General features: G+C 41.1%; 1 protein-coding gene across 2 annotated transcripts; it reads left to right on the top strand.

Annotated features, from left to right (window-relative positions):
- The first annotated feature begins 41,296 nt into the window (after window positions 1-41,296).
- LOC126203116 (calcium-binding protein P-like) lies at window positions 41,297-84,650 on the top strand. 2 transcript variants are annotated; one of them, XM_049937359.1, is made up of 4 exons: window positions 41,297-41,369; window positions 47,230-47,329; window positions 52,815-53,004; window positions 84,304-84,650. In XM_049937359.1, exons 1-4 carry the CDS (start codon window positions 41,358-41,360, stop codon window positions 84,524-84,526), a joined length of 525 nt encoding a protein of 174 aa, XP_049793316.1. In that variant the 5' UTR covers window positions 41,297-41,357; the 3' UTR covers window positions 84,527-84,650. The 2 variants fall into 2 exon arrangements, with proteins under 2 accessions (XP_049793316.1, XP_049793317.1); XM_049937360.1 differs by lacking the exons at window positions 41,297-41,369; window positions 47,230-47,329; window positions 52,815-53,004 and adding exons at window positions 67,224-67,300; window positions 75,315-75,414 and having other exon boundaries at window positions 84,177-84,650.
- The last annotated feature ends 59,529 nt before the right edge of the window (window positions 84,651-144,179 follow it).

Below are 144,179 nucleotides of genomic sequence, written 5' to 3' on the forward strand. Positions count from 1 at the left end.
ATTCACATTACTCTTCAACATAAAATCGTAGTAGCTACTAAGGACAGTACACCTCTTGCCTTATAATTTTTGATTGACCACAGTAGTTACGTATTACCCAGGTAACTTGCATGTCTTGTTCAAAGTGTCCACATTGGTTACACAACAGTATCATGGAAATAATAAATCTTTTTCGCATACAAATGTTACTGCTCATCACAGTCATATTCTGGATAACGTAGATAAATGACTGAACTGAGATGCTTCCAATGCTAAACATAATAAAAGAAATACAGAAAAGATTTTTATATTTCAGAGTGATTTTTAGTCTTTCATAAAAATAATTCTTTAATCGAGCATGCACAGCATACCGACATTACTGACATTTCACAGAATGTAGTTACATGCACAAGAACTTAAATGTGTTATGACATTTCACAATTTCCCTTTACAAATATATATATCTTTTTACAATGTTTATCAGCTTGAAACCTTCGGATCCTGGTGGGCATATAAACCTTTAATTTTCTCTGATCTTAGTAAAAACAGAAGGTATTGTCAGTTAGGTATACTAATGGTCTTACCTGGCCGGATGTAGAGCTATTGCAATTTACTACTGTATTCATGCAGTGCAGACGATTTCGGATGTGTTCTTAGAAAACCTGTTTCTCACACTGCATACATTTGAACTCTTCATAACTCTTTAGCGTACATTTTCTTTAGAATTCTGCCATGTTCTGCCTGCGTGAATTGTACGTTACCTTTTCTTTGTAGAGTGATTTCTTCTCTCAGCAGGCATGGAATGGATTCACCCAATTATTTGCTTCTTCGTGGTTTCTCATTAACTCAGCTGTTTTGTATGGTGTAGTGTAAACTGGCAGGTTGTTTACTATTTTTCAAAAAGTTCTTCTATAAACTCTAGGCAGTGTGTCTGTTTTGTATTTGTGTATATTCTTATAAACTGATTAAATTCTGTAAAAATGCCTACGATGGGGTTACTTTGTGGTTGAAATCAAAGTATCAAAACATGCTTATGTCACTGTCTTGCAAAAATCTTTACATTTCCTACTTGCAGTGTATGATGCTTTGTCCATAAGGAATGCAACAGGTATGCCAACTATAGGTATGTATTGTTTGTGAATCCTTCGTATTATACCAGGTGCTACTTTTGATTTCAAGGCATATAATTTTAAGTATTTAGAGAAAAGATCATTAAAGCTAGTAAATATTTGACACCTCCTTGTGCTGTCAGCACTGGCCCAGCCGTATCGACAGATACTATATTCATTGGTCATGTTGATAGTATTGGGTGTAATTTAACATTACAGCATTTGTTGGTTGGCTTAGCTCTCTGGCACTTGAGACAGGCTTTTAAAAGCTGTTCAGCATATCTGCACGTATCTGCGAAGTAGCAGAATAAATTCAATTTCCCCCAAGCATTTACTAGCACTGTAGTGACTCCATATGTAATGAGTATGCCAACCTAAAGATTAACAAAATGCACTCTACATACACACTAGTTATTACTACTGATATTACATAGGTATAAAAACAGATCATTGTTAATCTCCTCTGATAAAAGTGATTTTAATCAACTAGAATCTGAAACCTACAATGTCGCCATGATATTAAGCATGTCTAAATAATAAATTTCTTTGATCAAAAGTGTTCTGTAATCTGCAATTTGTTCAGTGAGATCACAAAGTTCAGTTACTGATTGTAGAAGACATGATAATGTGTCAGCTATAACATTATTCTTACCTTGTTTATGCATTATTTCAAAATCATATTCTTGAAGAAATGTCATCCATCTAGCAATACTACTGTGCAGTTACTTAAATGTTGATAGAATGCTAAGTGCCTTGTAATTGCAGTACAGTTTGATATGTTTACCATAAATATAATAATTAAATTTAAAATCCCCAAATGACACCTAGAGGATGCACCACTGGGAATACAAAAGTCTGACCTCATGTCAGGGTGATGTACATATTACATTGTAATTCACAAGTGCGTCTTTAAAGGCATCAAATCTCTTTGATAACTATCTGACCAAAATAAAACTGCCTTCTTCTTTAGCAAACCAAAGAGTGTGTTCTTAAACAACTGACTGAATATGAAATGAAGGCAGAAGAAACATAAACCAATGAACGCTTTTAACTGTCATTTGGTATGTGGTGCAGGAAAATTCTTGAATGCAATTGGGATCAGGTGCTTGCATGATGGGGACATAAAATGACCTAGAGTCCTAATTTCTAATCTGTCGAACTATGACTTTTGCAGATTAGTTAGCACTCCACTCTTTCACAATTTGCAAAAATTCCTATCTAGTAAGCCAAGGCGTTTTTTATGTGGCAGTAGCAATTAGAATTTCATCTACATATTATGTCACCTGACCTGTCAAAACAGATCTGAGCACAGTGTCTAACGCTATAATAAATATACCAGAACTCACATGTAGGCCAAAGGGCAAAAGACAAAACTGATAGCTCCTGCTAGTGCAAACAAGAACTGTGTATTTTCTAGAGTCAGCTGATAATGGGATCTGCCAATAAGAGGATCTCAAATCCTGGTGAGATAACTTTTGCAGTTGCTCTTCAAATTCTCAGGCTGTGTAAAGACTGGAAATGTAGTTTTGTTAACTGCATCTGTATGTAGGACTAGATGTACTTTTCCATTAGGTTTTATTAGAGGTAACAAAGGACTACAATATTAGGAATATTCCATGACAACATTTCTTAATCTTATGGCCTACAGTCTCTCGAACTGACCTTAGGATGGGCTACGATTTTCTACAAAATGTATCATGTGGCACCACATTAATGAGATAGAAATAAGTGTTTTGTTACTTTATATTTTTCATCACATACTTGTAAATATACCATTATTAAAACTTTCAGTTGTTGTAGTTATTGCTCCTCAAGATTTTGTGATTTAGGTACATCATCAAGCGTACTAGTGCTCTCAGTATAATTCTTATTCCAGCAAGTTGATGTATCTTAAAACGTTGTACTTTCAGTCTTTAAAATGGTACTTTTATTCCTTGGTAGTATTTATCAGGTTTAACTGGAACTAGTATTAAGTCTACTACAACATGTTTAATCTGAATGCAAAAGTATAATTTACCTTAAGAGAAGTCTATTGTTGCATCCTTGTCACTTAAGAACATATTGCCTATCAGACAGTCAACTATGAGGTCCCTTAAAATTATGAATAGGCATAATGTCACTCCATTATTTAAACATTGACTTAAGTTTGCTATTTGGCAGACTGTGACCTCACACTAAGAGCTCATCCTACAATTCTATACCAGGTGTTCTGGTACTTCGTTCACTACTTTAATTTTATTAAATAAATAAATAAATAAGTTTCGTTTCATACCTGAGTGTCCTCAGCTGTGACGTCACAGGAGGAATGTGAAAGCCTTTTGGCCGGTTGTTGCTGTGCTGCAGCGTGGGCAGTGTCTCGTTGGGCAGCACCGCGCTATTGTAGCCATTATTGTTGTTTTTATTACCCTTTACATCTCCCTGTATCACGTAAATCTAATCTAGGACGGATATAAAGTGTTATAGCTTGTCTTTCATTATGTGTAATAACTTCTCAAGAACATCTAATGGCAATTTGCCTTCAAAATTCTCAGAATATCTTTGTGCGGGATTGGCTCTTCCCAGTTATGGGTCTTCTTTAAATTTTTTCGTAGCAGTGACGGTGACTATCTTGCTTAGAATGGAATTCTTCTTGGTTAACCCGTTTTCCAAGTATTTCCTGATGACCACGACACAAATATCCCATCTCCTTGGATATATCCTGTCGTGAAGCATATCTTTTGTTACGCAAACCTGTATGGCGGCAACACACCTCTGAAGGCCTTAATGAACACAATCGGGTGAGGAGTAGTGTTTTCTGTAATAAAAGGCTGGGACTGTCTGTGTTTCAACAGGCTATCTTCAAACAATACACTATGCAACGTAGTTGTTGCCATTATTTCGTACGGTACATTAGTCAATAATAAATCACTAGAAGTCACAGCATTACCCTTCCACTTAGGAAGAACAGTGAGATTAACAAAGTCATTACATATTTGGTTTGCAGTCGTCGTTGCACCAAAGATTTGACTGCAGATATTTATTGTTGCATGCTAGAAATCCGCCATAATCATCTGGCCACACCGTTCTTGAAAATCTCTAGTTAAATTTTGTTTAACCTGTTCGAGCTCTATTTCAACAGATTCACCAGAACAGCCACAATTCTACGGGACAGCAACGACCGTTTCACTCACAACTCGTCCGAGCTCTGATTTTAATTTATCATTGATTTCCATATCCTTCTTTGTCAGACATTGCGAAAAGTCGTCAACAATGACTTTGCACTGATCTTTAAACAAATTTTTCACGTTTTCCCCCTGTTCATCGGCGAAGCATTTACTTTCTACCCTGTTTTACAGCACCGCGTAATTTTGCTCTTTCATCAACATTGATATAGCTTACGAACATTATGATAAGCTGTTAGTAGTTGAAGTCAGTAATTCATTGAATTCTTTTTTCTCTTCTGTTTTAAAACTCTAAAAATCCTTACGTAACTCTTGTAACACTGACATAATCGGACCAGTATATTGATTATTAATTTGAAAATCAGATTCATGGGAAGCATTGTCATTCAGAACATTCATCTCAAGTGAAACGTCATCAGTTTCAAAGCATACGTTTGGTGCTTTATTTTCTGCGTGAATACCGTCTCCACGTAAACGATTTTCAGTAAAATACGTAGCTGCTCGAAAGAAAATTTTATACATCCATAGTGTGAAGCTCATTTTTCTCAGCATTCTTCTCAACATTACTATTATCATGCGAAGCCGTTTTGTTAACTTTTCCGATCTTCACCATAAGGAATATATTCAGTGAAATAATTTTGAAAATTTGAAAGATGACAGCACCTGAAAAAAGTATGTACAAAATTAAGCTGAGAATAAGTAGTGGCTAGATTAATCAATTTACTTCAGGGAGACACTATGAAATTCGTCATTCGCCAATACAACTATGTTAGGAAAATGGCGGCCATCTTGTCGCACATAGCTCGTTGATGATTCATACGTACTATTAAATTCGATAAAGGAAACTGCACGTTTGTTAAGCAATTATTGACAAATGCTGTAGTGTTATTAATTGTTCGGAGTGGAGCGGAAAGCTTGCTATGCGTAATATCTGCACCTGAAACAGGGATGATGTCACATTGTCTTCAAAATGCTTTCCACATTTAAAGTTTCTTTAAATATCTGCGACCAATTTTGGTCCAGAATATGTTTTCAATCACTTCCAAAATAATACTGTTCTCGTACAACGGATCGCGCGAAATTCCGGGAAACATGGGAGGAACAATGTCAAATTTTGCACGTTCTGACTCGGTCTCGAAATTACGACATTTCTGCTCCGGCTCCGAGTTATTCGTTTAATATATTTACTAATAAAACTGATGATAGCAGCAACATTATAAGGAAAGACCAAATTAAATGAATAAAAGCTTTACTTCAAAATCGGCGTCAGTTATTAACAGGATGATGCTAGACGGTGTATCGGTATTAAAGGTTTGAAACGTCAATGGTGGCATGCATAAAAATGCGTACAACATATCGTAACAGGGTTTCGTAAATCATGAAAAAGTAATGAAGCAGGTTGTATGGCTTATCATGCACTTTTGAATATGAGCTGCTTCAATGGCGGCCGAGCATTGCGTCGTGTTACCAAACTTCCAAGTCGTTTCGTCTCAAATCAAATTCATTTTAAATAAGAACATTTCAGATTTTAACTGATATATTGACATAAAATACGTAGACATTAAAAGTACCGCATCTCCTATCAAAGCGTGCGTCTATACCGGAAGCTAAGAGAGGAGAGGGAGAGTGAGAAAAACGACGTTCCTCGTTAAGGTAAGTAGAATTACTTGTTTAACAGATATCAGTTCACATTTGAAAGTCTACAATTATGTTTCTATGATTCTCTTTCCACGTCACGTCGTTTCATATGCGGAGCGGTCGGTTACCTAATTAATTTAGAAAAAGATGTCTCATTACTCGCAAGCGAAAACTTTTGCGAAAATTTTTAAAAGTGCTGAGGAAGATAGAATGAGGCTGCTGGTACTTCAAGTTTCAGTCGGAATCTTTTAAAAAGGAGAGTATTTACGTTTATTTCCCTCCGATAGGAGCCTTTTTCTGCTGGCATCTAGTGTAACGCATCACACAACGATGCTACGTGTTTTATTTCGTCATTTCTTTATTTTACCTAGTTGAATCGTCAACGACAAGCTTTACATGCTTCATGTTTACTTAAAGACCTGATATTATTGTTTATTTATTTACACCAGCAAAGAATGCGCAACTGCAACCGAGTATGGCAGCATTAAACCCTTTCGCCAATTTTACTCGTGTTTGTGATGAAATAATGCGAAATTCAAACTTCTTTTTTGATAAGAATGTACACGAATATGAAAGGTCCTTACATCTTAAAGCTGTAGGGTACTGGACAGCGAGGATCTTTGTGAACGAAAGGAGCCATCTCGATCTTACTAACTAAAGCATCAACTGCGGTGTTAGGAAGGCTAACGTGTTTGTGCTAGTACCAAGTACAATGCTGTATTCATTGTACCTATATGTCACATTAAGCATTAGCTACAGCGCTATAGCACTGCTACCTTGTCGAATGTACAGCCATATAATTCACCTGCCATTATTTCGAAAATCAAATTTAGGTAAACAAACACATTCTTTCATTATTATTTTATTTCCCCAGACGGGGTGCATGTTTGGAACAGCATCTAACTCTTCATCAGCGGTGGTGTTTTTAAAAATGTTATTTGATTTAATATATAACATTACAACTTGGGAAATATGCCAATGACAATAATAAAATACACGATCTTGATGTGTTTGTGATTATTTTCTATATGAACGCTGTGTTGTCGACGAAGGTTGGTGACCTCGTACGTTAGTCGTTAAGTAATTTTAAATCCTCGATGACGACCTGTGGGGGATTTATCGAATGAAACAGGATCAAAAGAAAGAAACTAAAATAGTATAAAAGTGTGAATCATACGTAGATAATTGGAAAAGGGAATATATCAGATTTTATTCCGAGATTTCAGGAAATGGGATTGCATCTGTCTGTGCTTGCGATGTGGTTTGTTCATTCTACGCTTGTTTCGGTGGTAATGAGACAAGACAAGGGAGTCTGGGTTGGAAAAATTGAAATAAAGAGATTATGGGAGTATGTAACAGTGGCCTGTAGGAGAAATACGGGATCGGGAGGAAAGGTGATTTAATGAAGCATACGAGGTCACACCTCATAGCAAGCATATTTTGGTGATTTTTGGCTCAAAACGGGCGAGGCCTTCTGTACTGTGGATGGGACGTAGGAAGTTCTTAGTTTATGGAACAGTTACATAGCGTGCATCGGGCAGATTTTTGTGATAGAGGTTTACCTTGCAACTGTAGGAGCAGGTCCGTTTGGATGGATGTTATATTGTTGTGAACATAGAGGATTATTGCACAGTTTTAAGTGGTTATTTGATTTTGCAATGAAACGATGATGTCCTAGATCTCATGATCAACAATACTTACAATGAAATCCAGTCTCTGTGGGACTGTATTCCACGAATTTACTAACTTTTGGTCGTGTTTTTAAAGAGGAGCTAAAATTACAAAAAAGCATGAATAGTTTGAGTGTTATAATACGCTGCCTCTGTCTCATAGATATAGTAGAAATTCAACATTGCTTTTAAGAAGCGAGATTATAAAATATTAACTACGTAGTGGACGCACTTTCGTGACATACGCCCAAATACCTGTAATAATGCCCAGAAATACCTGAAGGAGGAAGTTCCTTCGAGAATTGAGGAAGATGCAATACGACTAGATTACAACGTAGAGCTTCCGTCAGTCACAAATGTCACTTTCAAACTACCCACGCCAATGGTCATTCCACCATTAAGAAACTACTTTTTGTCTTCTGATTGGCTAGAGGAGACTTCTAATGGCATACGCTATACCTCGCGCGTAACAAAGTGCAACACAAAAATACGTATGTTACTCTAATAAGATACTGAAACACACCTGTCTAAGAGCACATTCCCCAACAGCCACAAGAACGCACGTATGACGTCACAAAAGCGCAAGAAATCTCAAAAATCAGAATGCATGTGTAGTTCATAAAATGAAACTGTATGACACTTGTGCGTCAGCATCCAAAAAAAAACTGCAAAGAGAAAACCGCTATCATTGTAGACAAAACATAGACTTGGATTAATATATTTTGTAAGAAAGGTACTTGTTTTAGAACAACCCTTTCAAGATTGTTTGGAACAATTAGACTGCAAACAATAACGAGTACATGAGTTCCTTTGAAATACAACAAGATCAAAACAAAGAATAAGTTTTTCAGAGGGTATTCTGACGATCTGTAGTCGCTTACCAAGTTGCGGATGTTGAAGAGTGTCTTCCAGCGATGTCTGCTGCTTGGTGGTGGTGCGGACGTTGCAGTAGGTCTACGACTGTGAATATTCAAATACATACATTACATCCTTCGGTACATGTTACTGGTTTGGCAACTGTAATGCATATGTGTCTGCTTCTGCCGGTTAAATACCGGCTGGAAGCAAGCGCTGTCGTCTTAACGTTTACGCACGCACTTGCAAATTGAAGCATTATCGCCACAGTAAAATGTTACTTTGGTGACCCTCTTATTTGTAGCGCACGCAGACTCAAATTAACTGCACGATATTATACGGATATGATCCATTTATTTCTTCGCTTGTATCACACTCGCAGTGGTCTCTTATGCACCACTTGGGTATTCCATTCAATCATCATGTCTTTGCTATCTTATTAAAATGCCTCACAGATACTGTTCTGTTGCCTGATTGTGATCTTGCGAAGATAATACGTTGGAGGAACTTTTTTCATTCCACCTAGATAACAGCAGCCTCTTTCCTAGCCCCGACTTTCATCGAATAATTACGCGTACTATTGGAGGGTGAATGCGTGGATCAACGAATTTGAATGCGCCGGTAGTCGTCAGAGAAGTGTCCCTTCCTCACAGTTATTAGAACTTTTCCATAGATATCCAGTAGCGTATGTCGCTGTCGATTCATAACTTTCCTGCTGTCTTGTTTTTTGCAAGTGGCTAGGTCTAGCAACGGAAACCACCCCCACCATTCTAAAAAAAATAGTCGCGCTCTCCAGTGAGCGACGATTGGACTTTTCCCAAAACACTTTTGAACCCGTCGCCAACTCGTGAGTATCACTGTCCTTCGGAAGATAGTTTCGCTGTAAGTACAGGTTGCTTTATGAAGATTAAATGTCATTTATTGTTATGAAACCACTCGCTAATCTCCATTGATTCCTCGGAAAGGGGTATTTGGTTTATGTTGAGGTACATTTGATTAATTCCCAGTTAAATGCGTGGACTTGTAATCAAGCTTTGTTTCTGATCCATATCTGACCACATGTCTTCTGCATTTCTTAGCTTTAGTGATTTCTCTTGAACCTAATAATTAATACGCTTCAGCTTGTGGGTCATGAAACTCATCGAAGGGAGAAATTTCAATGAAATTTTCGTAATATAATCAGATTCGTGTGGCTTGAGTGATGCTCTCCTGGAGCTTAATTTAGAGTGTGAAAATTGTTTAACTGCTCATTTGAGTAACAGCTCTCAGCGATTTATTAGCAGTATTCGTGTGTGTTATAGCCCTTGTAGTTTCACAGTCATTGTCCCCGTATTGTGAACAATTCCTTGATGTGGATCGACCACCACATGTAACGAAAGCAATGGTTTTCTGTTGGAGAGCAAATTCTTCTGGCAGTAGATAAAACGAATCCCTATGGATATGGAGGTATTGCCGAAAATTGGAAGCAGTCATATTCATTGAGAAAGCAATAAAGGAAACAAAAGCAAATTTTGGGTTAGGAATTAAAATCCATGGAGAAGAAATAAAAACTTTGAGGTTTGCCGATGACATGACAATTCTGTCAGAGACAGCAAAGGATCTGGAAGAGCAGTTGAACGTAATGGACGGTGTCTTGAAAGGAGGATATAAGATGAACATCAATAAAAACAAAACGAGGATAATGGAAAGCAGTCGAATTAAATCAGGCAATGCTGAGGGAACTAGACTAGGAAATGAGACACTTAAAGTAGTAGATGAGTTTTGCTATTTGGGGAGCAAAATAACTGATATTGGTAGAAATAGAGAGGATATAAAGTGTAGACTGGCAATGGCAAGGAAAGGGTTTCTGATGAAGAGAAATTTGTTAACATCGAGTATAGATTCAAGTGTCAGGCAGTCTTTTCTGAAAGTATTTGTATGGAGTGTAGCTATGTATGGAAGTGAAACATGGACTATAAATAGTTTAGACAAGAATAGGCTTCCGAAATGTGATGCTACAGAAGAATGCTGACGATTAGATGGATAGATCACGTAACTAACGAGGAAGTGCCGAATAGAATTGGGGAGAAGAGGAATTTGTGGCACAAGTTGACCAGAAGAAGGGATCGATTGATAGGATATGTTCTGAAGCATCAAAGGAGGGCAGCGTGGAGGGTAAAAATCGTAGAGGGAGACCAAGAGAAGAATACACTGAGCAGATTCAGAAGGATGTAGGTTGCAGTAGATACTGGGAGATGAAGAGGCTTGCACAGGATAGCGTGCATCATACAAGTCTCTGGACTGAAGACAACAACAACAACAACAACACATTCAGTGCATTTTTGCCGAAAGGATCTGAACTTAACTTCCATCAACTGTAGCTTCTTCCCTTGTAGATAATTAAGATTTGCCATTCTGATGTAGTGAACAGAAGGTGCTTCTTTCATAGGGCCGATTACGTGACTTGTGGAACAGAATAATCCGTCCTTTAGAGATTCCTGAAGCCCATAATCTGATCCTTTCGTGATAAATCCATGCTGATATTTATGCCTAAGAAAATAATTAATGACACCAACATGCGTTACGAGACGGTTCATAATTGGTATTGGAAAGTAATCAAAATTTGATTGTAATAAACCTCCTTTCGTATATGATCTGCCATTGTTCTCAGCCTCCACACGATCAGCCTGTCTTTATGATTCTCCAGAAGATCATTAGTCAGAGCGTTGAAAATCTTGAAGAGGGTATTTCGTCAGATTTTCAGGAAGAAAAGGACTATTCTGATGTTTAATGTAATGCACTGTGTGGTCGTAACGAGGCAGTCGCGGTATGCATAGAGCATATCAGAAAGATATGTTTTCTAAACTCCTGAACCCGATCAAAAGTGTGCTATTGGTTTGTGGCAGCATTGCACACACTGTGAACGAGAATCATAGGGGAAGATATGAGGAAATTCTCCCCATCCTTCTGAGAGATCAGTGTATTGAAAGAAGCCCATTCTGTATGGCCAAAAGGGTTAATTCAGATGATTATAACAATCGTTATAACGAGATAGAACACGCCTCTCTGACATAACGAAGGAAAACGGCACACGTCTTTTAGCACAAGCGAGTTAATTCTCGCGACGAGAATCACAACTCCATCATGAACACTACCTGCCACAGTGACTTCATGCAATCAATTTGTTACCGCAATCTCTCCTTTGCATAGCAGGTTTTCGCTACACATTTAATTTATTGAATGAGTTTTAAAGATTTATATAAGCTAGTGAGTAGCGACAAGGATTTTCTGTAGGATATAGAAAACAGTTCATAGTCACATGTCCTATTAGTGAATAGCATATAAAGTAACAAAGATAGATATATATTGTAATGCAGTAATGTAAAGGGAAAATATATGTATAATGTCCCTGCATTACCTACATATGTAAATGGAAAAAATATGTAGTAGTAGTAGTAGTAGAGGGGTTTTTTGGGCGCACGACAGCAAGGTCTTCAGCGCCCGTGCAGTAACATAGTGAGACGGGTGTCAAGAAAAAAACTCAGAACATTTATATAAAACGGAACATAAAATACGGGGAACAATCATTGAAAAATATGTGCTCACCCACACCGAAGCGTGGGATGAAGCAGGGCGTCAGCAGTAAAACATGGACAACACAGGAAGAAAATGGTAGAGGGAGCTAAAACAATGTAGCAGATGGAAGTGGCTGGCTGACCGCAAGGAAAAAAGGGAGGAGTCAGCCACTCTGCAATACACTAAAACCTCCAGCCTAAAAGTTTAGGCCAGAGTCCAGACACATCACAAAACTTAAAAACCCTAGACACACACGTCTCATCGTTAGCTAAAACACAAGGCAGATCCCCATCAACTTGTGCTTCTGCCCTTGCATCACGGTATAAAATGCAGTCTGTTAAAATGTGCCAGACAGAGATGTGCACACCACAGGCATCACAAAACGGAGGATCCTCCCACCGTAATAAAAAGCTATGTGTGAGAGGACAGTGTCCGATCCGAAGACGTGTGAGGGCCACCTCTTCCCGCCTGAGCAACCGGCAGGAGGAACGCCACGGCCAAGTGGTTGACTTTACCGACCGCAGTTTATTGGCCGTCACCGCCAGCCATTCGTCCTCCCACAACTCCATGCACTTCCTGTGGAGTGCAGCAATGACCGTCTGCAAGGGGATAGGACACTGGACCACATCCTGCTCTCTGCAGGCCTCCTTGGCAGCCCGAGCGGCCTGTTCACTGCCCCATATGCCGACATGACCAGGCACCCAGCAGAAGGATACCTCTTTACCCCGCCGTTGGAGCAAGTACAGTTGGTCATATATCAGCTGGACCATTTCCTCAGTGGGGTATAGGTTCTGCAGTGATTGTAAGGCACTAAGAGAATCGGAACAGAGAAGAAATCGATCGCCCCGAACACGATGCATCTGCTCCAGTGCCTTCAGGATCGCGTGGAGCTCCGCTGCGAAAACGGTATATTCAGCAGGGAGGCGAATCCGGGTAACATGATCAGGGAACACCACAGAACAGCCAAGGAAATTCTCCTGTTTGGAGCCATCAGTGTAAACGACAGTGAAACCGTGATGCACATCTAAAATGTTAAAAAACGGAGATTGGAATGTAAAATCTGGTGTGCCATCTTTCTTAAAATTAGTCAAATCTAAAATAAGTTTGGGTCTTCGGAGGAGCCAAGGTGGAGATCTGCTCCAACCGCGACGTAAGACACGAATACCAGCCATAGACATCGCACTGAGGCAACCCTATGCTCGAATCCCATAGGGCTGCGTCGCACGTTGCCGGTTATGAAACAATCGTGCCAGAGGAGGCTGAGCAACGGTATGGTATGCACGGGTGTATGCTGTGGACAAAGTTTTATACGCCTGGCGCACTGCAAGTAGCCGTCGCCGCATATGAAGTGGCGGTTCACCAGCCTCTGCACAGAGGCTTGGTATGGGGCTAGTGCAGAATGCCCCAGTAGCCAACCGAAGCCCTTCATGGTGCACAACGTCCAACATCTTTAAGTAAGAAGGCCTCGCAGACCCACCGTGCACCCATAATCGAGCCGAGATCACACAAACGCCCTGTAAAACTGGAGCAGACAAGTCCTGTCAGCTCCCCATGTACTGTGGCTAAGACATTTTAAAATACTTAAAGCCTTAAGTGACCGCCGTTTCAGGTCTTTAAGATGAGGTAACCACGTGAGCTTCGAGTCACAAATGAGCCCCAGAAATCTCACCGTGTCTTTAAAAGTAAGAATAGTGTCCCTCATCCTCAACTCAGGAAAGGTTAAAATCGAAAGAGAACGGTTAAAAAGAACACATACACTCTTCTCGGTGGAAAACTTAAATCCACTCTTCTGCGCCCAGTCATCCAAACGCCTAATCGTAAGTTGCAACTGACGAGTTGTCAAAATGGTTCAAATGGCTCTGAGCACTATGGGACTCAACTGCTGAGGTCATTAGTCCCCTAGAACTTAGAACTAGTTAAACCTAACTAACCTAAGGACATCACAAACATCCATGCCCGAGGCAGGATTCGAACCTGCGACCGTAGCGGTCTTGCGGTTCCACACTGCAGCGCCTTTAACCGCACGGCCACTTCGGCCGGCGACGAGTTGTCGTTGCAAGGCTTGAAGAAGAGCAAAACAAAAAGAAATCATCCACAAACAAAGAACACTGGACAGGACTTTTCACTATGGACGTAATACTATTAATAGCGATGGCAAAGAGAGTCACACTTAAAACGCTACCCTGAGGGATACCGTTCTCCTGCGCAAAGCGATCAGACAGGACGTCACCAATTCGGCATCTAAAATATCGTGGCGAGAGGAAAGACTGAATAAAAAGAGGAAGACAACCACGAAAACCCCATTCGTGAAGCTGCTCCAGGATGAGACGCCTGTGGTATCGTAGGCCTTCTCGATGTCGAAAAATACACCTAGAAGGTGATGACGGCGTAGGAAAGCTTGTTATATTGCCGCCTCCAGGAGGGCAAGGTTATCGAAAGTGGAACGAAACCTGCTGAACCCACACTGAAAGCGACTAAGGAGTTGCCGGGATTCTAACATCCAGACAAGGCGGCGGTTGACCATCCGCTCCAAGGTCTTCCCTATTCAACTAGTGAGGGCAACACTACGGTAGCTACTTGGGCTCGTGCGGTCTTTCCCAGGTTTTAATAAAGGGATTAAAACTGCCTCACGCCACGCGTCAGGAAAGTGACCCGACGCCCAAATGGCATTAAAAAGTGCGAGGAGGATTTCTCTGTTGCGCATTGTGAGGTGCCATAGGATACTGCAATGGATCCTGTCGTGACCAGGGGATGTGTCACGAGCTCCAGACAAAGCAGAATCCAGCTCCCACATAGAAAATAGGCAGTTGTAAACTTCATGAGAAGTGGACTGGAAGTCCAGACTACATCTCTCAGCAACGGCTCTATGGCGCTGGAAACCTGGATCCTGACTGGTTGTTGCAGTAACTGTGGCAAAATACGCTGCCATAGTCTGGGCAATATCTCGCGGCTCCGTGTGGAGAGTGCCGTTATTCATTACAGCAGCTATGGGGCACCTCCCTCCTCTGCCAGAAATTCTCCTGGTGGTCTCCCACACAATGGAACTGTTGGTGTGAACGATTAATGATGTTCAGGAACTGTTGCCATGACCTCTTCTTGCTCTCACGAATAATACGGCGACATCTTGCCCTCGCCACCCGAAAGGCTGCAAGATTCTCAGCAGTCGGCCGACACTTGAACCGGCGCAGAGCCGCACGCCTGGTCCTGATTGCAGAGCGGCATTCGGCACTCCACCAAGACACAGGTGGCCTCTTCCGGTGGCCTGTGGACTGTGGAAAGGATGCTGCAGCGGCGTGGTGGACCGTTTTGGTAATATGATCCACCCACACCTCAACATTCGCACAGTGTTCGAATTGGGCCAACTGGCTATAAAGTGTCCAGTCAGCTCCACTGAGCACCCATCATGGTGGTCTCCTTTCGGGGCCCACGCCATCTGGCAGGTGAATCCAGATTGGGAAATGATCACTGCCGTGCAAGTCAGCGACCACTTCCCAGTGAGCACTGGCGGCAAGAGCTGGAGAGCAAAGCGAGAGATCAATGGCAGAGAACGACCCAGTCGCTGTGCAGAAATGAGTACTCTGTCCTCCATTGAGCAAGTAGGCACAGGATGACAGGAGAAGCCTCTCAATTGCTCTACCCCTGGGGCACGTAATTGCAGAGCCCCAAAGCACATTGTGGGCATTAAAATCACCACAAATAATGAATGGCTGGGGGAGCTGTGTAAGAAGGTCGGTGAGGGCCGCTTCATCAAGTGCATCATGTGGGGGAAAGTAAAGCGAACATACAATCAATGGATGACGCACGTGCACGGACACAGCGACGGCCTGTAAAGTCGTCGTAAGTGAGAGAGGCGAGGAGTGGTAGTCCGTCCTGACGAAAATATCTACGCCTCCTCTAGCTCTCTCTCCACGCAGGTCGTCCTTTTTGTGGAGTGCATAGCCTCGTATCTCAGGGGAGTATGATGGATGGAAATAAGTCTCCTGGAGAGATAGACACAGTCGTCTACCCTGAGATAGTAGACGAAGTTCCTCCACATGTGTCCTGAACCATTGCAAGTTCCACTGAAGTATGGGAGCCATCTATGATGGGGGTAGCACCTTCATCCTGTCTCTCCGACGGGGCGGGGAGACCGCAGCAGGTGGAGGGGCAGGCGTGGGGCGAGATGATTGCCCCACACATACATCGTATTCCATCAACTCTGGAGAAGAGTCAGATGAAGCCTCACGTAAAACAACATCCGCATGGTCAGATGGTTTACCACGGGATTTGACCCTCTGTTGCTGCTGTACAGGAGCTTTCTGTGGTTTGGTGGGCTTTGGGGGAGCTGATGTGGGAGTGGTAATTGGCGCACTGGGCTTGGGAACAGCCTCAGCTGTTGGAGGCGCCAGGGGCTGGCCCAAGTTCGCCACTGCACCTTTGTCTGCCGTTCGAGTAGGGGCTACTGGCTCTGAAACACTGGCTGCGTTGCAAGTGCACTGACAGCTGCAGGTGTTAGTGTCAACACTCACCACCTCAGTCTGCGTTGAGGCATCGACTTTTGGAGTAGGCTTCTGAACCAAGGATGCAAAAGATGTAGCAAATGTGGGAGGTTGCATCGACTTATAGATCTTCTTTGCCTCACCATATGGGATACGCTGGGATGTTTTTATTTCCTGGACTTTGCGTTCCTCTAAAAATATTCGGCAGTCCCTACTCCAAACAGGGTGGTTTCCAGAGCAATTGATACATCTGGCTGGAGGCGAGCAACCAACTCCTTCATGAGCAGCCTTACCACAGTTGCCACAAGTCGCTTCGCCTTTACACCCTATAAAGGCACATTTGCATGCCGAGCGTGAGTTTCCGCGGAAACGCGAAATATTAATTAAATAAATAATCAGTGACAAATAAATAAAGCCTATGGCACACAACTGCAGCGCTGTGTCGCTGATAAAACAAAAGCATAATTACGTTACTCTTATGTTTGATTAAGAAGGGGAGAGCTCCGGTAGAAGTGGTGCGAGAAGCACGTATTTTATTTTATTGTCTGGCACACCGCCATATTTTCATGTTATAGAAGAATACTGCGAGTTGCAACCACACTAGGCACTCGATTCTGAAAAGAATTTGTATTTGTAAAAGTAAGTAGGATTATGAACTGTAGGCAATTTCATTGAATATATCTGATTTAACTAACTATGTAACTTTTTTATGTTCAGTAGACAATCACCTCTGTACGACGTATTGGCATGGCTGGCAAATCATTGTAATATTGAGATTAGATTATGAGTCCGTACCTACCGCAGCAGTCTTTGGAAACGATTTAATTACGAAGTCCGATTATTTCAGTTTTATTTCACGGTCAACTACGAGTAACATTGCCTTTACCAAATAGCCATTGCCAAGCGTCTGATTCCGAATAATTAAACGTCCACGTTCCAGATAAGGAAATATCAATTAGAACCAATCACAATCATATACATCACAAATAGTGAATAATTGAAATATCTTATTTTATTTATTATATATTTTATTTTATTTATTTTATATTGGCGACTGCGTGTCGGACTTGTTATTTTGTCATTTGTTACATTGTTCTTTTTGTTTCATGTCAAAAATCAACTTTCTGGACCTGGACGTGAATGTATGAGAGATAACAAAAATCTGAAGATATTTTCCAATTCTAAAGTTTTGCCGAAGACGCAATGAAACTTCCAGCAAAATAAGGTAAGACGCAGCATCTTTGCATTAGCAGGCTTGACCAGACATATAAATTCAGTGTATTAGCTTTTCAGTAAATTCTGTAGTGTTTCTTTCGCGCATAACAGTTTTCAGTAATAAATTCCATTCTCAGTACTTTTCCCTAAACAATAACGTATGCAACAATACCAATACACGAGTGTACAATATGGCCGACTTCTGTACGATATGATGTAACATGGCCAGCAGCCATTACTAATAATCTCAAATTCAGTTTATATTTTTAAATTAACGGACAGCCATTGTTGCTACGAGCGATTCATGCTCAACTGCATCTTATTTTAAAATCAGTGTCAAATATTTTCTTGAAACATATATCACGTGTGGCATGGTAATAACTAGAAATCAATACGCAAAAATGGAACAGCAAAGACGTACTATTCAGACACAATCCGACTCGGACGAGAGACAAATGTTAGAAAATGACTTTACGACAGCAACCGGTAGTGACGATTTATCAAACATTGACGCAAGTGTTGACGGAAATTTTGACAATAGCCCGTCCACCACAAAAATTCCAAAGTCTCAGTCAGAGCCCATGTTAATGCATGACGTCACGTCTAATGACGCGGCGGGGGCACAGACCTTGCAAACGGTAAACATTGCCGACATGTTACAAATGTTAATGAAACAGAACGCGGAGAACATGGCAACCTTAAAGACACAAAATGACGAAATTAAATCTGACCTCATAGCACTCAAGACAGGTAATGACACTTTATGTAAACGTGTGGAACTTATAGACGCCACACTGACCAAACAGATGAATGAACTCAGTACTAAATTTTCCCAGCTTAATACGAGACAAGAAAAGACTACAACTGACGTAGCACTTTTACAGACACAAGTAAAAAACCTTAATGTCACGTGTGAAGTTCTTACTGAACAAATTCAAACATATCCTTTAGTGCACGACAACCTTGAAAGACGAATTACTGACGTGCAGAATAAATTTGACAATGTTGAACAACACCTGACTGACATCATACAATCTGATGCCACAGCTCATTTTCAAAACATTAATAAAGAATTTCATGATTGGGTAGTGAACAAAGACAAACATTTTGATAGATGCTTACGTGAAAATTTACCAACAATTGTGCACGACTCCGTAGCGCAATACATGACTAATAACAAACAGCTGATCAGTGATGCAGTACAATCCGTCACTGCACCCATGAGAGAATTCACCGATCGACCACAGACTGAATGTAACGAAAATATCAGTCAAAATGCACAGTTCAGGAACCAAAATACATTCGAGTATGACACACACATACCGCACACGACAAACACACAAGAACAAAACACACCACGACTACAATACATAGCACGATGTGCAAACACAAACACAAGCTATTATCATGGTAAACCACAGCAACATTATCGTAATTACTCGCCAGCTGAACATAGCAGTAATTACAGTGGAATAAATCCATATCACAATGCGAAGGAAGAAGAAAGCTTAATGAAACACAGGCAATTTCAGATTTTTATCCCAGAAAAACGAACCATTCATCCGGTGATTTTTCTTAAATCTTTTAGTAACGGATTTCCACACACTTGGAGTGACCGGAAAAAGATTTCATATATTGTCGGTTACATCCAAGGCGATGCAGCTGTCTGGGCATACAGTCAAGCTGACGTATGTACCACGTACAGTGAGTTTGAGCGTGCTTTTCTGAACAAATTCTGGTCGCAATCCGTCCAGGAGCGACTCAGAAGACAAATTCTAGAACCTGAAATTTTTAACAGTAAAAATGGCAACTTACGCAGATATTTTGAAAAATACTTGAACATGGGACACTTTTTAGACGAACCAGTCGCAACACGTGATATACTCCGTGCGTTGAAGGCCGAATTGCCTTTCAACATTAAAGAAAAACTCTTACATATTCCGGATGACGATCCAGATTATTTTTTAACAGCTTTAGATTCGGTTGACATGTTACTAGAAGATCAGCGCTTCGCGCGGCAAAACAGCAGCCACAATGTTTATACTAGTGGTATGCAAAACATGCAGGCTTGCCAACTCAATTCTGGCGCGCCCACAGTTGGATACGCGGTACAGCAAAAACAGCAAACTCACATGCCGTCTCAATACGGAAATCAAAATCAACACGCGTATTCCAATACAAACAACAGTTACAACAGTAATAACACTCCATGCGGCAATCCATACAAAAGGCACCGCGGTAATAACAACAACGGTAACAGCGGATACAAATGTAACAACAAAAACACAAACAGAAGTAGAAATAATAATAACTACGAGCCAAGACAGCGTCAAGGCTGGACTCGTAACGATCAGTACTTTCATTCAAACACTGCTTTACCACAGCAGCCACCAGGACAAAATTGGAGCATACCTTACGACCGACAGGTAAGTTATAATGCGCAACAGCAACAACAACCGCAAAAGTTTGGAGATCACAATAGGCAATATCCGAATGTGAATATAATAGAAATGACACCTGATACACAACCTCAATCTGTGTCAGTACCTAGTACAAATGCTAATCCGACAAACTAGAAACAGTCACTTCTATGCCCCAGGTCGTGGCTGAAGAATTCTTGGGGGGCGACTTCAATGTTAATCAGTTATTTGACACCACACTTGAACAACAGAATAATGATATGCCGAATAACTCTAAACAAAAATTACCTGTTTTATTTATAAGATACAACCACAATAACAATATATCAGATGAACTTTTGCAAGACAGTACACAATGTCGTTCAAATACAAATGAAATTGTTTTAGCATCTACTACTGGTGTAGTAGGTGGGATTCCAACTACTATTATCCTAGATACAGGTGCAGCTGTGAGCGTTTTGTCTTTTAATTTCTATAAAAAGATGTGTGAATTGGAGCCTGTGCCTGAGTTTCCTGCTCAAAACTGTAAAATAACTACTGCACTAGGTAATAAGTCATGTAGGGTTACGAAGCAAGTTTTTGTAAACATTAAAATAGGTAATGGAACCGTACAATGGCCATTCCTGGTTGTACAAAACCTTGTGACAAATTGCATATTAGGAATAGATATTATGAGCGAGAAGGACTGCATTATAGACTTCTCCAAAGGTAAATGTATTTTAAATGAGAAAGGCAGTGTAATTATTATTGATTTGGACAGGAGAACTCTAAAGCATGACAAACACTGTACAGGGTACAAGGTTCAGTTAGTACTTGACAATGACATTCAAGACACGCACACACACTCATCTGACACAGAGCTAATGGACTTGAAAACATTGCTTGATCATAAGATAAATGAAGCTACAGCTCTCAGTGCACATGAACGTATAAAACTACAGGAAGTGTTATCCAAATATTTACAAGTTTTTACCAAACGAATAGGTGTTATCAACACGTATGTGTACAAGATTGAAGTTAAGCCTCACAAGATCTTCTACCACAAGACATATAATGTACCGTTATCTCAACGACCTGCTGTGTGGCAAGAATTAAAACAAATGTTAGACTGGAAGGTCATTGAACCATCCACCTCACCTTACTGTAGTCCTCTACTTGTTGTCAAAAAATCAAATGGAAGCATTAGGTTAGTGTTAGACGCACGAGCAATTAATGAAATAATTTTACCAGTTCACACAAAACCCGAAAATTTAGAAGAGCAATTACAGAAATTTCTAGATGCAAAATATTTTTCCACAATAGATCTCGCTAATTCATTTTGGCAGGTGGGTATCACTCCTGATTCTCGGAAATATACTGCATTTATGTTCGGGGGGCGAACCTATCAGTTTTGTGTTCTACCTTTCGGACTGAATGTCAGTTCTGGGGTATTCATTACAGCCCTGGATACCGTGCTTGGCGACGATTTAGTTGAGACAGTCACACACTATGTAGATGATATACTGATAGCTACACAGTCTTGGAATGAACACGTTGACACACTTCAAAGAATTTTAGAAAAATTTGCACAAGCTGGAGTCACAGCCAATCTTAGAAAATCAAAGTTTGGTTGCAGTGAGATAAAATATTTAGGACATATCATTAATTCACAGGGCATACGTCCTGATCCCAGTAAATTAGATGCTATCAGAAACTTTCCTAGTCCTCGAACTAAAAAGCAGTTAAAATCATTCCTTGGGCTATGTTCATTTTTCAGACGTTTTTTACCACAACCACTTTTGAACAGTAAACATCTGCTAAATCTACTCAGAAAGAATCAAGTTTGGATCTGGTCGGAACAGTGCCAGAATGACTTTAATACAATTAAACATGCCTTAGTGAATGCAAACTTATTGAGCCATCCAGATTCCAATTTAGATTTTTGTATGACTTGTGACGCTTCACGTGCTGGCTTGGGATGTTGCTTATTTCAAGTTGTAAAGAATAAAGAAAAGGAACAGATAAGAATTATTGGGTTTGCGAGTCGTACTTTATCTGAATGTGAGCGTACATACTCCACTGCTGAGTTAGAAACACTTTCCATAGTATGGGCATTCAAGAAATTCAATTATTATTTATTTGGAAAACATACAGTAATTTACACTGACCACCAGGCCCTGACATTTTTGTTAACTTGTAAACTTGTACATCCTAGACTATCACGATGGGCAGTTACACTTCAGAACTACTCTTTTGAAATTAAATACATAAGAGGTAAGGACAACACCATTGCAGACGCTTTGTCTAGACTTCCACAAGGTATGAATGATACCAACAGTGACTTGGAAAATGTAAATGACTACAGGATTCTCTTAATGCAAGATAAGCAGTATCACCAATATTATATTGATATGTGCAGAAACATGGCTGAATTACAAAAATCTGATCCTCACTGGTATAAGATAATAACATTACTGGTAGAAAAACACAATCATCCTTTGACTAGGTATTACAAGTTACACAATGATGTGTTATTTTATCGCCGACATCCAAATGCTACTAACTGGTGTGTATGCATTCCCAAAGCGTCTGAACGTAATCTGATTTGACACACACACTTAGTTTGGGGTCATTATGGGACGAAAAAGTGTTTAGCAAAGATCAGCACATACTGTTATTTTAGCAATATGAGAAGAAAAATTTACAGGGAACTGAAAACATGTGTCATATGTCAAAAATCAAAACCTCAGAATTTATCCACAAAAACAGATTTACATTCTATTTTACCCAGTAAACCCCTGGAAATTCTGTGTACTGACATCAGTGGACCGCATCCAGGAAGCTCTGGAGGCGTCAAATATATCTTAGCTTTTTACGATATATTTTCTAAACATGTAAAACTTTATGCTTTAAAATCCGCCACTGCAAGTGCTATAATACGAAGATTCTCAAGTGATTACCTGACGCACGTGGGAAAACCTAAAGCAATTCTGTCAGATAATGCAGCATACTACTCTGGGTACAAATGGAGAAATTTCTTGAAGGACAATAACATTAAAAGTATATTTATTTCGAGGTTTAGTCCACAATGTAACGCGACTGAGAGACTTTTCCGAGAATTAAACCGATTCATGAGGACCTATATTTCATCAAAACATACTAATTGGGTGTCCTACCTAAGTCTTTTCGAAGACATACACAATAACTTAAATATTTACGATACAAATTACACACCTAACGAGATCATGTTCAATTGCAAACAGAACGATCAGTGGATAGAACCATTACCTAAGTTGTCAGACAAGGAAATCACACCAGAACAGAAAATAAAAGAAGTTTTGACTACGCTGACACATCACGCACAGATACGAAACAAACATCACAGAAACACAATAAAAAGAAAACAAAAATTCGAGGTAGGAATGCTTGTACTACTTCGTACTCATCATAAATCTGTAGCACTAAAACGACGCAACGCTAAGTGGCGTCTGCTATATGAAGGACCTTATATAATTATTAACATACCGCATCCTGGTGCGTATCTGTTACAACATCGTAGAACTAACAAAATTATTGGGCTATACGCACACCGAGATCTTAGAGCATTTCATGCGGAATAATGTCAAAGTCATACCCATCAAAACATTGCTAAGCAACTCGAAAAACTCTGTTGCTACAACACAGATAATAAGTAGTATAGAAATTTTCATTTCAGCGGTTCCAGTGACGCAGTTGAAGGCAGAAGAACTCTTCTTTCAGCGCGCGCCACCACCCGGAAGACGGAATATTAAAATAAAATTTATGTTTACGTAGCAGTGAATGATATATTAATTTTTCACGAAACATTTGTTACTGTAGGTACCACTGACTTGGTATGACACCTGACGAACCGACAGACGTCATCTGTGAAGCGATCTTTTACTTCAAAAAATAGATTAGACGCACATCTCTCAACACGAAAAGCATCTATCAGTAGTCAAGGCCACACAGACACTATACACACACGCACAAAACGCGAGGAATCGAACAGTTTTCCGTCTCTTATTATTTTGAATATTTATTGAGTAGTGAAAATGCCTGGTCTTGCCTACTGATGTAATGAATGTTGTGTCTAACCAATCTTAATTTCAGATGACATCATAAAAATAAACATCGATAAAATTCCAGCAAAACCGATAAAGAGGACGTCAATATCTGCAATTCATGTAATCAAATGTGACACAATGTAATAACCCATAGCTATGTAATGATGATGAAAACATGTTCATGTGCAACTGAATTATGTTTATGCTAAGAAAATATGTGACGTGTATATGTACGATTACTCACGTTTATTTTTCTTTCAATGATGTATAATGTAACTGTTACTATGTAAAAAAAAATTGGAACAAAACGAGTGCCAAAAAGACATTGCATAGTGAACCACTGTTCACGGACATTAACGAACATTACTAACTCTGCAACCACGCAGAAACCTATGTGAAAGAAACGGTTAATGCCATTCATTATGCATCGTACCTATGTAAACGCGATGAACCATTTCTTTGATTAATAACTACGAACATTTAGGTGAGCTATATTCAGCAAAAAAAACTGAAAATGTGAAGTGCATAATTCGTGCATCGTCTAGTGACATTACTACAGTACCTAACTTCAAGATGTTAACTGGATTAAATGGACACAAAGTGCCTGTCCAGAAAACAACACGACGGGTGGAAGAATTTTGGTTGGAACTTCAGGGAATGAAATGTTCTCGAAATGTGACGGACACTCTTACCTGGACTGTCCAAGAATCGACGCCAGCTATGTGCCGTCCGAGGTTCTGCAACCAAGCTTCCACGGAATGTAAAAAAAAAAAAAAAAAAAAAAAAAAAACGAACTGCACGTGGACCAATTACTCGACGGGTCACGTCAGATCTGTAATAAACAATGCTTTTTGTCACAACGAACTGTAGCACAACGACTATAATGGAAATGGGAAATGGACACGCTTATGTATTAATCACGTTGTTATACAACGATGTTACTGTGATCAAAAAACTTTACCACGACGACACTAACCTGTAAAAAATTATTGTGCAGCAGGTGAATATGAACTGAAATAACGTCACGATGTGTATAGGTCAACGCACCTGAAACATACGGACATTTTTCTTTGAAGTATTTCAAAACAATACTATGTATCTAAGAAACATTCAACAATCTAAGTTGTATTGTGTTATAACAAATATTGTAAATTTAAAACTAAGTTACCTGTCATAGAATGTAGTGTTCATATGAAATCTTGCTTGAATATTTTCTTTGTGCAACGATTTAGAAACGCGCGCACACGAACAATATGAACTGCAATACTGTGCCGCGTGATCTAACTGTACAATATAACGGCAGTGCCGAAGTCACACAGACGCTTCTGCGCATGCGCGCACTCTATCTGCCAACATAAGAACATTTACGGCGCACCCGTGTCATTCAAATTTTGTACATAATGTGTATAATGTGTGTAATGTAAGTCATGTAAATAGTTGTAGATAACTTAGATTTTCTTGTGCCTTTAGGTGAATTGCTCGCCTGCAGGTGTGTCCTTTCGCCTCGCAATTCAGGGGGCAATATAAAGGCACATTTGCATGCCGAGCGTGAGTTTCCGCGGAAACGCGAAATATTAATTAAATAAATAATCAGTGACAAATAAATAAAGCCTATGGCACACAACTGCAGCGCTGTGTCGCTGATAAAACAAAAGCATAATTACGTTACTCTTATGTTTGATTAAGAAGGGGAGAGCTCCGGTAGAAGTGGTGCGAGAAGCACGTATTTTATTTTATTGTCTGGCACACCGCCATATTTTCATGTTATAGAAGAATACTGCGAGTTGCAACCACACTAGGCACTCGATTCTGAAAAGAATTTGTATTTGTAAAAGTAAGTAGGATTATGAACTGTAGGCAATTTCATTGAATATATCTGATTTAACTAACTATGTAACTTTTTTATGTTCAGTAGACAATCACCTCTGTACGACGTATTGGCATGGCTGGCAAATCATTGTAATATTGAGATTAGATTATGAGTCCGTACCTACCGCAGCAGTCTTTGGAAACGATTTAATTACGAAGTCCGATTATTTCAGTTTTATTTCACGGTCAACTACGAGTAACATTGCCTTTACCAAATAGCCATTGCCAAGCGTCTGATTCCGAATAATTAAACGTCCACGTTCCAGATAAGGAAATATCAATTACAACCAATCACAATCATATACATCACAAATAGTGAATAATTGAAATATCTTATTTATTTATATTTTATTTTATTTTATTTATTTTATAACCCTAAGGTGGTATGTCCAAAACGCTGGCATTTAAAACAGCGCATTGGAGACGGGAAATAAGGCCGCACACTAAGGCGAAGGAAGCCAGCTTTAATATGTTCTGGAAGGTTCGTGCTACTGAAGGTCAGAATAAAAGAGTCGGATTTCACAAGATTGCCATCAACCCTCATCATGATATGTTGAACATCAACGATACCTTCCGGAGCCCACTCACGTTGCAGTTCGTCTTTGGCAATGTCGACTAGATCCCGACATGTCACAACACCTTTGCTATAATTCAAGGTGCTGTGCAGTTCAGTGTCTATGGCATACTCCCCAAGGCATTTAGCAGCTTGCAGGTTAGTGGCTTGCTGGGAAGTGGAAGTTTCCACGAGCAAGGTCCCATTACGCAAACGCTTCACTGATTTTAAGGAGCCACAGATGCCCTCCAGACCCTTTTGTATATAGAAGGGCGAAACCTTCTCAAAACTACCCTCCTTCCGTTTTACAACGAGAAACACATTCTGATTACCAGAATGCATTCTGTTACTAAAGACTTGACTTGTCAAAGATGTGCTGCAGTCAGGGGGACTGACTGCACGAGCCCTCTCCAGAGACTGGGTGTTAGAACCTTCCAGCGGCCCACCCTTTCCGCTGGGAGGAGGAAAAGAGGATTTCGAAGGATCCATCTCGGTCCCACGAGCAGCTAGGGAACTAGAATTCCACCTAGACAGAGCCCCGCGTGCCTAGGTAAGCCTTATACAACTGGGGTGCGGCAGGTGCCCCAGAGGTTGCCCGCTTGCGACTGTTCCATCCCAACAGCCATGCATAAGAATAGGCGCGCAGCACACCGTAAGATTGAGGGGTTTTTATAGAGGTTTACCTTCCTCGCAATCCAGGCGGTCAAGACAAGATTACCATTCCCCGCAGCACACAACATTCCACCGCCGCACCATACGGTGGTCGCTGAAGCATGTCCGGGGGCTACGGTGACAGGAGACTGGCGGCGCTGACCAGTCCCCAGCTCAGGAACCTCGGGGTCGCCAAGCCCGTACTCAGCAAATGAATGCTGAGCCCCTGGGGGCGGAAAAACTATGCTGCTATATATCATGTATATGTTCGTAATATGCAGTGGTGATGATGTGGTAGGGGTATGGCAACTCTGTGATAAGGTAATACTGTAGGTCAGGGATGGCCGAGATTTCGGCTTGTGTGCCTTGCCTGGGCATGAATACCAAAGCGCTCAGGCTCGCTTCACGCTTCCCCCACCTTACCGCCACGCTGTCTGTGAGCGAGGAGGGGGAAGAGGGGAAAACTGCAGCATTTAAATGACAGTGCTGTTGCACTCCATACTACTGGATGCTACGTTTCACATTTCTCGACAACACAGGTCACAAACAAAACAGATTTTCTATATAATTAAATTATTTTTGGCGTGATGAAGACATAATATAAAAATCATGTGGTAAAAACTGTCGGCATATAGATGCATGCAGGTAATTTCACAGAGTTTCAAACTCAAATTGTAATCATAATCGAAAAAACGTCTTTCACACAAACATGTCGATAGAAATATTGTGGCAGTTTTGGAACCTAAGTATGGAAACTTCGGAACTCTACCTGAGGACAGCAGTCTAGTTGTTCAGGGCAGGTTTAACTTAAAAAGATTTGTCAATAAAACTGTAGTTGCCTTACCTTAGCTTATCTGCACATACTCTGGGGCTCTGTTGACTCAAACGGCAAATGGTCTCGAAAACAGCTCCTTTACATATGTAATACACATTGTCCTCTAAACTTTATAAAAGATTAATTGCAATTCTCTAAAGACCGCAATGAATTCTTCTAGCCTCGTGTTTTCTTTAACGATAGTGGGCTTAGAGGACTAGACTGTCTTTGCCAGAAAGTGCTTCTTCTGCACCGCGATTTTCTTCTTAAGTGCATCCCCATCAAATTAGAAAGGATTTTACCTTGTAGTGTCTTAATGTGGGTAGTGTGCAGTCAAGTTCACTTTTATGTGAAGTTCTAAATTTTGTTCGTGCACTTCTTTTTCCTTAACAAATTCAACAATAGTGAGTTTTAAAGCGAATAATGGTTTCAGGTTTGCCCCTTGACTTATCCAATGTTCTTTGCAGTAATATATGATGTCTTCACACTCTTCTTTCAGTTACTTTGTAAAATATTTCAGCTGACAACATCACTATTGGTACCATCAATTTCTTCACGTGCTCTAGGCCTGCAAATTTAGTACGAAGTGCTTTTTTTATGAACTGAATAATGAATCCTGTCTGTCGAGCGTTGTAATTTTTTGCTCTTTCATTGTAAATAAAATCTATAAATTCTTTCTGCATGGTATTTTAATGTCATTTCATAGCCGATATACAGTTGTCGGTTACGCGAATTGAGAATTTCTTCCCTTTCTTCTGTCATTCCCATTCATTTCAAAGGCATGCAGTGATAGATCGCTAGATTGCCTCTCTTTGTGCGAACAGCCGTTGGACCCCTGAACGTCCTACGTACCACGAACAAATAGCGAAGGTTAAAAAGCGTTGAAAGCACGATTCTGTCGAACTCAAAGAGTCATGCCGCACTGCAATGCTGAATGAAATGTAGTGCTGTTCCGGGTAATTCCGGCAAGGACCGAACAAAGCCGATTGACAGGCCGGACCTCGTCCCGCACACGTTGCAAGCGTTAAGTTTGGCACGTCGTGGCCAGCCATGCTGTAGACGGACCAACGCTGAAAATCAAAATATTTAATTGTAAGAGATCTTCGAATGAGTGCGAGCACATCACTGTGATCGTTTTTTTTTTTTAGTTCATATGGGGCAATTCATCTCATCGTCAACAGGACTAGGCGTTTTGTGTACTTGGTGGTGTACTACTGTGTTTGAACACAGCTGCAGGAGAATCTCCGCCTCTGTAAGATATCTCCAGCATTTAGAAAATTTTGTTTTTCACGAACACATTGTTTAACAGTAGTAAGTTCCATAGAGTTCATAAGTAGTATTGGTGGTGTTGGTGAGATTAAAGCATTTCTTTAATGAAGAAAACCGCAGGACAGTTACTTAATCCACAGTCTTTTATTTGGTACTCGACCGGTTTCAGATAAGTTATAGTTCCGTCATATGCTGTAAACTGCAATAGCAGAAATATACTCTTACACATGGAAGAGAGGGAATTTTTACTTTTCTGACACGGAACTTTGGTTTCATCACAACTTTGGGGTGATGGTGACCTCAGATGATTAAGAGATTTTATTTGTGAGAAACGTCCTGTTCCCCCTCTTTTAATGTGTTTTAGTTTATCAATTTTTCCCTCATATTTCCTTATGTGATATTTCAGACTTGTGTATACCCTCCCTTTCGCATGTAACAGTGTATTTTTACTATTGCGGTTTACACCAGGTGATAGAACTCTGAATGATCCGAAACCGGTCATGTCCCCGATAAAAGATTGTGGATTAAGCACGAGTCCTGTGGTTTTCTTCATTCCTCAGAATGGACTTGTACAGTTTCGGCTGCTCCAAAGAAGAGTTCTTCACGTTTTCTTTCGTTTTCTTTCCTTTAAGGACTGGACGTCTGACATTTCCCGTGTCCTTATGTGCTTTCTACGATTATCCAAGATACGTTGGTTCGCATGATCTTGTCATTGTGGTAGTCGATTTCCTTGAATCGTATATACTCCTATACAACAAAACATTGGATAACTCATCCTTCTTAGCTCTTCTACCAAAACATTCTACTCCCATGTCCAAGAAATTGTAAACCGTTCACAGTCTGGGCAGTGGACTTCCTAGCAAGGAGTTTAACAGACGGGAGAGGGTGCTAGGCGAGTTGCCAACGCCTTAGGTGTGACTTTCGGCTAGAGAAAAAAACTCTGACAGTGGCAGTCCCATAACCAGACTAATCTAGCAAGCTTCAGTGGTGTCCTCATATAGAGGAAACAAGAGCACGCATAAGCCTCAGTGCCATGGCTTAAGCACGAAAGCCCTGGACTGATTACATTGCTTCTGTGCTACCAATTCTATTTGCGTATGTACCTCAACGAATATTTTAATGCGTGACTGGTGTGTCGATACAAATTACTAGGTCAACCGTTGCATTTGTGTCAGCTCCCATGTTATTGATGAATCTGCCTCGTGTTGGTGCTGTGGTGGTCTGTATATGCTTTGTATTGAACCGGTATTGCAATGATTTCTACAAGGATTAGTTTACTAATACACTGACTTTGTTCAGTAATACTATTCAACATAGTTAAATTAAAGGAAATATTTTTAGAATCGTGAAGAGTGTTGTGGTGGTGCAGTGTGCAGTTGTACTGTTTATGAAACTGCCATTAGATGAGCAAAAATATGCTTAGCATTATGGTAGAACTGCTGTAATACTTTACACGTCTTTTCCGTACCATTGCTACATTATGTACATTGTCAACTATTGTTTATGACAGACTTAACATAGTATGATAAATGTATGACCTCTAAGTATCGCATCTCTAATAATATTCAAATGGTTGAAAAAATTTATTTGATTTTCTATTGTCCAGCATGGTTCACAGCATACCTCCTGTTACTAGAAAAGTGTCCTCTGGAGGTCAACATTAGTATGTGGTGGTCGTGTGTAGTTCGGAATCAAAACAGTACAGAGAATTTCATAGACACAGAAAAAAGTCACTTTAGCTTGGTATCTCTTAGATATATAAAGCAGAGTGTATGTTCAGGCACAGCCTGGTTTCTCCTCCTAAATCCTTTATCAATTTCACTCAAATCTGGCACAGAAACTGCAGGCTTCATACGTATCAGCACTGTGGGGTTTATAATTTCCTAGTTCCGATAGGAGAAAAGATACCAGCAAGGACATGCGTTGTCTACCCCTGCCATATACGGTGCAGACTACATCTCAGGGCAAGAATCCAGGCCCAAAATGTAGGCTCCCCTGCATCACAGGCGTGCTGTATTGGAATAGTATCAGCCTAGCTTATCAAATTGCTTTGCATGGTAGCCTGTATGCAAGGATCAAATAAATTATTCTCAAGCTTCTGCTGTGTCGCCTGCCCTGCATGATAGCCATGTCGTGGAGTACTGTCAGCCTGCCTTATGCAACCGTGCTTTAGTGGCTGTACATGCCAAAGGGCATCGCTAGAGCCGGATTGAGGTGGATAGAGGAGGGACTGGATGAAGTGAAGAAGAGGAGGAAATTTGGCATAGAGAAGGCAGGAGGCATGTCGAAGGTATAGAGGGGTAGTGGGCAGGTGTAGAAGGAAGAGGGGGAGGCACAATTGGAAAGACAGATGAGTAGGAGTACATGGTCGGAGGAAGGGGAGATGGAAGATATGGCCAGGGAGAGGGAATGGATAGAGGCTGAGATGGACAGACCGAGGCAGGAGGACGGCGACACAGAGAAGGGGAGGAGGAAGTGTGTTCAATGTATTTATCGAAGGCATATGTGGGTGAAGCCGCGGGGAGAAGGCTAATCGCGTGACATTTCAGATGAGTAGGTTGTTTGTTAGGTAACGTAATTGGAAAAAAATCTTTTACTCGAAAGCTAAGTTTGGAGTATGAATTGTAAAACTTTCGCAACGTGCCAGAGACAAATGCAAACAATGCCTTTATTTTTATTATAACAGTAAGGATACAAGCGAAGCTAGAGAAAATGACGGTTCTGGAAAAAAAACATACAGAAAATGGATATTTATTGGTATTATCAACATACTGTTCGCAGAGCATTTGGACGTCTTTTCTGTGAAGAAAGAAATTCAGGTTCGTTCGTAAACAACATAATTACCAGGTCCATAGGCCTAACTTATCCCAGCAGCACTGCCGTAACACCAAATGCCGAAACGTATGGACGCCAGGCATCTGTTCGATGTACAAGGTCAAGAGTGTCTGGACCACAGTACCTAAATCGTAAGGAGTAACATTTCCAGTAGATTCACAGATTACTGTGAAAAAAAATCCCCAATATTGCTGAATATTTGCTTCACTATATAAATACAGAACATTACTAAGTACTTTAGCACTGGTATACTCAAGTTGGAAAAAACAGCGGGAAACTGCGTCCGTATATTTGTAGTTACGTCGTTACTATGAAGTAGTTGGTGACCTTGATACACATTGTGCATAGAAAATCAAATAACAATCAGGGGCGTAAAATACTGGGAACAACGCAATTGGATTATTTGATTTCAACCAGTGCTACGCGAGGGTACAATTGCAGCGTGCGTTTATAAAAGTTAAGTTTGTCAATAGTGATAACTAAAAATCGCTACCCTTCTTTAAAGCTATTAGTTTTTTTCCTACAATTCAAGGTTCTATAAGTGTCGTAGTGGTTGTTATGGACCATTTTAAATTGTGACAGAACTGTAATTTGTTTTTTTTTTTTTTTCATTTTTCTTTCCTTTTCCAACGTGTTATGGGACTCTAGGCTTCAGTGTATTAAGCAGACCTACGTAATGCACTGAGCTGCAAAGCAATTGACTTTAGCCGCATTTACAGATCTTCTCATGTCACACTGGAAACCGAAAGAAGATTTGAAAATTGTTATTAACTAACCCGCAAAAATGTAATTTCAGGGAGATACCTAATAATGGTGCTAGTAACGGAAACAATAATTGGTAATTAAAGATAACAATTTTTAGATTCTGGAAGCACGATAATAAGTTCTTCATCCACAGTTGCAATTAATTAACGAAACAAATTGCTTCAAATACAGAAATATTGGATATTAGTCTTTGGTATGAGCTTCAATATATAATGCACAATCATTAATGAATATAACGCTTTTTTATCTGGACTTTAAAGAGGAACCGTGTTCGTCAGATAATTATGGAACGAACCTCTTTACAGGATTCCGCACCTAAGTCGTCGATAATATCACTTTGTTGTCCGCCTGTTTGTTCGACTGTTAAGACCGCTTTTCTCGGGAACGGAGAGATGTATCAAGTTGAAATTTTAATTTCAGACATTAAGAGTTACGGTTCCTGAGCGGTGTAGGTAATTTAAGCTTCAATGTCACATATTTTGTTATTCACAAAGTGACACAGCAAAATCTGAGGATGAAATGTTTCTGTATGTGTCGACCCTGGTGGTCAAACGGATACCCGGGGACGCAAGGCAATGTCCTCACTCAGCTCAGAGACCACGCGATTCATTATTTGTTTAGAAAGGTGATGTCAGGTGATGGATTTCTGGAACTATTTAAACGATCGTCATTGTGCTGTTGTGAACAATCCTAAGTACAGCCGATACTTTTCGAACGTCTTGCGGAGCATCATCCACGATCCGGCCCGCAGCTGGATCATTCATGGGAAATGAATTTGACACATCCACACGCAGAAATTTTACAGATAGCGATACCTACACGACAATACGAAAAGACATGCCATGGAGATGGACGGAGGTGTCCGTGGATAACGAGGCCGTATGTTCAGGTTCCAGAAGTGCTCCCTTGCGTTTCGTTTCTTTCTTTTTCATTTTGTCACGCAGTACGTAACCCTTTTTTATGTAGACAGAGGCACGTCATGGGAAAGACATTTTATGTTTTGTCAAAAAATAAATGAGTATTCTTCTGTGGCCAGTTAACCCTTCCATTTCCTCCTCTCTGGTGACGGAGACATTGTGGCCAGGGCATCGTTTATTGACCCCCGCCCACTTCGCCTCCGGGAGCATTCCATTTCTAAAAAAAATTTCCAGGTTTTTGATCGTTAGTGAGATTTCGTGTAACATCTGCTTATAGCGTCGTACCTTACTCACTACCGGAACTGAGGGCTTTATCTATTTAACACAACATCAGTACACGGTAAAATCCAAAATATATGTAATGAGAAGTCACAAATTTACGTCTGATATTATTGTATGTATTTGCAAATTGTACGAGTTTCCTGTAAACGTGTAAAGTAAATATAATACTAACCAATAGTGTAACGTCAATAATACTCCAAGCTCGTCGTCGAAACAGTCTCTGGAAAGTCAGTGCTTCATTTGGCGACCAAGGTTATGAGAGAGTTCTGAAATCGTTCTGTAGTAAGATTCGTGCCATTATTTGACGTAATAAATTTATGGCACCCCCTCAAAAAGCAGCATCGCATTAATTACTGCACGTCATTGTTTAGAGTGCAGAGTTAATATAGAGAAATACGGAGACGTATCTTACAAGGGGTTCTCAAACCTTGCTGTTCACCGTTTCGGACGAAATTTACTGTACTAACCGGCGATCTCTAGATAGTAATTGTTGTGGTAGGGTTTAGGACACTAAGCTTCCGTTTCTGAAAGGAAAAAAAATCAAGATCAAAAGGTATGGCGCTGGAGCCGTTCGGACTTGATGGAATCGCTAGCATGCACTAAAATTAGGAATTTCTATTAATACGTGTGAGACCTACAGTGTAATTGCTTCTGAGAAATCGAAGAACTGATTCTTTCGATACGTTTCACAGAAAGGAGGGAAGCTCCATCTCTCTTGACCGGTTGTTAAATGGCGTAATACAGCAGTTGAATTTGAAACCTTTGCAGAATTTTGTACATTGTGGCAGCAATTACAGCTGTTGCGAAATTTATATGTTGTTATTTCAAACAAGATAAATTTCAGTGAGAGTAAGAGGGAAGATGTGGTCATGTGCAAACCTACAAACCGTGATGACTCGTTTTTAATCTTTAGAGTAGTTAATATTTTTAAAGTTTGTTTTCTGCTCACGAAATGCATCATAAACTTTAAGGGAAAGTGAAGACGAAAAAACCATCTGAAAAACTGCCGAGAGCTGCGGCGCACGCAGTGCGATCAAGTGGTCTCCTTTGTTGGCTTACCTATTGGGGGGGGGGGGGGTCGCGAGTTCAAATGTGACCACTAGCAATTATTTGTTTTTTAGCATCTATCGTTCCCGGAAAGTTCTGAAATATGTTATGTATGTAATGTCTGAATATTCTGGAATGTCCGATGTTTGTCTAAATATCATCTTTTCGGAATATTCAGTGTGTCTATAAACATAAAGATCAGTTAAACGAAAAATGCTTGCGATTGCCTAAGGAACCATGACTGTACGCAGGCTTGCATCTCTTCGTCCGAATCAAATCGACGGCCACGAATATCTTTTTCAGGACTCCCAATAAAAGGAATGAGGAGAGTTCGGGGCTGTATGGAAGATGTATAAGGCCTTTCCAGCGAGACGTCTGCAGCGAACTCGAAACAACATTGGGAAAATGTCGGCGAGCCTCGAAGAAAGATATTCGTGGCCGTCGATTTGATTCGAATAAAGAGGTGCATGCCTGGATCACGGTTCCACAGGCAACAGTAAACATTTTTCCGTGAAGACATTCACCGTCTTCTCTCGCAGTGGGTTGAATGTGTTAACAGTTACGGTGATTACGTGTGAAAAAATGAACAGTTTATTTCCTTTTTTCCGTGTATCTCGCTTTAATTTGGCTGCCCCTTATAGCTGCACCCTCCGGACAAAACGCCCTCTCGGTACTGCACGCGCTAACAGATATTGTTTCAAGCAAATGTTTAGCTTATTGGTAAACGATGCGTCATGTATGCCTTGTGTTAATCCTATTCTCATAATTGTCTGTTACACGCTATTCTTCCTTCAGGTAACATCTAAACGTCGACTGTGGAGCAATGGAGGGTTTAAAGATAAATGACCTTGGTTGGGTGTAACTGACACATCTCCATTTTTGAAAATCATTTTAATAGGTCTCAGTAGTTCGAAATACAGTAGCTTCGAAGTTAAGAAAGAGGTACACGAACGGAAATGTTATTTTCCATTTACAACCATTTCTGTTTGATGTGAGTCAGCAAAAAGCTTTGAATATTAACCTCAAAAGTTCTGAGAGATTTCGCGTAAAATTATAGTGTATTTTTCCTCTGTCTTTCATTGGTACTACATTATTTATTAAATAATACACCTATCATCGCCGGCCGAAGTGGCCGTGCGGTTCAACGCGCTGCAGTCTGGAACCGCAAGACCGCTACGGTCGCAGGTTCGAATCCTGCCTCGGGCATGGATGTTTGTGATGTCCTTAGGTTAGTTAGGTTTAACTAGTTCTAAGTTCTAGGGGACTAATGACCTCAGCAGTTGAGTCCCATAGTGCTCAGAGCCATTTTGAACACCTATCATCGAACGCATGTAATATCCGAATTTCTTAAAACGAATGCAGATTGATTTTAGTAATCAAGTAATGAAGTGCAGCTATTCACAGAGATCCAAAGAGGCTGTAATTATTGTATGGCGAAACTTGGTAGATATTCTAATCTCGTCGACGTCTCCGGTGCTCACACTGAACAAATTGTGTAATCGGGGCTTAATAATAACATCAATGTTATGCCTTTCTCACTTGTTTGATCTTTCCTACCCATCCCCCATTCATAATCCATTACATTTGTAAACATATCTATATATCTTCCTAGCATTTATAGTGCCATATTTGCGTCTGGTGGCCAAAATTAGAACTATTTTTTCCTAGCGTAAATGGGTTCCGCAGTAACACATTAGAATATCTACCAAGTTTCGCTGCCATGCGATAGTTACAACCCACACTGAACCTCTGTGAGTAGCTGCATATCAATTGTAACCACAAGGTTGCTATGGTGTAAGTCCAATACCCAGAAGAGAATGCCTAATCATCTGTCACCTCTTCTTATGATACCCGGTTCTCTGATTTACTTATAATATTCTATTGTTCTTAAAAACATAGTAATCTGTCTGTTTCACAGGTAGCGTAATAGGTTCCTGCCGTTAAGTAGCGCGTAACGACTGGCTACGAGCAGTCAGACCTGAATGGTACATTTCGTGTACGCTCGATCCCACATTATGGATTCTGTTCTTACTGGACTGTTAGACCAGCTTCAGCTGTTAGATTTCAATTCTGACAGCCCTTGGTCACACCAGTCACGATCAGGTGTTTTGTGTATTAGAACTATGTTTCATTCTGACGATCTATTGATTCTGTAAATATTAGCAGCATCAGTTTACTATACTATATTCACACATTTTGACAATCTCCTGACAGATTAGGGGAGTGAATATTATACTCAAATGTTTTATGTTTTTTTAATGATATGCTTTCTGCTCCCACAACCACGAGAATCACCTCATTTTTGGGTATATGGAACGAAAACTGAATCTAATCTTATGTAATCTACTGATGATGGCATAATGGAATACTGTACAAGACTTCAAAGATCATTAGACACAAAGATTTCTAACAATTAAAAGTTCTGCTCAGAGTAGTGAAACAGCGGGCACTTTCTTCCGAAAAATAGCGGAAACATACAGTACTTTGAATAAAGTGCAGACGTCACTCTGCCATTTGATAGACCTTGTGTGATGTATCTGTCTAGTTTGCGTCTCGAGTATATTTTATTCATTTATGTCAAAGCTGGGGAACGCTGTAATTTTCAGCATTGGTTTGTACCTCTAAGTGCGAGAAGCAATGTTATACTAGTAATAATATTTAAGTAGTCTAATACAGATGCAGTTGTAATAGTGAAATTCCACGCACTCAAGCCTGAATCTGTTTGCGCCGTGTGCAATGGCAGGAGGGTAAATGGGCGATATCAAAGTCGGGTGGTATGAGCCATGTAAGTGACCTTTCCTTTGTTTTGCTTTTAAGGCACGACATCAAGGTTGAGGAAAAAGCATGGCGGTGAGGGTCGAAGGGAGGGGTCTGAGATTACCGTGAAGTAAGTGATTTCAAATGTTTTAGAAGACGGAATGATAGAGAGTGCTCTTGATGATGTATGTATCCATTAAATCGGGTATCTAGAAACGACGAAGAGGCTTCGTCCCTCCGTAGCCCTCAGTGGTTCATAACCCCACAACAGGCCACAGCACTCCACCCACCCCACCGCCGCCCCACACCGAACCCAGGGTTATTGTGCAGTTCGGCTCCCAATGGACCCCTCCCTCCCCCCACCCGGGAACGTCTCATACCATACGAGTGTAACCCCAAATTTTCGCGTCGTAGAATAATTATGGTGTACATGTACATGTACATGTACATGGAAATGGTGTTTATGCGGAAATCGCAGAGACTGTGTAACTGAGGCGAAATAAGGGAACCAAGCCCGTATTCGCCGAGGTAGATGGAAAACCGCCTTAAAAACCAACCGCAGACTGGCTGGCACACCGGACCTCGACATTAATCCTCGGCGGATTCTTGTCGGGGTCCGGCACCCTTCCCACTCGGGAAGCAGCGCGTTAGGCCGCGCGGCTAGCCAGGCGGGCTCTCTTGTTCATAGTCTTAATGTTCCTAGAAGTACATTGCAAAGCTGATTAAAATCATTGGAGGGATTCAGAAGACATCTGCGACATCTCAGGCGGGTTTTTTCTAGCCAAAATTTGAAGAAAGTTACAAAGAAATGCTTGTAGCAGACATGTGAGATTTAGATTCCAGGTTAATGCCGTTAGATAAGATTGAGTTCAAAAAATTGGATTACGATATGTCGGAAAATTTAACAGTTAAAAGAAACTGGCAGACCACGATTTCTATCAAAACTTTATGAAGGAGCACCCAGAAATGTCTAATAGAAAACCTTTTCCCACAAGTTTAATTTGATGTGTTGGTTCAATCAGCCACAAGTTGACAGGTTTTTAACCATCTGTTGTTGTAATTATTCTGTACCTTTGATATATGTACAGAGTGATTTGTGAAGTTCCAACGTAATATAGGAACGAACACTAGCAACTTCGATTAGTAAATACTATTATTTCCTCGAACAGTCCACGGGTATACTGCCGGTTCATAGTGTCCAACGGGCACAATATTTCGGCGATCAGACATGTCGCCATCGTCAGGTGCGCTGACGAACTGAGCTCCTGAGGGCAACAAATACACCGGGAGAAACTGAACAATCACACTATTATTTCCATTCAGCTTCTGTCGCTGTTGCATATGATACCACGTATTTTTGGCAGGAGTTTTCGCTACTTATGTTTCTTGGGTTAATGGAGCCTGAATAGACATTACTATTCTGTAAATGTAAACATATCTGTTATGGCTGCTGTATGTCTGTAAAGTGGTGGAAATGTATGCTAACGTTTAATACGAAGACTATGGTTTGAGAATGGGCAATGTAATCCGAAACTAGTCACCACAAAAAAGAAATTTTGAACGCAACTGTGATAGAACCTGAAAAAATAGAACAGAGTAATTAATTCGTGTACCACGAAAACAGCTTTCTTCATTTAAGGTTCTATATTTTGTAGAGTGGCCGATACTACCCGGCAGTTTTCTTAACATCTATAAATGTGTTAGAAAATCTTTTCTTGCTGTGTGATGTTTTGGGCAGATATCTTTTTTAGACAAAAATGGTTCAAATGGCTCTGAGCACTATGGGACTCAACTGCTGAGGTTATTAGTCCCCTAGAACTTAGAACTAGTTAAACCTAACTAACCTAAGGACATCACAAACATCCATGCCCGAGGCAGGATTCGAACCTGCGACCGTAGCGGTCTTGCGGTTCCAGACTGCAGCGCCTCTAACCGCACGGCCACTTCGGCCGGCTTTTTTAGACAATTTACACCAAAACATAGGATCAAATAATGGTTTTGTGCGCTTATTTCTTATTTAAAAACAACATCTAAAGCTTTATACCATTTTTCCGAAACTAGGCGCTATTCCCCTAACTGAATTTCGAGAAACCCTGTCACGTTTGCCTCGTTAAGACCAATTTTTATGTAAGTCTGTTTCCGTACACCTTCTGATATTGTTCATAGGTAGTATTTAGAAATACCAGTGCTTCTTCATTACATCAGAAACACTGAAAAATAGTGCGGAAAACAGAATTAAATTCTTCAGGAAACATTAAATTTCCGGTACACTTTGTGGACTTGGGTATTTAAATGTTGAAACGTTTTAAAATTGTTGACACAATTTTTAACAGTATTTCAGATTTTCAATTGCGTTTATTTTATTACGTACTTTAGCCAAAAGTTACACAAATAGTGTCATTACTACTTTCGACTTATTAACGAGTCTTCAACAGAACATGGTCTGTTGAAACGAAGTAAAAGGCCAGTTTTAAAACACTAGGAAAGCAAATTAGCTTCTATACACAATCATACTCACATGAGTACGTTACACAGTAACTCTTCAACCGAAGAGGTCCAGAGAGACAAGCCGCTCACATGGTAAACGAATCTGCGCTCCAGCAGTTGGAACTGAACGCTACAGTTGGCTACGTAATGATAAGTTCTCAAATCTCAAAACACGAAAATATGATAAAGAATATTCACAGTGTAAAATTTACTGTCAGATAATATCTGGAAACTAGTAATGAAATCATTTAACGCCTAGCAAGTTAGATGAAAAAATCAGGATGGATGACACTGTGCGATAGTAACAGCTCTGCTCGCAAATGTACACTGCACATAAAATTATGGTTGTGTACAGAAGTTTGTCATTTAGTTTCCTAGTGTTCTGCTATCAACTTTCGTTTATGTTTACGCAGAACATCTAATGAGGACCAGGTAATAAGCCGGAATCGGTAATAATACTTCTAATATGAGTTGAAGCAAAAGCATATTATCAAAAAAAATTACAAGACCGCAGTGCCTTTTTCTAAGGCAATATGCTTGGCATGCTTACGTTGATAAGTTACATTTTAACCAGTTTTGAACGCTGAAACACTATTTTAAGTCCTGCACGTTTAATTCACATGTAATTACGAAATGGTATAACGACAAAGAAAATGTGGGCCACGAAGAGAGAGAATGGAAGCCCGTGCGAATGCTACAACAGCCGCCACGAAACTGAGAAATCGGCATGCTCGCGTCTTTCGCTCCCTCCATCGCGCAGGTTATCAAGACTGACCAAGGTGCCGGTAATTAATGGCCGGTGTTAACTCGGTGTGGGGATGTGGGTGTTGGTGGGGGCAGCGTGGCCGCACGTACTCGCCTGCTCCCGCGTATAAAAGGCGCGGCCCACCGGCCATCCTCACACGCAGTCTTCCGACCGCACTATCCCTCGCTCTCATCGCTGAAGTCTACACTTCTCTTCTGCAAAATGATGAAGCTGGTGAGTATTTTACTTGCGTTGCTCACACATTTCCATTCAAAACGAATATGCCATATTGATGCCGCTGTACTTTGCGAAAGTCTGTAAATCACGTGACGGAGTCCTCTCGTCATAATGCGTTGAAACATTTATGTGTTCCCTGGTTTGTGCTCGTCAATCAGTGTGGAGAGATTGGCTGCGTACGGTCGCTACACTCTAATTCGCTAACCGCGTATCACACCAGTTTTGTGAATGGATAGAGGTCTCACTAACAAGTAGTGAGAGGTACTAGAGAGAAACCATCCAACGTGAAGTAGCTTTGGGCGCACGCCGTGGACGTATTACAGGTACGTTACTGTTACATATATGCTACGAACTGACGCATCAATCTAATACATGAACACGCGCAACGCGAAAAAAAATTGTACCGAATGCAGAACGATCCGCAGACAATAGATGTTCATGTACGTAGTTATAGCTGAAGCTCAGTATAGATAAATGTAATGTATTACACATAAGTGGGCGCCATTATTATATGGTTAGATGATCGCAGAAGAATCACTGGGAGCAGTCACAGACATAAAACGCCTACGAGAGTGCGTACAGAGCTGTTTAAATTGTAACGACGACGTAAAACTAACCACAGGTAAAGGCAGTGCCTGAGTGTTCCATTGGAAGAACCCTCGGGAAAAGTAATTCACGCACAAACGAGGTAGCTTACAAACCCCTTGCTCGTCTGTCTGATCTGTACCAGGTAGGATTGAGAGAGGAAACGGAGATGACTGAAAGAAGAGGACGCCTTTTGTTAGAGCTTTATTTAGAAAACGCGAAAGCATCAGGTGCTGCACTGGAGTTCCAGTGGCGGACTTCACAGCAGAGGACTTAGCTGCTGAAACAACTTCCTAACTATTCCCACCATACTAGCCTCCAGCAACACATGAGTGGCTTGCGGAGTATACACGCAGATGTAGGTGTAACTTTCTAGAGGACGTGAGGACAGGCCTCATGATTTACTTACAGATTCGCCGCTTCACTGAGTCAGTGGAGGCCATATCCATGGTGTTTCCCTAGGCAATGCTCCCATTGGTTTCCTACCATATCTTTCTGTATTCCGATATTGTGCTCTGCCTCTAATGATGAGTGAAGTTGTGCAGTGCTGCGACACTTGACATACATTAGGAAGGACGGCGACTGAAATCACTCTCGGCCACCAAGGCGTGTTTTGGAATGAGTTCTCCGAATAGTATATATCCGATTTCCTTTCCCAACCAAGCTAGCGGGTTCTAGGCGCTTCAGTCCGGAAACGCGCTGCTGCTACGGTCGCAGGTTCGAAGCCTGCCTCAGGCATGGATGTCCTTAGGTTAGTTAGGTTTAAGTAGTTCTAAGTTCTAGGGGACTGATGACCTCAGATGTTGTCCCATAGTGCGCAGAGCCATCTGAACCATTTGAACCAAGCTAGCGTTTCGCATCGAATAAGGAAGTCGTCAACGAGATGTTGATGACTAATCTTTATCCATCCTTTCCATTTCCAATAGCCGCTGCGTCAGCTGGACATTAAAATAAGCTATCTTCCTTCTCACTCTAATCTCCACTCATGAACATCGACGGGAGCAATCTGTGTGTATTTCACGATACACCTGTCATGTCAGTTTGTTGCTGTTGTGTTGATGATGACTGGTTTTCCCTGCCTGGTGCAATTCTGTTCGTCCCTAAATATATCTCTAGGTTTACACGACTTCTCTACAATTCACACTTACGTGGCGGGCTGGGGATCCATCCAACCACCTTCAGACTACTTCTGTATCGTTTTACTCTCGAACCACGTGAGGGGGAAACGAACACTTAAATATTTCCTTGGGAGCTCTGATTTCTGTTATTTTATTACGAAGATCATTAATCCTTATGCAGGTGGAAATCAATAAAATATTTTCTCAATGTAAGGAAAAAATATGGAGATTGAAATCTAAAGAAAAGATTACGCCGCGTCGAAATGCGCCTTTGATTTAATAACAGCCACCCCAATTTGAGCATCGTATCCGTGACATTATGTAAAATGAACAAATCACACAACAGTTGCTTAATCCACAACTTTTATTGTGTACACGGCCGGTTTGCGAACAACGTTCCAGCACCTGGTATAAGAAATAATATCTCTTAACCATCTAAGGACATTCTCACCCCAGTGTTGTTCTGGAACCAAAGGTTGTGTTCCAGATAGCGTAGCACGGGTGATCGGTTTTTGTGGAATTTATGTCGCTTCTATCCATTTGACACGGAACGTTAGGTTGTAGAACGACATTGGTGTTAGGGTGCCATCAGAAAGTTATGTGATTTTACTTTTTACAACAGGTGATGGAACTTTAAATGATCTGAACCCGGTCGCCTACACAATAAAAGATTGCGCATTAAGCAACGGTTTTGCGGTTTTTCTCATTGTACAAAATGGTCTTATGTAATTGCGCGTGTCCCATAGGAACTCTTTGTGCTCATTTGTGACACGCTCTTACCTATTTCGCGGTAATACGACCTGCCCTTCTTTGAACTGTTTACATGTCCTCTGCCAATCATATCACGTAAGGATCCCATATCGAGCAGCAATACTCAAGAAGATGACACGAACAAGTTTAATGTAGGCAGTCTGTTTAGTAGATCTGTTGCAATTTCCACGTATTCTTACAATAAAATACAGTTTTTGGTTTGCCTTTTTCACAACATTATTTAAGTGATTGTTTTAATTTAAGGTTTTTGTAATTGTAATCCCTAGGTATTTAGGTTAATTGACAGCATTTGGATTTTTGTGCATAACTGCTGAACTCAAAATCCTCAACGTTCTTCGCATATCCTAGTCCTGGACTTCCCTAACCTTTTTTTTCCCATTACTGGTCTTTCCACAACCAAGTTTGCTGTGCCTGGGTGTCGTGGCGGAAATCAAACTAACTACCCGTCATATCGTAAGAGGCTTCAAAAAACATCTTTTCTATGTTTCTATAGAACTTCTATATATGTCATTTTGTCTATTCACTTAATTTTTAATTTTTATCAGTAGCACCATATTTCATATCCTTCCAGCGTTCTCTTCTCCGGATTTCTGGTGATCCACATTTCATTTGCACACGATGCAATACTCCAGGGGGTTTACTTTCAGGAGCTTCATATCAGCAACACTCCTTCCACAAACACCCACCCGTCCTCCACCCCAAAAAAAGCTGCTATCCTATAACGAATCGAACTCGCATGTATGAAACAGCCCCAAATGCCTGACTATAAGTTATCGGGTGAAATATTTTATATTAAACGTGTGAATCCTTCATGGCTGAAGGTGGAAAATCGTAGTTACTTCGGTTTTGTTCGTTTCGAAGTACTGAACCTGCAGGCTAATGAACAGACTTGGTTAACCAAGGAACTTAAAATTCCTTTATACATTCATGTAAGATCTGTTGCGGAAATAAATTAAGACGTCATGCCTGATGCTAAAGCTGTACTGCATGAACACCGAAAATATAGCAGGCGATAAACTTTTTTCCTTCCGTTATTTTGTGAAGGGCATCAACAAGAACAAGTTTCGAAAAGCTTTCAAATTGTGTAAACTTTGTTGGAAACCGCTAAGCGCTCTCATCCTCAAATACTGGATGAATGTAGTCTTTTTTGGGGGGGGGAGGGGGGGCCGTGGGCTGCGCTTTTCTTCTGTGCTTAATTTTCTTGCTTGCATTGTCTGTTTAGTGCATTTGCATGGTCCAAAATGAACAACCCACCCCTTGCTCAAGCACGTCAGCTGCAAGTGTTAGATGCAAACGCAGCTAACACAGATGTTTCAATTTTATACTCGGCAAATTGCCACACTGCTAAACGTGGTATAGCAGCTACTCACAGCTCAAGCCACCAATATAGTGCAGCAGGCAGCTACTGTAGCTCCGAGTGCCATACCACCTTTTCGCCAGTTTAACGAACAACAAGATGAATGGCTCTAGTGGTTGCAACAGTTTGAAGCCCAACGTAATTGCTCACAACCTACCAAGCACTGTGAAGCTACGTTACTCTTTGTCAACGGTAGGAAGTGCTGTGCTTCGCCTCATTGAGAAATTGTGGCAGCTAGGTACCAATTCTTTCACTGCAAGAGAAGGTCAGATCAAACTTATTGCGAGTGGGTAACAGACTAGCTGGGTATAACGAGGAAATGCAAATTCAGAAGTGATTATGGTGCTTTTTATTCATGTGCTATGCTGTGTGATGTGATCATCTACAATGTAACTGATGCCAGACTTAGAGAACAGTTTCCGAAAGAGTCCGACCCATCATTTCAGCATGTAGTGTAAATACTGCATCAGAATGATTCCGGTGCCATGTCGGCAGATAAATTTGAGCAACCGCAAATTCACTGGCTTGAGTGATCCGTTGCTTGCGACCAGCCCATTAGGCAGCGACAGCTGTGCAATGATTCGGATTATTTTCAGAGGTTCTGTAGTCCCAATATAGTGACGTATTTCCAACTATGGATGCCAAGTGATACATAATGTCTGTCACATAAATTTGAAATTTGGATGAAAGAAACAATAACTAAATATAAAATATAAACAAAAAGTTATTTTTTAGATTTTCCTGCTCACGCTTGAATACTGTTCCTGGTGGCAGATTATGATTACTTTTATTTAGCTATATCAGTGTAATCATACACGAAGCTGTAATGCGATCCCGCTGTACCTTTGAGTCATACATTGTTATGAAATGCTAATGACATGAAACATATGTCATAATTAATGTTAATAAATCTCTTTCATAAAATAGGTCGACTCCAAACCAAAGTTATCTGTGATTTCAGCTTGTCAGAATTGAGTAACGTCGCTGAAAATACTTTGCCGTGACGCCTCTCAGGAAAATTATCAAACTTTTTTAAAGTAACCTCGAAAATGGTAGACGGATTTTTCAGATATACAGCATGATTAAATGTCGACGAAGCCGACTAAAAGTCTCCCACAAAAGTCTCGTCTTTAACATTTGCCACTTTTCTCACAATATTTTTAAAATTGTGACTGGGATTCCATAAATAAAGCACACAGCTTTGAATAACATTTTGATTTCTTATTGTATTTTCAACATACACTTACTGGTACATTAACTCACCTATGAGCAGTAATCAGAATCATAATCAAATCTGCAATCGAATGCCATGCGAATGTGAATGAGAACGCCATAGTCTAATTGTTTCTTCCCTTATACAATAACTGTAAAAAAAATTTCGTCACTTTATGATATAGTTTGTACTAGTCTCGACGATTTTGTTTCTCCTTGCTCTTATATAATGTTAGCCACTCTGGTCGAACATTAACTGTTGTTACTTATACGTAACTAAGAAAATATTAAAGCTACGTAAAAACTCTTAAACTTAAGAAAATAGGCGCCACGAAAGCACGCCTAAGAGTTCAGCACATTCACAGTGTCCCCATTAAAGAATGCATCAGTACGTCCACAGGCGTTATTCCAGTCCTGTCCTCTGTGTTTCCTACGAGTCAGTAGGGTGTTTTATTCTGTTCCTGCATACTTCAAGATTGGTGCTACAATCCTCTTACTGTCGGAAACAGTTTGAAAGATTGGATTGGATCGCTTGCTGGCTGAAATTTTTGATCATATTTTGCTTCTCTTTAACTTCTCTATAACAAATAATTTTGCCCTGTCATCACAGAAACACCTGTTTGTTAGAAGAGTTTTTTTGCGGTTTGTGACTGCCAGTGATCGCATGTTTCTCATACTGGACGCCGCTGACCGCGTTGGCGTCGGATTTTGCCGGATGCCGATTTATTGTAACTGAGTCCCCTGCCTCAGTCTTAATAAGTTGCTATAGTTTTATCCTGCAGAACCCGTGGCAATGTTGCACTGTGTGTTTCAGGCGTTAGTGCTGTGTGCCGTGACTGGCGCCGCCCTGGCCGCTCCTGCCGAAGACACCAGCGTCCAGAGGTCCAAGAAGGCTGTCGACCCCCTGATCACAGGTACGGAACTCCTAAAACCATCTCACGTTAGACGTAATAAATTGTACAATATGTTCATTCGAGATACACATCATATGCGTTTCTCCTGCCCTTTTGTACACGGTAATAAAAAAGAAAAAAAAAGCAGCTCGAAGGAATTATCCGAATGGGTCGGAAACTGATAGATGTGATGTACATGTACAGACAAACAAACGATTACAATTTCAGAAAAGTTGGGTGATTCATTCAAGAGAAAGAGCTTTACAAATTGAACAAGTCAATAACGCATTGGTCCATTTCTCGCCCTTATGCAAGCAGTTTTTCGGCTCGGCCTTGATTGACAGAGTTGTTGGATTTCCTCCCGAGAAATATCATGCCAACTTCTGTCCAGTTGGGGCGTTAGATCGTTGGAGGGTCCTGAACATGGTGATCCAAACGTTCTGAGTTGGGAAGAGATCCGGAGATCTTGCTGTCCAAGGCATCGTTTGCCAAGCATTAAGATGAACAGTAGAAACTGCCGTCGTGAGCGGGCGAACATTGTCTTGCTGAAATGTAAGGCAACAAAACTGGGTGTAGAATATCATCGACGTACCGTTGTGTTGTAAAGGTGCCGCGGGTGACAACCTAAGTGGTCCTGCAATGAAAAGAAATGGAATCCCAGACCATTATCCTGGCAGTCAAGACGCATGCCGGGCGACACTCAGACTGGTATCCCACGGCTGTCTGGGGTATCTCCAGACACGTCTTCGCCTTGGAATCTCATTAACTGGAGTAGAACTGTCTTCAGTGATGCGTCATCCACGCGTCAAAGTGTCCCCCGACGACCACGGAAGACGTGTCTGGAGAGGCCCGGGACAACGGTGGCGTAAAAACCAAATGTCGCCCGCCATATGGCCTGACAGCTAACAGCGATGGTCTGCGGTGTCATTTCAGTTCGCGCCAGGATCCCTTGGGTTGTCATCCGCGGCGCCCTCACAGCGCAGCGGCACATCAACGATATTCTTCGTCCCGTTTTATTGCCCTTCATTCTAAGCCATGCTGTGTTTATATTTCAACGAGATAATTCCTGCCTACACACAGCGAGAGTTTCTACTGCTTGTTTCCGTGCTTGCCAAACTCTACTTTTGTCAGCACGACTTGCGGATCTATCCGCAATTGAGAAAATTTGGAGCATTATGGGTAGGGCCCTAAAAACAGGTTGGGATTTTGAAGATATAACGTACCAACTCGACAAAACTAACTTGATGAATCTGTGAAGCCATTTCCTTTGAATAAATCATACAATGTTTCTGAAATCGTAATCATTTGTTTGTCTGTACATACAAATTACATTTCTTTGCCGTCGAACAATTCCTTCGTGGTGCTACTTTCTTTTCGCCCTTAGAGTGTATGTGCCTTTTCATTTTATCCCACTTCATTATTAACCGATTGCGTTAGACGTTGTGTAAACCTCAACGAACCAGTTGCAGCATCTAAATATCAATTAACCATAAATTGCAGTAATGAGTTTTTTCTTTTATTCCTCGGACCATCACCATTCTGATGGTTAGCGGCGGTCCACGTTGATATCATTTCTTGCGCTAATCTCTTCCTCTGATCTATATTTTGAGAAAGAAGTAGGAGATCTTGAAAGCTCATAACACCAGGAAGCCGTGTTTAAAATATTAATCGCTTATCTCAAAACCACTGGTTTGAGACATTCGCATACAAAACTGCGACTTTTACCATGAGAGGCATTTGAATGTTCACCTGCTCGAAGTCTAAGATAGGAATTCGGGTAACGTGAAGAAACTATATATTGTTGGTAGAACCAAAAAAACACGCATTGCAATGTCGTGACTGATGGTTATACTTCCCTCTGCTTAAAATAACGCTCTATGTGAAATTTTTCTACTGACTGACCAGAGGTGCACAGCTATTCAGTCTTCAAGGTGTAGGTGCGTTTTCATTCAAGTGGTCAAAACAAACTGGAACGGAACAATATGCATGTCTGACTAAATTCTGTTTTCTTCTCTCATTCATTATCACGTCTGCGTTTAAGCAGTCCATTATCAAACGCCGCAGAATTACATTTTCAAACGGTGATATTGATATGTAAATGTCTTAATCTGGCTTTTGCCACGTCAGTGTAAAGTAGGCTTGTTCGTCACTGCATAAAAGTTGACTGGATAACACAGACTGCAGACTGATGATGAACTGACGTTCACGTAACTTTACTTGTGGTGTTTCACGTTTTAGTCTAAGATAATCAACGATCCTTTTCATGTGGAACTGATATTGCTTAAACAAGTACACATCAGAACGTTGTTGAATGCGGTAGCACTACCTTGAGCGTAACATTCTTGTTCGAAAAACATTCACCTAGCAGAGTACGATCTTTATGGGCTGACCAGGAATGACAATAGCATAAAACAGCTGTGTCTTGAATGTGAATGGCTAATACCACTGTTTTTGGGATGAACGATTTACATTGAAAGCGTATTTGCGCGTTTGAAGTCATGCATCTCCCTTGTCAGACCAGCACTTGCACCTAACATTCTCAGTTATTTGTTGCATACATTGCAGTCGCAGTCTCCCGGTATTATTTTAGCGCTCTTAACTTCCGTTTCATATCATGGAAGTCATTCCCCTGAGTCTTAACACATACCATATCACCCTGTTTCTTCATATAATTAGTAGATTCCATATATTGCTTACCATTCCAATTCTGCGATCAACATTCCCATTTCTAATACTAAAAAACGACCTAATTTTCAGCATTCTCCTGTAATACGATCTTTACCTCTGGTTTTCTGGCAGCCCATGACTCACTTCTGTGCAACGCTGTATTGCATACGCGGTTCTCAGAAATTACTTTCTCTGGTAAAGTCCAGTGTTCCGTAGTGGGAGACCTACTCGATGAAGATTGCTCTCCTCGACTGCGCTAGTCTGTTTCCAGTAACCTCTTTGCTTCGTCCGTCATGCGTTAATCCCCTTTGATTGGAGCAGAACTCCTCTTCGTCAGCCACTTTGCCTCCAATTTTGGTACTAGGTTTGTCGCTAATCTCATATCATCTATTCTCTAACACTTTCACACAATCAATTTAATTAATGGATCTTATCATTCGCACAATTTCACACTGAATTTTAATTCCGCTTGTGACACTTTTGTCTTTCAATTGAATTTTCGATTTACATGTTACAAATCATAGGAGAAATATTGCATCTCTACCTTACTCTTTCTTCAAACTGAGCACTTCTCCATTCTTGGCAGGACAGCCGAAGAAATGTTACATGGTACACACCAGCCTGCCAGGCTAGCCACGCAGTCTTACGCGCTGCTTCCCGAGTGGGAAGGCGTGCCAGTCCCCGGCGCGAATCCACCTGGCTGATTAGTGTCGAGGTCCACTGTGCCAACCAGCCTGTAGATGGCTTTTAAGACGATTTTCCACCTACCTTGGCGGATGCGGGGTGGTTCCCCTTATTCCGCCTCAGGAGGGCAGGAAGGGGGGCGGGCACCGCAGGCCGAACAGCACAATAAACAATAACCCTGGGTTCGGTGTAGGCGGAGGTGGGGTGGGAGTACTGCTGTGGCCTGTTGTAGGGTTGTGAACCACTGTGGGCTACGGCGGGACGAACCCTCTCCGTCGTTCCTAGGTTCTCAGTTCAAATACACAATACAATACACAATGGTACACACCATCTACAGAAAAGATTATGATGTTAGGGTGTAATTGACGATGTCAGGGAACAGCTTCCGTGAATCTAGAAGAAGCCCTGGAGGACAAATACTGGAGGCGAACGCAGATACTAGAAATTAGAACAAGTGACTAAGGATGTTGCTGCTCTGAATTGGCGAGGTTAGTACAGGGCGCGATATCCTGGTGGGAGAATGACTCTTCATACACTTTGCGATCCACAGTTATGGTCACCAGATGAAAAATTAACAACTGTATCAGACGCTTGCAACAATATCCTTTTCAGTCACTCGGAAAGACACGGGCATTCGTGCAATGATATATCTATGGTCCATATTACGTTTCCAAATCGCATTTTCTTCCCTTCGCGTATGACAATCTACTAATTCATAGACAAGGTTTACAAAAATAGATCAGTTTTTATCTTTGATTCCACCTGTTAACGAGAGTGATTTCGGGGAGTATTATTATTCTAACACAGCGGCTATGACACAATATAAGTACAAACTGATACAAAATAAGAGAAAGAGGAGAAATGGCTAGATATTGCAGTGAAAAACAAAAATTGCTCGTGGAACACAAAAGCTCAATAAGTTAAGCTGAGAGAAGCGATACTGAAAAATTCGGCAAGTAAATTGAGGGTTATATTATGAACATTCTTGATCTGTAATGGTCACACTGATAAAATATGATATTAGGATAATAATTAAACAATAATAAAATAGCTCATGTTGTCATTAAAAATACAAAATCTTTATTTTATTAAAAGAAAATTACTCTGAATAAGGATCATCTTCATCGAGGAAATCTGCTAGTCGACATTAAAATCCTGTCAAAATTTGTAGATTGTTTGTCGTCCATTTTCTTAATTGGAAAAGTGTCCTCCACTATGTTAAACTAAATAGAAACGAGGCGGAAAAATATTGCATGAGTTTTTCATCGTTAACTGAGGGCAATGGAATATTATTAGTCCTTTGTTCAGTAGCTAATGGAAACGTAAAGCTATCTGTAGTCAGACAATATTTCAAGATCGACTGGCTGAACGACTGTGCTTGTAGTAGAACGTATAGTTCGCGGTGAGAAAGACTGTAATTTACACTTCCATTTCTTTTCAATGCATAATATTATTATTGTGAAAGTCAAATATTTTCTTAGAAAGAATAAATGAGGAATTCCCTGAGTATATACTTGGCATAACGTTCCAAATAGGCTCATGTTGTATAGTGCAACATGTAGCAACTGTTTTAGGATTTCTGTGACTCTAGGAAAAGTATAACAAAGCATATTAAAAACCATGCAGACAGTAAGACTACGTATAACATCAGAGAAACAGCATACATCAGTCGTCAGCAGGCACAGCGTCAGTTTCGGAAAGATGGGTGGGACAGTTGTATCAGGGTATGAAGATGAAGAACGAAATTTGAAATCTATAGCGTCTTTCTGTTTTTCTTTTTTAACTAGTACCAGATTTATGTCAGGATACCAGCTGCAGAATGTATCTTTGTTGTAATGGTAATGCCAGCATTAGAAGGGAAATAAAAAATGGATTAACATAACGCAGAGATATGCTGCAAATACTACTTACGATAAAGCGTCATTTCATTTTAATATGAGTGCAATACCAGTTAGAAGTCATGTAATTTAACGTTTCCAGTTCATTTATATTTCCTTTGCATACGAAACAAAAATTATTTACTGAATAATTTCTAATACTAGATTATTATTTCGCATTATACTAAAGACATGTAACTAATGTATGGATATTTATACCTCCCATACTGTTGTCGTCTCTTTACCCTGGCGGTAATAATGTGTCTTTTTATTTGCAGGGGCAGCCTACAACCCGTACTATTCTGGCGTGGCTGGCCGCTACTCCGCCCTGGGCTACACAGGAGCCTACCCACATTCGGCAGCCTACAACCCCTTGACTGATGCCTACCCCTACACAGCTAAAACCTACCCCTACACAGCCAAAACATACCCCTACACAGCTGGAACATACCCCTACACTGCTGGTACCTACCCATACACTGCTGGTACCTACCCCTACACTGCAGCTGCCCACCCCTACACCGCTGCTGGCGCCTACCCCTACACGGCAGGGATAAGCGGTTACCCGTACACTGCTGGGGCTTATCCACATGCAGCTGCCGCTGGAGTTCTCCCCTATGCTGGATAAGGAAGATGAGCTGTTCTGAAAATTCATTCTGACAATGTTCTAGTGCCTTCTGTGTTACTAATATTGTATAATACTGGCTTTAATACTTCAGTAGTCAAATAAAAATAACTGTGGAGAAATTCAATTTCAGATTTATTTATTACACACTGATTATTTCCCACTCAGGTCCTGATCCACGCTACACTCAGTAAATTTCGTCTATCTTAGTTTTACACTGTTGTGGATAAGCAGCTTATACTACGTCGGCAACAGCTTTAATATTTAGAAATAAGACATACATATATTATGGATCTTATTTTGCATAGAACATCATGCAGTTACTCGATGGGGGACCCCCTTCACAGTGGAGGTCGCTTATGTATTCCTTTGATACGGAGGTCGTCTCGGAGATAGCAAGTGTTTCGCCAACAAGGTAACGAAAGATGCTCCCTTATCACCAGATCTTGTGCCAGTGACCAGCGACAATACCAGATACCTCCTGAGTGTCTCATAAAGTGTGACGACGCAACACTGTTGATGTTACGTCCTTCATATTAGGACGTTTAGCTTGGCTGACCTCTTGGTAGTATTTCAGAAAAATGAGCTATATGTCGGGGCCAGGTTCAAGTTCTCTCCTCTCTCGTTATCGTACAACTGAAACATGACATAACACCACATATACAAGGCGTGTTTTTTAAGTACGGTCCGTTTGAACATGAGTACACAGCGACAGGTTATTTCAGAAAACTAAATTTATTTTCAGAAAGTACATACTTCACTCCATTTTTCGACATAGTAGCCAAGTTTGTTGAAACACGTATCATACCTCTCAACCAATTTTAAAATACCCTCTTCATAAAAACATGCCACCTGTTCTGATACCCAAAAGTTCACTGCCGTTTTCACGTCGTCGTCATCATTGTAACGATTGGCACTGAGTTGTTGTTTGACGTGGAGGAACAGATGGTAATCGCTCGGTGCAAGATCAGGACTGTAGGGTAGGTGGTCTGAGACTCTCCGGCCAAAACTGTCCAATAACTAGCGGGTCAGAACTGCAGTGTGAGGTCTTGTATTGTCATGGAGGAGGACAATTCCCTGTGTCAACATGACGCGTCTTTTGTTTTGAATCGCTCTGCGTAGCTTCCTCAGGGTTTGGCAGTCTGTTTCTGCATTGATAGTGGTTCCTCATTGAATGAAGTCGACCAACAAAGCACCATTCCTAACCCGAAACACCGATGACATGATTTTGCACTGGGACAGAGTCTGTTTGGCCTTCATCTTTACAGGCGAGTGTGTGTGTCTCCATTCCATGCTCTGTTGCTTCGATTTGGGCGTGTTATGCGAAACCCATGTTTCGTCTCCAGTTGCGATCTGACTGAAGAAGCTGTCACTTTCTTCGTGAAAACAGTCAAGAACTACATCACACACTCAAATCTTTGGTTTTTGTGGTCCTCTGTTAGGAGTTTCGGGACCCAACGGGAGCACAGTTTCGTAACTTTAGGAGTTCAGAAACAATCTTGTAAAGCACAGATCTCGACACGTCAGGAACTTCGTTTGAGAGACCTGTTATTGTGAAGCGCCTGTTCTCACGAATCCTCGATCCAGAGGAGGCCACCAAATCATCTGTAATCAAAGAAGGGCGACCAGAGCTGTCCTCATCATGGACGTCGTGGCGGCCATCTTTGAATTCTCGTACCCACTTACCCACTTTGGTTTCACTCATAACAGTATCACCGTTCACTTCGCATATCTGTCGCTGAATTTCTGCAGCAGACAGGTTCCTTGCTGACTAAAACGGTACCATGCGACTCCTTAGCCATACCCCGTTCAGTGTCTCATTTCCAGTGGCAATACACTCGTAGTATCGAGGTTTTTACTTGCAGCCTGTTGGTATAGAATCTTTCATGCTAGATAACGACGTAAATATTATTACATTTAGTTGCGAAACTCTCTGTGCGGTACGAAGCTTCTGTCATGCTAACTCTTCTGTATGACTGAATTACTTATGACGTATAGCGATAATCTGGATTTAAGCTTACTAAAGATTAAGCTACCGCGGTTTCTCTGAGAAACGGTGAACGGATCATGCCGTCTGAATGTCAAATAATTAGATGCAGAACGACTTGTTGTATATCATGTCACAAAAAAGGCATAGAAAAGTTAAGACGCAGAGTCTCGATTTATCGGTCGCAGGAAACTGTAACACGAGTTTCAGCAAGTCCATAAGCTGGCAGTGGCACAGAAGGTGGCAAGACTGCGAATGCTGAACGACAAACGTTTCGCTATAAATGATAGGGCTATGCAACACTACACCCACAATTCAGGCAGCAACACTGACTATACAATCAGACGAAATCTCTTGAACAAAAAATGTGGTTCCCTAGATGTGCAAGATACGATAGAAGGAGCAGGATAGTAGCGCGCAGAAGCGGTGTTCGACTTGAACCAAAATGCGGTTATCGCTGTTTTTCTTATCTCCAATCCTTCATTGCCTACTGTGAAACAGTAACGATAGTAGCAAATCTAATAAGCCAATACCTAAAACAAAAACTTACAAGAAAAGAAGGAGTACGGCGAGACATGAAACACAATGAAGTGTGGGGAAATATACAGAGTGCCTTTGGGGATTACATGCTAGCAATGTTCAGTGTGTACCGCCAGACAGGGTATCACGTGATGATGGAATTGCAAGTGCCGACATGAACGATGACCTTTGTAAAAAAAAAAATTATCCTACGTTGTGTTAAGCTAGAGCATATTCAAAGGCGTGTTGAAAAGTAATGCCTCCGAATTTTTTATATGAAAACTTTTAAATATTTTTAAATAAAACAACCGTTATTCACACTGTACATCGTTATTCTTCATGTCTACATATTTGAACCGAGCGGGGTGGCGCTGTGGTTAGCACACTGGTCTCGCATTCGTGGGGACGACGGCTCAGTCCCGCGTCTGACCATCCTGATTTAGGTTTTCCGTGATTTCCCTAAATCGTTTCAGGCAAATGCTGGGTTGGTTCCTTTGAAAGGGCACGGCCGATTTCCTTCCCCCTCCATCCTAATCCGAGCTTGTGCTCCGTCTCTAATGACCTCGCTGTGACGGTACCATCTCCTTCTCCTCCTTCTTCTTCTACATATTTGTTTCTCAACATTGTGACTCTTGCGACGAACACTTTTCTCTCTACAAGAGACCAGTCTGTTGATGCCGCCACTGTAAAATATATTCTTTACGTTTTGGAAGGAGATCAAAACCGGATGGGCAACTCGGAACTGTATGGAGGACCATCAATTACAGTGAACCCAAGCGCCGGATGGTTACATTGTTACAAACGTCGCAGTGCTCTTGTGTGGTCACGCATTGTCATGCTGAAAGGGAGGGTGTTCCAGGTGTGGACGAACTCATCGACTTCGTAACTTGATTGCAGCACGTTGTTCTCACGCTCCGAGATAGTTCCGTTACACACTGCCGCGTTAAACGCTACAATTCTGAGATCTCCAGTGACAGATGGCTGCAAATATGTAGACACGTAGATGAATCCTGGTAGTCAAGGAAGGCAGGATTCGGTTACGATTGTGGACGGGGCCACTTACTATTGGTTGCCTTTTAAAGTTGCACACAATTTATCTTAAACCAGTAATTCCAGACTCAAAAATAAATAAAAAATACCACACGTTATTAATGAAGGACTAAACAACTGTGTAAATAATAGTGTCCTCAGTGAGTTATAATTTAGCAAATCACTATTAAATACAGATACAGCAAATAATGTTTTAAAAGCAAGCCGCTGTGATCTGGGCAGAAGGCCTTACACGCCAGGAATGGCAGTAAATTAAGACTTGAAACTTCCTGGCAGATCAAAACTGTGTGCCCGACCGAGACTCGAACTCGGGACCTTTGCCTTTCGCCGGCAAGTGCTCTACCATCTGAGCTACCGAAGCACGACTCACGCCCGGTACTCACAGCTTTACTTCTGCCATTATCTCGTCTCCTACCTTCCAAACTTTACAGAAGCTCTCCGTGCTTCCGTAGCTCAGATGGTAGAGCACTTGCCCGCGAAAGGCAAAGGTCCCGAGTTCGAGTCTCGGTCGGGCACACAGTTTTAATCTGCCAGGAAGTTTCATATCAGCACACACTCCGCTGCAGAGTGAAAATCTCATTCTGGAAATTAAGACTTGTTTAAAACTTGCTACAACCTTCAAATTACAGGCATTGAAATATTAAAGGCAAGTCTCCACAAACACAGCAGAAGGCATCAGACGCCAGGAATGGCAGTAAATAAGGTTTTAAAGGCTTACTGCGTAAATACAAATACCAAATTAGAATTTTAAGGCAAGCGACCACAAACACGGTTGAAGACCTTACACGCCAGGAACGGCAAAAATATAAAAAATTTAAAAACCTGCTGTAAACCAGCAAATACAATAGCAAAGGTTAATTTAAAAAAAACAAGAAAGAGTGATGGGGAGGAGTACATGGTCAGAGGAAGGGGAGATGGTAGATGGAGGAGGAGGAGGAGATTAGTGTTTAACGTCCCGTCGACAACGAGGTCATTAGAGACGGAGCGCATGCTCGGGTGAGGGAAGGATGGGGAAGGAAATCGGCCGTGCCCTTTCAAAGGAACCATCCCGGCATTTGCCTGAAGCGATTTAGGGAAATCACGGAAAACCTAAATCAGGATGGCCGGAGACGGGATTGAACCGTCGTCCTCTCGAATGCGAGTCCAGTGTGCTAACCACTGCGCCACTGCGCCACCTCGGAGATGGTAGATATGGCTAGGGAGAGAGGATGGATAGAGGCTGAGAAGGACAGAGCGAGGCAGGAGGACGGCGAAATAGAGAAGGGGAGGAGGAAATGTGTTCACTGTATGTGTCGAAGGGATATGTGGGTGAAGCCGCGGGGAGAAGTCTAGTTAACTAATAAAGATCGCTAATCGTGTGATATTGCAGATGAGTAGGTTGTTTGTTAGACAACATAATTGTAAAGAAATCTTTTTACTCGAAAACTAAGTTTGGAGTATGAATTGTAAAACTTTCACTACGTGCCAGAGGCAAATGCAAACAATGCCTTTACTTTCATTATAACAGTAAGGACACAAGCCAAGCAAGAGATAACAGTTCTGAAAAAAAAAATACAGAAAATGGATATTTATTAGTATTATCAACATACTGTTCGCAGAGCATTTTGACGTCTTTTCTTTGAAGAAAGAAATGCAGGTTCGTTCGTGAACAACATAATTATCAGGTTCATACGCCGAGGTAAAATAAACAGTATGAACAAATAACAGACGCGACGACTGCCTGGAACCTTCCAGAAGCTACAGCACTACTGACGTTAGTTACCATAAAACCAATTTATCGAGCGTGGCACATGAATACTCTTCCCTTCTCTCATTACGAAGCAATAACTAAGATTCGTCTGAAAGCGCGTGCGTCACGTGACTCAGTGCGGTACACGAAAATCGCCGGCCGTAACTCGTCTGGCACCTAACTTATCCCGGCAGCACTGCCCTAACCCCAAATGCCGAAACGTATGGACGCCAGGCATCTGTTCGACGATGTACAAGGTCAAGAGTGTCTGGACCACAGTACCTAAATCGTAACGAGTAACATTTCCAGTAGATTCACAGATTACTGTGAAAAAAAATCCACAACATTGCTGAATATTTGCTTCACTATATAAGTACAGAACATTACTAAGTACTTTAGCTCTAGTGTACTCAAATGCGAAAAAAACCGGGACACTGCGTCCGTATGTTTGAAGTTACGTCGTTACTATGAAGTAGTTAATGACCTTGGTACACATTGTACATAGAAAATCAAATAACAATCAGAGTCGTAAAAGACTGAAAAACAACGCAATAGGATTATTTGATTTCAACCAGTGCTACGCGAGGGTACAATTGCAGCGTGCGATTATAAAATTTAAGTTTGTCTATAATGATAACTAAAAATCTTCTTTAAAGCTATTTTTTTCCTACCATTCAAGGTTCTACATTTGTCGTTGTGGTTGTTATTGGCCATTTCAAATTGTGACAGAACTGTAACTTGTGTTTGGTCATTTTTCTTTCGTTTTCCAACGTGTTATGGCACTCCAGGCTTCAGTGTATTAAGCAGACCCAGGTAATTCACTGAGCTGCAAAGATATTGACTTTAGCCGCATTTACAGGTCCTCTCACGTCACACTGGAAACCGAAAGACGATTTGAAGATTGTTGTTAACTAACCCGCAAAAATGTAATTTCAGGGAGATACCTAATATTGGTGCTAGTAACGGAAACAAATATTAGTAATTAAAGATAACATTTTTTAGATTCTGGAAGCAACGATGATAAGTTCTTCATCCGCAGTTGGAATTAATTAACGAAACAAATTACTTCAAATACAGAAATATTGGATATCAGTCTTTGGTATGAGCTTCAATATATAATGCACAATCATTGATGAAAATTAGTTTATATAAGGCTTTTTAATCTGGACTTTCAAGAGGATCCGTGTTAGTCAGATAATTATGAAACGGACCTCTTTACAGGATTCCGCATCCAAGTCGTCGATAAGATCGCTTTGTTGTCCGACTGTTAAGACTGATTTTCTCAGGAACGGAGAGATGTATCAAGTTGAAATTTTTATGTCAGACACTAAGAGCTACGGTTCCTGAGCGGTGTAAATAATTTAAGCTTCCATGTCACATATTTTGTTATTCAAAAAGTGACACAGCAAAATCTATGGGTGAACTGTTTCTGTATGTGTCGACCCTGGTGGTCAAACGGATACCCGGGGACGAAAGGCAATGTCCTCACTCAGCTCAGAGACCACGCGATTCATTATTTGTTTAGAGAGGTGATGTCATAGATCTCATAGATTTCTGGAACTATTTAAACGATCGTCATTGTGCTATTGTGCTATTGTGAACAGCCGATACTTTTCGAACGTCTTGCGGAGCATCATCCACGATCCGGCCCGCAGCTGGATCATTCATGGGAAATGAATTTGACACATCCATACGCAGAAGATTGAACAGATAGCGATACCTACACGACAATACGAAAAGACATGCCATGGAGATGGACGGCGGTGTCCGTGGATAACGAGGCCGTATGTTCAGGTTCCAGAAGTGCTCCCTTGCGTTTCGTTTCTTTCTTTTTCATTTTGTCACGCACTTAGTACGTAACCCTTTTTCTTTTAAAATCTTGGAGACAGAGGCACGTCATGGGAAAGACATTTCATGTTTTGTCAAAAAATAAATGAGTTTTCTTCTGTGGCCAGGTAACCCTTCCATTTCCTCCTCTCTGGTGACGGAGACATTGTGGCCAGGCATCGTTTATTGACCCTCACCCACTTCGCCTCTGGGACCATTCCATTTCTAAAAAAAATTTCTAGGTTTTTGATCGTTAGTGAGATTTCGTGTTACATCTGCTTATAGCGTCGTACCTTGCTCACTACTGGAACTGAGGGCTTTATCTATTTAACACAATAATAGTACACGGTAAAATCCAAAACATATGTAATGAGAAGTCACAAACTTACGTCTGATACTGTTGTATGTATTAGCAAATTTGTACGAGTTTCCTGTAAACGTACAAAGTAAATATAATACTAACCAATAGTGCAACGTCAATAATACTCCAAGCTCGTCGTCGAAACAGTCTCTGGAAAGTCAGTGCTTCATTTGGTGACCAAGGTTATGAGAGAGTTCTGAAATCTTTCTGTAGTAAGATTCCTACCATTATTTGGTGTAATAAATTTGCGGTACCCTCTCAAAAAGCAGCATCGCATTAATTACTGCACGTCATTGTTTAGAAAGCACAGTTAATATAGAGAAATACGGAGATGTATCTAACAAGGCGTCCTCAAACCTTGCTGCGCACCGTTTCGGACGAAATTTAGTATACTAGCCGGCAATCTCTCGATAGTAATTCTTGTGGCATGCTTTAGGAAACTAAGCTTCCGTTTCTGAAAGAAAAAGGATCAAGGTCAAAAGGTATGGCGCTGGAGTCGTTCTGACTCGATGGAACCGCTAGCATACAGTAAAATTAGAAATTTCTATTCATACGTGTGAGACCCACAGTGTTAGTGCTTCTGAGAAATCGAAGAACTGATTCTTTCGATTTATTTAACAGAAATTTGAGGAGGGAAGTTCCATCTCTCTCCCCATGTTGTTAAGTGCCGTAATACAGCAGTTGAATTTGGCACACATGGCTTTGAAACACGTCCTTTGCAGAATTTTGTGCATTGTGGCGGCAATTACAGCTGTTGCGAAATTTATATGTTGTTATTTCAAACAAACTAAATTTCACTGTGAGTAAGAGGGAAAATGTGATTAGTGTGCAAACCTACAAACTGTAATCACTCGTTTTTAATCTTTAGTGTACTTAATATTTTTACATTTTGTTTTATGCTCACTAAATGCATCATAAACTTTTAGGGAAAGTGAAGACGTAAAAACCGCCTGAAAAACTGCCGAGAGCTGCTACGCATGCAGTGTGGCCAAGTGGTCTCCTTTGTTGGCCTATCTATTGCGGGTCGTGAGCTCAAATGTGACCACCAGCAATTATTTGTTATTTAGCATCTATCATTCCCGAAAGTTCTTGAAATATGTTATGTATATGTCTAAATATTCTCGAATTTTCGATGTTTGTCTAAATATCATCTTTCCCGAATATTCAGTGCATGTATAAACATAAGGATCAGTTAAATGAAGACCAGGCAAATCGGAAAAAAGTAAGTAAACTCCATATTATTTCAAAGTACTCCCCATAATCGTTCAGACATTTATGCTACTGTGAGACCAGACAGTCAATACCTCAATGAAAAAATGTGTGCGGTAGGCTACGGAACCATGACTGTAAGCAGGTGTGCATCTCTTCGTCCGATTCAAATCAACGGCCACGAATATCTTTTCCAGGGCTCCCCAAAAATGGAATGAGGAGAGTTCGGGACTGTATGGAAGATGTGTAAGGCCTTTCCAGCGAGACTTCTGCAGCGAATTCGAAAAAACATTGGCAACATGTCGGCGAGCCTCAAAGAAAGACATTCGTGACCCTCGATTTGATTCGAATCAATAGGTGCGTGCCTGGATCACTGATTCGCAGGCAACAGTAAACATTTTTCTAGTTGGCCGTCTTCTCTCACATTGGGTTGAATGTGTTAACAGTTATGATGATTACGTGTTAAAAAATGAACAGTTTATTTCCTTTTTTTTCCTGTATCTCGCTTTAATTTGGCTGCCCTTATAGCTACATTCTCCGGCCAAGATGCCTTCTCGGTACTGCACGCATTAACATATATTGTTTCAAGCAAATGTTTAGCTTATTGGTAAACGATACGTCGTGTATGCCTTGTGTAAATCCAATGCTCATAATTGTCTGTTACACGCTATTGTTCACCGACTTCTGTACTTCTTCCTTCATGTTGGGTGTAACTGTCAGATCTCCGTTTTTTAACGGGTCTCAGTCGGTCGAATTACAGTAGTTTCGAAGTTACCAAAGAGGTACACAAATGGAAGTGTTATTTTCCATTTCCAACCATTTTTATTTAATGTGAGTCTACAAAAACACTTTGAATATTAACCTCAAAAGTTCTGAGAGATTTTCTTAAAAGTAATAGTGTATTTTCTCTGTCTTTCATTGATACTACATTATTAATTAAGTAAAACACTTATCATCGAACGCATATAATATTCGAATTTCTTCAGACGAACGCAGATTGATTTTAGTAATCAAGTAATGAAGTGGAGCTATTCACAGAGGTCCAGAGAGGCTGTAATTATTGTATGGCAGCGAAACTAGGTAAGATATTCCAATCTCGTCGACGTCTCCGGTGCTCACACTGAACAAATTATGTAATCGGGAGTTAATAATATCAATGTTACGCCTTTCTCACTCGTCTGATCTTTCCTACCCGTCCCCCGTTCATAATCCATTACATATGTGAGCATATCTGTATGTCTTTCTAGCATTTACAGCGCCATATTTGCGTCCGGTGGCCAAAATTAGAACTATATTTCCTAGCGTAAATGGGTGCTGCAGTAACACATTAGAATATCTACCAAGTTTCACTGCCATACGATAATTACAACCCACATTGACCCTCTGTGAGTAGCTGCATTTCAGTTGTAACGACAAGGTTGCTGTGGAGAACGACAATCCCCAGAAGAGAGTGCCTAATCATCTGTCCTTCTTATGATACCCGGTTCTCTGATTTACTTATAATATTCTATTGTTCTTAAAAACATAGTCATCTGTCTGTTTCTCAGGTAGCGTAATATGTGGTTCCTGTCATTAAGTAGCGCGTAACGACTGGCAATGAGTAATCAGACCTGAATGGTACAATCCGTGTACGCCCACATTATGGATTCTTTCCTCACTGGATTGTTAGACCAGCTTCAGCTGTTAGATTTCAGTTCTGACAGCAGTTGATCACAACAGTCACGATCAGGTATTTTGTGTATGATAAATTTATTAAAACTATGTTTTATTGTGACGATGTATTGATTCTGTAAATATTAGCAGCACCAGTTTACTGTAATGTAATCACACATTTTGACAATCTCCTGACAGATGATTAGGGTAGCGAGTATTATACTCTAATGTTTTATGTTTATTATGATATACTTTCTAACTTCCACAACCACAAGAATCACCTCATTTTTTGGTATATGGAACGAAAACTGAATCTAATCTGATCTAACCTACTGATGACGACATAATGGAATACTGTACAATACCTCAAAGATCATTAGACAGAAAGACTTCAAACAATTAAAAGTACTGCTCACAGTAGGGAAACAGCGGGCAGTGTTTTCCGCAAAACAGCGGAAACAACGCAGACCTTGTGCGACGTATATGTCAATTCCTTGTCTCGAGTAAATTTTATTTATTTTTGAGTGTTAAAGCTGGGGAACGGTGTAATTTTCAGCATTGGTTTGTACTTCTAAGCGTGAGAAGCAATGTAATACTAGTAATACTATTTAAGTAGTCTAATGAAGATGCAGTTGTAATAGTGAAATTCCATTCACTCAAACCTGAATCTGATAGCGCCATGTGCAATGGCAGAAGGGTAAATGGGCGATACTAAAGTCGGGTGGTATGGGTCACGTAAGCGACCTTTTCCTTTCTTTTGCTTTTAGGGTACGACATCAAGGTTGATGAAAAAGTATGGCGGTGAGGGTCGAAGGGAGGGGTCTGGGACTAAAGTGAAGCAAGTGATTTCAAATTTTTTAGAAAACAGAATCATAGAAAGTGCTCTTGATTGTCTATGTATGTATGTATTAAACTGGGGACCTAGAAAGTACGGAGAGGGTTCGTCCCGCCGAAGCCCTCAGTGGTTCACAACCCCACAACAGGCTACAGCAGTCCACCCGCTCCACCGCCGCCCAACACCGAACCCGGGGTTATTGTGCAGTTCGGCTCCCAGTGGACCCCTCCCCCCCCCCCCCTCCCCTCCCGGGAACGTCTCATACCAGACGAGTGTAACCCCAAATTTTCGCGTCGTAGAATAATTATGGTGTACATGTACATGGAAATGGTGTTTATGCGGCAATCGCAGAGACAGTGTAACTGAGGCGAAATAAGGGAACCAAGCCCGTATTCACCGAGGTAGATGGAAAACCGCCTTAAAAACCAACCGCAGACTGGCTGGCACACCGGACCTCGACATTAATCCTCCAGGCGGATTCTTGTCGGGGACCGGCATGCCTTCCCGCTCGCGAAGCAGCGCGTTGGACAGCGCGGCTAGCCGGGTGGGCTCTCTTGATGTTAGTTTTAATGTTCCTAGAAGTACATTGAAAAAGAGATTAAAAGCATTGTAGGGATTCAGAAGACATCTGCGACATCTCAGGTGGATCTTTTCCAGCCAAAATTTTAAGAAAGTTACGAAGAAATGCTTATAGCAGACGTGAGAGAGTTAGATTTCAGGTTGATGTCGTTAGATAAGATTGAGTTCAAAAAACTGGATTAAGATATGGCGGAAAATTTAACAGCCAAAAGAAACTGCCAGATCATGATTACTATCAAAACTTTATGAAGGATCACCTAGAAATTTCTAACAGAAAACCTCTGCCCACATGTTTAATTTGTTGTGTTGATTCAATCAGCCACAAGTTGATAGGTTTTTGACGATTTTTTAAAATTATCTTGTGCATTTGATATATGTACAGAGTAATTTGTGAAGTTCCAACGTAATGTAGGAGCGAACACTAGCAACTTGGATTAGTAAATTTTATGTGTTATTATTACCATTCAGGTTCTGTCGCTGTTGCGTGTGATACCACGTATTTTTGGCGGGAGTTTTTGCTACTTGTCTTTGTCATGTTAATGGAGCCTGAATACACATTATTATTGCGTACATGTAAACGTACCTGTTATGGCTACTGTGAGTCTGTAAACTGGTGGAGATGTATGCTAGCGTTTGAAACGGAGGCTATGGTTTAAGAATGGGCAATGTAATCCGAAACTAGTTACCACAAATAAGAAATTTTGAACGCAACTGTGATAGAACCTGAAAAAACAGAACAGAGTAATTAGCTTGTGTACCACGATAACTCCTTTTTTTTTATTTAAGGTTCTGTGATTTGTAGAGTGGCCGATACTACCCGGCAGTTTTTTTTAACATCTCGAAATGTAAGTATTCGAAAATCTCTTCTTGCTGTATAATGTTTTGAGCAGATATCTTATTTATACAATGTACACCAAAACAAAGATAAATAAAGGTTTTATGCGCTTATACTTATTTAAAAGCAACAGCTAAAGCTTTATACCATTTTTGATTTTACAGGCCGAAACTAGGCGCTATTCCCCTAACTGAATTTCGCGAAACCCTATCACGTTTGCCACGTTAAGACCAATTTTTAAGTAAGTCTATTTCCGTTCCCCTTCTGATATTATTCACAGGTAGTATTTAGAATAACGCGGAAAACAGGACTAAAATATTCAGGAAACATTAAATTTCCGGTACACTTTGTGGACTTGGAGAGTTTGATGTTGAAACATTTTAAAATTGTTGACACAATTTTTAACGATATTTCAAACTTTCAACTACGTTTATTTTATTACTTCAGCAAAAAGTCACACAAATGGTGTCATTACTACTTCAACAGAAGATGGTATGTTCAAATGAAGGAAAACGCCAGTTTTAAAATACTAGGAAAGCAAATTAGCTTCTATGCACAATCATACTTACATGAATATGTTACACAGTAACTCTTCAACCGAAGAGGTCCAGGCAGACAAGACGCTCACATGGTAAACGAATCTGCGCTCCAGTAGTTGGAACTGAACGCTACAGTTGGCTACGTAATGATAAGTTCTCAAATCTCAAAACACGAAAATATGATAAAGAATATTCACAGTGTAAAATTTACTGTCAGGGAATATCTTTTCAATGTGGAAACTAGTAATTAAATTAATTAATGCCTAACAATTTAGATGAAAAATCATGATGGATGACACAGTCTGACAGTAACAACTGTTGTCACAAATGTACACTGCACGTAGAATCATGGTTGTGTACAGAAGTTTGTCATTCAGTTTCCCAGTGTTCTGCTATCAACTTTTATTTATGGTTACATGGAACATGTAATGAGGACTCGGTAATAAGTCGGAATCGGTAATAACACTTCTAATATGAGTTGAAGTTCAAGTGTATTACTAAACAAATTTCAAGATCGTAGTGCCTTTTCCTAAGGCAATATGCTTTGTTTGCTTACGTTGATAAGTTGCATTTTAACCAGTTTTGAACGCTCAAACACTATTTTAATTCCTGCACGTTTAATTCACATGTAATTACTAAATGATATAAACTTAAGCGAGATTTTAATATGAGGAGATAACGACGAAGAAAATGTGGGCCACGAAGAGAGAGAATGGAAGCCCGTGCGAATGCTACAACAGCCGCCACGAAACTGAGAAATCGGCATGCTCGCGTCTTTCGCTCCCTCCATCGGGCAGGTTATCAAGACTGACCAAGGTGCCGGTAATTAATGGCCGGTGTTAACTCGGTGTGGGGATGTGGGTGTTGGTGGGGGCAGCGTGGCCGCACGTACTCGCCTGCTCCCGCGTATAAAAGGCGCGGCCCACCGGCCATCCTCACACGCAGTCTTCCGACCGCACTATCCCTCGCTCTCATCGCTGAAGTCTACACTTCTCTTCTTCAAAATGATGAAGCTGGTGAGTATTTTACTTCCGTTGCTCACACATTTCCATTCAAAACGAATATGCCTTATTGATGCCGCTGTACTTTGCGAAACTCTGTAAATCACGTGACGGAATCCTCTCGTCATAATGCGTTGAAACATTTATGTGTTCCCTGGTTTGTGCTCGTCAATCAGTGTGGAGAGATTGGCTGCCTACGGTCGCTACAGTCTACTTCGCTAACCGCGTATCACACCAGTTTTGTGAATGGATAGAGGTCTCACTAACAAGTAGTGAGAGTTACTAGAGAGAAACCATCCAACGTAAAGTAGCTTTGGGCGCACGCCGTGGACGTATTACAGGTACATTACTCTTACATATATGCTACGAACTGACGGACCAACCTGATACATGAACACGCGCAACGCGAAAAAAAATTGTAGCAAATGCAGAACGATCTGCAGACAATCGACGTTCATGTACGGATTTATAGCTGAAGTTCGATATAGATAAATGTAATGTATTACACATAAGTGGGCGCCATTATTATATGGTTTGCAGAAGAATCATTGGTAGCAGTCACAGGCATAAAACACCAAGGAATGTTCGTACAGAGCTGTTTAAATTGTAACGACCACGTAAAACTAACCACAGGTAAAGGGAGCACCAGAGAGTTCCATTGGAAGAACCCTCGGGAAAAGTAACCCACACACAAAAAGGGTAGCTTACAAACCCCTTGTTTAACCAATACCGGAATATTGCTCATCTACGTATCAGGTAGGATTGAGAGAGGAAACGGAGATGACTGAAAGAAGAGGACGCTTTTTCTTAGAGCTTTATTTAGAAAACGCGAAAGCATCAGGTGCTGCCCAGGGAGTTCCATTCCAGGACTTCACAGCTGCTGAAATTCCGAGAGAGTACCTCGCTATAAAGCCAGTATATAGTTTCCTCCTATGTATAATTCACGAATCGACTATGAAAGTAAAATTATAGGTATTGGAGCTCACACTGACACAAAACCGTTCTTCCAGTAAAATTGTCGCGCATGGAGCAGGGAAGGCGTAAGAGACAATGGCACACTAACTATACCCATCATACTACCCTCAAGCGGCACACAAGTGGCTTGCGGAGTATACACGCAGATGTAGGTGTAACATAGGAGCCGAGGCAGGTGGCTCAATGGTTATCTTACTGCACCCACTTTCTAGAGGAGGTGAGGACAGCCCTCATGATTTACTTATAGATTAGCCGCTTCACTGAATCAGTGGAGGCCATAGCCATGGTGTTTCGACGGCCGGAGTGGCCGAGTGGTTCTAGGCGCTACAGTTTGGAACCGCGCGACCGTTACGGTCGCAGGTTCGAATCCTGCCTCGGGCATGGATGTGTCTGATGTCCTTAGGTTAGTTAGGTTTAAGTAGTTCTAAGTGCTAGGGGACTGATGACCACAGTAGTTAAGTCCCGAAGTGCTCAGAGCCATTTGAACCGTGGTGTTTCCCTAGGCAACGCTGCAACTGGTTTCCTACCACATCTTTCTGTATTCCGATGTTGTGCTATGTAATGATGAGTGAAGTTTTGCAGTCCTGGGACACTCGACTTACGTTAGGAAGGACAGCGGCTGAAATCACGTTCGGCCACCCTTAAGGCATATTTTGGAATGGTTTCTATCAATATCACACATCCGATGTCCTTTCCCAACCAAGCTAGCGTTTCGCATCTTATAAGAAAGTCGTCAACGAGACGTTGATCATTAATCTTTATCCCTCCTTTCCATTTCCAATAACCGCTACGTCGGCTGAACATTAGAATAAGCTATCTTCCTTCTCACTCTAATTTCCATTCATGAACATCGACGGGAGAAATCTATGTGTATTTCACGATACACCTGTCATGTCAACTTGTTGCCCCAAGTCATCAGTGTTTTGACTGTGTTGATGATGGCTACTTTTCCCTGCCTGGTGCGATTCTGTTCGTCCCTAAATTTACCTCTAGGTTTACACGACTTCTCTACAACTCACACTTACGTGCCAGGCTGGGGGTCCATCCAACCACCTTCAGACTACTTCTGTACCGTTTCACTCACGTACCACGTGAGGGGGAAACGAACACTTAAATATTTCCGTCCGAGCTCCGATTTCTATAATTTTATTACGAAGATCATTAATCACTGTGCAAGTGGAAATCAATAAAATATTTTCTGACTGGAAGAAAAAAATATGGAGACTGAAATCTAGTGAAAAGATTACGCTGGGTCGAAATACGCCTTTGACTTAATAACAGCCACCCCAATACGCGCATCGTATCCGTGACATTCTGTAAAATGAACAAACCGCACAACATTTGCTTAATCCACAATCTTTTATTGTGTACACGATCCGTTTAGGAACAATAAAATCATATTAACAGAATCTTCCGTCTGTTCTTGGTAGAACAACATTATAATGAATGAAGAGCACCATTTTGCTTTTGTTCTACAAAAGCAAACTGGTGCTTTTCCTTTATAACAACAAAATCTCTTAACATTAGTAGCACGGGTGATCGGTTTTAGTGGAATTTATGTCCCTTCTATCCTTTTGACACGGAACCGTAGGTTCTATAACAAGAATGGGGTGAGGATGCCCTCTGAAGGTTAAGAGATTTTATTTTTTACAACAGATGATGGAACTTTAAATGTTCCGGAACCCTGTCGCCTACACAATAAACGATTGTGGATCACGGAACTGTTCTGCGGTTTTTCTCATTTTACAAAATAGTCTTATATAGTTGCGCGTGCCCCATAGGAACTCTTTGTGCACATCTGTGACACGCTCTTAACTATTGCGCGGTAATACAAAACTACGTGTCCTTCTTTAAACTGTTTACATGTCCTACACCAATCCTATCTCGTAAGGACCCCATACCGCGCAGCGATACTCAAGAAGATGACACGAACAAGTGTACTGTAGGCAGTCTGTTTAGTTTTAGTAGATCTGTTGCATGTTCCACGTGTTCTTGCAATAAAACACAGTCTTTTGTTTGCCTTCCTCAAAACATTATTTAAATGATTCTTTTAATTTAATTTCTTCGTAATTGTTGTCCCTAGGTATTCAGTTGAATTGACAGCATTTAGATTTGTGTGTGGAACTGCTGAATTCAAAATTCTCAACGTACTTTGCATATCCTACCCTGGACTACCCTAACCTTTATTTCCCATTACTGGTCTTTGCACAGCCAAGTTTGGTATGCCTGGATGTCGTAGCAGAAATCAAACTAATACCTGTCATATGGTAAGAGGCTTCAACAAACATCTTTTCCATCTTTTTATAGAATTTAATTATGTGATTTTGTCTGTTCACTTGATTTTTAATTTTTATCAGTAACACCATATCCTTCCAGCGTTTTCTTCTCCGGATTTCTGGTGATCCACCTTTCATTTGCACACCGTGCAATACTCCAGGTTTTTACTTTCAGGAACTTCATAGCAGCAACACACACTCCAACCCCCCGACCCCCTTCCCCCTACCCCAAAAGAAAACCGCTATTCTTTAACGAATCGAACATGCATGTATGAAACAGCCCCAAATGCCTGACTGTGTTACAAATAAGTTATCGAGTGAAATATTTTACATTAAATGTGTGAATCCTTCATGCTTGAAGATGGAAAATCGTAATTACTCCGATTTTGTTCATTTCGAAGTACTAAACCTGCAGGCTAATGAACCATACTTGGTTAAGCAAGAAACGTATAATTCCTTTAAATGTTCATGTAAGATCTGTTGGGGAAATAAATTAAAACGCCATACCTGATGCTAAAGCCGTACTGCATGAACACCGAATATATAGGAGACGATAAATTTCTTTTCCTTTCATTACTTTGTGGGCGGAATCAACAAGAACAAGTTTCGAAATGGTTTCAAATTGCGTAAACTTTGTTTGAAGTCACTAAGCGCTCTCATCCTCAAATACTGGATGAATGTAGTATTTGTTTTTTTTGGGGGGGGGGGGGGGGCAGTGAACTACGATGGGTCAGTTACATTTACAGTTTCTAACATTAATACTTGTGTTATTGTGTTAAACCATCAATGTAACATTACATCTCTTCATGAGTAAGTTATGATAGCATTTTAAGTTTCTAATTTCCGGCAATAATTGCAAGTAATATTAAAAAACAAATTTTTGTTGCCTATGGGAGTTATCATTGGACAGACAACTTGGAACAGGGACCGTGCACCGGATTAACCATTTAGCAATAAATATACCAGCAGAGCCGTGTTCTGAAAGCAAGCTTGCTTCGTCTGTCTTTACCAGCTTCTGATAGAATGTTAGCTTCGGCTATTCAGCGTGATCTTACTTTCTAGATAGGAAAATTCTTTTTTTAAGTGGACATCTGTGTCGTTCTCAGTTTCGATGTTAAGCGAGCTACTCTCCATTATACTACTCTTAGCCATCTTTCTCTTCGCTTTCCCTTTTCTGAAACAACATTTGCTGCCGGGTATGCTGCCCGTTCCTTTAAGCAGTCTTCTAAGTACTCCTCACGTAAAGGGCTGCACCATTCTCTCTCGTCCATCACTGCTCTGTCACAGACAAGTTCATCGTTAGTGGTGGTCAGCTGCAAATCCGTCTAAGCACCCTGCTCAACACAAATTTATCTCACTTGACTTTCCACCTTAATACTACTTTCACTTAGGTTTTGTAGGTCTTCTACGTTATTCATCTCTCTCCGTACTTTCTTCCCAATCATCAGCGACAATGACAATATTATCAACTTTTACAGTGTCGAAGGTGTTCTTTGGGTCCATAAATGTCAGTGAGTTAGCCTGTTTTTTCTTCGGTTTCCCTTTCATTAGTAAAATAAATATCTAGTTTTCTTCCCCAACATTTGTTTCCCTTCTGACGTAAGCAGATCTTCATCCAGTATGTCTTCGACCTTTCCGTATTCTTTGGTATTGTATTCTGGGCTACATAAAACAAAATGAAATGATCGTGTGCATTGAAGGCCTGGAGTTCCCACTTGAGGAAATTCGCCCACCAAATTGCAAGTCTTTTCAGGTGACTCCACACTGGACGACTTGCGCAGTCTGTGATGATGAGAACAGCACAGCACCTAGTCCCTGAGCATAGGAAATCTCAGAACCGGCCGGGAATAGAACCCGGGTCCGCTCCATGCCAGTCATACACACTGACCACTCAATGAAGGAGGCGGACCTTTGGGTTACAGTCTACAAAAGTGACTAGTTCTCATATTTATCCGTTCGTGACATCTTAAGTAATGTCCTGATAAGTTCTTTTTTTATTGTTATTCTTACTTATTTAAGTTACACAATTAATACTAAAAATATTCAATAAAATGAGAAAACTGCCTACATTCCATATCCACTTATTTACTTCGATAGAATCAGTTGCAGTATCCATGAAACGGTATTTCGAAAATGAAATATTCTGCTTATATCAATTACAGCTCGAACACTGAGATTGTGATCCTTTCTGAGTATGGTCCTACATTGCAATACAAAATTGTAAACTAATTAATTCGTCAGTAAATATAATAGGACCGTCTATTGAATGTAGCTATGCCTAATGAGTCAAGAAGACACTGACTGCTGATAAATGAAATTAAAAGTTTCCCAGATGCAAGGCATGTTCTGCTTGGTGTGATTCACCTAACTTTACATGATCGTGTTATTCTGATAGAAGGGGCGTCCATTTTTGCTTTTGTGAGTCTTATGATCATAGGTAATGTACTCAATAGAGGACTAGCAAAGAATAGGCGATGTTATCTAATGAAAACTGCTATCAGTACAAGGAACAGCGAAATTGATGGTGTGTAAAAACACGCCAGTGGCGAGTTCGAGGGTTGTATTCGACAGAATAATGTTGCTGATGACCTCAAAACATGTAAAATATCGATAAAAAAGACTCTAAGTGTGTTTGTGATTCTTTAAACTCTCGCAATAGCTAAAAACAATATACGACGTAACAATAAGTATCTTTTTAGGTCTTCTGAATACCGGTGAAGCCGTAGATTAGTGATATTTTAGCTACAACTTTAGTTTCTTCAAGTGACCTTCATTCTCCAAATAATGTGCACATGATAATGTTCCAGCGAGTAAGAAAGTGTGACGTGCCTGTAATTCCGTGTATTTTCCTTCACTGGAAAGATTGTGGTTATAGCGCGGCTCATTTCACCTAGACACTGAGGTACGAACAAAAAACGTGTTGCATCAGACGCCGGAGTTAGCAAGTAACCTACATCTTTCGACGATATTAGCCCGGGGTACTGAGCTCTTTGAGAACCAGACTTTACTACCACTCAGCACATATCGTCTCAAAACTGCAAGCCAGACACTACTAGCAGCATTGGCTTCAGTGTCATTTCGCACGCTCATTGTTTACTGGACATTGTAGCTAATTTATGTTCCCTTTTCTTTAAGGTTACTGCTTATTCCTTATTTCCTTTACACAGAACAAAGCTATAGAATTCTTGAAACCTGAATTCTTAATTATGCATTTCGAGTGAAATCCGCATCGCACAATGTTGCTCTGTGGATGATATTTCCTTATAATGCATCCTCTGCTCAGGTTGTTTGTTTAGTGACGCTGTGCAATTACTCGGATTACGCAGTAGAATTTTCATAGGTTCTGTACTCCCAATATAGTGACATATTTCCTACAATGGATGCCAATTGATACGTAATGCCTGCCACATACGTTTGAAATTTGGATGAAAGAAACAATAACTAAATTAGAAATATAACAAAAAGTTATTTTTTAGATTTTCCTGCTCACGCTTGAATCTGTACTTGGTGGCAGATTATGATTACTTTTCTTTAGCTACATCAGTGAAATCCTACACGAAGCTGTAACGCGATCCCGCTATATCTTTGGGTAATACATTGTTATGAATACTAATGGGATGAAACATATGTCATAATTAATGTTAATAAATGTCTTTCATAAAATAGGTCTACTCCAAGCCAAAGTTACCTGTGATTTCAGCTTCTCGGATAGGAGAAACGTCATTGAAAATATTTTACCGTGACACTTGTCAGGAAAATCATCAAACTTCTTAAAAATAACCTCGAAAATTGCAGACGACTTTTTCAGATATACAGTATGATTAAATGTCAGCGAAACCGGCCAAAAAGTCGCCCACAAAAGTCTCGTCTTTAACATATGCCACTTGTCTCACAATACTTTTGAAATTGTGGCTGGAATCCCATAAATGAAACACACAACTCTGAATTACATTTTGATTTCATATTATATTTTCAATATACACTCACTGGTATATTAATTTAGCTATGAACAATAATCAGAATCAGAATAAAATATGCAAACGAATGCGATGCGAATGTGAATGAGAATTCCAAAGTCTGTTTCTTCACTTAAACAACAACTGTAAAAAAATTTTCGTCACTGTATAACATAGTTCGTATTAGGTTTCGAAGATTTTGTTTCTCCTTGCTCTTACATAATCTTAGTCGCTCTGCTCGAATATTAACTATTGTCACTCACACGTAACTAAGAAAATATTAAAGCTAAGTAAAAACTCTTAAACTTAAGAAAATAGGTGCCACGAAACCACGCCTAAGAGTCAGGCACATCCACCGTGTCCTCATTAAAGATTGCACGAAGCGCTCATCAGTACGTCCACAGGCGTTATTCCAGTCCTGTCCTGTGTTCCCTACGAGTCAGTAGGGTGTTTTATTCTGTTCCTGGATACTTAAAGGTTGTTGTTACAATCCTCTTACTGTCGGAAACTTCTTAGACTGAAAGATTAGATTGGATCGCTTGCTGGCTGAAATTTTTGATCATATTTTGTTTCTCTTCTACTTCTCTATAACAAATAATTTTGCCCTGTCATCACAGAAACAACTGATGGTTAGAAGAGTTTGTTTGTGGTTTGTGACTGTCAGTGATCGCATATTCCTCTTACAGGACGTCGCCGACCGAGTTGGTCTCGGATTTTGCCGGATGCCGATTTCTTGTAACTGGGTCCCCTGCCCCTGTATTAATAAGTTGCTGTAGTTTTATCTTGAAGAACCCGTGGCGATCCTAGGACTGTGTGTTTCAGGTGTTAGTACTGTGTGCCGTGACGGGCTTCGCCCTGGCCAACCCTTCCGAAGACACCAGCGTCCAGAGATCCAAGAAGGCGGTCGACCCCCTGGTCACAGGTACGGAACTCGTAAAATCATCTTACGTTAGGTGTAATAACGTGTACAATATGTTCATACGAGATACATATGCTTTCATATGCGTTTTTCCTGCCCTTTCGTACGCGGTAAGAGTAAAGAAAAAAAAGCGCACCTCGAAAGAATTATCAGAAAGGGACGGAAACTGATAGATTGATGTACTTGTACAGACAAACGATTACAATTCCAGAAAAGTTGGGTGAATCATTCAAGAGAAAGGGCTTCACAAATTGAACAAGTCAATAACGCATTGACCCATTCTCGCCCTTATGCAAGCAGTTGTACGGCTTTTCATTGATTGACTGAGTTGTTGGATGTCCTCCTGAGAAATGTCATGCCAACTTCTGTCCATTTGGGGCGTTAGATCGTCAAAACCCCGAGCTGGTTGGAGGGTCCTGAACATGGTGATCCAAAGGTTCTGAGCTGGGGAGAGATCCGGAGATCTTGCTGTCCAAGGCATCGTTTGCCAAGCATGAAGATGACCACTAGAAACTACCGTCGTTGGCGGGCGAACATTACCTTGCTGAAATGTAAGGTAAGGACGGCTTGCCATGAAAGGCAGAAAAGCTGCTTGTAGAATATCGTCGACGTACCGTTGTGCTGTAAAGGTGCCGCGGGTGACAAGCTAAGTGATGCAGCAATGAAAAGAAATGGCATCCCAGACCATCACCCTGGCAGGACGCTAGGCGGGCTTTGCTCAGATTGGTATCCCACGGCTGCCTGGGATGTCTCCAGACACGTCTTCGGCCTGGAATCTCATTAACTGCACTAGAATTGTCTTCAGTGATGAGTCGTGCATACTCCATAGCGACCCCCGATGCCAGTGAAGACGTGTCTGGAGAGGAGCCGGACAGAGTGTCCTACCAACCAAATGCCGCCTGCCATATGGCCTGACAGCTAACAGTGATGGTCTGGGGTACATTTCTTTTCGTACCAGGATCCCTTAGGTTGTCATCAGCGGCACCCTCACAGCGCAGCGGTACGTCAACGATATTCTTCGTCACGTTTTATTGCCCTTCATTCTAAGCCATGCTGTGCTTACATTTCAACGAGATAATTCCTGCCTACACACAGCGAGAGTTTCTACTGCTTGTTTCCGTGCTTGCCAAACTCTACTTTTGTCAGCAAGACTTGCGGATCTATCCGCAATTGATAAAATTTGGAGCATTATGGGTAGGGCCCTAAAAACAGGTTGGGATTTTGAAGATATAACGTACCAACTGGACAAAACTAACTTAATGAATCTGTGAAGCTATTTCCTTCGCATAAATCATACAATTTTTCTGAAATCGTAATCATTTGTTTGTACATACAAACCACATCTACCGATTTTTTTGCCGTCGAACAATTACTTCGCGGTACGACTTTCTTTCCGCCTTAAGAGCGTATGCACGATTTCATTTTTTCCCGCTTCATTATAAACCGATTGCGCTACACATTGTGTCAACATCAGCGAATCAGTCGTAGCATCTAAATATCAATTTACCATAAATTCCACTAATGAGTTTTTTCTCTTATTCCTCGGACCGTCACTATTCTGATGGTTCGTGGGGGTCCACGTTGATTTCCTTGCTTGCGCTAATCTCTTCATCTGATAGATCTTTTGAGAAAGAAGTAGGAAATCTTGAAAGCTAGTAACACCAGGAAGCAGTGCTTAAGTTATTAATCGCTTATCCCAAAACCAATGGTTTGAGACATTCGCATACAAAACTGCTAGTTTTACCACGAAAGACATTTCAATGATCACCTTTTCGAAGTCTAAGACAGGAATTCAGGTAATGCGAAAAAAAAAAAAATATCGATATAATAGAAACAAAAGAACACGTAATGTCGTGACTGATGGTTAAACTTCCCTCTGCTTAAAATAACTGCTCTATGTCAAATTTTTCTACTGACCTCACAGAGTTGCACAGCTATTCAGACTTCAAGGTGTATGTATGTTTTCAATGAAGTGGTCAAAGCAAACTGGAACAGAACAATATGCATGTCTGATTAAATTCTTTTTTCTTCTCTTATTGAGTATCACGTCTGCGTTCAAGTCCAATATCAAACGCCACAAATTACATTTTCAGACAATGATATTTATAATGTAAATGTCGTAATCTGGCTTTTGCCACGTATAATGTAAAGTAGGCTTGTACGTCGCAGCAGAAAACTTGACTGCATAACACAGACTGAAGTCTGATGATGAAATGATGTTCACGTAACTTTAATTGTGGTGTTTCACATTGTAGTCTCAGATAATCAGCATGTGGAACTCATGTTGCCTAAACAAGCACACATCAGAACGTTGTATGCGGTAGCACTATCTTAAGCGTAACATTCTTGTTCGGAAAACATTCACTTACCAGGGTACGATCTTTATGGCCTGACCAGGAATGACAATAGCAGAAAACAGCTGTGTCTTGAATGTGAGTGACTAATACCACTGTTTTGGGATGAACAATTTAAATTCAGAGCATATTTGAGTGTTGGCAGTCAAGCATCTCCCTTGTCAGACCAGCACTTGCACCTAACATTCTCAGTTATTTGTTGCATACATTGCAGTCTCAGTCTCCCCGTATTATTTTTGCGCTCCTAACTTCCGTTTCGTATCATGGAAGTCATTCCCCTGAGTCTTAACACGTACCATATCACCCTGTTTCTTCATATAATTAGTAGATTCCATATATTGCTTACCATTCCAATTCTGCGATCAACATTCCCATTTCTAATCGTAGCAAACGACCTAATTTTGAGCGTTCTCTTGTAATACCATCTTCACCTCTGATTTTCTGGCAGCCCATGACTCACTTTTGTACAATGCTGTATTCCATATGCGGTTCTCAGAAATTACTTTCTCTGGTAAAGTCCAGTGTTCCGTAGTGGTAGACCTACTGTGGTGAAGATTGCTCTCCTCGTTTGCGCTAGTCCGTTTCGGTAACCTCCTTGCTTCCTCCGACATGCGTTAATCTCCTTTCAACGGAACAATTTTGGTACTAGGTTCGTCTCTAATCACATTTCAGCTATTCTCTAACACTTTCACACAATCAATTTAATTAATGGATCTTATCATTCGCACAATTTCACACTGCATTTTAATTCCGCTTGTGACACTTTTGTCTTTTAATTGAATTTTCAATACACATGTTACACAGCATTGGAGAAAGACTGCATCTCCATCTTACTCTTACTTCAAACCGAGCACCTCTCTGTTCTTAGCAGAACCGCCGAAGAAAATGTCACATGGTACACACCAGCCCTCCCGGCTAGCCACGCGGTCTAATGCGCTGCTTCCGGAGCGGGAAGGCGTGGCAGCCCTCCGCACGAATCCGCCCGGCGGATCAGTGTCGAGGTCCAGAGTGCCGGCCAGCCTGTAGAGCGTTTTAAGACTGTTTTCCACCTACCTTAGCGAATGCGGGGTTGTTCCCCTTATTCCGCTTCACAATGTGAGGGTCTGAATCAGAGGCTGAGACGGTTCTGCGACGATGTGGGCTGCAGATTCCTCGACTTGCGCCATAGGGTAGTGGGGTTTCGGGTTCCGCTGGATAGGTCAGGAGTCCACTACACGCAACAAGCGGCTACACGGGTAGCAGGGGTTGTGTGGCGTGGGCTGGGCGGATTTTTAGGTTAGATGGCCTTGGGCAAGAACACAAAGGGCAACAGCCTCAACGGGTGCGGGGCAAAGTCAGGACATGCGAGGACCAAGCAGCAATCGGTATTGTAATTGTCAACTGTCGAAGCTGCGTTGGTAAAGTACCGGAACTTCAAGCGCTGATAGAAAGCACCGAACTGAAATCGTTATAGGTACAGAAAGCTGGCTGAAGCCAGAGATAAATTCTGCCGAAATTTTTACAAAGGTACAGACGGTGTTTAGAAAGGATAGACTGCATGCAACCGGTGGTGGAGTGTTCGTCGCTGTTAGTAGTAGTTTATCCTGTAGTGAAGTAGAAGTGGATAGTTCCTGTGAATTATTATGGGTGGAGGTTACACTCAACAACCGAGCTAAGTTAATAATTAGCTCCTATTACCTGCCTCCCGACTCAGCAGCATTAGTGGCAAAACAACTGAGAGAAAATTTGGAATACATTTCATATAAATTTTCTCAGCATGTTATAGTCTTAGGTGGAGATTTCAATTTACCAGATATAGACTGGGACACTCAGATGTTTAGGACGGGTGGTAGGGACAGAGCATCGAGTGACATTATATTGAGTGCACTATCCGAAAATTACCTCGAGCAATTAAACAGAGAACCGACTCGTGGAGATAACATCTTGGACCTACTGATAACAAACAGAGCCGAACTTTTCGACTCTGTATGTGCAGAACAGGGAATCAGTGATCATAAGGCCGTTGCAGCATCTCTGAATATGGAAGTTAATAGGAATATAAAAAAAAAAAGGGAGGAAGGTTTATCTGTTTAGCAAGAGTAATAGAAGCCAGATTTCAGACTACCTAACAGATCAAAACGAAAATTTCCGTTCCGACACTGACAATGTTGAGTGTTTATGGAAAAAGTTCAAGGCAATCGTAAAATGCGTTTTAGACAGGTACGTGCCGAGTAAAACTGTGAGGGACGGGAAAAACCCACCGTGGTACAACAACAAAGTTAGGAAACTACTGCGAAAGCAAAGAGAGCTTCACTCCAAGTTCAAACGCAGCCAAAACCTCTCAGACAAACAGAAGCTAAACGATGTCAAAGTTAGCGTAAGGAGGGCTATGCGTGAAGCGTTCAGTGAATTCGAAAGTAAAATTCTATGTACCGACTTGACAGAAAATCCTAGGAAGTTCTGGTCTTACGTTAAATCAGTAAGTGGCTCGAAGCAGCATATCCAGACACTCCGGGATGATGATGGCATTGAAACAGAGGATGACACGCGTAAAGCTGAAATACTATACACCTTTTTCCAAAGCTGTTTCACAGAGGAAGACCGCACTGCAGTTCCTTCTCTAAATCCTCGCACAAACGAAAATATGGCTGACATCGAAATAAGTGTCCAAGGAATAGAAAAGCAACTGGAATCACTCAACAGAGGAAAGTCGACTGGACCTGACGGGATACCAATGCGATTCTACACAGAGTACGCGAAAGAACTTGCTCCCCTTCTAACAGCCGTGTACCGCAAGTCTCTAGAGGAACGGAGGGTTTCAAATGATTGGAAAAGAGCACAGGTAGTCCCAGTCTTCAAGAAGGGTCGTCGAGCAGATGCGCAAAACTATAGACCTATATCTCTGACGTCGATCTGTTGTAGAATTTTAGAACATCTTTTTGCTCGATTATCATGTCGTTTTTGGAAACCCAGAATCTACTATGTAGGAATCAACATGGATTCCGGAAACAGCGATCGTGTGAGGCCCAACTCGCTTTATTTCATGAGACCCAGAAAATATTAGATACAGGCTCCTAGGTAGATGCTATTTTTCTTGACTTCCGGAAGGCGTTCGATACAGTTCCGCACTGTCGCCTGATAAACAAAGTAAGAGCCTACGGAATATCAGACCAGCTGTGTGGCTGGATTGAAGAGTTTTTAGCAAACAGAACACAGCATGTTGTTATCAATGGAGAGACGTCTACAGACGTTAAAGTAACCTCTGGCGTGCCACGGGGGAGTGTTATGGGACCATTGCTTTTCACAATATATGTAAATGACCTAGTAGATAGTGTCGGAAGTTCCATGCGGCTTTTCGCGGATGATGCTGTAGTATACAGAGAAGTTGCAGCATTAAAAAATTGTAGCGAAATGCAGGAAGATCTGCAGCGGATAGGCACTTGGTGCAGGGAGTGGCAACTGTCCCTTCACATAGACAAATGTAATGTATTGCGAACACATAGAAAAAAGGATCCTTTATTGTATGATTATATGATAGCGGAACAAACACTGGTAGCAGTTACTTCTGTAAAATATCTGGGAGTATGCGTGCGCAACGATTTGAAGTGGAATGATCATATAAAATTAATTGTTGGTAAGGCGGGTACCAGGTTGAGATTCATTGGGAGAGTGCTTAGAAAATGTAGTCCATCAACAAAGGAGGTGGCTTACAAAACACTCGTTCGACCTATACTTGATTATTGCTCATCAGTGTGGGATCCGCACCAGATCGGGTTGATGGAGGAGATAGAGAAGATCCAAAGAAGAGCGGCGCGTTTCGTCACAGGGTTATTTAGTAACCGTGATAGCGTTACGGAGATGTTTAATAAACTCAAGTGGCAGACTCTGCAAGAGAGGCGCTCTGCATCGCGGTGTAGCTTGCTCGCCAGGTTTCGAGAGGGTGCGTTTCTGTTTGAGGTATCGAATATCTTGCTTCCCCCTACTTATACCTCCCGAGGAGATCACGAATGTAAAATTAGAGAGATTAGAGCGCGCACGGAGGCTTTCAGACAGTCGTTCTTGCCGCGAACCATACGCGACTGGAACAGGAAAGGGAGGTAATGACAGTGGCAGGTAAAGTGCCCTCCGCCACACACCGTTGGGTGGCTTGCGGAGTATAAATGTAGATGTAGATTTAGAATGTGTCGGGTATTGCTGCGCAAACACCGTTTCCACGTACACACACACAACTATTACTCTACCACGCAAACATTTGGGGTTACAGTCGTCTGGTATGAGACGTTCCGGGAGTGGTGGTGGTGGTGGAAGGGGGGTGGGGGGGTGCACTGTCGGCCGAACAGCACAATAACCCTGGGTTCGGTGTGGGCAGCGGTAGTGTGGGTGCTGTGGCCTGTTGTGAGTTTGTGAACCACTGAGGGCTACGGCGGGACGAAGCCTCTCCGTCGTTCCTAGGTTCCCGGTTTAAATACACAATACAATACACAATGGTACACACCAACTACAGAAAAGAGTATGATGTCAGGACGTAAGTGACGATGTCAGGGAACAGCTTCCGTGAATCTAGAAGAAGCCCTGGAGGACAAATACTGGAGGCGAACACAGATGTTAGAAATCATAGAACAAGTGACTAATGATGTTGCTGCTCTCGCTTAGTACAGGACGCGATATCCTGGTGGGAGAATGATTCTTTGTACACCTCGCGATCAACAGTTATGGTCACCAGATGAAAAATTAACAACTGTATCAGACGCTTGCTACAAACGTCTTTTCAGTCACTCCGAAAGACACGGTCATTCGTGCAATGATGTATCTACGACCTTCGCATCTTCTTCCCTTCGCATGTTAGAATCTACTAATTTCATAAACAAGGATTACAGAAATAGTTCAGTTTTTATCTTTGATTCCACCTGTTAACGAGAGTGATTTCGGAGAGTATTACTATTCTAACACAGAGGCTATAACATAATGTATGTGCGAACTGATACAAAATAAGAGAAAGAGGAGAAACGAGTAGATATTGAAGTGAAAAACAAAAATCGCTCGTGGAACACAAAAGCTCAATAAGTTAAGATGGGAGGAGCCATACTAAAAAATTTAGCAAGTAAATTGATGGTTATATTATGAACATTCTTGAACTGTAGTGGTCACACTGATAAAATGTGATTTTAGGATGATAATTAAACAATAACAAAATAGCTCATGTTGTCATCAACACTACAACATCTATGTTTTTAATAAAAGAAAATTACCTCGACTAAGGATCATCTTCATCGAAGGAAGCTGCTAGTCGACATTAAAATTCTGACAAAATTTGTAAATTCTTTGTCGTCCATTTTTTTAATTGGAAAAGTTAAACTAATCAGAAACGAGGGGGAAGATGAAGCCTCTTCATCAATATTGGAATATTATTAGTCCTTTGTTCAGTAGCTAATGGAAACCTAAAGTTATTTGTAGTCAGACAGTATTTCAAGATGGACTGGCTGAAGGACTGTGCTTATAGTAAAACGTACAATTGTGCTGAGAAAGATTGTAATTTACACTTCCATTTCGTTTTGATATACAGTATTATTATTGTGAAAGTAAAATATTTTCTTAGAAAGAATAAATGAGGAATTCCATGAGTGTATACTTGGCATAACGTTCCAAATAGGCTCATGTTGTATAGTGCAACACGTGGTTACTGTTTTAGAATTTCTGTGCCTCTAGGAAATGTATAACGAAGCATATTAAAAACCATGCAGACAGTAAGACTATGTGTTACATCAGAGAAACAACATCAGTTTCGGAAACGAGAGATAGGACGGTTGTACCAGAGTATGAAGACGAAGAACGAAATTTGAAATCTATAGCGTCCTTCTGTTTGCTTTTTTAATTAGTACCTGGTTTATGTCAGGATACCGCCTGTAGAATGTATCGTTGTAATGGTACTGCCAGCAATAGAAGGGAAATTGAAAATGGATTAACGTAACGCAGAGACATGCAATTATCTAACAGTGTTTCGGGAAAGACATATATCTTCCGGTAGATGGTAAACGTTAAGTGCGTAAAAATTTAAAAGAAATGTGAATATAACGGCTACGTTTACAATAAAGTGTCATTTCGTTTTAATATGAGTGTAATACCAGTTAGAAGTAATATAATTTTACGTTTCCAGTTCACTTATATTTCCTTTGCACACCAAACGGAGTAAAATTCCTTATTCAGTAGTGTCTAAATATTAGATTTTTTTGTTCGCATTACTTATACTAAAGACATGTAACTTGTGTATGGATATTTATGCCTCCCACACTTTTGGAGTGTTATATTTATGAAATTATTGACGCACAGGCGATGCGTCACATTGAATAATTCATGTAAGTCATTAGGTGGTACTGATAACGCCTAACGTCGTCTCTTTACCCTGGCGGTAATAATGTGTCTTTTTATTTGCAGGGGCAGCCTACAACCCGTACTATTCTGGCGTGGCTGGCCGCTACTCCGCCCTGGGCTACACAGGAGCCTACCCATATTCGGCAGCCTACAACCCCTTGACTGATGCCTACCCCTACACAGCTAAAACCTACCCCTACACAGCCAAAACATACCCCTACACAGCTGGAACATACCCCTACACTGCTGGTACCTACCCCTACACTGCTGGTACCTACCCTTACACTGCAGCTGCCCACCCCTACACCGCTGCTGGCGCCTACCCCTACACCGCAGGGATAAACGGTTACCCGTACACTGCTGGGGCTTACCCACATTCTGCTGCCGCTGGAGTTCTCCCCTATGCTGGATAAGAAAGATGGACCGTTCTGCAAATTCATTCTGACAATGTTCTAGTGCCTTCTGTGTCACTAATATTGTATAGTACTGGCTTTAATACTTCAGTAGTCAAATAAAAATAACTGTGGAGAAATTAAATTTCGGATCTATTTATTACATCCTCATCATTTCCCACTCAGGCCCTGATCCACGCTACACTCAATAAATTTCGTCTATCTTAGTTTTACACTGTTGTGGATAAGCAGCTTATATTGCGTCGGCAACAGCTTTAATATTTAGAAATAAGACACACATATATTATGGATCTTATTGTGCATAGAACATCATGCAATTACTTGATAGGGGACCCCCTTCACAGCGGAGGTCGATAATGTATCCCTTTGAGATGGAGCTCGTCTCGGTGATAGCAAGTGTTTCACCAAACAAGGTGACGAATGATGCTTCCTTACCACCAGTCTTTGTGCCAGTGTCCAGCAACAATACCAGATCCCTCCTGAGTGTCTCTTAAACTGTGACGACGCAACACTGTTGATTTTACGTCCCTTATATCAGAACGCTTAGCTTGGCTGACCTCTTTGTAGTATTTCAGAGAAATAAGCTATATGTCGGCACCAGGTCCCATCTTCTCTCCTCTCTCATTACCGTACAACTGAAACATGACACATCACACATACATCCAAAAAGTGACTTACACTCAACTCGTACATTTAAAAAACAACTCTCACATATCGCAAGAATAAGGACCACTGTACGTGAAACAAGAAATCCCTTTCCAGTTAAACGAACTAACAACATCTCAGCTTCTACAGGCAACAATGCGATGCGACTCCTTAGCTATACCCTGTTCACTGTCTCGTTTCCAGTGGCAATACACTCGTAAAATCGAGGTTTTTTCTTCCAGCCTTTTTGTATAGAACCTTTTATGCTAGATAACGACATAAATATTATTACATTTAGTTGCGAAACTATCTGTGCGGTACGAAGCTTCTGTCATGCTAACTCTTCTATAAGACTGGATTACTTAAGATACACTCCTGAAAATTGAAATAAGAACACCGTGAATTCATTGTCCCAGGAAGGGGAAACTTTATTGACACATTCCTGGGGACAGATACATCACATGATCACACTGACAGAACCACAGGCACATAGACACAGGCAACAGAGCATGCACAATGTCGGCACTAGTACAGTGTATATCCACCTTTCGCAGCAATGCAGGCTGCTATTCTCCCATGGAGACGATCGTAGAGATGCTGGATGTAGTCCTGTGGAACGGCTTGCCATGCCATTTCCACCTGGCGCCTCAGTTGGACCAGCGTTCGTGCTGGACGTGCAGACCGCGTGAGACGACGCTTCATCCAGTCCCAAACATGCTCAATGGGGGACAGATCCGGAGATCTTGCTGGCCGGGGTAGTTGACGTGCATTGCCCTGTTGGAACAGCAAGTTCCCTTGCCGGTCTAGGAATGGTAGAACGATGGGTTCGATGACGGTTTGGATGTACCGTGCACTATTCAGTGTCCCCTCGACGATCACCAGTGGTGTACGGCCAGTGTAGGAGATCGCTCCCCACACCATGATGCCGGGTGTTGGCCCTGTGTGCCTCGGTCGTATGCAGTCCTGACTGTGGCGCTCACCTGCACGGCGCCAAACACGCATACGACCATCATTGGCACCAAGGCAGAAGCGACTCTCATCGCTGAAGACGACACGTCTCCATTCGTCCCTCCATTCACGCCTGTCGCGACACCACTGGAGGCGGGCTGCACGATGTTGGGGCGTGAGCGGAAGACGGCCTAACGGTGTGCGGGACCGTAGCCCAGCTTCATGGAGACGGTTGCGAATGGTCCTCGCCGATACCCCAGGAGCAACAGTGTCCCTAATTTGCTGGGAAGTGGCGGTGCGGTCCCCTACGGCACTGCGTAGGATCCTACGGTCTTGGCATGCATCCGTGCGTCGCTGCGGTCCGGTCCCAGGTCGAAGGGCACGTGCACCTTCCGCCGACCACTGGCGACAACATCGATGTACTGTGGAGACCTCACGCCCCACGTGTTGAGCAATTCGGCGGTACGTCCACCCGGCCTCCCGCATGCCCACTATACGCCCTCGCTCAAAGTCCGTCAACTGCACATACGGTTCACGTCCACGCTGTCGCGGCATGCTACCAGTGTTAAAGACTGCGATGGAGCTCCGTATGCCACGGCAAACTGGCTGACACTGACGGCGGCGGTGCACAAATGCTGCGCAGCTAGCGCCATTCGACGGCCAACACCGCGGTTCCTGGTGTGTCCGCTGTGCCGTGCATGTGATCATTGCTTGTACAGCCCTCTCGCAGTGTCCGGAGCAAGTATGGTGGGTCTGACACACCGGTGTCAATGTGTTCTTTTTTCCATTTCCAGGAGTGTATATAGCGTTCAGTAACCACACGATAATCTGGATTTAAGCTTTCTAAATATTACGCTGTCGCGCTTTCTCTGAGATACCAGCTTTGGTGAAGGAATCATGCAGTCTGAATGTCAAATAATTAGATGTTGTATGTCATGTCACAAAAAAGGTATAGAAAAGTTAAGGCGCACAGACTCCATTTACCGGTCGCAGGCAAGTGTAACACGAGTTTCAGCAAGACCATAAGCTTGCGGGGGCACAGAAGGTGGCAAGACTGCGAATGATGAACGAATTTAGTGAAACTAAACTTCTAATTGCTGTTGTTTATAGGCCCCCTAACTCTGACTTCAGAGCATTTCTGCTCAAGCTAGAGAGGATTCTTGATTCACTTTGTAGGAAGTACCAGAAACTAGTTATATGTGGTGACTTCAATATAAATTTTGTATATGATGGTGCAAGAAAAGAATGTTGGTGGATCTCCTAAATTCATATGATCTGATGCAAACTGTGTTTTTTTCAGCTAGGGTGTAGGGGAAAGTAGCACAGCCATAGACAATATTTTTATTCATTCTTCATTACTAGATGGGCGTTCTGTTAGTAAAAGCGTGAATGGCCTTTCAGACCATGATGCATAAATTTTAACACTAAAAGGCTTTTGTGCTCAAGCCAATGTCATAGTTAATTTCAAACAATGTAGGATAGTTAATCCAACAGCAATAGAGAGTTTTTTAAACTTTGTCGAGGAACGAGAGTGGCAGGATATTTATAGTGCCGGTAACATAGATGATAAACACATTGCTTTCCATAACACATTTCTCATGCTCTTTGAGAGTTGCTTTCCATTAGAAACATTCTAAAAGGGATACTAGCAGTAATGGGCAGCCCGGGTGGATGACTAGTGAGATAAGGATATCGAGTAGAACAAAGCGGGAATTATATCAAAATGTTAGAAGTAGTCACAATCAAGCTACAGTAGCCCATTAGAAACAGTATTGTAAGGCGCTTAACAATGTTATCAGGAAGGTAAAGAGTATGTGGTATGCAAACAGAATAGCTAATTCACAGGATAAAATTAAAACCGTATGGTCAGTAGTGAAGGAAGTGTCTGCTCAGCAGGACAAGGTCGACGATATAAAGTCAATTCGCAGTAAAAATATTTCTGTTACTGATAAATCAGATATATGTGCAGTATTTAACAATAATTTTCTGAACATTGCTGGTGAAGCAAATAAAAACTTATTTTCTAAAGGAAATCATATAACTTTTGTGGTGTCACCGCCAGACACCACACTTGCTAGGTAGTAGTTTTAAATCGGCCGCGGTCCATTAGTACATGTCGGACCCGCGTGTCGCCACTGTCAGTGATCGCAGACCGAGCGCCACCACACGGCAGGTCTCGAGAGACTGACTTGCACTCGCCCCAGTTGTACGGACGACTTTGCTAGCGACTACACTGACGAAGCCGCGCTCCTTTGCCGAGCAGATAGTTGGAATAGCCTTCAGCTAAGTCCATGGCTACGACCTAGCAAGGCGCCATTAGCCTTACATAGCTTGTATCTAAAGAGTCTCACTTGTCTCGTCAAGAGCGATGTACCACAAGGATGGATTAAAGTTAAGTATTCCAGAAGCTACGTACTTTTCTTTATAGCATTCATTACGTATCCTGTTTCAGACCTCTAGCCTGCGTGAGCTTAACGCGTGCCTTTCGGCTACTTCAGAGTGGCGTGGCTGTCTTGTTACGAAATACTCCTCTGTGATACTCCTCTGTGATACAGACAAGAGGGAGATTGAGTCAATAATTAAATCACTGAAGACTAAGGACTCTCATGGTTATAACGCAGTGTCTGGCAGAATATTAAAGTACTGCGCTGCACATGTTAGCCCTGTATTTAGCCATATTTGTAATTTTTCCTTTAGGAATGGTCAGTTTCGTGAACGATTAAAGTACTCAGTAGTAAAGCCGTTTATAAAAAGGGAGAAAGGGATAATGTAGATCATTTTAGACCTATTTCTATGCCATCAGTGTTTGCAAAAGTTACTGAAAAGGCTATGTATGTAAGGATAATTGATCATTTTATATTACACGATTTGCTATCAAATGTACAGTTCGGCTTTAGAAGTCGTTTAACAACTGAAAATGCTATATTCTCTTTTCTCTGTGAGGTACTGGATGGGTTAAACAAAAGGTTTCGAACGCTTAGCATATTTTTTGATTTAACTAAGGCATTTGATTGTGTTGATCACAAAATATTATCCCAGAAGTTGGACCATTACAGAATACGGGAAGTAGTTTACAATTGGTTCACCTCTTACTTTAGCAAAAGGTCATTATTCACGATGTTGATAACGGCTGTGATGTTGGACCTGAGTTGGGTACTGTCAAGTGAGGGGTGCCCCAGGTATCGGTGTTGGGGCCACTCCTGTTCCTTATTGATATAAATAATATGCCCTCTAGTATTACGGGTAACTCTAAAATATTTCCGTTTCCTGATGGCACTAGCTTGGTAGTAAAGGATGTTGTGTGCAATATTGGTTCGGTTTCAAATAGTGCAGTACATGACCTCAGTTCATGGCTTGTAGAAAATAAACTAAAGCTACATCACAGTAAGACACAGTTTTTACAGTTTCTAACACACAATTCAACAAAACCTGACGTTTTAATTTCACAGAATGGGCATATGATTAGTGAAACCGAACAGTTCAAATTTCTAGGTGTTCAGATAGATAGTAAGCTGTCGTGGAAGGCCCACGTTCAGGATGTTCTTCAAAGACTTAATACTGCCATTTTTACTATTCGAACGGTATCAAAAGTGAGTGGTAGTTCGACTCGAAAATTAGTCTACTTTGCTTATTTTCATTCGCTATTGCCGTATGGTATTATATTTTGGGGTAACTCTTCTCATTCTAGGTGTTAGTTCACGAACCTCTTGACCTCTGTTCACGAGTCTGGGTATTTTGACGTTGGCCTTTCAATACGTATATTCCTTATTGTCGTTTCTTGTTACCAATATCAGTTTATTCCCAAGAATAAGCAGCTTTCACTCGGTTAATATTCGGCAGAAATCAAACCTGCATTTGGATCGGACTTCTTTAACTCTTGTGCAAAAAGGTGTGCAGTATACTGCTGCATCCATTTTCAATAAGCCGGCCACTCGAATTCAAAAATCTTAGCAGTAATCCACGCGCTTTCAAATAGAAACTGAAGAGTTTCTTCATGGGTCACTCCTTCTATTCTGTCGAGGAGTTCCTTGAAAAATTAAGCAGATTTTTATTGTATTGGTGATAGCGTTTACTTAAACTTATGGACTGCCTTTTTTAAGGTTCATGAACATTTATTTTTATCTGTTATTACGTTTATGTTGTAATTATTTCATGTACTGACACGTTCCATGACCTTTGAGATTTGCTCCTCAATTTGGTTCTACGGAACCGAACGGAAAGGAAATAAAAAAATTAAAAAAATTAAACATGTTGCTACAGATGATAGGGCTATGCAACAGTACAACCACAATTCAGATAACAACACTGATTATACAATCAGACGACATCTCTTGAAGAAAAAATGTGGTTCCCTAGATGTGCAAGATACGATAGAAGGAGCAGGGTAGTAGTGCGCAGAAGCGGTGTTCGACTTAAACCAGAATACAGAAATTTGGAAATTTGTGGTAAGTTCCTACGGGAACAAACTGCTAAGGTCATCGGTCCCTAGGCTTACAACTACTTAATATAACTTAAATTAACTTACATTAACGACAACACACACATCCATGCCCGAGGGAGGACTCGAACCTCCGACGGGGGTAGCCGCGCGAGCGGTGGCAAGGTGTCCATAGACCGCACGGCTACCCCGCGCAGCCCAAAATGCTGTTATCGCTGTTTTTCTTATCTCCAATCCTTCATTGCCTGCTGTGAAATTGTAAGGACTGTAGTAAGTGTAGTAAGACAATACGTAAAACAAAAACTTACAAGAAGAAAAGGAGTACGGCGTCAGATGAAACACAATGAAGTGTGGGGAAATATACAGAGTTCCTTTGGGGATGGCTACATGCTAGCAGTGTTCAATGTGTACCGCCAGATAGGGATTCACATGATGGAATTGTAAGTGGCGAAATGAACGATGACCTCTGTAAAACAAAAAAACAAAACAAAACAAAAAATATCCTACGTTGTGTTAAGCTAGGGCATATTCAAAGGCGTGCTTAAAAGTAATGCCTCCGAATTTTTTATTTGAAAACTCTCAAATATTTTTAAATAAAACACCCGTTATTCACATTCTAAATTTTATTCTTCATGTATACATATTTATACAGAGCGGGGTGGCGCAGTAGTTAGCACACTTGTCTCACATTCGGGGGGACAACGGTTCAATACCTATAAGGGAGGTGAAATTTAGTGTTTATTTATAAATTATAAAACGTTTTGCACGAACTGGGAAGCAGGGTGTGCCTAAGTATTATGGCATTCCCGTGGGACTCTTATGTGCATGACTCTAATGGCAGAGCGGTAACTGAACGATTTCGTGAGTGAAATTGGTGTAGCTGGGCACGATCCACTAGATTTTAACACGAATGTGATCATTAAAATTTTTCAGAAATATGACGAATATAATGCACAATTGGTCTAATAACACACAGATAAAGAATTATTACAAGAATACCTCGACCCAGAATGGAGGAGAAATTTGAAAGCTAAGAGATGTCCAGTTTGGTTCCAGGAAAAACTAGAGCCCTAGACAGATAGATGGAGCACTGCGGTTTACAATAGAGCGCTAATTTATGGAGAGAAAGGGACATGAACTCGATTCCTAATTTTTAGTAGACTTTGATAGTGTGGAATGGCTTAAAATCATTGTGTTCAGCTCTTATTAATCAGTGCTGTATCAACTATGGGTCGAGAAAGGCAGCTCAGTCCATCGAAAGGAAACCTTTTTAAATCACCGTAGCTTTCTTCTTGTAGTTCTTAGTGCGCTAAATCATAAGATGATAACAGGAAATCTATGTATCCATCATTTTTTACAGTTAACACTCAGTATTTGAAAAACTTTGTAATATATATTTCAATTAACAGTATAAAGTTGAAATTTCTGTGCTACTGTTTGAACTTGTTAGTATGTCTCATTGGTAATATGAAGTTATGATTATTACTTTTGCAGATTTTTCTATATGTACTTGAAAGCCTGTTTTATTACACAATAGTAATCAAAACTTGTGCAACAGTACCAGTAGCCCATTTTGGACATATGGAGGAAAACTACGGAAATCTTGATACAGACTTAAATGAAATAAATTATTCCACTCAATGTTATAATATACGCAGCGATTTAAAAGTGTTATGCCCGCCCCTTTGGCAAGTGGCGTTATTAAACATACTTGTTTATTACGCGAAAAGGACAGTGGCACAGGAGTCAACAAGAAAGTGGCTTGCAACAATATCTTAGACGCCCGGAAAGAAAAACGTTTTTTCGCTAGTTCTTTGTGGATCTGAAAACAACTGTATGGACTTGAAGAAACCGAATGTTAATGCCTTACCCACAGATGTAGAATGTTTCTGAAATCTCTGTAAGAAGTTTCCTCAGCTGTCAGAAGTGAAATTCGAAAAATGATACTCGTTTCTAACTTTTAACTAAAGATGACTGTGAATGAAAGTGATACTTGTATACTCATTTAAGGAGGGTTTTACTAAGTAATTACAGGACAGAGAAAACACTGGGTTCAATGTTTTCTTTTACGTGCTTTTCAAGCCTTCAATGGGTAGCAAATGTTAATGGGTTGCTTTTGGTTCAAATGGTTCAAATGGCTCTGAGCACTATGGGACTTAACATCTTAGGTCATCAGTCCCCTAGAACTTAGAACTACTTAAACCTAACTAACCTAAGGACATCACACACATCCATGCCCGAGGCAGGATTCGAACCTGCGACCGTAGCAGTCCCGCGGTTCCGGACTGAAGCGCCTAGAACCGCACGGCCACCGCGGCCGGCTTGATTTCTTTTGGAAGTGTTACAATGTTCTTTATATCGTGCACATATTTTGCTCCTGGCCTGTCTCATGTAAAATATATTACGATCTTTGGATTGTATTTTATGTATGCCTGATCGGTGGTAGTGAGGTATCAGGTCAGATTTATGTCCTATACTGGACGGATGTGATAGGCAAAATAAGTCGCATGCCACTATCTGATAAGAATATTGAAATAGAGCTGAATACATTGGGACATATGGCCACAGAAACTGGATACAAACCTGAGTTAGTAAATAAACTCTATAGAGAAAGGAAATAAAAGAACAACGAGATAAGAACAAGACAAATAAAATTAATAAATTTAGAGAAAAAATGAAGAAACGAAGAGAAAAAAGTCTTTCCATATATAAGACAAATATCTGAGAACATTAACTATACGTTTCACAAAACAAGAATGAAGATTTGATTTCGGGCTTGTAAGATAGTCCAATCCAATATAGGTCATAAATATGACCCGATGCATATTTTATTTTGAATGAAAAACTTGAACTGAACAACAAAAAATAAAACAATTGAAAATGTTTGTCATGTTTTATTATAAAGATATCACCAGACATAAGGGCAACACTTAAGCCATTTTATTTTATATATTCTTTGGATACCTGTATAACTGACACACCATGCATCTATCTTTCCATACGTTCCACTAGCGCTGCCAATTCCTTGGCCAGATTGCCCATCCAGCAATGGTTGGTCATCCTATAGAGCGTCCCCATAAGTGCCTTCGTCATCTGTCCTTCTTCTGGCATATGGACTATACGACCCGCCCACTGGATTCTTCTGCTCTTCAGCTTCTGTAGGATTGTTGGATCTTGAATCAAGAGATAAATTTACTCGTTCTTCCTCCTCCATTCTACTTTATCTAAGATCTTCCTCATTACCGTTCCTTCAAACATTAACAAGTTTTCCTTTTTTCTTTTAGCCTTGCTTCAGGTTTCTGAGCAATACACGACTTCTGGGCGTGTAACTGTGTTACAGAGTCTCAGTGTTCTCGCTGATGTTGATTTTGAGCCGTGCATCTCCCTGAGGGAATACATGCATTTCATTCCTAACGCTGTTCTTTCCTTGATGTCCATTCCTTTGCTGTCGCCACTGGTAAACAGAGATCTCAAGTATACGAGTTCTTAAACTCTCTCTGACTTGTATCATAAATTAAAGAAGTTCTTCCTCCTCCTGTACTCTTGCTAATTTTATAAACTCCGCTTGTCTTGATTTACATTTATTCCTAGCTTCTGTGCGTAGCTGTCTATTTTCTTGCACTTTTCTTTCAAGATATGATTTATTTAGTAGTACTGTGTCATCTGTCTATGCGAGACAGTATCTGTAAAGCCTGCTATTAATAAGAATTGTTAAGTATTACTTCTATTTTACAACAATATTCATACACTCTTTTAGCATGAAAATTGTGCTGTATCTGTAATATTATATCTTACTGAAAATGATCTCCGACGGAAACCGCTTGTACCATTAAACATAAATTGTACAGCACATTCATGTGTTATAGTACGTCATTTCTACGGTTTATCAAAGCTGTGGAGCACAATTAAAAAATCTTATTGAAATTTCTTTTCCTTCCAATTAAATTTACTTTGCTAAGTTTATAGTTTATGACTAAAGCATATTATAACAAAACTGAACGTGATTAAAAGAAGACATAACTCAGCTATGGATGTTGAGCGCAAAAATCATGAGAATGAATTATTAATTTCAAAACGTTATGAAAAATATTTTCTAGTTGGTCTATGTAGTCTACTCCTTGTATGTAAAACAGCGTGGAGCAGTCAGCACCGACAGAATGACGCTTTGGGTACAACTGCCAGTGTTTTAAATCCTTTCTTATGGGTGGCAGAGGAAACCTTTCTGACACACCTCCACTGAGAATCGAAATGAAAAGGTGGGTGGCATAAAGGGTGTCAATGAAACCATCCCTTTACTGGGGACGTTGATCCCCACACATTTCGCTGCCGAAACCAAAAGTTCACAGTGCGAACAGCAACACGAAGACGTTCTTGACAATCTTTGTCACTGGTGATACCCTCGGACGTTTCAACCCTTCTCTATGGACATTGTTGAGCAGCATCCCATTGAACATAACAACACCCTTTTAAAGCGCAGCGCGACTGCAACTTTTGCTCTCGTGTACGGACCGTTCAGAGCCATTCGACGAAACTGGTTCGTGATCCGAAGCAGCAAAGGATCCTCATTCTTTTTCAGTGCTCTTGTTTCACGCCCTCCTGTGACGGGATAGCGGAGGAGTGTGTCACTAACAAGAGCAGAGCCGCAGAGGGCTCCTCTAAGACCCCAAAGTTGGGAAAGACCCTCACTAATCCCCACTCACTTTTACTGAGAATCTGAATAACGTCCCTTTATAGAGAAAACCTACAAGGAAGCTCGAGGCGGCTGCTGGTGAGCAGGTCTATGACACACCTCTGAGTCCAGACGCATCTAGGAGTATTTCATCGTACAGTGAAGTGGAACTGAAAGGATTTTGCTTTTATGAGAATAGATGTCTCTGCTATCTTCTTCATGCAAGAGCGATAAAGTTGATGAGAGTATGAATACGTGCTCTGCAGGTTAAATCGTATCTCTATGTTCCTGGAAATCTGTATTCGAACTAACAGTAATGATTTAAAGATACACGAAACAATATATACAGTTGTCGTAACTTACGTTAAAATTATCACTATAATGCTACCATCGTCACTGAACATATTACAACAACCTGTGCTTTGTCTACACGTTGTACACAATTACCTATCAAATAATAAAACAGACCGAGTTATTAAAGAAGCGTTAACACGCCCACTGAGGTCTTTTTCCGAGTCTTGTTAGGCTGAAGCTGTAACCGATACACCATCAACGAGAAACGGCGCTTCCCCTTTCAGATATTCTTTTAGAGAAGCGTGCTTGTTAACGGTTGTCAGAGCGTTCTCATTTTCGGAGGAGGATTAAAACTACACCCAGAAAGCGATCATGTTACGACGTAACCTGAAAATGTCTTCATTTACCTGCTGGTTGCTTTACAGAAGAAGAAGTTGGTGTTGTAAATGTATAAAAATTCTGTACACTTGATTGTGAAACGGACACAGAATATTTAGTCACAGTGCCGTCTACTGCCAGTCAGTGTGTAACACCATAGCTCTTGTGCTGTACGGATTTATTTTGCTTTTGTTTCATTTAATATTACATCGTTAAGAGTCTGTAAATATTGTTTGATTGAACGATAACACAAAACTGTATACTCCTTTCTTTTTTAAAACTTTGATGTCATGATTTGATTATATGCAAAGTAGTGTATCTGTCATTTAAATTCTTTGTCCCATTTGGAGGGAACAAAACTTACTGTATATAATTGTAATTCTGTGTGAATAATTTTTTGTAGAAATGTTAATATGTGCAAATGCTCTGTTGTAATTAGTGTTTGTTTACTGTTATGTAAACTGCTGATCCTCACTTAGGGCTCTTAGTTATTCTGTATGTAAAAGTTGTTGTGGTTCCCCTCGGGAACGGAACTGTGTAGCGCGCGCAAAGTGTGGCTCGCCTGTGTAGGAAAGGTGGAACTGATAGTCAGTCGGGGACAAGGTACCAGTCGGGGACGAGCTACGAGTCGGGGATAAGCTACCAAACTGTGCACTGCCATGTAAAAGATGCATATTGTGCTGGTTCCGAGAGAGGCTTTTTCTGCTACTTTCCAATGCCTCGGATGGATGGATAAATAGCTGGAACTATTCTGGAATTTGTATCTATCATCGCCACCAAGAAATGAGAGAGTCCAGCAAATCTACCTGCAATTCCACCTGCCAACATGCAATCGCCACCTTATTGCGCAATCATTACATCGGAATTCTACAATGATGTACAGTGAAGGATCAGCTTAATGGATGTGTTAGTGTGCTCAAATATAAGGTAATTTAAATCTGAATTTATGTACCTACCTTGATTTTCCTCCTTATCATAACACCTCTCAGGTTCCTCTCCGTTTGAACTAAAGTGATTTCCGAGTGTCCTTACTGAAAGTACATTACAGCCCAGTGTTTTGCTAATTGATTCCTCTTGAACATAGTAACGAGAAAGTTAATGTGGCAAGAAAGTGAGTTAAAGTTAAAGTGGCCTGCTGAAAATAATTTTCCAAGTAAAATTGCTTATTAATGTGTTGTTGCCTACTTCAAATTAAAATTTCTCAAGACTGAGGCTTATAAAGTTTTGCTTAGTAAATGATCGCATTGCTGTCTGTAGTAAATTCTAAAAGGTGAGTTAGTTTCTTGCAATTTTTGCCAACATTGTGTTTCACTGTAGTAAAAGTGGAAAACTGCAGTTGTGAAACTTTATATACTCATGTTTAAGTGTATGTCTCTCTTGTGTATAGGAAGTGCATATTAATAATATAACAGGATCCACAGTTTGTCTATTGTATTAATGCTGGGTAACAAGTAATGGGAAGACCACTGAGTATAAAAACCATAATTTCTTTATTCAAATGATAATGAGAAGCAACCTGTTAGTGGGTTCCAATTAACTTTCATTTTAAATAGTAAAGTATTTAATTGAGAGAGGCTTAACCTATATCCAATTAATGATTCTGCAGTGAATAGTAATAATAACGTTATAAAGACAATTCAGTTTGTATAAGCCCTGAAAGTAATAGTGTGTTTCGGTATCTGTTATAATTTTGCAAATAGTTTGTGCTGCTCTAGCTGCTAGCTTCAATCTTAACGTAAACAAATGTAAGTGTCAGAGTTCACTGCACTCCCGTGTGACAAAGTATAGGTTGTGTTTATCCACTAAAATTACTAATAACTATTTTCTTGAACAAGAATGTTAATCATTCTCTTGTGTAGTTAGGCTGGCGATCGTTTTCTTTATCCGTTGAACAGTGCAGATAGGCAAAATTTTGTTTGTTACTGTTCAAATATTTACGTAATTCTGATTTTCATTTCCGATAAGCCACCTCCGTTAGGTACAACACGGTCAACATAACAAAATTCCTCTCAGAGGATAACACTGCTCTGTCGCTTTATACCATAGTTGCTTTAACAAGATAGTGTTGTTTCACGACCTGCTTCCAACTTTAAGGTTATGGTATAACAGTAGCAGACGTGAGTGTTATAAGTGGTAGCATATTTCGCAAGTAACAACATCATTATCGTTGTTTGACAACAGAGCACGAGTAGCGTAATCCTGAGGCACCAGAAGTTCTCAGCTTGGTTGTTCTCAGCTACTGTTACATTAATCTTTTTCTTCAAACTGTGTGTCGCTACTAAATTTATAACCGCGTGATATTCGAGGTCCCTCTCTTTTAAGAGAGGGTGTGTTCTCGCCTGCCATGCTTATTGTCACTGCTAACCACATTACGTCAGAGAACTCGGCTGCTGTGAAATTATTAAACTCATTGTGGATACTGTACACTTACTCTTGCTTGTTTACCTATATGGGTATATGTTTTGTTTTTTCTGTTTCATCCATCTTGTACTGTCTTTTCCCATCCATAACAGAGAGAGGACTGGATTTCTGTTTAGTTCACTAGTAATGTAAAATACTTTAATTCTTGTAGCACAAGGGCAACTTCATTTACTAGTTCCTTGTTTTGCCCGATTTGTCATCTGCGTTACCGCTATCTCTAATACTTCAGGAGAGCAAACAGTTTAAACAGAGCAAACTGGACGTCATAACATCATCTTCATAGAAGAAGACTGGAATAACTTCAAGGCTCGAAGAACTATCATCTAATAACCCAATATCAGTGTATGTTACAGATTTTTCAAAAAATCATAAGCCTGTCTACCTGTAGTATGTGTGGTAGTGCATAAATTAGATGAGACACACGCTCCCGAGCGAACTCACTATTGTTGCGCCAACAAATTTCCATCGTACTTATTATTCCTTAAATTATTAATTAATCAGTAGAACTGGTATCCCCGACGTGGCGGAGCCAGATAGACACAATAATGAAGTAATATAAAACATGTAGTGTAATACTAGGGCTATTCGGAAAGTAAGTTACGATTGATCGCGAAATGGAAACCACTGTGTCAATCAGAAATTTATCTGCAACAGTTAGGTGCAACTTCCAGCCACTGCTCTACATAGTCACTACTCCGACTTAGACATTGGTCTTAGCTTTGTACCAACTTTCCAATACCCTCCTCATAGATGCAGTCGCCTGTGCTTCCCGCCAATTCTCCACTCTCATTTTAGCTCGTTATCTGTGCTAAAATGTTGTCTTCATAGCCAGTGGTTAATGTTAGCAGAGAGGAAACACAAAGGAAGCCAATTACGAACTGTAGTGCGGGTGATCAAACACTTCACACCGAAAACGCTGCAGAAGCATTTTCATTGCCCCTGCAGATTGCGACCTAGAATTGTCACGAAGTAGCAACTGTATGACAGTTCTGTAATGTGGGCTGCATAACATCAGGGGAAATCTCTCACCAGGACCTCATACTTGGCGGAAGAACTATTTTCTACGCATAGGCATACTAGAGACAGTGTCGAACAAATATGTGGGAAGCTTTATTAGATTTTCACAGTGATTTCCTTTTCTTGACCGATCGGAACTTATTTTCCGAATATCCCTCGTACACGTGACAAAACGTTTATGGATCGACGACGATGCAGCTTATCTTTGAACAAGTACAAACAATGTTTTTGCAGCATATCATTCACAAATATCAGTCTTACGAATCGACAGTAAGAAAAATCCGCTGATAGATACTGGTCTAAATGTACAAGAGCGTCCTGAAAAGTAACGCCTGCAAATATTTTATTCTGTTCTCAGTACCGCTTGAAGTATTACATTCATGCACGTTATTCGGTGATATTCCCGCTTCGGTGACGGAAGTTGCAGAACTCTACTGCTAGAGGACTCCGAATTGTAGCGTGTAACATGGCTGTATGTAATGTAACTATGTCAGTGCCTGAGAAACAGCATTCTGTTATCAAGTTCTTAACCGTAGGGAACTTCGTCCACACATGGCGTAGCCTCTCTTACAGCATCACAACGCCAAACCACACACTAGCGCTGCTTCATCTGCAACAATCCGATAACTTTCGTTCACTGTCATTAATCGTCCAGTCTCGGCTTGTCCCCAACCGATTTTAATCTGATTTCAGAAAAGACCATATTCGAGTTCAAATGGTTCAAATGGCTCTGAGCACTATGGGACACAACTGCTGAGGTCATAAGTCCCCTAGAACATAGAACTACTTAAACCTAACTAACCTAAGGACAACACGAGGCAGGATTCGAACCTGCGACCGTAGCGGTCGCGCGGTTCCAGACTGTAGCGCCAGAACCGCTCGGCCACCAGCGGCCGGCCATATTCGAGTACTTCACGTTAGCGGTGCATACAGAGCTGAGGTTGTAGCTAGGTCAATAAAACAAAACATTCTACACTGACACTATCTACAAACTGGTCTCTCGTTGGAAGAAATGTGGCCAGGGTGACTATATTGACAAATAAAGATGTAGACATTAAGTAAAAAAGAGATAGATTGTTTTGCTTAGTTTTAAGAGGTTTCACGTAAAAAATTCGGAGGCATTACTTTTCGGCAAGCTCTCGTAAATATCGTAGCTTAGCCAAATGCAGGATAAAAATTCCTTACAGAGGTCAATAGTCCCTCGTACAACAGCACATTTGCGTTGGCGTACTTACAGTGCTCGGCGTCATTCTGATGCTGTTTTTCCCAGGACTACCACTTAGGGCAGGCACTGTGACTGCACGCCTATCGAGAACACGTGTTTTCTTTAAATCTCTGGTCCTGGATTTTGGTACCAAACGTCGGAAATAGCACGGAGCAATACGCGCATGTGTGGATTTTCCAGTTAAAACAACTTTACTGAGAAAGAGGAAACATGTCGAATCACACATCAAGGAATTCAACATGATTTTTAAGATATGATTACTGCAACACACATGTCAGTCCGCAACGACAAACGTGGCAGACGAAAACAGGCGACAGAAAAGTTGCGCTTCTTGCACCAAGGGGCTCCAATCGCAAACACGTATAACGACTGATTGTTGTACTAAAAAAGTCAGAATACCGTAGAAGAAATTACAAAGAACACAAAATAATGGAGTAGATTAAGCGTTTATCTACATTGAACCGCCAAAGAATCTGGTATAGGCATGGGTATTCAATTCAGAGATTTGTAAACAAACAAAATATGGTGGTGCCGTCAGCAGCGCCTAATAACACAAGTGTCTGGCCCAGTTGTTAGATCGGTTATGGCAGGTTATCAAGATTTAAAAGGGTTTGAACGTGGTGTTGTAGTCGGCGCACCAGCAATGGGACACAACATCTCCGAGGAAGCGATGAAGTGGGAATTTTCGATTACAACCATTTCAAGAGTGTACCGTCAGTATCAGGAATCCAGTAAAATACCGAATATTCGACATCACTGCGGACAGTAAAAGATCCTGGAAGAACGGGACCGACGACGACTGAAGAGAATAGCTCAGTGTGACAGAAGTCCAACCGTTCCGCAAGTTGCTGCAAATATCAATGCTGGGCCATCAACAAGTGTCAGCGTGTGAACCGTTCCACAAAACATCATGAATATGGGCTTTCGGAGCCGAAGGCCCACTCGTGTACCCTTGACGACTGCACAACACAAAGCTTTACATCTCGCCTGGACCCGTCAACACCGACATTGGACTACTGATGACTGAAAACATGTTGCCTGGTCGGACGATTCTCGTTTCAAATTGTATCTAGCGGATCGACGTGTACGGAACAGGGGACTGGTCAAGCTGGTGGAGACTCAGTAATGGCGCGGGGTGTGTGCAGTTGGAGTGATATGGGACCCCTGATACGTTCAGATACGACTCTGGCAGGTGACACTACGTAAGCATCCAGTCTGATCACGTGCATCCATTCGTGTCCATTGTGCATTCCGACTGACTTGGGTAATTCCAGCAGGACAATGCGACACCCACTACGTCCAGATTGCTACAGAGTGGCTCCAAGAAACCGCTCTGAGCTTAAACACTTCCGCTGGCCACCGAAATGCACAGGCCTGAACGTTATGTGTGTATCTGGGACGCCTTGCAACGCGTTGTTCAGAAGAGACTTCCATAGCCCCCTACTCTTACAGATTTATGGACAGTCCTGCAGGATTCACGATGTCAGTTCCCTCCACCAATACTTCAGACATTACTCGAGTCCATGCCACGTCATGTTGCGGCACTTCTGCGCGCTCGCGGGGGCCCTACACGATATTAGTCAGGTGTACCAGTTTCTTTGGCTCTTCAGTGTATATTTTTCACGAACAACGAAACGCAAAGATCGTCAGTGTGGTTTCTACACGATAACATATGGTGCCCCCCGATGAACCATGGACCTTGCCGTTGGTGGGGAGACTTGCGTGCCTCAGCGATACAGATGGCCGTACCGTAGCTGCAACCACAATGGAGGGGTATCTGTTGAGAGGCCAGACAAACGTATGGTTCCTGAAGAGGGGCAGCAGCCTTTTCAGTAGTTGCAGGAGCAACAGTCTGGATGATTGACTGCTCTCGTCTTGTAACACTAACCAAAACGGCCTTGCTGTGCTGGTACTGCGAACTGCTGAAAGCAAGGGGAAACTACAGCCGTAATTTTTCCCGAGGGCATGCAGCTTTACTGTATGGTTAAATGATGATGGCGTCCTCTTGGGTAAAATATTCCGGGGGTAAAATAGTCCCCCATTCGGATCTCTGGGCGGGGACTACTCAAGGGGACGTCGCTATCAGGAGAAACAAAACTGGCGTTCTACGGATCGGAGCGTAGAATGTCAGATCCCTTAATCGGGCAGGTAGGTTATAAAATTTAAAAAGGGAAATGGATAGGTTAAAGTTAGATATAGTGGGAATTAGTGAAGTTCGGTGGCAGGAGGAACAAGACTTTTGGTCAGGCGAATACAGGTTTATAAATACAAACAAAATCAAATAGGGGTAATTCTGGAGTAAGTTTAATAATGAATAAAAAAATAGGAGTGCGGGTAAGCTACTACAAACAGACAAACAGCATAGTGAACGCATTATTGTGGCCAAGATAGACACGAAGCCCACGCATACTACAGTAGTAGAATTTTATATGCCAACTAGCTCTGCAGATGAAATGTATGATGAGATAAAAGAAATTATTCAGGTAGTGACGGGAGACAAAAGTTCAATAGTCATGGGTGACTGGAATTCTAGAGTAGGAAAAGGGAGAGAAGGAAACGTAGTAGGTGAATATGGATTGGGGGTAAGAAATGAGAGAAGAAGCCGTCTCGTAGAATTTTGCACAGCACATAACTTAATCATAGCTAACACTTGGTTGAAGAATCATAAAAGAAGGTTGTATACATGGAAGAAACCTGGAGATACTAGAAGGTATCAGACATATTATATAATGGTAAGACAGAGATTTAGGAACCAGGTTTTAAATTGTAAGACATTTCCAGGGGCAGATGTCGACTCTGACCACAATCTATTGGTTATGAACTGTAGATTAAAACTGAAGAAACTGCAAAAAGGTGGGAATTTAAGGAGATGGGACCTGAATAAACTGACTAAACCAGAGGTTGTACAGAGTTTCATGGAGAGCATAAGGGAACAATTGACAGGAATGGGGGAAAGAAATACAGTAGGAGAAGAATGGGTAGCTCTGATGGCTGAAGTAGTGGAGACAGCAGACGATCAAGTAGGTAAAAAGACGAGGGCTAGTAGAAATCCTTCGGTAACAGAAGAAATATTGAATTTAATTGATGAAAGGACAAAATATAAAAATACAGCAAATGAAGCAGGCAAAAAGGAATACAAACGTCTCAAAAACGAGATCGACAAGAAGTGCAAAACGGCTAAGCAAGGATGGCTAGAGGACAAATGTAAGGATGTTCGTGACTACGCTGGTTCCACCCCAACACGCCGTCGCTGTTACGGTGGATAGAACGTCGACCCCAGCGGTCGTTGACACGCCGCTTTCCAGACGGCGCTACGCAACAATTGCTTCGCGCCGCCCGCTGCGTATGACATTGTCGACATTCAGCCGAACATTACTACCTACGCTGTTAATGTACTAACATTAAAATAATTTATTGGACACGAAATTACGTGACAAACATTTTTTCTTTACTTTACTGTGTATAAACTCAAAATATTAATTTGTTAGATGATACATGTTATATGTTTTCGTCTCATTAGTGAAGCAAACTGACACGAATGCCATACCATGGTAGAAATTTGTAGTAAATAATTGTAGAGACAAGTCATTATACTACTGAAAATCTATTTATGACTGACTTTCTGTGTGACAATCGTGAATGACCGATCGCATTCTTACAGCTGGTTCATTCTCTAAATAGCCACACATAAATTCTAATCTGTGTTCTAACGACCAGTTGGGAGGAAAACAATGAGAGAATTGATGGAGCCATCCTTGTGGATGAATGTCGTTGCCAGAATTCTTAAATGTTTTGAATTTACGTGTAGTAATGAACCGCTTATAGTCAAAGTCATCATGTCGGCGAGTCGCATATCGGTCATTGTTACGTCGTTTCGGCGGTTCCATTTCAAAATTCGGTGCACCTTGCCAATTTCTTTCATAATTTCCGAAATGCGCTGTGTTATTATTTTGTGGCTGTTCCGTATTTCTATGTCCCTCTTCCCGTATTGGGGCGCGAGTGTCCTCTGAAATACGTAATTCTTGTATTACTTGTGCCAACTGAGCTTGCACTTCCCGGATTTCTCTTTTGTACTGTGTATTGATTTGATTTTGATTTTGTTTGAATTTTCTAATTTCTTCATACTCTTCAGTGTCAGTGAAGGCTACAGGTGTTGTGTCATTCAGATCATCATCTACCTTTGTAGATAAGTTAGTGAACTGATCTGAAAGTTCGGCTACTTTATCTGATAGTGAAATTATTTCCTCTGTATGTTTTTCTGAACCAAGTTTCAGAGTGTCCATTTGTGTTGAAATCGTATCTACTGTGTCCTTTAAGTTTTCTTGAGCTTTTGCAAGTTGCGTAACCGTATCGGTAGATGCAACTGAGTCAATTTTAGCTTCCAAGGTCTCATGATTTTCATGAACAATAATTTGCAGTTCTTTTATGGCTGCTTCGTGATTCTGTAATGCATTTTCATGCCGCGAAAAAATAGGTTGAAAATGCTCACAAATTTGTGTTTTTACGTCATTACAGGCTTTTTGACATTTCGATTCAATGTTATGTAACTCAGTAGTTAAATCTTCACGTGTTTGTTCAAGAGTTTGTTCCAATGAGTCTAACTTTTGAAGCTGTTGCTGTGTTTGTCTCTGGTGTTGTTCCATTGTGTCTAACTTTTGAAGATTTTGTTCCATTGTGTCTAACTGTTGCTGTGTTTGTCTCTGATTTTGTTTCATTTGCTGCATTAATTGCAATAATAATGTATTAGTGTCTGGAATCTGTTCCTCTATGCTTTTCGGCAGTGCATTTGCACCGGCAACATTTACATTTTGACGAGCAGAAAATGTGTCTTGACTTATTTGAGATAACGGTGGGGACCCAAAACCTGAGTATACAGTATTTGCAATATTGTGTTCTGTCATTTCGGATTCCTGAGGCGAGCTGTTGCCGACCGATCGATCGATAATGCTTCCCTGTTCACTAATTGTTCCACTGTCTACGCCATTATTTGCCGCCCGCTCCATTTCCCTATGCACAATTACCAAATTACCACTTTGAATGTCTGTTAATTCATTACACAGTGGTGCTGATAAGCTACGCTCGTCGTCACTATTATTTCTCAGTTTACTTTGTAGCCTAGTGTTACGTTTTCCACACGCCATTATTGTCACAATATTTCACACGATAACACAGAAAAGCACAATTTGAAGAGCAAAAATAAGAGAACACATTAACATAGCACTGAAAATAATATCTAGTTAATTGCAGCTGCGAAATACTTGGTGCAAATCTACATGCATGCCACCACTGTTTTACTGTACAACAATGAAAGACTGCAACTACAAAGGAAATTCTCTCTATAATTACGCGCTAGCAATAAACAATTGCTACACTAATTACACAAACTACAAGAAAAAATCAGAAGATTCCAGTGAGGTATCCTCGGCTAAGGGTCGACATATGAAACGTCCCCTTAGAAAAATTATACATGACTGCGCTTAAACTGACACACAATATTTTTAGCGCAACGCAATCTGACTTTCAAAAACCCCTACAAAAGAATGGCCCTGACTAACATTAACCAATACCTTTCACAAATCACTTACCTCACCAAAAATCTTCGTTACTCGAACTACTGCAATACAGCGAGCGCCACTACTGCCAGCTAAATAAAAGATTCAAACTACGGAAGGCACTAACTACTGATAGGCATAGTTCGCAAATGAAAGATTTTAATGGAGAACAAACAATGTATTTACCTTAATAGTCATAATTGACATCCAGTCTTACAAATTTCAAAACTCCGCCATCTCTCTCCCCACATCCACCAGTACTGGCGGCTCACCTCCAACTGCGCAACGCTACCCGCTGTTAACATCCAGCTGCCCAACGCTACAATGGCGAGTATTACAACAATGCAAAGCAGCCACAGACTGCACACAGCACAGCCAGTGATTTTCATACAGAGCGCTACATGGCGTTACCAATAAGAAAACCTAAACAGCCTACTTACAACCAATCATACCGCAAAGAAGCGGACAGGAATAGTGAACTAAAATTGTTTCTTTCAGCTTTCGGTATTGCAGGGCAGAGCAGCAGATGTGTTTTACAGGTGTACGCGGGCTGCGGATGATATATTATAAACAGTGCAAAAAGATAATTTACCTTCAGAAGATAAGAAAAATCTTTCTGTGCGTAGTTCTGGTCTGGCAAACATTATAGTAAAAACATCCATGTTCTCGTGTTAATCGTGGTACTTATTGGTGTTTTACCGTTAACAAAAATCTACTGCAAAATTTTGATGTTGAACAAACATTGCGTACTATAACATCAGAATTGATAACGAAACACTTTTCAGTAACCTTTTCAATAACTGTAAAGTAAGTAAGATATGTTGAACTTTATAGCGGATTACAGTAACGAAACAATGTTCCCTTAATAGAAATCCAGATTCAGAATAATAAGAACATAATATATTTTGTTTTGTTGAAAATTAATGATCCAAAGAAAGTCACAGCACAGCATCCCTAAGAAGTATTTCACGGCTCTTTTCGTAGCAACGTATTTTATCTCATATATTAGTTGTTACGCGGGCAATAACAAGCAATGAGAGTGAAAGATGGTCAGAAACAATCTGGAGGCTTGTAAGGGTGTTGCAGAAATAATTGTAAAAAAAAATCGATACACTGCGCCGTTTCCGAGCTAATTGGCATTGAAGTTGGCCTATCAAGTCATTGCGAGCGTAAATTCAAGCAATTTGCCAGATTCAGAATCGCCAAACGAGTCCTTTCTTTGCTTCCCTCAAATGTAACAAACGAAGCTTTCACTCAATAGACGTATCACTTTCAAAAAAGGCACGTTCCAGCAGGTATTGGGAATCTGAATTAGTGGTAACTCAAGAACCCACAGATGTCTGCGCATTACAACATTTTACCTTATGCAAGTGCTTAAGTTTGCACGTGCAGTGAAGTGACTGGATATGTCAATGTTAATCAAGCCGGAAACGGCGCTACGTACAGAATATTTTTCTTAACAATTATTTCTCATCCCAGCCTGCTCTGCATCACCCTTAAAAGCTTTTCAGAATGTTTCTGAGCACCCTGTATACGTGACATTTGCGTAAACAGGCAAAGCCATGGGTAAAGCGTTCCTCCTGGACCACTGGATCGATTTCAACCGGACTTGGTACACATATTACTTATTATCTGGAAAGAAATACTGTACAGGTAAGAACCAGCAACCTCTTATTGGGGTGGGGGTGATAACGTGGAGACAGGAGGGGGAGGAAGAGATGGACAGACATAAAGGGGCAAGGAGGAGAGGGATACAGATAGGGGGAGTAGGAAATGGGCAGAAGATGAAGAGGTGGGAAATGAACCTGTCTGCCTGCTCAACTTTTTACAGACAAGAGACTGGTCCCTGCCATGTGCAGTCTCTCATCCCGGCAACCTTACTTCTGCGATGTATGCCACCTACTGACAGACTGTTGTGAATGCTGAGACGCACCCCTCTCGATCGGGAGACCGTGGCTGCACATACTCATGTCCCTGAGGTCTGGCACATCAGACACTGCACAGTGGTCTGCGGGTTCGAATGTAAATTTTGATTATTTCCGCGTGCATTTATACTCTTTGAATTTCTCGTTTAGTAGTGACAGCTTCCTCCCCCTCTTCCCCCCCCCCCCTCCTCACGAGGCGGCAGCCTTGAAGCTCTTGAAAGACCGTGCTCACGGATATCTCTACTGTGTGAGGCCCCTGAGGGGTGCCCAGAGAGCAGGATACTGAGTGAGGTGTGGTGCTACAAAAGAATAAGATCGCTTCTCGGCTTTTCGCAAGATCAATGTGTAGTTTTTATTAATGATAATAGACCATACAATCACCAACAAATTTACAATCTTCCATATTAGATGTACCACTTATGTTTGACCAAATATAAATTTTTTCGTCAGAATTGATCTTACGCCTAGACCTACAATTAAGAGACAATGAACCATAAGGTACTAAATAAGAACCTTCATTAATAACAATAATTTCGGACAAATGTACAGTACGAAATGTCAAAACTTCACGAGATGTAAAACTTTCCAATCCAGTCCTAGAAGCATCATGACAAACAACAACAGCGAATGTAATTCCTGCATAACGCGTTCGCCCGGGCTACGCTACAGGTCAATGTTAGTGGCACTTATGGTTCCGTTCCAGCTCCAGGTACCAGTAAGAAGGTGTCCAATCTGAAGAAGATCGCGAGTATATCTGTATTGTCAGGTCCTAATTACTTTTTAGGTCTGAAATTGAATTTTTCTATTGCTAAATCATCCGCATCAAGTAGTATAGGTAATGGTTGGATTACATTCGCTGTTGTTGTTTGTCATGATGCTTCTAGGACTGGATTGGAAAGTTTTACATCTCGTGAAGTTTTGACATTTCGTACTGTACATTTGTCCGAAATTATTGTTATTAATGAAGGTTCTTATTTAGTACCTTATGGTTCATTGTCTCTTAATTGTAGGTCTAGGCGTAAGATCAATTCTGACGAAAAAATTTATATTTGGTCAAAAATAAGTGGTACATCTAATATGGAAGATTGTAAATTTGTTGGTGATTGTATGGTCTATTATCATTAATAAAAGCTACACATTGATCTTGCCAAAAGCCGAGAAGCGATCTTATTCTTTTGTAGCACCACAACTCACTCAGTATCCTGCTCTCTGGGCACCCCTCAGGGGCCTCACACAGTAGAGATATCCGTGAGCACGGTCTTTAAAATTACTAAGACCGTGTGGCGGAGTTTGCCATTGAGTTATAACATGGAGATAACACAGGCCGGCGATCCCCTGTGGACGAGTTGTGTTAAGCGGCCGATTTGTTTACATAAGATAACAGAACTGCGGCCGCTGGAGGTCATTAGGTCAGCGTGCGCTTGCAAGGTATCGTCTTGTGGCAGCTCCAGACGATAACAGGTACGCCTCGCTGAGGATGTGGTTGTGGTCGGAAATCGTTTACAGTGAAAAAGCGTGTCAATGCCATTTCCAAGAATCACTGCTTCCCTCTGCCTTCGTGGTCGGGGGTTGCGCCTTTAGTGTCGACATACTTTTCATTCCTACTGTCTCGGTCGGTCGAAGTCATCCAGTTAGCATCACTTATTTAACAAGGATCCCGCGTAGAAGTAATTCGTGAGCACCTTGTATTGTAAGTGATTAAGCGCTGGATGCGATTCACAAAATCTCTCTTCTTCTGCTCAGCCCCTGTCACTGATGTTAATTTTCGGTTTTCGCCCATAGCTCTGTGTAGCTTTCGCTGGTAGCCGATATTTTGGTCTGTGTTTCTAATGTGGATCAGCATTTCTGTAATCCAGACATGCCCGAGTTAGCCTGAAGACAGTCATAAAGGGGCTCATATTTTGCCCAGTTCCAGCTCCATTGTTACCGGACTAAGCTAAATATTGACAACTGTATGAGTGTTTCATTGTGAATCCTTAGGTGCTGAAACTGTTATAAAATCTCCAATGTTCTCTTAGCTATGAAGCTCTCCTGGGTTAAACCAGCACAGTGTCTCTTGCTTTAACTTTACTTTGCCAAGGTCAAACACCTGCGTCGAATCTTTAATTTATTTCTGTTCTATGATTTTAATGTGTATCTTTCCGTGTATCTAAAGTCTGTTCTGAATAAAGCAACTGTGCGATACGTGGACTTAACTCAAGCCGATAGTGTATTCACTTTCAGCTCCGTTACATCTGGTTTGAATCTGTGAATCAAATACATTGCCCTTTTGTGACTTACTGTTGGAAAACGTGTGAATTCATCAGCATTTATTTTCTTACTGTATTTAAAAGAATATCTGAGTCAAAACTTCGTAAACTTAAGATTTTTTTTCCTTAAATATGTAAATCGTCATTGAAATGGTAGTTATTTTAAAGCCTATTTTGCAAGTAGGGAAAATAATTGTTAACAGTTTTCTGAGTGGCTCACGGTCGAAGTTTCAAATGTTTATGAGAATTAAAAACATGCCCAAAATTGATTTGTGACAAAATAGCTCTTTGTTAATTTAATTTTTACCATTTTCTGCTAGTTAATCGTTTATCATTGTATATATTATTCAATGGCTAGCAAACTAATGAGGTTAAAGTTAGTATTTTGTATACTCAGCAACTTAATGGTCCCATGTCCACTTTCCCTGTCATTTCAGTTGATGCAGAATAATATTAGGAAATTATGTAAAATCCTAATATATTTTGGTACATAACTGACTACGGCCGAAACATATCGGATGTAATATGCAGATTGACATCACTAAGAAATAAATATCTGAAAAAGAAAGTTATTTTAACACTAATACAAGGTTAATGGCCAAAAAAAGCCTCCTAGTGCCAAACGTCGGCGTTAATTTCAGGAAGAAATTTCAGAGGATACATGTTTGAGGCACAACATTGCGTAGAAGTGAATCATGTACTATGGGATAACCAGAAATGGTTTGAGATTTAATGCTGCAGAAGGATGTGGAAAACTAGGTGAAATAATAGGATACGAAATGAAGTTCTCCGCAGAATCGGCGACGAGACAGACATCTGGAAAACACCGAGAAGAAGAAGGGACACTATGACAAAACACCTTTTTACGCAATAAGAAATAAGTTCCACGGTACAGGAGGGAGCTTTAGAGGATAAAAGCTGTAGCAGAAAACAGAGACAGAAATTTATCCAACCCAACAATTTAGGGCATTATGTGCAACTGCTACTCCGTGATGAAGTGGTTGGCACAAGAGAGGATTTAGTGGCGAGCCGTATCAAACCACAGAAAAACAGGCTGGTGGTTCAAAGACACAAGGTGTTACAATAAGAGAGCAGGATTTGAATTATAAATAAAACATAGCTTTCTGTAGCAAAGAATCGTAATATTTATTGATTTATAATGTAGGCATTTGGGAATTATCTGTAGGACATTACTTCCGCTAAATGGAGGCATACGCGTACGCGTCTAACTAAATATTCAGTAACTGTTTTATACTGATGTCGAGGTACTTTGTTGATACAGCATTCGGCTCTGGCCTTTACTGCCTTAGAGTTACTAGTGCCAGCCAATTCTGGTCACCAAAACGGGAGGTAACACGAAACTTCGATGTGCATGGTCTGCCGACAGAAGTTGTTGCGTTAACAGGATTTTGTATGCATGGAGATGGAAATCTCCAATGAGAATGCAGCTAAGAGAGGAGGTTGAACTGACCTGTTTTCATGCCCATGAATTTGGGCCACCCTTTCGCAAATTGTCACGCTTTTTTTGTTTCTGAACGACCACTACGAGCTTCTGGTCTGTGTTTTACATGAACAACTGAACTTGTACTTTCGAATTTTCCGGTTATTACTTTCACAGTTTACGAATTCGGAACATTATTTCTAGCGAAAATTGGACGCATATTAAGAATTGTAGCAATGAAACATTGACCACTTTGATAGTGAAGTTTACAATAAGGAATATGGCGTCGTTTAGCGTTTCATGTTTATTAACTCTTGTCTGTCTCTTACCGACATGCCATATTTACCAGCCGATCGAATCATGACTAAAATTCTGCACGACTGGAACCTTGCGCACGTTTTGTAATACCTATCATAAATTTATTAGGATGTCTTTCACTAAAGCATTTGTTTGCGATATAGTGACGTATGGAAGTGATACGTGTACGACAAACGGTTTGTATAATAACAGAATAGAAACTTATAGTCTGATTGCTTGACGCCGGCCAGAGTGGCCGAGCGGTTCTAGGCGCTGCAGTCTGGAACCGTGCGATCACTACGGTCGCAGGTTCGAATTCTGCCTCGGGCACGGAGGTTAGTTAGTTTTAAGTAGTTCTGAGTTCTAGGGGACTGATGACCTCCGGTGTTAAATCCCATAGTTCTCAGAAGCATTTGAACCAATTTTGAAATTGCTTGATAGTTGACATATCACGCTTGGAGCTGGTTTCCTCGAATCAGAGCGCTCAACGTCACGTTCAAACCGTTCGCCGTTGCCATACTGCCGCAACAATTGATCACTTCTCTTCCATTTCCTCGTCCGGAATTCTTTCTTGATGTGTTTGGATCCGGATTCGTGGTGCTGCCATTCGTATTTCATCACTTCTGATGACCCCACAAAAAATCACACACATACACACATAAACACACACACACACACACACACACACACACTTAGATGCACACATAAACGTACCGAAGCTAATGAAATACACACGTTTCATACTCAGCACTAACTAAAAACTACTGGCTACTTAGCGTCATAGCCGGCCGGTGTGGCCGTGCGGTGAAAGGCGCTTCAGTCTGGAACCGCATGACCGCTACGGTCGCAGGTTCGAATCCTGCCTCGGGCATGGATGTGTGTGATGTCCTTAGGTTAGTTAGGTTTAAGTAGTTCTAAGTTCTAGGGGACTGATGACCACTGATGTTAAGTCCCATAGTGCTCAGAGCCATTTGAACCATTTGAACTTAGCGCCATATGTGCGCTTACATCAGATATGCTTCACACGACATTGCGTGAAGTCGAGATTTTGAAGACTGCAATTCATCATTGCGGCTCGGAGATCACAGTCAAAAATACGAGTGTAACGTCCTGTATCAGTACTGTACGTTAGTGCAATGTGCAGTGTAATAATCTGCCATACTGAAGGTCGTAGGTTCGGTGCTTGTCAACTATCACGAAATTGTTTTTCTATTTCTACATGTAATCAAAAGAGTCTAACCATCAATTGTATTCAATTAACTGGTTTAAATGTATTTTTTTATTACTCATTCTTTCCCACGTCATTCTCATCATCGTATTGACTATTTTATTTGCTCTTATTTTGCAGCCAATCTTTTTTTCTCTCTCTCTCTGGAATCTGGCTTGTCGTCAGAAACCAGGAACCAACGAAGAAGGCTCGTAGCGTGGCAGCTCGTGTAGCCAATGAGAAAATAGTTTCAGGTAACCAATAATAGTGAGAAATTGTAGCTTGCTTTTATCACGGAAACTATTTTTTTTTCCTTAGAGGTTAACTGCAATTGCCCTGAACAAAGCGATAGTGACTTTAGTTCTGCAGACGACTGCTGACCACCACTTTCTCGGATGCATTCCACATCTCGAGTTTGTGGTTAGTTTAGCACGACTACAAAACGCGTCTGATGGCGTATTCAGTCATTGGTCACTCAAAATCAGGTGCCGAAATACCTCCCAGGAACCACTTCCAACATTGCTCCGCGTTACACATTAACAGCAGTTATGAAGTGACCGCCGTGTTTGTGTGTTACCTATGACGGAGCGGTAATGGGCGGCCGACGTGGCATCACCGTAGCGGCGAGTCACAGACGTCAACTATCGAGTACTTTTAAACGGACTACAGGAAACTGTGGTGCAATATACGAATGCTGGAGATTAGGTGGATGGATCAGATAACTAATGAGAAAGTACTGAAAAAATCGCGGAGATAAGAAATTTAAGATACAACTTGACTGAAAGAGCCGGTGGTTGTGGGCGAGCGGTTCTAGGCGCTTCAGTCCGGAACCGCGCGACTGCTACGGTCGCAGGTTCGAATCCTGCTTCAGGCATGGATGGGTGTGATGTCCTTAGGTTAGTTAGTTTTAAGTAGTTCTAAGTTCTAGGGGACTGATGACCTCAGATGTTAAGTCCCATAGTGCTTAGAGCCATTTGACCAGTTTGACTGAAAGAAGGGATTAGCTGATAGAACATGCCCAGAGGAATCAAGTAACAATTTACTGTATAATGGAGGAGGGAGGAGGGGAGAGGGAGGGGGAAGGCGTAGAAACGATTTGCATGGACCACGTGTTGAGTACAGTATGCATGTTCAGGCCTTCATAGATTACGCAGAGATGAAGTCCCGTGCACACGATGTACATACTACAGTACGACATAGTGTAGTCTCTGACTGCCAGCGGGGTGCACTACTCTGTGCGCCAGCCCACCAGTAGCAGCTGTCAGCTCCCACTTCGTTGGCATTTACGTTGCGAAAAACACTATGCACGCTAGTTTTCAGTTGTTGTTCACGTGCCTTACCAAGTGCGATGACTATAGACGGAAGAGAGGCGCAGGGACGAGAGAACAGAAATACATACCACGAGTAAATTTCAGAACTTTAACGTCCTTTCTTTCTCTTTCAGTTTCATGTTAGGAACAAGAAAATCAGAAGATTACGAAAATAATGTCATTTCTCGAAGGTTATATAAGGGCAGTTAAATGAAAACGGAACAGATGGAAAAAGTAAGTAAACTGTTTATTGTTTAAAAAATAATCGCCATAAATGTTGATCCATTTATTTCACTGTCAGATGGATAGAGCCTTTGCCGTTGCCTGCGGGATCAGGTGGGCAGCTCTTCGTCAGAAGCAAATCGAAGCCACGAACGTCTTTCCTCAGCGATCCAATAATATGGAAATCCACATGAACGCTTGGCAAAAATAGATGCGCGCCATCAAGTCCAAACGCTTACGAATCTCGACGGACGGCATCATTCTGTTGCAGGACACCATTTTTCCGTGGAGGCTCTGGCCATCTTGTCTCACACTCAGATAAGCATATTAGCAGTCACGGGGATTTATTTCGAAATAATAAACAGTTTACTTACCTTTTTTCCCTAGGTCTCGTTTCTATTTGACTACCACCTATACATACCAAATGCAATTTCGGAAAGATCCTTTGCCAGTTGAGGTATTTTGGAAACTAACTAAGTAAAACACTATTTCTGTGAATTCAGTAGTTTTGAAGTTTTGAGGCTGTTCCCAGGATACGAAGATTTCTCCTGTGTAAAAAATATAACACAGCTCTGCCCCTAAACGAGATTAAGAAACGATTTCTGACTTGCTTTAGGACACTGTACATGTCAGTACCACACGAAAATTTTACGTCGATTTTCGTAGGAGACAGGGACTTAAGTGGTTTTCTGTCGGCGCGTTAAACGGATCGCCTTGGGGCTGTATCAGACTGTGCTCGTCCCGAAAGCGATGGATGTTTTGGACCTTCAGCGTCAGACGCCAAGTAAATTGTATCATACCGTCGTTGCTCCAAATTGGCCTTTGGACAGAAGAGCACAAGAAAATGGCGGGTGCTGTTGATCTCCAGTTTACAAAGCCAGCAGTAGCTACACATTGGCTGAGCAGACAGTCATGACATACCTGGCTGCCGCAAAGTTGATCGCTGAGACAAGCGTACGGTCGGGATCTGATGCTAAGCTACCCTGTAGGCCTCCGCTGTTTTGCGGTCAGATGTCTGCTTTATTTGAAATTCAAATTCTTACACTAGGACCTGCGTGTGATTCGGTGTCATCCAAAAGTACTGTATGCTAACCTTGTCGGCACTTCCTCGTGGCTATTTGCATAATTTGTCGACGTAATTTAGAGACTGACGCTAGTGTTGCTTCATTTCACATTTTCATACAATTGTCTAACAGGTTCATAATCCAGTACTTCAAAATTGCAGTCAAGACAATATCAAGGATTTTTCTCAGTGCTGCTGCTCTGTTCACGTCAGAGTACGTGGCTTCATACAAAACCGATCATTCATTCCGGGATACTGAATGACGAACGTCAGTAAGCGAGCACACTTCGCTCTCTCGACAAACTGTTACGTGCACTCTGTGCCAGGTTTGTGTGCTTATGCAACGACGTTTTCATTTGAGACAGTGCGTTATTACTTGACAAAGCGAACCGTAATGTGCATTAACGCGTTCTTCATGTGCGAGCGAGAGGACGTACTTCGCGAAAACTGCAACGACATTAGATTTTTACGAAAAAATGAAACAATATAACTGCATCAGCCAGCGTTTTATTTAGCCGACAATGTGTTAATGCGCACTACCCTGTGAAGAGGTGTTGATAAGTGACAGTTTGCAAGGGGTTTTGTGAAACAAAATTGCTATTCTACGTTTAATTGTTGTGCACGTGGTGACAAGATTTTCTTCTGGGTACATCTCTGATATATGGTTAAAATAGCAAGACTTCAGACTTTCTTTCAGAAGTGTAAAGCACCACTTATTCCAGAATTTCATCTAAGCTGTCTTGACGTTCTTCGCACTGCTCCACATTAAGCAGGATAGTAAAATACCTGCTTCCATTTCGTTAAGAAGTGAAATAATATGTGCAACGGATGTAAGTGTTGATATTTCTCTTAGTGACTGAGGACGATGTGTTACACAACATTACATCAGCATTTACGTCATTTGCAAACTAATAATTGTAGCTATTAGAAGTCTTATATTTTTATGTCGGTTAGTACCTCCATATTGCAAGAGCAAGCTATTAATGTTTGTTTTCCCTGGGCAACAGGTCAGATGTTGAAGTGTTGATGCGTGAACGGGAAACGTTTAGTCTGTTGTTACAAGCGTGGTCCACTTGGTGGTGCAGTACAGTCACGCAGAAGACATCAGGTAAATAAAGTTTGTGAAGTACGAGGAAATTTATAAAATTTTATTGTAATCAAATAGGAAACTTACAAGAATATCATTTTTCGACATAGTCTCCTTGTTCCATCGTTGTACAAGCCTCTTGATGCCCTCATAGAAGAAGGTTCTCGGTTGAGCTGCGAGCAAGGCTGTGGCTAAGCCATGTCTCCGCAATATCCTTTCTTTCAGGAGTGCTAGTTCTGCAAGGTGCGCAGGAGAGCATCTGTAAAGTTTGGAAGGTAGGAGACGAGGTACTGGCAGAAGTAAAGCTGTGAGGACGGGGCGTGAGTCGTGTTTGGATAGCTCAATGCAACGGTTCTTTCACTGCTTCTTCCGAGGTAAGTCGACGGCCCCTTAATGCCTGTATGAGTGGACCAAACATAGGAGGAGCAAGATTGGTACTATATGGAGGACGATTCAGTACTTCAAATTTGAGTTTCTGGAGCCTTTCAGCAGTGTGGGCAGCATTATGCGGACGGGAATTGTCACGCAACAACACAACACCTTTCGACAGCAATCCTCGGCGTTTGCTTAGAATTGCAGGCTTTACCCTGGCAGTAAGCATCTCACTGTAACGTACACTGTTTACTCTTGTACCCTCTCCCCATAATGTTTCAGTACTGTACCTTGTGCGTAGCAGAAAACCGTAAGCATCAGTTTTCCTGGGGACGATTGGGTCTTGAACTTTTTCTTGCACGGCGAATTTAGATGTTTCCATTTCATACTCTGCCGTTTACCCTGGCTCTGAGCACTATGTGACTTAACATCTGAGGTCATCAGTCCCCTAGAACTTAGTACTATTTAAACCTAACTAACCTAAGGACATCACACAGATCCATGCCCCAGGCAGGATTCGAACCTGCGACCGTAGGGGTCGCGCGGTTCCCGACTGGAGCGCCTAGAACCGCTCGGCCACACCAGCTGGCCGGCTCGTAATGATGAAGCCATGTTTCGTCACCAGTAATGGTCCTATCTAAGAAGTTGTCCCCTTCGTTTCCATAGCGATTCAAATGTTTTTTGCAGATGTCCGAGGGCGTTTGTTTATACAACTATGTGAGTTGTTTTGGGCCCCATCTTGCACAAACTTTATGAAACCCAAGTCTGTTGTGGGCGATTTCGTAGGCAGAACCGTGGCTAATTTACACACGATGTGCCACTTCGTCAATAGGTAATCGTCTGTCTAAGAGAGTCATTTCACGTGAACACTCAATGGCTTCATCATTTGTGGCGCTAAACGGTCGTCCGGCTCCTTCATCGTGCGTAACACATGTGCGAACATTTCGGAATTTTTCAATCTATTCTTAGACACTCCGTTGTGGCAAAACATTGTTCCCGTACTGTACCGAAAGTCTTCGATTAATTTCGGCCCCTGATAAGCCTTCTGACAAAAAAAAATAAAATAAAAATAAAAAACGGATCACTGAACGCTGCTCTTCTGTGGTGCAAATAGACAGCGGAGCAGCCATAATTAACAGCACGATATCCGCTACACCCTGTATAGTCTTGAGTGGCGAATTATCACATAAATTATCAACCAAATGTAATGACAGCAGAACTTTTCGCATTATTTATGGAGCACGAAACTTAACATATTTTTCTCAACTGAAAAACTTCTGCAACAACGTGGATATTTTCCTCACCGTTTGCCGTCACACCATTGAGGCCTAAATCGCATAGAATTCAACTGGGATATGGGAAAGAATAATATCCGTACCAGTAATAGCTCTAGGAAGTAAAGAAATTGACGACTGATGCTGCTGCTTCTGTAGCATTAGAAAACTGGAGAAAACAGTAAGTCACACTAGAAAAGAGCGTATCAAAACTGGACAAACGTGTCGGCGGCAGGCTATCCGCGATCCATTTGTGCAGAAAACATACCAATTTTTCGTCTGCCGATCGCTGTTTTTGTTATCTCCAACTGACCATTTTCGGGAAGTGTCACCTATCTTTGGATTACTACTCGTAGTTGCAAGATAGCCAGCGTTAACAGAACATTATCAATTTTACTGTCGCCTGCATGTGACAGTGAAACTAATAGTGTAAGGTGAAATTCACAATGTACTTACACTGATCGATGTGTGGTTCTAATTATGTGCAAAACAAACAAATAAATGAAAACCAAAGAGAAGTCTTCGGCTCACAGTTTCCGTATCACACGTTCATTTATGCTTGCTTCGCTACCTATGCTACCAATACTACAGGTAATGCTATCATTTACTACGTCATTTATGTACCGTACAGAAAGTACCGAACTGTAGCGCAACTCTGACATACTAGAGTCCTAATGTAGCAGTTTAAGATGCAGTGAAATATTTTTGGCAGCTATTCAATACAAAAATAGCTTTCAAAATGTACAGTTTACATTATTGCATTACTATCATTGTATGAGAAAAACTAATCAAAAGTAATTTAATGTTGTAATGCATATAAAACGTTTCAGTGAATTTATTCCTTTTTGGTTACCAACGTAGTAATGAACTGAAAACATTTTAAGGAAAGAATATTTTATTTAGATTTTTCCCACATTAAAAAGTGCACAGGTTCCTTATGAAGTCCATAGTGGAAGAGAGGTTTGGGATTTCCAAAAATTGTAAATCTTCTGCTTGAAAATATACAACGGACGGAAAAGTTGTAAAAGGGACGTTTCTGGTCATACCGCACATGCTTCTGATCACTTGCGTAATGGACAACGTACTATAGGGCAGAGACAATTTTTTAGGAGACTAAAAAGGAGAAAGCTGAATCACGAAAAAGAACAAGGGATTTGGCACACAAGATTTACAGACTTTCGGGGAAATGGCTAGTGGATGGCTCGATATACTACAACGAAATCGGTCACATATTTCTAAAAAACATTTACAGAAAGATAGTGGTAATAGGCTATGTTAACTGAGGGTAAGATCTAACCTACGCTTGTAATTGCCGAGATTTACATTTGCTGCCTAAATTCTTTTTCACGAAATTTCAAATCCGAAGCAAATCACATGGTTTACGCTACGCTTCGCTTTGTCTGGTCTCAGTATAATTCCATGTGCTCTAAGAACCTCCAAAATCTTATCCCAATGTTTCAAGTGATCGTCAAAAGTGGGCGAGGCTACTACAATGTCGTCATTATACACTGTGCTGAACGTTTTCAGTTTCAGTTTCAATACTTCGTTTATCGCCCGCGAGAAGGGTGAACTCGAGTACTTCATTTCATATGTAACCCTCTTATGCACGTACTCGTTCGTTTTGATCTAAGCCCCAGTGTACTTCCGCCGGCCGAAGTGGCCGTGCGGTTAAAGGCGCTGCAGTCTGGAATCGCAAGACCGCTACGGTCGCAGGTTCGAATCCTGCCTCGGGCATGGATGTTTGTGATGTCCTTAGGTTAGTTAGGTTTAACTAGTTCTAAGTTCTAGGGGACTAATGACCTCAGCAGTTGAGTCCCATAGTGCTCAGAGCCATTTGAACCATTTTTGAACCCAGTGTACTTCCGGCGTGGCTTGCGTAACACCACTTGCTTTAAAGCCAATGAAGTGTCTTGCGGCGTCAACTACACTCTTCCCGAGAACTGACGGAGGATATCTTGTATAGGCTATGGTCGCTATCCGTCTATGTCTAGCAGTGTATTCAGTTCTCTCGTATTCGCACCTCACTCGACACTTCATTCTTTTTGCACGGATGTTTACAAGTTCTGGTGCTGGATGTGATACTGTGTTCGCCTGGTACATTACTTGTATAGCTTTTGGAGCTGTTTCTGTGTGTTTGGCAGGAAAGAAATAAGACTTTACATTTGGACCTCCCCCTTCACTCACACTATATTTGTACGACACCCCCTAGAATTTCCCCGCACATACGAAAATGTGCGTAAATATTTTCTAGTCACCTACTTTAAGCAACTACCTTTCTTCTCTTACAAAATTTCATTCGTCTCGACTCTCCCCTCTAAAACACTAAAACATTCCGCCGTTCTCTGAATGACTTTCCTCACAAAATGTTCACAGCTCCCGTGGCCCGGACTGGTTACCACCATGCCCTTGCTTTCCATCCCTACTCTTTATTGCGCCTGCATTAGTGTCACCTTTTATTTTACAATATTAGGACAAATGCACTTCGAGGGGATGCCGGGGGAATATTGACAGACCCCAGTGCTATATTAAGTAAATGGAGGGTGTATTTTGAGCGTCTATTAAATGTACACCAGGAAGCAGGAAATGATCAGGTGTACGAAATACATACAGCAGAATCCCTGATACCTGAGCCAACGTTAAAGGAAATAAGAGATGCAATCAACAAATTGAAAAACCATAAAGCACCAGGATCAGATGGCATAACTGCAGAATTAGTTAAAAATGGGGGACAGAAATTGGTGGAAGTAGTTCACAAAGTGATAACTAAAGTATGGAACTCAGATATGATACCTGAAGAGTGGCAGGAGTCGATTCTCATCCCAATTTTTAAGAAGGACGACAAAATGGATTGTAGTAATTATAGAGGGATATCGCTATTACCAGTATATTCCAAAATTTTCTCGAATATTCTGCTAAGCAGGCTTACACTATATGCAGATGGAATTGTGGGGGATTACCAAGCTGGCTTTCGGAGGAACAGATCAACTATAGACCGAATTTTCACCCTACGTCTAATTTTGGAAAAGAAATGGGTTTACAATAACCCAGTTCATAATCTTTTCATAGATTTTACAAAAGCATATGATTCAGTATTGTACAGAATTCTTTTGAAACTTGGAATACCAAAGAAGTATGTTAGACTTATAGAAGCGAGTTTGAAGAACACAAAAGGCAGAGTACGCGAGGGGAAATTGGAGTCAGAAGAATTTGTAATAAAGAACGGACTTAAGCAGGGAGATACCCTGTTTCCGCTACTTTTTAATTTAGTCCTAGAATATATTGTACGAATGGCAGCAGATAATTCAGAGGGTGTGGAGTTACATGGAAATATTAGGGTATGCAGATGATCTAAACATCATTAGCGATAGGACAGAATCTGTAACAGCAAATGCGAATGCGTTAATCAAGGCTAGTGAAGATGTAGGTCTAAGGATAAGTGAAGACAAAACTAATACCTGGTTACTACTAGAATGCCAACAGCAGTAGATCAGGAAATGTTAAGAGTTGGAGACATGCAGTTTGAAAAAGTGAACACATTTAAGTATCTAGGCGTGAGCCGGCCGCGGTGGTCTCGCGGTTAAGGCGCTCAGTCCGGAACCGCGCGACTGCTACGGTCGCAGGTTCGAATCCTGCCTTGGGCATGGATGTGTGTGATGTCCTTAGGTTAGTTAGGTTTAAGTAGTTCTACGTTCTAGGGGACTGATGACCATAGTGCTCAGAGCCATTTGAGCCATCTAGGCGTGGACATCACTTCGAGAAATGAGATTGAATCCGAGCTGAAGAAGAGATTACGGGCGGGAAATGCGTGCTACGTCTCACTGAATAGATTACATTCATCACGGATATTGTCTAGGAATTTAAAGATTAGAATATACAAAACTATTATTCTACCAGTTATGCTGTATGGGTGTGAGACTTGGTCTCTCACTGTACAAAATGAAAAGCCGTTTCGAGTATTTGAAAACAAAATTTTGAGGAAAATTTTCGGAGCAAAAAGGGATGGCTTTAGCGGAGAGTGGCGAAAACTGCATAACGAAGAGGTTCACGAAGCCTTGACATAATCAGTATTATTAAATCACGTAGGCTGCGATGGGCGGGTCACGTAGCTCGAATGGATGAGGGCAGGGGAGCGTGCGGAGTACTGGTAGGGCACTTAGAGGGAAAACGTCCTGTGGGGAGACCGAGGCGTAGATGGGAGGACAATGTGAAGACTGATTTGAGGAGCCTAGGTATTGAAGGTGAATGGAAGGAAATAGCCCAAGACAGGGACAGATGGAGAAAATACATTGCTGCGGTAATGGACTCTCGAGTCTGGTATGACCAGTGAGTGTGTGTGTGTGTAGTATTAGGAAACAGAATACAGATGGTGTTATTTTACCAATTTATCCCTCTTTCATGATAGTACATCGCTGCCAATCAGAACATCCAACGATAGACGCTCACCATAAACGCCGTGGTGTCTCTATAGAAATGGCCGACCTCTAATGTAGCTAATGTTGTTGGCTCCAGATGGTGGTACCGGTGCTATTTATGGCTCGCGCAGGACTTCGATATTTCTGACTTCACTTTGTAGTCTTTCAAAAAAGCTACTGCTGTCGCTTCCGTTATAGTGTCAATATAAGAGGTAGTTAAGTAGCTTTGGCCCTTTTCTGAATGTGGGGAGACCTAGTTCCAAACTTCATTCATTTCACAATTTACATCGTCTGTGTTTCGCCTTGTGCTTGCGCTTTCCACTATTTCATGTTCGCTAGGCGTTTCTATAATCTTGTTTCCTGGGTTTTCTCTTTGAAATGCGATATTTCGTCTCGGTCATCTCTCTCCCGTCTGCGCACAGCATTTATCGACTGATAATTTCGGCGAGGCGTGTTGCAATAGCCGTAACCACCTCCGAAACCTCACTGGGCGGCTTCATTCGACTCCTGTCCTGTGTCCCGGGTCGTGTTCGAATAACTACCATTATTATTTTGGATGATTCTTCGTGGGCTATTACGTCCTTCATGGAAAACTTAATTTCGTTAATGCTCACCGCTCGTTTGCTCCAGATCATCCAAATATCTAAGCTTCTCAATAAACTCACTGATTTTACGCCGCCGAGCACACGTTGTATATGCGCCGGAAAATGTGACTTCATAGCGTCACAAAACTCTTGTTCAAACATTTTACACACTAAGAATGGCTACGTTGCTGCTTCGAATCTACATCATACTGTCCGTGGAACGCTTTGAGCTTTACGGCGGTCTGCGCAGGAATATTCTAATAGGTCGTCAAGAACTTTTCTCGTCATTCTTGGTACTTCGTCCGCTTCGTACACGAGACTGCGAACCACGCATCTTCCTCGCGGTCCAAGACCTGCTGGATTACCAAGATATTGTATTTCTCACTGATTCCTTTAATGCAAAAATACGACTCCAGATCCCTGAGAAAGACATTCGGGTTCACATTTGCTTGAGAAACGCTTTCTGTTTCATATTTCTGTTACTCTCGTTTCTGTGTAAAACAGTTTCAGTTTCTAGCACACTCGTCCTTTTCCAGGGCTACGACTACTTTCGTTCGCAACAATGTCTATCATTGCAGAGACCTCCTATTGGAGCACTCCGATACTGAACTCGTGAAACTTTAATCTTTGCAGAGGCCTAATTGAGTAGCTCTGCACTGACGGTGATTTTGCTCTGTATCTCGAGTACCCTTCTCTCATTGTTTTCTACTCTGCGTTCAACCATCGAGATGCATTCACTCTCTTGTTGTTGGGTTTTCCTTACTTCCTACGAAAAATTGCGACGTACTTCACAAATCGCCTTTCGAGTAGGCACCTTCTCTTGTTCAGACTTCCTGTTAGTTTCTTCCAGGACATCTTTCATCCCTCTGGCAAAACCTTCCCTCATCTCTGTATATTCCGAAATCATGTGTTCTTTCACAAGTCCCTCCTGATGATTTGCATTGTCCTTCAACGTCAGAAACAACTGCAAACGGTTTGTCCTCCTTTAGATTTTTGTACTGACTTGCGTCCTCGCGCTTTATATGTCTGCGCTCGCAATTCTCCTCCGCAATGTCTATCAAGATTTCTGCTTCTTCACTGTTTATGGTCATATTCATATCGATCGTTGTCTTGTCTGAGCTCGAGTTGATTTTAATAACGTTTAATAGCGTTCTGCCCGTATGTATGCTGCACTACTCGACTTACTTAACACAAGAAACTAGTACTCAAAGAACTACAGACAGTGACTGCGAATGGGCATTGATTGAAATCAACGGGCAAAGTTGAAAATTTGTGCCACATCGGGATTCTAACCCCTGTGTCCTGCTTACTAGGCAGATGCTAAGCCACCCGGACAGAATGGTCATCGCACCTGCATGAAATACCCTAGCATACCTCTCGTCACACAAATTCTCCACTTATCCATGCACTATAATGTACTTCACTTGCCCATTATCCTCATTACTCGCCGGACTTCGCCGATTTCGGTAAGAGTCCGACCGTGGTGTGTATCCGCACTGAAGAGATCATTGGTCGTCCTTGACTTGATTTAGACGACACGAATGACAGACTATGCAACACAGAAAATCAGAATAAAAGCAGTGCTTCAAATCGGAGACACATCCAACCAACATACAGCATACAACCATGCATTCTGTCTGTAACTGTACTGTTAACTACTTGTCATGCCATTTCTTTAAATTAATTATAGGGAAGAATGCCTCGAAGCAACAATAGTATTTGCGGACAAAATAGGGAGCAATGGGCAGTTAATTACAACACATGCCCCAGTTTGGGAACCTTGTATGTAGTAGTCGACTTTTGGCATTTACTAATTATAGTATTTTAATTTGCGCTTCAGTGCAGCATTTGTATATTCTGTGAAAATATTCGGAGCACCAGCAGCAACAATTTTATGAGATTTTTCAGAAGCATTTATTTTTTTCGAGCGTTAGTGCCCTGTACCGCGGCAAGATGTATGTATTTTAGAAATTACTGTTACTAGTGGGAGAAAATAATTTGTCTGTTGCTAATAACAGAGGATCTCAGGGTCGTTATCAGGAGTTTAAGTAAAGATGGTTAAGAGACAAACGGAACTGGTCAGAGGACTATGGTGAGAGTGTTGTGGTGCAATTCAATTACCGGGCGATGTTAGAGTTGTTGGCGACATGGAGAACGGCGCGCTGGTATCGGCTGCCCTCATCTTCCGCCAGCAGCTACTGGAGCTGGATGTCCAGCGTTAGTGGGAGTGACGCTCAGACGCCAAATCCCATCACGGCCAGCATCGATGTCGCTGTTCTGGCGTCTCCAAGTTAAGTGCCCGCTATCCAGTCTGGCCAGGAAATGCCTCCTTTTCTCTCTAGACGACAAGTGCGCTCTAAGGCGACCTCTTTGCTTTCTCCTGAACTCTCTCCCTGGGAGTGGCCATACACCTGATTGACCAGCTCATTTCCTTTCTCTGGACGAGGTTAACTGACAAGATTGTATTAAACTTTCTCTCTTTCAATCTTGAACACTTGTTTTGTAGTAAATGGTTTCACTGCTTCCATTGTAACTGTTAATTTTCGTATGTATTAATTGTTAGTTTTGTAAATTGGACTCCCTTTCTCGATATCTGTTACGTTTAGATTTTTGTTGTGTAAATTTTTACTTTACCATTATTTTTTAAAGATATCAACTTAAACTGCATCCCATTCTCATCATTCTCGTGTATTATAGAACTTAGTAGGGGCTACATTATTCAGTAGATACATTTCCTGCAATAGCATTTTTAATGCACTTTTTCTTTTAATACATCGTCTGAATTATTTAATGGTGGGTGTACATATTTTTTTGTTGCTGGTACACATACGTAAGAGACGCTGATATTTTATAAATCCCATCATTTACGTTGTTACCATTTTCATTTTTAGCGAAGGAACCTGTAATTCTATTTGCACAATGTTTAATATATTCTCATTATGTAAGCAATGAAAATGTTCATCGACTTTCATAATTTGTATGTCATAGTAAACTAATGTTGCCGAGGTGTGCCAAAAAAAAAACGGAATAACGTTGACGACGTGGGCGGACGGATATTGTGTAGTACGCAATTCGGCCGCTAGACGTGTATAGCGCAACTCAATTGCCAGTTCAGTGCTGTCTGTGTTGTCAACCTGGCTTGTTATGTTCATCTGCAGCGACTGTTTATACTGGCGCTTTTTTGTTCTTGTTTTGTTTTTATGAAGGCAAGCTTAAGTGAACAAGTGCAGCTGTGAAAATTTGTTTTCCACAAAAAATTGATGCTGAAACTGTTTTAATGTTGAAAACAGCTTACCAAGATGACGCTGTGGGAAAAACACAGGCGTACAAGTAGTCGACTGATGACAAACCTCGTTCTGGACGTCCATCACCTGCCCGAATTGACGAAAATATTGAAAAAGTTCGAGAGCTTGCGCTCACAGACCGTCGACAGGGAACTGATCAACTCAGAGATTCGTTTGTCATAAAAGACTCAATTTGTGGCATACAGGAGACTGGTTCTTCCATCACGACAATGCACCTGCACACATGGCGATTTCTGTTAGTTTTCGTCTAAGAATGTCATGGTTCGCTGCCCCACGCTGCTTACTCGCCTGACCTGGCTCTGTGTGACTTTTTCCTATTTCCACGCACGAGAAGGGGCATGAAAGGACACCGATTTGACAACATTGAAGAAATCAAGAAAAAATGAGGGAGGAGCTGTCAGCCATTTCTAAAGATGACAACAAAAATGATTCGAACAGTGGAAACACTGGGACATATGGAATAGTTGTAATGGAGAGTATTTTGAGGATAAGTTTTAACAATAATTCCGTTTTCTCATAAGTGTTCACCATCATGATATATTCTCTGTGAATAATACGAAGTTTATCGTATTGATGTTTATTTATAAAAATATCTGCGTAAGTAAAAGGAAATGTTCTGGCTAACTGACTCATCAACGCCCAGCCGAAACTGCTAAGGACAGGAACTTGAAATTTGGAGAGGATGTTCATGTTATACTGTAGGCACTGCTTAAGAATGGGTTTTCCGAAATCACCATTTCTTCCCTTGTTATTCAGTATGTAAGCTTGGATCGATCACTAAATCATCTGTAAAAGGAATTAATTCTGTTTTTCTATATTAGATGGAAGGTCTTTCATATGTAACAGAAACAATAGCAGACCTTAAATTGAGCCTTGTGAAACTCATTAAGCGATTTCTTCCTAGTCAGAAGTGTTTCACCTGCTTCAAGTAGCTGCATTGTTAAGTAAAATATTCCTCATTCTTTTGGTTGTATATTATCCATTGTTTACCTATATCATCAATCAAATAAAATCCCAGTTTTTTAGGGAGTAAATATGTAGGAGATACAGACGAAACTCACAAGATGTCCCATACACAGACGATGGTGGCAATTGTTACGAGATCTCTGCATTGTCTGTATGAGCCCTGCGCCGAACCCCAGAGATGTGTTAGTGGGGCCGTACAGGCTGGCAACCAGACCAAACGGCTCGTGGTGCGTGCTCACCATTGCCAAACAAAACGCGGAGATACAAACGTGTCTGGTGAGCCATCATCACCGAGCAGGAAGAGCTGTGGTTTCTTATGGAATAGGAATAGACCAACTGCTAATAGCAGAGGGACTCCATGTGGAGTCTGTTTGAAATAATATTCACAGTGGGCAAACTGTCAGAAAAGAAACTACATAGTAGCGCCACAAGCATTAAAATATTTCTCAAAAATAACATTTTCTGGTATATGTACGCAGACTGAAGCGACGAATGAAAATTTGTACCAACGCTGGGATTCGAACCCGAGTCTTCCAGTCTCTTGGTAGATGCGCTAACCACTACACGATCCCTAGCACCGCGCTTTGTACAAATGCACGGACTACCCTGGCACGCCTCCACAGTAATACTGTGTATTGAAGGTGGCATTCGTTTCAGAACTGTCCAGAGATTCGATACGCAGTAGACCGCTCCACTCGCGCCATCAACAGGCCAGGCTCTGCTAATGCTATACTACACCTTCCACATCGCTGGCAACGGGTTCTGCACAACGCCGGTGACCGCTTTGAAGGACAGTAACAAGTGCAATCATGTAACCCTTTTGTATCTGTTGTGAATAAATAGTTGCCACTATTTAAGTTCCAACCCTCATATATGACAAAAATTACAAAACACAGGTTACCATGTGGTCTCCATGTCAATTTCCGACTTATGGTGAAAAAATGTCTGTCTGTGTTCAGGACGTTAGCTTAGTATGGCGTCAACTAGTAAACAAATGGAACCTAAGAAGAGGAAAATTACGGAGGATTTGAGGACTCCACACATAAGCGTCATAGGAAAAGAGTTTTTTATGTAGAGCGAGATGAGTGTTGTTTGTTGCAAGCAAAGCCACAGTATCTGTATCAGTGCTTCTGCTGACACACTAATGACACTATCAAGGTGACCCTTGTCTTTGTACCACCTATTTGCTTATTAAGGACTTTAAACAAATTATTTTTTTTAATTGCTGACAAAAAATGTTTGGGAAAATGGTAGTCACCATGATCCAGAGGCGATGGCGGACACTCTATAAGCTGACCAATATGACCCTTCACCCCATAGTATGCAGGCGGTAATGGTAATCACTGTGATGACAGTCAATGCTTATCTGTACCACGGTGACATATGAAGTAATGAAGTTCATGTGGCAATGATGATGAATGGAGGGGAGCAATATGTTAAAATTTTGCTGTAATATAGCAACCTAGGGGAGCAATTTGTTACAATTTTGCTGTAACATGACGATGTATAGGGAGCACTTCCTGTAAAATGAATATGTATGAGGTGAAGCGTTGTGTAGTCTCCACTATGTGATTGCATAAGTTATCATTGTCAGCAGAAGTCGACAAACAGTTATACTGAAAGATAATGTTAATATCCTAGCATGGATTTGTTGTAATGTTTGGATGACTTTAAAAAGTAATAGAAAGTGGCTATCTGAAAGTACAGTGACTGTACAAAGCAAGGAGTTGCTATAATATTTGCAACTTTAATCATTTTGGTTTCCAGTATAACGATAGTAACTCTCGAACTGTTGCTTGCAAGAGCATGAACTTCAGCTCTGTGGTATTTATATATCCGTAACACAAATCCACAATAAAAATGAGAGGTCATCACAGAGCGCAGTTTCAACTTTAGACTGCTGGTTTCTCTGTAGAACTGGAATCTCACAAGGTGTTTCTTACCATGTGTCACCAGCTGCTGGCATGTAAACGAACCATCCAGTTGCGAATTTGAGTTAACAAAGCCCTTAAAGAGATGTACGCTATTTAATACATTAGTAGTCAAGGCCGTAAGAGAAACAACTTCTCCAGTGTCCAGCTGTACTTAAGTCGTGAGCAGAATATCTTTCTCAGAACAGATTTTTCCAGTCAACTAAGCAGCTCAAGGAGGATAACACCTTCATGAGATGTATTTTATATCCCTTTGTCAACAGTTCATGTTTTCGTTACTATAACCATGTGCTCTTCAGTATCTGAAAGCTGATTTTGCTGTTTTGTGTAAGGGCGATGTTCATTTCAGATTATGCAAGGAGGATTCGTTGCTGTGGGGGATGGATCAAAAATGGTTCAAATGGCTCTCAGCACTATGCGACTTAACTTCTGAGGTCATCAGTCGCCTATAACTTAGAACTAATTAAACCTAACTAACCTAAGGACATCACACACATCCATGCCCGAGGCAGGATTCGAACCTGCGACCGTAGCGGTCGCTCGGTTCCAGACTGTAGCACCTAGAACCGCACACCCACTCCGGCCGGCGGGGCTGGATCGAGTGGGATTCTGTCAGATGGTTAGTCCCCATCTTCTGTACTTCCTTTTGACTGCTAGTCTATATCCGCTACAATGAATCGTTTACGCTCCTGCAATTTGTGCAATGAGAGAAATATCAGTGTTGATTGTAAATTATTTTTTTATTGAAATTTGTAAGAGTTCAGGTTTTGTTATAGCTACGAGTATATTCAACTTAAGATCATGTTTGTAAATACACTACCACGTGAGTTATTCTTTTCTTTAACTGTTACTGATCTGAGAAAGGAGGTGGAGTATGAAGAAAAGGACAATAATAGCACATTTGTAATGCTAACATCAAATCATATGTGTTGTTGTGAGAAAAGGATACTACAAGTATTCAGCGAAAGTTAATCTTTATTGAAATTTATTTACATAGTAAATATATTATGATTGTGTTCTTCCTTTAACAGCTATAGTCCTCATTGATGATGTTACTGGTCAAATGATACATACAGTTACAGAGCAGTGGGAGGGCCATATTGGAGACTTAATGACGTTCAGAATGTAATGTTTTTATAACCAAATTTATATCTTAAGTATTTTTGTTTGTTAGGTTGATTTAATGAGACTTCGTTATGTTCAGAATTTCTTAATTCCTACAATAAAATTTATATCTGAAGAATTTCTGTTTGTTTGGTTTTTTCTGTGTAATATATTATGCAAAGACATATTTTATTTGTGATGTCTCGTTCTGATGAGATCTTGTTCTTGTTGCAGACTCTGTGTAACCAACTTGTAAGCTTAAATAACTCAAGAACAACATTACCCAGGATGCAAACAAATAAATGAAAGAGTAAAGCACTTTCTAATGAATCTGTCAAGGACTAGATCTCGGACATGGAACTGTAAGTATGGAGCTCTAATTTCATAACTTATGACTTTTACAGAGAGAGATGAAATTTGATCATGAGCAATATAGTATTTGACATAATCATCTGACTTAGTGAAACAGAAAGACATTATATTTATCGATGAGGCAGTGCAGCATTTGACGTAAACATTCTTTTATTGGTGAATGAAGCACAGAAATGAAATTTACTGATGAGACATAAATTTAGTTGCCTATGTATTTTTGATAGATTATACGGTTTTGGACTTACTGTTCGTTACACTCATTACATTCTTTATGCTGTGTGTAAACACATGATATGTTAGGGAGAGTATTCAACATAAACTTTTTTGGTGTTTTTTTGATAGGTAATACAGGTTATTCTGATATTTTTTAAATATGGCAGCTACATACTCATTGCCCCGTTTCCTTATAATAGGCAGTAAACTGCTGGAGCTCCGTCTGGAGAAATCAAAATGTGCTGTAACTTTAGTGCAATTATTGTCTTTGAATTAAAGTGTCATTTGTATTCTTCTCATAGCATTATTCTTTTAGTTACCTTCTGTACTCTACTATTGCAGTTCTTTCTATGTTTGATTCAAGTTTTATCCAATTGTGTTTCCTGCCAGTGACACATCATGCTAAAGTTACTTTTATCTTTAATTTTTGTAGAGAAATGTAATATACTCAACTTCGAAAAGATTCTTTTATTGTTCCATTCTGCAGTAACAAATAGGCCCGATATTTTTAATTATTACATTGCAGATGTATCATTTATCATAGCTGTAATGAATAACTGAACTCTCTGATGTACCAGAAGTGAAAGAGCAGAATATTTTATTTTGAACACATCCTCTTACAAGGAGGAATGAAAAACATTTCAGCATGCATTCCTATTTAAAAATAGAAATCTCAAATTGTGGAATGGGAACAGTGAAATTTCCTCTACAACGTTAAATGAGAATATTAGTGTTAAGAAATATATTGATGCTGGTGATGCAACTATGTGGTTTCATTGCTGACAGCTGGCTCAGTGTGAGTGTTCTTTCAAAACAGTCTGTACGTGGGGTCCCTCTTCCACCAGTAGTGGCTCCATTCCTATGTTACCAAAACCAACGGTCTCGCTGGTCAGTGATACATTGAGTTTAAAGTACATATTTTTTAGGTATCCAAAAGTGACTGATCTGAGTGTGCACGCTCAATATTGCCATAGTATTTTCGGAATTGATATCTATATGTTTGGGAGAAATAATAGCCTAACTCGTGGTATCTTGTGGAAATTTACGTATCTGACTGAGGCGTCGAAAAGTCAGTACGAGGGGTGTCCTCTAGATAATGCAACACTTTTTTTTCTCAAATCAGGTTGGTTTTAGTCAGCATTCCAATACACCATTTTATTCCTCATTGTTTTAGCTGTTATTGTGGTCTTCAGTCCTGAGTCTGGTTTGATGCAGCTCTCCATGCTACTCTATCCTGTGCAAGCTCCTTCATCTCCCAGTACCCACTGCAACCTACATCCTTCTAAATCTGCTTAGTGTATTCATCTCTTGGTCTCCCTCTACGATTTTCACCCCCCACGTTGCCCTCCAATGCTACATTTGTGATCCCTTGATGCCTCAGAACATGTTCTACCAACTGGTCCCTTCTTCTTGTCGTGCCACAACCTCCTCCCCAATTCTGTTCAATACCTCCTCATTAGTTATGTCAGCTACCCATCTAATCTTCAGCATTCTTCTCTAGCACCACATTTCGAAAGCTTATTCTTGTCCAAACTATTTATCGTCCATGTTTCACTTCCATACATGGCTACACCCCATACAAATACTTTAAGAAACGACTTCCTGACACTTAAATCTATACTCGATGTTAACAAATTTTTCTTCTTCAGAAACGCCTTCCTTGCCATTGCCAGTCTACATTTTATATCCTCTCTACTTCGACCATCATCAGTTATTTTGCTCCCCAAATAGCGAACCATTTACTACTTTAAGTGTCTCATTTCCTAATCTAATTCCCTCAGCATGACCCAATTTAATTCGACTACATTCCATTATCCTCGTTTTGCTTTTGTTGATGTTCATCTTATATTCTCCTTTCAAGACACTGTCCATTCCGTTCAACTGCTCTCCCAAGCCTTTGCTGTCTCTGACAGAATTACAATGTCATTGGCGAGCCTCAAAGTTTTTATTTCTTCTCCATGCATTTTAATTCCTATTCCGAATTTTTCTATTGTTTCCTTTACTGCTTGCTCAATATACAGATTGAATAACATCGGGGAGAGGCTACAACCCTGTCTCACTCCCTTGCCAACCGCTGCTTCCCTTTCATGCCCCTCAACTCTTATAACTGCCATCTGGTTTCTGTACAAATTGTAAATAGCCTTTCGCTCCTTGTATTTTACCCCTGCCACCTTTAGAATTTGAAATAGAGTATTACAGTCAACATTGTCAAAAGCTTTCTCTAAGTCTACAAATGCTAGAAACGTAGGTTTGCCTTTCCTTACTCTCTTTTCTAAGATAATTCGTAGGGACAGTATTGCCTCACGTGTTCCAACATTTCTACGAAATCCAAACTGATCTTCCACGAGGTCGGCTTCTACCAGTTTTTCCATTCGTCTGTAAAGAATTCGCGTTAGCATTTTGCAGCTGTGACTTATTAAACTGATAGTTCGGTAATTTTCACATCTGTCAACACCTGCTTTCTTTGGGATTGGAATTATTATATTCTTCTTGAAGTCTGAGGGTATTTCGCCTCTCTCATACATCTTGTTCACCAGATGGTAAGTTTCGTCAGGACTGACTCTCAGAAGGCCGTCAGTAGTTTTAATGGAACTTTGTCTACTCCCGAGGCCTTGTTCCGACTCAGGTCTTTCAGTGCTCTGTCAAATTCTCCACGCAGTATTGTATCTCCCATTTTATCTTCATCTACATCCTCTTCCATTTCAATTGTATTGTCCTCCAGTACATCGCCCTTGTATAGACCCTCTATATACTCCTTCTACCTTTCTGCTTTCCATTCTTTGCTTAGAACTGAGTTTCCATCTAAGCTCTTGATATTCATACAGGTGGCGCTCTTTTCTCCAAAGGTCTCTTTAATTTTCCTGTAGGCAGTATCTATCTTACCCCTAGTGAGATAAACCTCTACATCCTTACATTTGTCCTCTAGCCATCCCTGCTTAGCCATTTTGCACTTCCTGTCTCATTTTTGAGACGTTTGTATTCCTTTTGCCTTCTTCATTTACTGCATTTTTATATTTTCTCCTTTCATCAGTTAAATTCAATATTTCTTCTGCTACCCAAGGATTTCTACTAGCCCTCGTCTTTTTACCTACTTGATCCGCTGCTGTCTTCACTACTTCATCCCTCAGAGCTACCCATTCTTCTTCTACTGTATTTCGTTCCCCCAGTCCTGTCAATTGTTCCCCCATGCTCTCCCTAAAGGTCCCATCTCCTTAAATTCCCACCTTTTTGCAGTTTCTTCAGTTTTAATCTACAGTTCATAACCAGTAGATTGTGGTCAGAGTCCACATCTGCCCCTGGAAATGTCTCACAATTTAAAACCTCGTTCCTAAATCTCTGTCTTGCCATTATATAATCTATCTGATACCTTCTAGTACCTGCAGGATTCTTCCATGTATACAACCTTCTTTTATGATTCTTCAACCAAGTGTTAGCTATGATTAAGTTATGCTCTGTGCAAAATTCTACGAGACGGCTTCCTCTTTCATTTCTTATCTCCAATCTATATTCACCTACTATGTTTCCTTCTCTCCCTTTTCTTACTCTAGAATCCCAGTCACCCATGACTGTTAGATTTTCGTCTCCCTTCACTACCTGAATAATTTCTTTTATGTCATCATACATTTCATCAGCTTCTTCATCATCTGCAGAGTTAGTTGGCATATAAACTTGTACTACTGTAGTAGGCATGGGCTTCGTGACTATCTTGGCCACAATAATGCGTTCACTCTGCTGTCTGTAGTAATTAACCCGCACTCCTATTTTTTTATTCATTATTAAACCAACTCCTGAATTACCCCTATTTGATTTTGTATTTATAACCCTGTATTCACCTGACCAAAAGTCTTGTTCCTCCTGCCACCGAATTTCACTAATTCCCACTATATCTAACTTTAAACTATCCATTTCCCGTTTTAAATTTTCTAACCTACCTGCCCGATTAAGGGATCTGACATTCCACGCTCCGATCCGTAGAACGCTAGTTTTCTTTCTCCTGATAACTACGTCCTCTTGAGTAGTCCCCGCCCGGAGATCCGAATTAGGGACTATCTTACCTCCGGAATATTTTGCCCAAGAGGACGCCATCATCATTTAACCATACAGTAGAGCTGCACGCCCTCGGGAAAAATTACGGCTGTAGTTTCCCCTTGCTTTCAGCCGTTTTAGCTACAAAACTGTATTTTCAACATAACCTCCGTTAACGCAACGGCCTTACGTCACCTCACTGGGAGCACCCGTATGCCCACATAGTACCACTCAACTAGTCGAGGTCGGGGCCAACGTCTCACTGCATTAATGACCTCCCCATCATCCACGTACTGCGGAGTGCATCCTTCATTGGCCCATAAAAATGGAAGCCGGAAGGTGCGAGGTCAGTATCGTAGAGAAAATGAGGAATAACAGTCCAAGAAAGTTTTGCGAACTTGTTTCGGATGCGCAGACTTGCGACGCACACGATGAACTCGTTTCTTCCATTTCCTGAAAGAAGCAGAATATACTCCGATTAGATCCTTCCACCATGGAGGAGGACATCAAACAGGATAACCCCTTCAGAGTCGCATAGGACCGTCACCATGACTTTACCGGCTGAAAGTGCGGCTTTGAACTTTTTCTTCGGATGAGAGGTGGTGTGACGCCAGTGCACGTATTGCATGTGACGATGTTCGACAGAAAACTGTCACGATCAGCCTAACAACGCGCAGGAGATTTCACGCAGATAGTCCTTCGTTCTATTTATGGCCTTCTCTTAGACCGCGGGGGACCCAATAGGCTCACTCTCTGAGTGCCCCAACAGCTGGACAAGTGTGTTGACATTACCGACAGAGATGTCCAACTGTGCAGCGAGGTGTCTGATTGTGATCCGTCAATGACCACGAATGAGAGTGTCCACACGTTCCAACACTGCAGGAGTCACAGCTCCGTGCGGCCGGTCGGAACGAGGGACATCGGACAGGTGTGCTCGACCTTGTTGCGATGGTGACAGACGCCTCGCCAAACATCTCACCATGCTCGTCTTTCACAGTCTTCATTAGTCCTGCACTGCCACATATGGTGTGGGAATGGGAATCAATGACGTCACTGGCCGCGGCCTGGCTATGTAAGCACGGTAGTAGCATTCACAGGACAGTCAGTCACTTGATAATGACAGAGGAGATCTCTGCGAAAAGCTTGTGGGCAGTTAACCACCTGACGCGACCTGAAACCCGAAAATATTTTATTAAAACGTTGACTAAACGTAGGACTGTATTTTGAACAAGACTACTTTAAGCATGCAAATGAATGATGATCTTGGAACAGCAATGGATATAATTCGAAACACAGGCACCCTCACTGAACCAATGTCAATAGCAATGAAAGCTATCACTGCAGCTCCACATGAACAATTGTCCATACCTAATCCCTACAGATTGTATCAGTTAGTGAAGCCAAGGAACATATGACTTATATATTCCACACCTCAGAAAATCTTTTGAAGAATTTCACGCATTTCTTTTCTACCATGTTCAGATTCCCTTACGTTTTACTCTGTAACTTAGCTGTCGCGCGGGATTAGCCGAGCAGTCTAGGGCGCTGCGGTCATGGACTGTGCGGCTGATCCCGGCGGAGGTTCGAGTCCTCCCTCGGACATGGGTGTGTGTGTTTGTCCTTAGGATAATTTAGGTTACGTAGTGTGTAAGCTTAGGGACTGATGACCTTATTAGCAGTTAAGTCCCATAAGATTTCACACACATTTGAACATTTTTTTTAACTTGGCTCCTACAGTAAAAACTTTCCAGGAAACGTATGAATTATGTAACAACTTCTTCATCTTTAATGTAAAGTCCGCAGCTCGTGGTCGTGCGGCAGCGTTCTCGCTTCCAGCGCCCGGGTTCCCGGGTTCGATTCCCGGCGGGGTCAGGGATTTTCTCTGCCTCGTGATGACTGGGTGTTGTGTGATGTCCTTAGGTTAGTTAGGTTTAAGTAGTTCTAAGTTCTAGGGGACTGATGACCATAGATATTAAGTCCCATAGTGCTCAGAGCCATTTGAACCATTTTTAATGTAAAACTCCTCCGCATAGGTCAATGTGCTGGGTTCAGAAGAGACGTCATTGTCATAGTACGTGTCACCAGACAGACGAGCAGAGGTTCGCTCATCACTTAGTCAAAGGGCACAAGAGCATTCTATTGAAAACTACCCTCTGTATTACCAGGATTCCAAAACATTCATGTTGTTTCACTGGCTAAGAGAAACAAGACTACCCAGCAACTTTTGGCACATGATAGGACTTTAAGATTGTGTTCACTATATACATCCATATGTATACTCAACTCATAGTTTGGTGAATGGCTGAGACTGCCTAGTACCACAATTACTCATTCGCTATTCTGTTCCAGTCGCAAATAGAGCGAAAGAAAAACGGCTGTCCATATGACTCCGAGCGAGTCCTCTTATCCCGACTTCTTTCCGTGTATTCCCATTTGAGTTCACGGAGCATTTTCGGAATGCTCGTGAGCTGGTAGAACCTACCGGTAAAAAATCTAGCAGCAACATCTAAAATGAATCTATGCCATCCTTTAATCTGACCTATGGGGATCCCAAATACTCGAAGAGTGCTCTAGAATGAGTCTCAATGGATTTCTACACACGAAATCTGTTGTAGATTAACTACATTTCCTAGAATTCACCCAATATACCGAAATCGGCGATTCGCCTTCCTACTACCAACCTAACGTGCTCGTTCAAATTAATATCGCTTTGCAGCGTTGCGGATAGATATTTAATAGACATGACTGTGTCAAGCTATATTCTAACGTTAGAGGATTGTTCCTTCTACTCATCTGGATCAATTTACATTACACTCCAAATTTAAGGTCTGTTCAAGTCATCCCGCACGTTCCTACAGTCACTCAACGATGAACTTTTCCGTAAACTATAAAGTCATTAGCGGAGTTTTGCAGACTCTTACTCTCTTACTCCCTCTGACCGTCAGATCATTCATATATATATATAGAGAACAAGAGTGTTCCTGTCAGACTTCCGTGAGGCACTTTTGACGATGCCCTTTTCTCTGATAAACACTTACGTTACAGGAAACTGTAATGGGGTCTATTACGTAAGAAGAATTTTCAAGCCGCTCACATATTCCAGAATCTTTTCCGTATGATCGCACCGACGTTAACACTCTGCAGTGTGGCACTGTGTCAAATACTTTCCGGATATCTGAGACTATGAATCTGCCTGTTGCCTTTCATCCAAGGTTCGTAGGATATCGTGCCACGAATGGCCAAAATTAGTTTCGCACGAGCGGAGCTTTCTAAACTCGTGCTAGTGCGGCAACAGAAGCTGTTCTGCCTCATGAAAATTTGTTGTATTCGAACTTGCTCAAGAATTCTACAGCAGTCCAGTGTTATGAATATTCGCCTGTAGTTTTGCAGGCCACTTCTTTTACCCTTCTTCTACACTGGATCCACCTACGCTTTTTCTCCACTCACTTTGGACTTTGCAATAAATGCATGGTGTAAATAAGGACCAGTGTCGAAGATTGCTCTCTGGAAAATCGAATTGGAATGCTTCCGGACCTGGTGACCCATTTGTTCTACTTTTCAGCACCGATGACGTCTGTTTTTACATCCTCCATAAGGGAGTCTCTGTGACGATGAAACGATGGTATTCCGCGTGATTCCCCTGCGTGAATGGCTTTTCACCTGCGATAATTAAAACTTCAGCTCTCCTTCTGTTGTACTCCGTTGTCACACTAGACTGCTCGACGACTGTCTGGATATAAGCCTTCGACACGCCTAGGGATTTACTCAGGACCAGAATTTTCTCGACTTCTAGACAAGATAGACTTCTAGACAAGATAGTCACTAATGTATAACACAGGAAGTTATATGCTTCGCACATCGATCTTTTCATACACTGAGGTGACCAATGTAATGGGATAGCTCTTAATATGTCGGATCTCCTATTCATGGGCGTAGAGCAGCAACTCAAAGTGGCATGGACTCAATAAGTCGTTGAAAATCCCCTGCAGAAATATTGAGCCATCCTGCCTCTATAGCCGCCCATAACTGCGAATGTGTTGGCAGTGTTGGATTTTGTGCACTAACTTACCTTTCGATTGTGTACCATACATAGTCGAAGGGATTCATGCCGGACGATCTGGGTTGCCAAATCATTTGCTCGAAATTTCCAGAATGTTCTTCAAATTTATCGCGGACAGTTGCGGCCCGTGACATGGAGCACTGTCATCCATAAAAATTCCATCGTTGTTTATAATGTTACTTAAAATCCGTCTTGATTGCAATTTTTTTTTTTTATTATTCATATGACCGGTTTCGGTTCATTCAGAACCATCTTCAGATCTGATATTTCAGTTACAGGAGTAACCCGTCCAAATCCAGCAACTTTCACATGCTACGTCACATTTGATGTGACGTAGCATGTGAAAGTTGCTGGATTTGGACGGGTTACTCCTGTAACTGAAATATCAGATCTGAAGATGGTTCTGAATGAACCGAAACCGGTCATATGAATAATAAAAAAAAAAAATTTGCAATCAAGACGGATTTTAAGTAACATTATAAAATCACTGATTGCGGTTATCCCGTAAGACATTATGTCTGTTTTTGCAAAGCCATCGTTGTTTGCTAACATGAAGTTCATGAATGGCAGTAAATCCTCTCCAGGTAGCCGAACATAACTGTTTCCAGTCAACTGTCGGTTCAGTTGGACCACAGGACCCAGTCCATTTCATGAAAACACAGCCTACAGCATTATGGAGCCACCAGCAGCTTGCACAGTGCCTTGTTGCAATCTGGATCCAAGTTTTCGTGGGGTCTGTGCCACACTCGAACACTATCATCAACTCTTACCAACTCATATCGGGACTCACCTGGCCAGAACACGGTTTTCCAGTCTTACCGTCCAACCAATATGATCACGAGGCCAAGAGAGCCGCTGCAGCCGATATCTTGCCGTTACTAAAAGCACTCGCGTACGCCGTCTGGTGCCATAGCCAATCAACACAAACTTTCATCCCATCATCCAAATAGATACGTTCGTCGTACGTCACACATTGATTTCTGCAGTTATTTCACGCAGTACTGATTGTCTATTGGCACTAACAGCTCCAGGCAAACTCACTGCTCTAGGACGTTAAGTGAATGCCACCGGCCACGGCGTTGTCAGTGGCGAGAGTTAATGCCTGAAATTTGGTATTCTCGACGCACTCTTGACATTGTACATCTCGGAATATTTAATTCCCTAACGATTTCCGAAATGGAATGGCCCATGCGTCTAGTTCTAACTACCATTCCGCGTTCAAAGTCTGTTAATAATCACATCGGAAACCTTTTCGCATGGATCACCTGATTATAGGTGACACCTCCGTCAATGTACTGACCTTTTATACTTTGTGAACGCGATACTACCGCCGTCTGTATGTGTGCATATCACTATTCCATAACTTTCGTCACCTCAGTTTACATGTATGAATTTCAATAACTTTTGCCTGTTGACCTTTCTTTTAACTTATAGTGCAACAATCTCTGTTCCTTCAGGATTTTCATAATTTTATTATTAAATCATGAGGCGTTTTACTGACCTTAACCCACTTACTCGGCACGCCCTACTCCAGAGCGCAATTTACTATTAGATGGAACTTTGTCCATAATTCCTCTAACCCATCATATTGGGACTGAACGATGTCCATTCATTGTCCAAGTACGATGCTAACACTTGCTTATCCGCTCTTTTCAGCACAGCATGAAAACCATCCTAGCCTTCACGATGGATTTATTAACCAAAGTAACCATCACTTCTATGATAACGTCATGCTCACTGTTCCCTGTTCCTACACGGACACTGTCAGCAAGGTCAGGCCTGTTTGTAACTAAGATATTTTCATCACACGCGGTTTATCGAAATAGCTGCTGAAGACAGTGTTCGGAAAATGTGGTCAGAACTATTTCACAAGACTGTATCCCCGTACCTCAATCACAGCAAGTCAATCCCTGCCAAACAAAGTTTTAACATTGATTTAAGAGTAATAGCATACATCCTTTGTATCATAGGTTGTAGTTACGAAACGCTATTTTGTCTGCTTTCATTATCTAGAAACACGTCCTCAGACTCTTCTATGGTGGCAAGCCTGAGTAAACTCTTCTCGGTTTAGAAGCCGCGTCATTTTGAATAAAACACTCGAGCTTTCGACAGCTGTCTCCGCGATCGTCATCACGAGAAAAAAAAACACAGACTAACAAGATTGGTTTTTTTCTTTATTGCCTTTTCATTCCCTCATGTGGGAGGCGAGCTGACAGCTGCTATGTAACCGCTCTGCAGCTTACAGTTTTAATAACATGAGAGTCATATTAATAAACACAGAAAGCTCAACAAAATGTGAGTATTGAAATTTCCGGATGAAGCTGGTGTATTGGGATAGGCATTGTATGAAGGGCTGCTCGGAGACAACAAGTTGCAGGAAATGTTGCCTATGTCGTTTCCACTTGATGACCAGCTGCATGTGATGGGTAGATGGTAGACATCACGATAGCATGCAAATGAGTAGTCCACGTCTTAAAAATCAACTAGGAAAAAACTCGAAACAAGCGAATTGTGACATGTACGGTAACTAAAGAGATCCAAGAAATGATTGGCCATGAAAGGAGTTTATGAAATGGAAGGGATACCTTAGTGAAGAATTTGTTATGGCATTGAAGCCTAGATAACGTAACACCGACATAAGCCACAGTGCAATAACATTGTAGAAGTAGATGAAGATTATAATGTGAAAACTAGTAAACTTATTGATTAGGGTTTTAGTGCTGTAATCTCATTGACAATCACAAGGCTAGGAGAAATGAAGAATGAGTGAAAAAAGAGAAACGCGTACACCAGAACTCCCCCCCCCCCAAAAAAAAAAAAATCATTCTCACAGTTGGAGTATCTGTGAGTGCGAGCTCCTCATCGTCTATAATTCTGACGAGCCTTAGAAACTCTTCTTCCGCCGTTGCTAGAGGGTAGAACTTCTCATCAAAATCCGATCTGGTGCAACTGGAGTAGGCCGTTGAAATATACACGAGTGCCCACAGTCGAAAGCACACTTACGTATTCAGTTACGGACTTTACATCAAAGTTGCAAATGTCACATATTTCACCAAAAAGTATAACTAAGAGTGTACTTGAAGAAGTGAAAATGTACAGGTTGACGTTTAGATAAGTAGAGAAATGGCGCCGTAGAAAGGACAGATAATTTACACAATCAATAAACGAGAAAGAAGGCATGAGTTATCTTGATGCTGCGACAGTAGCAATGTCTACTGGCGTCATAAGGAAGCTTAAGAAAGACAGGAAAATATTTTTGCTTTACAAGAGTAAGAGAGTACAAATTTCAGGGTAACTGAATAGTCAACAAACAATATTCAGTGTTGCAGACAAGAGTCCGGAGCAGAAATGGGTAAAATTAAATATTGCCAATCAGAACTCATTGGACAACCATGTTCCGAGTAAGGTTCTGAGGGATGAAAAAGACTCGCCGTGATTTAGAAGCTGTGTTAATTTTTTTACGTAAACAAAGAGAGCTACATCAAAAATTTAAGACAAGTCGAAACGTAGCTAAAAAACGAAATGTGAATGAAGCGAAAACTGGCGTAAGGACAGCAATGATGAGAGAAGAGTTCGACAACTTTCAAAGTAAAATTTTGCCATCCGATCAAACTAAAAGCAGTAAGTAGTTTTGGCCTTACGTAAAATCAGCAGGATGGTCGAAATTATCTATTAATTCATTCAGCGAACATACTGGCACCGAAACGGAAGATGACGGAGAGAAGGCCGAATAACAGCACTCTGACTGTAAAATTTTTTCCTCGCTTAAGACAGTAATATGGTCCCTCCCCTCAGTCATCATATGGGAGAGAAAGATAAGTAGTCTCGTAATAGAAATGCAAATGCAATAGCTTAGTATTGGAATGGCATCTTTAGAAGATGAGATACCAGTAATGTTCAGCAAATATTATACGAAACAACTTGGTCCATTTCAAGCAGTAGATTGTCTAATTCCGCTAGACGAACGACTGGAAAATGTGCTGTTCATTCCCGTCTTTCAAAAGCGATCATCGAACAGATGCCCGTAATTATAGGCCTATACGCTGACGTCAATTAGTTGTGAGATTATGGAACCTGTGTTAAGCTCAAGAATTATGACGTTTTTGGAGGACGAAAGTCTCCTCTATAAAAATGAAAATGGATTCCGCAGACATAGATCTTCAAAAACTCAGCTCGCTCTGTCCCCTCACGAGATCCACCGCGCTGCAGACGACGCTGTTCCGTTTGATGCCTCCAGGAAGGCATTTGACACCGATCCGCACTGTCGTTAGCAGGAAAAAGACAACCTCACCGAGAAGCTAATTACATTTCCTTACAGAAAAAACTCAACGTGTCTCTCTTAACGAAGGAAAATCTACAGGTCTGGAGGTAACTACAAGACCGCCCCAAGGAAGTGCAAGAGGACCATTACTGTTTACGCTACACAGTGTGTTAGTGGTACAAGTACAGTTATTTATACTGGTGACTGAAGACAGTGGAGTGAACAATATTAAATCAAAATTACGTCATTTTCAGGTTAATAATTATAGCTATAAGGGATGGTATCTGTTTAGGGTGGTTGGTATCTGGAAGTACACGTGACAAGAGCAAGCAGTTAATGTTTCTTTTCCCCTGGGAAGCAGCTCAGGTGTTGGAGTGTGGATGAG

This window comes from Schistocerca nitens, chromosome 9 (assembly GCF_023898315.1).
Source record: "Schistocerca nitens isolate TAMUIC-IGC-003100 chromosome 9, iqSchNite1.1, whole genome shotgun sequence".
In the NCBI taxonomy this organism is placed as follows: domain Eukaryota; kingdom Metazoa; phylum Arthropoda; class Insecta; order Orthoptera; family Acrididae; genus Schistocerca; species Schistocerca nitens.

What these genes read in the sequence shown, in the direction of transcription:
- LOC126203116 (XM_049937359.1), top strand. An exon ending in TGTCGACCCCCTGATCACAG is followed by an intron (nt 47,330 to 52,814) that starts GTACGGAACTCC and finishes TTTTATTTGCAG; the next exon opens with GGGCAGCCTACAACCCGTAC. An exon ending in TACCCCTACACTGCTGGTAC is followed by an intron (nt 53,005 to 84,303) that starts CTACCCATACAC and finishes CACAGCTAAAAC; the next exon opens with CTACCCCTACACAGCCAAAA.